The 124,218-nt window shown below is 38.2% G+C and overlaps 7 protein-coding genes across 17 annotated transcripts; 4 read left to right on the top strand and 3 right to left on the bottom strand.

Moving 5' to 3' along the window:
• Positions 1-14,575: 14,575 nt before the first annotated feature.
• grsm (probable aminopeptidase NPEPL1 granny smith protein) lies at positions 14,576-32,577 on the bottom strand. Of its 7 annotated transcripts, XM_028318764.1 has the most exons (14): positions 32,224-32,331; positions 31,053-31,216; positions 30,254-30,436; positions 29,178-29,337; positions 25,154-25,320; positions 24,406-24,582; positions 24,106-24,156; positions 22,641-22,786; positions 21,872-21,936; positions 21,088-21,179; positions 20,571-20,587; positions 19,676-19,835; positions 17,631-17,741; positions 14,576-14,814 (listed from the first exon to the last, which is right to left on the bottom strand). In XM_028318764.1, exons 1-14 carry the CDS (start codon positions 32,285-32,287, stop codon positions 14,713-14,715), a joined length of 1,659 nt encoding a protein of 552 aa, XP_028174565.1. In that variant the 5' UTR covers positions 32,288-32,331; the 3' UTR covers positions 14,576-14,712. The 7 variants fall into 7 exon arrangements, with proteins under 7 accessions (XP_028174565.1, XP_028174562.1, XP_028174563.1 ...); XM_028318761.1 differs by lacking the exon at positions 19,676-19,835 and having other exon boundaries at positions 14,577-14,814; positions 20,411-20,587; positions 32,224-32,330; XM_028318762.1 differs by lacking the exon at positions 19,676-19,835 and having other exon boundaries at positions 14,577-14,814; positions 20,411-20,587; positions 24,106-24,171; positions 24,421-24,582; positions 32,224-32,330.
• Positions 32,578-35,032: 2,455 nt separating this feature from the next.
• Positions 35,033-67,653, bottom strand: LOC114363134 (coactosin-like protein). Of its 4 annotated transcripts, none has more exons than XM_028318772.1 (5): positions 39,626-39,676; positions 39,319-39,401; positions 38,481-38,591; positions 37,835-37,964; positions 35,033-35,776 (listed from the first exon to the last, which is right to left on the bottom strand). In XM_028318772.1, exons 1-5 carry the CDS (start codon positions 39,659-39,661, stop codon positions 35,660-35,662), a joined length of 477 nt encoding a protein of 158 aa, XP_028174573.1. In that variant the 5' UTR covers positions 39,662-39,676; the 3' UTR covers positions 35,033-35,659. The 4 variants fall into 4 exon arrangements, with proteins under 4 accessions (XP_028174573.1, XP_028174576.1, XP_028174574.1 ...); XM_028318775.1 differs by lacking the exon at positions 39,626-39,676 and adding an exon at positions 67,288-67,620 and having other exon boundaries at positions 35,247-35,776; XM_028318773.1 differs by lacking the exon at positions 39,626-39,676 and adding an exon at positions 67,562-67,653 and having other exon boundaries at positions 35,481-35,776.
• Positions 36,058-37,702, top strand: Orc5 (origin recognition complex subunit 5). Its single transcript, XM_028318769.1, has one exon. It carries the CDS (start codon positions 36,224-36,226, stop codon positions 37,613-37,615), a length of 1,392 nt encoding a protein of 463 aa, XP_028174570.1. The 5' UTR covers positions 36,058-36,223; the 3' UTR covers positions 37,616-37,702.
• A 153-nt stretch (positions 67,654-67,806) lies between the features above and the next one.
• Prpk (TP53 regulating kinase) lies at positions 67,807-68,768 on the top strand. 2 transcript variants are annotated; one of them, XM_028318771.1, is made up of 2 exons: positions 67,807-67,891; positions 68,022-68,768. In XM_028318771.1, exon 2 carries the CDS (start codon positions 68,028-68,030, stop codon positions 68,745-68,747), a length of 720 nt encoding a protein of 239 aa, XP_028174572.1. In that variant the 5' UTR covers positions 67,807-67,891; positions 68,022-68,027; the 3' UTR covers positions 68,748-68,768. The 2 variants fall into 2 exon arrangements, with proteins under 2 accessions (XP_028174572.1, XP_028174571.1); XM_028318770.1 differs by having other exon boundaries at positions 67,813-67,939.
• A 9,649-nt stretch (positions 68,769-78,417) lies between these two features.
• On the top strand, positions 78,418-83,298 carry mRpL39 (mitochondrial ribosomal protein L39). The gene is made up of 8 exons (XM_028318817.1): positions 78,418-78,563; positions 78,645-78,824; positions 79,470-79,570; positions 80,189-80,330; positions 81,243-81,461; positions 81,943-82,056; positions 82,522-82,637; positions 83,168-83,298. The coding sequence occupies exons 1-8, from the start codon at positions 78,491-78,493 to the stop codon at positions 83,243-83,245; spliced, it is 1,023 nt and encodes a 340-aa protein (XP_028174618.1). The 5' UTR covers positions 78,418-78,490; the 3' UTR covers positions 83,246-83,298.
• Positions 83,299-83,474: 176 nt separating this feature from the next.
• On the bottom strand, positions 83,475-87,510 carry LOC114363168 (gastrulation defective protein 1 homolog). The gene is made up of 4 exons (XM_028318816.1): positions 86,795-87,510; positions 86,226-86,337; positions 85,201-85,396; positions 83,475-84,692 (listed from the first exon to the last, which is right to left on the bottom strand). The coding sequence occupies exons 1-4, from the start codon at positions 87,344-87,346 to the stop codon at positions 83,564-83,566; spliced, it is 1,989 nt and encodes a 662-aa protein (XP_028174617.1). The 5' UTR covers positions 87,347-87,510; the 3' UTR covers positions 83,475-83,563.
• A 588-nt stretch (positions 87,511-88,098) lies between these two features.
• 26-29-p (C1 family peptidase 26-29-p) lies at positions 88,099-115,816 on the top strand. The gene is made up of 16 exons (XM_028318796.1): positions 88,099-88,205; positions 88,474-88,565; positions 89,182-89,269; positions 102,727-102,832; positions 105,151-105,274; positions 106,396-106,531; positions 107,031-107,146; positions 107,821-107,935; positions 108,760-108,840; positions 110,828-110,952; positions 112,559-112,660; positions 113,188-113,314; positions 114,108-114,213; positions 114,544-114,633; positions 114,833-114,930; positions 115,229-115,816. Exons 2-16 carry the CDS (start codon positions 88,505-88,507, stop codon positions 115,413-115,415), a joined length of 1,662 nt encoding a protein of 553 aa, XP_028174597.1. The 5' UTR covers positions 88,099-88,205; positions 88,474-88,504; the 3' UTR covers positions 115,416-115,816.
• Positions 115,817-124,218: the final 8,402 nt, after the last annotated feature.

Below are 124,218 nucleotides of genomic sequence, written 5' to 3'. Positions count from 1 at the left end.
CTAATGTTTTGTTTTCATCGCGATTCCTAACAATACTTACGTAGTTCTACGTAGCTCCATTTTTTAACTTTCGAAATCAATTTCAGCAAAGCGGAGATTTTTAGATTCTGAACTTCCTTTATTTTTATAAGGCAGTGGGAATATAGTTCCCACCAAAAATAAATAAACAGACAAAAAAACATGAACACTCGATTATTAAAAAGTGAAAAGAAACTGTCAAAAAAGGTTTTATTATACTTTCTATAATCTCTGCTTTGCTAAAACCTGTGCATCTACATAAAAAAAAATTGTTACTAAAAAAACGTTTGTGATAATTTGCAGTATTTTGAAGAAGTTACCATTTTTAAAAAGACGCTATAATACTGAAATTAATAAAATAATATGAAATTTAATAATATTCCGGGATGGTATTATTGTTTTAACTAATTTCTCGATAATTATAGTGGAAGACGTTTCTCGTCAATTATTTGATAAGATACGGGGAGGACTGTCGCCGTACCACGAATATGCACACATAGTAACTGACGTTAAAATATAATTTATTTAAATTTGCACAGTTGCCTGTAGTCCTGCCTTATGTATCACAAAATTCTTGCAACTCATGAAGGCGAATGAGCTTTACTTGTGTGTGTACGTGTACATTCACATAACGATAGTGTAATGTCTGTCAAAACTTTTGAAAAACAAACTGTAGCGAGCCACCAACAGGTAAGAGTTAAAAAGCCTCAAAAAACTTACTCGATATACTTATCCTATGAAGAAGCATTGAAGTTTTTCAATTATTATTATTTCAGACAACCACTATGACATTAAGGTGCGCTCTAACTGTTAGCATTCACTTAAAATAATGTTTTATTAAAACTCAAAATTGAACCCTGCATTGTTACATTACATGGAAAATCCTTATGAAGCGAGTGCACCTTTTTTCATTTTGACAGTAATATTCGTGGTACGGTCACAGCGAGTATAGCACGTGAATGTTGATATTGCACAATATTAATAACGAAATTGTTACTAAATTAACTTCGTGGCATTATTAGACTACTAATTAGCTACTAGTGTACTCATCAAATAACAAAATTTAATAATTCCCAGTGGGAATAACTTATTATTTTTCTAATTTCGCCATAGCGTTGCAAAGACTAATTTTTTATTGAGATCAAAATTAAATTATTGATAAATTCAGTGCTATTTAACGCAATTTTAGGCAATTAATTTTATTTTGTCTCTTTCTAACGTAAGTTGATTTGGCTGTGGTGAATAGAGACAAAAAAATTAAAATAAAACACTAAGCACTACTTATTTCAGTTGTTATGAAGGTAGTAAAATATAGCTTGATATACATAACATAGCAAATTAAATCAATCAATTTATATTTATAAGAAGTATACACATCCTTACTTAAATCTATTTTTTTTAGTTTAAGACAAGATGCAATGCTATGGCGATTATCAAATGAAATGCTAAATAACATTATTTCAATTGACAAAAAGACAAGGAAATGTTGACGAATGGATCTGATGATGTTTTAATTTAAATGGTGCTGATTCGTGTTAAAGCAATGCGTTCTTTGCAAATCATATTGGCTTTATTATTTAATTGTAAACCTTAATAATTACCTCAGAAGGTGCATTGTAGAAATAGATCATAAAGTCTTTACTATACATCGTTTCATCCACGAAGACGCGCCCCACCAATGTTTGGTCTCGGTCGCGCGGGGTGCGGGGAGTTTGATCCGAGCAATCCGAGCGTCATTATTGTAGTGTGCGTGTGCACTCATGGATAATTTAGCGTGTACCGATAACACTCAAACATTTGCGGAAGAATAGTGGGGCGCGTCCTCGTAGACGAAACTATCTATAGTCGTTTTTTAATACCGTTCTCCCTAGTGTGGGAGACTGGGACATTTTGGTAAATTTCCAGTTGCCCCCAGTAGGGGCTACACTGAAGGGGGCAACTGTGAATAACCGCTGAGTGATCCTAAGATATAGATTGTTTCATCCACGAAGACGCGCCCCACCATTCGAATGTTCGAGTGTTATCGGTACACGCTAAATTATCCATGAGTGCACACGCACACTAAAATAATGAAGCTCGGATTGCTCGGATCAAACTCCCCGCACACCGCGCTTCCCTCGACCAAAAATTGGTGGGGCGCGTCTTCGTGGATGAAACGATCCGTGTGTGTGCGAAGTTTTAAACGGTGTTAGCCTTAATAGAATGAATTTTCTGGTGCATAATAAGTAGCAGCATAAATAATAAAATAGTTTTAAACACACACTGTCACAAATTCCGTCATAAATATTTTTGAAGTGTAATGTCAAATATATGCTCAATATGATTTGCAAAGGAATGCGCTTGTTTTGTATAATAACCTCTATGACTCTCGCTTTTAGGTCGTGTTTCGGAGATGCTTACACTTATGTAATATAACTCGTTCTCTACATAGGATATTCGATGTTGTTTCTAGTTCATGATAGGTACGTGTTAGGTGTTCTGTATATAAGGGAAAATTTTAATTGTTTTGGTCTGTTTTTTGTTTTTCGAAAACCGCAAAAAGTGATTTTTATGTGTTATACCTTTTTTATTCGGTAATGTTTGATTAAATTGCTACATATTTTGTTAAATTAATTTTTATATTACCAAGGTTTTGATTATTATTTTTGTTGAATTATAAAATTATAATGTTTTAAAATCTGTGTCACTTGAAGAATAATTGACAATAAAATAAAGATTTGTGTAAAAATATTGTTGTAAACTGTTGCACATTTAAATATTATACCGATTATTAAAATTAGTATAAATTGCTGTACTTTCATTAATAATTATACTGACGGCCGTAATGAAATTAAAATTATTGTTAACTTATTTATATTTATTTATATTATTTATATTTTATTTTTGGCTTGTATCTTTATTCCAAGTATAAAAAGACACAAAATTTGTTGTTATGTATTGTACTAACATTTATAACTAAATGCTTAATCCTTTGCTAGGCAGTGGTGCAGTTGCGATCCTTATTGCGATTACTTATGATCCAAAAACAATATAGAAATTGAACTACCATTAAAAGCTTAAAATTTTCAACTTTAGGCTTAGCTGACATGTTTTAATTTTAATGCTGCACTATTTCTAGCATTAAATTCCAGCTAACTTTTGACAACATTAAACACAATATAACGACACCCGATTTCTTGTGAGAAACGGCGGCTTTTGTCACCGTGACAAAATCTCTCCTTTTCTCTTTAGAGGTGTAAAAGAAACAGATATACTTACACTATCACGGATAATACTATTTATGCAAAAAAAGTCACTTTTGTTAGTGATTTTTGTCGCCGTGATAAAAGTCACGTTGCCCGCGATCCCTTACAGTTTGTCACATTTTATTAATCTTGAAACAGTACTGATTCTTCCAGCACTTGAATTATATCCAGTAAATTTGCGCCTTTATGGGTTTCATCAATTGAAAAAGGATCACTTTTTATTTTGCTAATAGTAGACTGACACTACCAGTCAATTGAGATACTTTTATGAACTGGCTGTGACATCGTCATTAATTCGTGAATTCAATTGACTACTTAATTTCCCAGTTACTAAGCTAAACTTAAGTGCGCTCATTTTCTACTTACGCCTATTTTTATGGGCTTATGTTCATATTTAAGTATGAAATGAGATCAAGTCAAATTAACTGCGCATTTGTCATCCGTGACGTCACATCGACGCTCTGTTACGAACGGGGCAAACGCGGGGAGGTGTGCGGATAAATGGGAGGGTTGTAAAAACCGAATTTTGAAGCTAAATGAAAAATTAAGTCCATGTTTATAGAAGCGTCTTTAAATTGTTACATAGTGTCAACTACGCCTTACGCAATTATGCAGCTGCCATATTGAAATTATCCGCGCTCTCTTAGATCTATCTTCGGCCCAGAACAGACGGTGAAACGCAACTGCAACGAAACTGCAACCTTCTGATGATTCTTATGAATGAAACTGAAACTGAAAGTTTCAAACTGGTCGCGTCATGTGTGGTCTCTCAACGGAAGCTATGGCAGAAACTTAGATGCAACTCAAAAGTAACTAGCAGTTGCAATTTCGTTGCAGTTGCGTTTCACCGTCTGTTCTGGCCTTAACCATTGTTACAACGTGCTTACATTATAATATTATGTAAATAGTGAATAATTACAATTATTTGAGTAATCGTGGCTAGTGACAATCATTTACGGTTTTAGGGTTGCTAGAATAATATAGAAAATGTTTTGACTAAATTATTGAGGTAACTAAAATGAAATTACATTTAAGTGTTAAAGATCTTTTAAATGCAATTTTGGACCTTAATTTAAAGATGGTGAGTACAAAACCCACTGAGGTTATTCTTTATGTCTTGGTCGACGATTACTAAATTCGTTAATAGATTTTGAAGCTTAAAAGAAAGACATAAAGTTTAAAAGACCTTGTGTAGTTTTAAGTTGACCTGTTGGCGACCCCAAAATTAATTTTATATGTTATGATTATAACCTTTGTATCGATTCATATTATTGTAAAATGTATTTTTTCAGTATTTTATTGTACTTAAACTGTATATTTTATCAAATAACTGCCATGTTATGGTCATACATTGCATCCATTTTCATTGAACAATACCTAGATCGTTTTGACTCTGGTAAATTAGGGACATACGCCTAGTGGATACTAAATTTTACCTTACGATATTGACTATCGTAGATATTCACGTAAACTTTGAAGTATACAATTAAAAAGGATGCAATGTATGCGAATTATAACGAAGTTTAAAAAAAAAATATAAAAATACATACGTATTGTGAATTTTTTCCTTTACATTTAGATGTTATATTATTGTCCATCATTATTAGGGTTTTTTATTGTAAATAATTTCAAATTTGTAGTGTCCGACCGAATGTTCGGTTTCGGTTTCGTTTTCGGTTGAGTTTCGGTAAAAACACGAGTTTCGGTTTAGTTTCGTTTTCGGCGGCAAACTTGCCGAAACTACGACCGAAACCGAATGTGCATTCGGGAGTTTCCGCGCTGTTATCGGTCATGTTCGGCGCGTTGAATGAGTGAATGAATTTTATTTATTTAAACTTTAATGCCAAAATAAATTTGTACTTAAGGCGAACTTAATGCACTAAAGCATTCTCGACCAGTTTACCTTTGGGTTGAGCAGAAAAGAAATTTGTTTGGCGGTACTTCTAGTGCAAAGAGAAAAAAAGAAAACAAATTAATATGCTACATAAACACATAAATAATATATAAAATATACAATAAATAAATACATACATAGAATAGATGATTGAGTTAAACTGAAATTACAATTCATGAAGATGAAATCATTTGAAGGAAGTGGTTATGGACAGATTTTTTAAAAGAAAACTTATTAGACGCTTGTCTGGTGTCTTCAGGCAGAGAGTTCCAGAGCCTTATGGCCTGGAGACGGAAAGAGTCGGAGAGAAAACCAGTTCGGTGAAGAGGAGTGGAAAGAACGGACTTGTTGGAGGAGCGGAGCTGACGTGAGTGCGTAGAGCTGAGAAGGTTAAACTGAGACTTAAGATATGAAGGAGAGTTGGGATCATTTAGAATTGAAAAAAGGGTAGAGAGAATTATGATTTTGCGTCGAAGCGGGAGAGGCAGCCATTGAAGCTGAGAACGGTAAGCGGAGATATGGTCATATTTACGCAGACAAAAAAAATGCAGCTGGCATTGTTGACAAGGCGATCCAACCATCTGATTTATCTAAAGCTAAGTGAACAGTGCAATAAATTATATTCACTAGGAAGTTCCGAGCCTAGAAGGCAAACTATTACTGGTTTGAAACTACACTTGTCTTACCATGAAAATCTATGTGATTTAAAGAGAAAACAATTAAGACTGACTGATTTCTTTATTTTTCCTTCAAAATATGAGCCTTGTAAGGAAGTTTCGGTTTCGGTTTCGGCCGAAATAGACACCGTTGCCGAAATTCGTTTTCGGTTTCGGTTTCGGTCGTAAAACTAGTTTCGGTCGGACACTACAAATTTGTATGTGTAAGTGCCTTTTGTCCATCATTTTCGTTGTAACAGAGCTACTTATAAAAGTAATTGTCACGAAATATACGCCAAATGCAAGTTTAATTTGTTTACATAAGAATATTGCTTTAAAATTCAACCCTTTTAAGCTTAAGTATCTAAAATGTCAAAACATTTAAATAATTAAACAAAATACATACACTTTTGTTTTTAATCTGGCTTTTTAATTGTAAAAATATGAAGTTATTTGACTGGCTATAATAACACCTTTTTATAAATGCACACGAGTTTATAATAACAGTTTTAGAATGAAAGACGTAGCACATTTAGCAACCCGGAAAGGGATCGTAACCGTATCAACTCGACAAGTATTCTTTTGTATGAATACTGCAACGCACACTTAAGTATCCGCTCCGTAACGTAAATGCTTCGCCTCGTGTTGATCCCTTTCCGAGTTGATAAGTCTGCTATGACCTTAAAGCTGGGTTGCACCATGTTACATTAACTAAAACAAACGTCAAAATTCAGTCAAACTCCATACAAAAACCGGTTATGGTTAGATAGTTACTGCTACAGGTATTCCAAGGAAAGATGCTTGTATGATCCCATGAAGTGGCATGAGCTGGTAACCGTTATGGCGCAAGTACACTATGCGGAAAATTGACCGAACGAAGCGCTAGATCGCACACCGAAGTATGGGCGATACGCGGATGGATGGAGAAAGTAACCAAGATGGTGTTCACACTATTACGTCTCGGCCAATTTTCCGCATAGTGTACTTGCGCCATTAGAATCAACCCTTTTCCTTTGTGCGCGATATGAATAATGAGGATCAGTACTGTTGTAGAAAATTCAATAAAACTAGTATCTACGTTAATCTTTAAGACATAAGAAAGATATATCTTTTTGAATTATCCAAATCGGACCATTACTTACGAAGATATTAAGTAATAAACATAGGCCGTTTTTGCCGCTAAAAGTCAACGTACGCAAGGCCGCGTGACGTCATTATATCCGAATCGAGCGCAGCCGGCGTACTAATGGGATGGAAAATATTTTTTTCCGGCTAAACTATCAGTTTTAGAAAAAAACTTTTAATAACATTTATTCTTCAAAATAAAGTAACCTATCGACCAGTAATTTTTAAAAATAAAAATTGTGAAAAATAAGTATTGCTATGTCCAAAAACCACATTTTCATAGGATTCGATGCAATGCGGAGACGCGGTTGGGGTGAGTGTAACTTAATGATTGTTTGTATTGAACATAATAATACTTAATATGATGCTAATACCCAGTTTCTGGCCTGGGGGGGGCCGCCCATGGGAACGGCGAATAGATAGGTAGGTGCGTAGGTTTAACTCAGAAAAACTAAATAACAGGTAGGTATTATTAAGTGTACATCGAAATGATTTTCATAGCAATGTCATATTGTTAGAAGTTATACCTTATTGTTAGAAGTAAATAAATTAATACTTATACATTTTTATATTTTACTTGGAAGAAGATATGACTCTAACAACACTTATGTACACTTTATTTGAATAAATCGCCAAATATACCACCGCGGAGACCCCAATCGCGTCTCTGCGTGCCATTGAATCGTATGAGCGTATGGATTTTTTGCGTTATTTTTCACAATTTCCATTTTTAAAAATTACCTATCGATAGCTTACTTTATTTTGATGAATAAATGTCATTACAAGTTTTTCTCTAAAACTGATAATTTGGCTAGAAAAAAATATTTTCTATCCACGCAGTACGCCGGCAGCGTTCGGATCGGATATAATGACGTCATCGTCCCCGCGCCGGGCGGTCAGTGAACTTTTTTAGTAATTTGGCCATAACTTCGTCAATTTTTGTCGTAGAACAAAAATTTTTGCACTGTGTATTAAGGATTTCTTAGCCCTATAAATCTGCATTCACAGCTAAAAATCGAAATGATCCTCATTAGCAGTAGCGGCGTAAGGGGGGGGCGGTGGGGGCGGTCCGCCCCGGGTGCCAAGCATCAGGGGGTGACACAAGTCGCGCAGATTAGTACTCACTGGCGCATCTGCATGGCAAGTCTGCGGTCTATGTCATGATACGGGGGGGTGGGGGGTGCGATTGTCTTTCCCAAAATTCTGGGGGGGTACCAGGGGGTGCCTTAGGACTTATGACGGGGGGGGGGGGGTGATCGCCCCGGGTGCCAAGCCATGCTACGCCGCCACTGATAATTAGTATTATGTATTCAACTTGATACACTCGGGTGCAAATATAAATTGTTTGGCAATATTCTCCCATTTAACCTTACAGTGATTCGCTGCGGCAATCAATTGCTTTTGTTATTTTTGTTTCATAGCTCTTGATGAGGTATTAATAAATGAAAATCTATTAAACACGCGTTTTATTCCAAACCTAAACCTAAAAATACCTTTCCCATTTCGTCTTGCATAAAATAATATAGGGTGGGTGCACCAGTCCCACACCAGGAACCAGTAGTACACCATTTCTAATTTCACATCAAAATATTAACAATCTGTCGAATTTCCCGCCACTTGTTACGTTTGGTAGCACTGCCGTACTTCTACCAATCATTAGTCATAAATAAAAGCGACAAACACGACTTGGTACGATCTGGTCAACCTTAGGCACATTGCGACTTTCCACATTGATTGTTAAATAAAAATAAACCTCACAACTATTAAGAAAATTGGAATAAGCTACTTGATTCTATGATAGACAAGGAGTAGTTAATTCTTTTTTTGCAATGATAATTGAGTCACAATATCAAAATGTCGCTAATTCGGTTTGTTACTGGTACACCCACCCTACTTATCATACACAAAAAACACTTATTTGTAAAGAAAGGAATTACAAGCTAGTTTTTAATATTAGAAGGAACAACAATCATTATAAATCATAGAAAAGTTGCTTAAAAACGATCCTCCTCACGTAAATGTACACGGAGAACATAAATTACAAGCAGGTATTCAAGTAGTATCAGCCAATACATCCTTCGTCTCTTTCTTACACATTACATACACTATTGTCATCCCTGTCACTCATTGATGTCAATTATTTTCTGACTACCCTACAATCTCTGCTTTTATGCGCTCCTGGTACTTCGGGGACTGACGTTAATATTGCCATCCCTGTCAGTCCTATACTTTGCGTTAGTGTGTTTTTGTCTCTTTCGTACTCATTGATGTCAATATATTTCCTGACTACCCTACAATCTCTTTGCTTTTATGGTACTTCAATGAATTTACGTTACTATGGCCATCCCTGTCATTCCTATTACTTTGCCTCAATATTTCTGTCTCTTTCGCACCCATTGTCGTCAATGTTTCCTGACTAAGTACCCTACAATCTCTTTGCATTTATGCGTCCCTGGTACTCCGATGCCTGTACGGTTAAAATTTTACCGTTTTAAGGCGCTATCTTTTTGTTTTGTGTTCATGTGAATGTTAGTTTTTTTTCATACATATTCATCTTGCAAGAAAGGATTTTTTCCTGGCGGCTTGGTGACTGGAATTGAACCGCCACCGGTGCAGACGGAGAAGATGGTGGATTGTCTGCACGTGAAAAAGAGGTTGTCCGGCTTGCAGAAATTTATATAAGTACCGTTCCTTGTGTGAAATAAAAAAAATTTAAATAAAACAGCTCCCTCTCAATTGACACAATTTATTTTTGTCTTGTAAGCTTGAATACAGTTGACAATTACGATATTATAACTACTGTAATAGATAGTGCCAATCTCAAGGGATTCAGGGTCGTTAATTAGGTTCGGTTTGGTGAATATTATTGCCACTACAAATTTCTTAAAACTCAGCCTAAATATTTAAAGACTCTAATAGTTAAGATAACTACGCGATGTCAGGTCGGAAAGACTCCTACTTGAAGGATGGAAAAGTGGGTACCTTGGAAGCCATGCGGTTAAACATATTAAAGCAGCAACATGTTTGCACTTGCCGCTCTGGTTATAAACGCAGCTGCATTTTACTCCTGTGATAACCCTAGCATGATCGATCTGTAATAAATGCAATGAATATTAATTTTATAACTTTCTCTAAATCTTTAGTCATATTTTTAGGTTAGGAGATTACTTACGTTTAAACTTGTTTTATAGGGTGTCGAGGTCACCGATGTTTGACGAATGATGGTGGCTCAATAAATAACTATTGCCATTAGTTCTCAGCTCTTCTACATTCCTCACATGCTCTGCTAGCACCAATTTTTTTCCTTTTAGCTGAGTTTGGGGTTGGAAACTTATTGTGTGTTTTACACACTCAAAACCAGTTTTTATAATGACGTCCATTTCTCCATAAACAGTTTTTATCAAATTCCATTCAACGTACCATTTATTGTCTTTTAAAGTATATTTTATTTACTCTAATCAATAAAAATAAGAAAGCTGTTGTTATTTATTTTTTGACATATGCCCCTTAAAGTTTCGTTGGCAGATGGCGCTAATGTTGTGCACGTTCCCAATAGGTCCAGCGCTAACTCAATCAGTTCCCGAGGTTTGGGAGCGGCGCGGAACGGGTGACATTGACATATTTAAAAGCTTTATAGTTCCAAAATACTGGACTGTCCTGTCGATGACATTGACAGTGGGGCGCCACCGTCAATACCGAATCGCTGGTTCAGATTTTTGCCATGTTGCAAACCATATAGTTGAACGATGGTAGCGCCCCCCTGTCATTGAGTTTGGTGGGACAGTTCAGCGTGGGTCATCTATACCAGCGACTTCGTACGCGTGAAAACCCGTTTTCGCAACATTTTTCATTTTTGCTCTGCACCTATTACCTGGTATATAGCCTATAGCCTTCCTCGATAAATGGGCTATCTAACACTGAAATAATTTTTCAAACCGGACCAGTAGTTCCTGAGATTAGCGCGTTCAAGTAAACAAACAAACATATAAACTCTTCAGCTTTCTAATATTAGTATAGATAACGTGACAACTGACAGTGCTTAAGTATAAATCTGAAGATCTCTCGTTGGCATTTGACGTTACAAAAACACTTAAACACCCTCGAGTGGGTCTAGACAAAGTGCAAATTATAATCGCAAACCAGTCGAAAAGTGGTCGAAAAGCCCCTTTTTTGTATGGAGTTTTGACGGATTTGATTATCGATTCGATCAAAAAGTGCGTTTTGTCTAGGGGGGCTGTGCCGCTTACATACCTCAGGCGCTGAGTTAAACGCTTGACCTATAGTTGGCGCCATTGTCGTTAGGCAGCTAAACTCTTAGCTCCATAATAAAGTTTCTATCAATAGGATAAAAAGAAATAAAAGACACCTTTACCTAAATATATATTTATTTAGCAAATTAACACAAAATTGCGTTACAAAAGATGGATAAAACTGTCATTAGTAATACGGATTAACTTTCGTATTTCATATAAAATACACTATAGCTTAATATTTTGGCTCTAGCGAACACATTCATCTTATTGCTATAAAGTATTGCTTATTTTACTATTTAGACGTTCAGTTTTTCAATAATCGTCAGTCTACCTTGCGTACATAAAAAATATGCCTTTTTTAATTTATTTAGAGGTGTTGTTTTTAAAAATGCGGTGAAAAATTTTTGGTAGAAAACACTACCAATATAATAATGTCTATTGAATCGGAAGACGAAAGAAATACCGAGTTAAGATACAGCAAACAGTCTTAGAACGAGCCTAAGAAGAAGTTCAACCAGTCATAGACAGTATAACAATCTGTCAAATAACTGTCAACTTGCCTAAGGCCCGGTTTTTTGATTCGTAGTTAAAATAACCAATGGTCAAATTTGACAGATGTCAAATGACAAGTGGTTAAATATCAGAAAAAAATGTTTTTCGAACAATGGTTAGCTTGACTTTTAGTACATTTTTTAACTATTAGTTAACATTTTGTTAATATTTAACCATTAGTAGCAAAATTTAAGTTATTTTAACTATGAATCAAAAAACTGGGCCTAAGGCCCGGTTTTTGATTCGTAGTTAAAATAACCAATAGTCAAATTTGACAGATGTAAAATGACAAGTGGTTAAATATCAGAAAAAAATGTTTTTTGAACAATGGTTAGCTTGACTTTTAGTACATTTTTTAACTATTAGTTAACATTTTGTTAATATTTAACCATTAGTAGCAAAATTTAACAATTTGTTATTTTAACTATGAATCAAAAAACTGGGCCTAAGACTGTTGAACTTGAAACTTAACGTGGTCACTTTAACTGTCTGTCCAACAATATGTAATGTATGTTAATAGTAATGTTATTAAATGAACAATGAAACATAATTTTTAAGTTGGAACAGTAAACTGACATTTGAAAACCACTCACTTCGGGACAACGAATATCTGTGACAAAATGTGTAAATAATTATGTATACCTTTAACGTAACAAATGCTCATTGGGCAGGTAAAACTATTATTTTGTTGTCTATGACCCAAACATCAGTTTACTGATCGAAAATGCAGTTTTGGTGTATAATTCACTCGATTATCTACACTTTCACTTAAACTATCTGATTAGATTTATCAGTACAAAACACATAATTCAACAAATTAACTATTATGTTATATTATGCTCGGTTATTAGTGTAAATAAACAAAGATTGGTACGTTTGTTAGTGGGTTATATAAAAAATGCTTCCAGCGCACGATTATACTATTTTTAAACATACCAAACTGACGGTCATCTCACTCACTCACTTTATAAAGGTGATATACGTAAGGAAGAGAGATGCATCGTATGTTTGGCAGTACAGGTGCATCCTAATATAAACATAAGGCTGGCCTTTAAATCTCACGCCATTCTTTTTCAATATTTAATTCTATAGATTTTGCTTCAATGGAATTTAACAAAGTAAGCACTGCTTACTTTGTTAAATTAAGCAGTGTGGATCCCAATTACAAGTGAAAAATTTCAAAAATGGAGGCAACTATTTTTCACTTATTTAAAAGGTTTTAAATGGCGTGGATTTACTAGACCAATGGTACTAAAACTATAATTAGTATCTATTTCAATTAGGTCACTTCTCCCATGTATATAAATGTATCTATAACATTAACTGCAATTGGTAACGGTGTTGTACATTTATGTATTCGTATATAATAACAGCAACTAATTTTAACTATTTCATACTAATGTCAACAATAACTATGTATTTGAAACTACTTAACATCGTTAATTCTCCTGTGTATATAATAAATTATTGTAGCTGTTGTTTGACTATATACTAATTTTATCTTTTAATCTTTTATTGCTTTAGTTTCTTTATATTCGATGTTTGTTTTAAAACCTTTGATTATTCGATTCAAAACAAATGTATTATTTATCAAAATTCTTAAGATTCCAGAGGTGTAAAATACAAAATCATTTACCTATATACCCTTAACTTATATTATTATCCATACAAAAGGTTAAGCTTACAATATTAATGATTAAATCGGGTCTTTAGTGAGGATTTCAATAAAAATTCGTAATACAAAAAAGCACACATGATAAATACAGACGTGTGTAACTTTTTACCGATTCGCTATTGCTAATGATCGAACGATAAAGGAAAAGGGCACTTAGAGTAGGCGCACACCGTTGATTTTTCGTCGGCCGATAGTTTAGTCGGGCAGTTGATCAGTATGGGCATGTATGGGAGTGCGCACACTACGCCGATTCGATTTGGCCGATTCTTCATACAATTTAAAATCGGACACAACTATCGGCCAACTAAAAATCAACGGTGTGCGCCTACTTTTAATGTTCCTGTCGCGGAAAGTGTCAACAAAGATAAATTTTTGCCATACTGTGTATTAATCCTTGTTCATACTAGTCTAATAATTTAGTAAACTCGCTTTTAGTAACTAAACTGCTTGCTACTGATCAAAAAACCGTTCGCACTTTGGTCGAGTACATTTTACATGTCATTTGTGGCTTTTGTATATTCGACTAAAGGCTTGGGCAGACCAAACGCGGGGCAGTAGCAACGCAGTTTGAATGCGGGCCCGCGCAAGTTGTAATACAAGAAACTCTTTGAAGTATGTCACACCAAATTTGAACGCGGGCCCGCGCTCCAACCGCGCCGCACTGCAACTGCCGAACGACAATCGAGGCGGCGCGGGAGCGGGACAGAAGCGGCGCGAACGCGGGCCCGCGCTGTTGTATTACTATGGCGGCCATACTAGCATGACACTCCGGACGCAGGGCGGTAGCAGCGAGTTGAAAGCGATTTTCGAATATTTAAATTTTTGACAACCGCCCGCGTTGCAGCTGCTTTGAAACTGCGCTGCCTTCAGTGTGCCTACTGCCGCGCTGCAACCAACTGACCCGCACTGCTTCTGACCTGCGTTTGGTCTGTGGAAGCCTTTAAGGTTTCTGTCGCGGAAAGTGTAAACAAAGATACATTTTTGTCATACTGTGTATTAATCCTTGTTCGTACTAGTCTAATAATTTAGTAAACTCGCCTTTAAGCCTTGATCACACGTACCGAGTAAACGGGTGAGACAGTAAAATGTTTACTCGGTCGAGACAGTTAGGTGAGCGAGTCACATACTCGAGCGCTCGGCCGAGCACTCGGCGTAATGTTCATACACAGAGTACTCAGCCGAGAGCACTGTCTCGCCCGTTTGCTCGGTACGTGTGATCAAGGCTTTAGCTGCTAAATTACTCGACTAGTAGAACAAGGCTTTACAGTGCGTTCACCAAAGACCCGTTCACCGCTCAGTTGGCCCGCGGCGCGAGCGCTTGCAGAAGCGCGCTGCGCGTGCGCGCGCCGAATAACACGGGTAATAGCGCCACGCCGTAGCCCGTAGCGCGCTCACCCTGGAACGGATAGGTTTATGATCAATAATGAGCATTAAGTGCACATAAACATAAAGATATTTATAGCCTGACCAGGAACATAAAAACCCTGGCATAGAGGCGCGTCAATTGCATTTGATAGTGCAACACTGAGTACAGTCGTACCTGTGTTAAATTAATAGACTAACTTTATGTATCAGGATTCAGGATTACGGGCTAATTTGATATTTTCATAAATTAACGAAAAAATATTATTATAGGTAAGCTGATTTAAATAAATTAAATGAAACCATCAATCGAGTTAGTAGAATTTATTTTATTATTTATCAATAATCAAATTCAGAACTTGAATATTCAACTGCAATTTCTGCTCAAGAACGGTACTTGTTTCCCAATCCCATAAAATTCAACACTTAGAAAGTGACAAAATTTTAAAAATAGGTAGTTGAAACAAACCACAGCTAATTTTCATAGTGGACTGTACTATACGATAAACATGTCAGTCAATTTGACAACCTTTGTCGGATACATTATTCAATGAAAATATTGTCCGAACCCTTAGTATTTCTCTTCGACAAATACTTTAACACATTGTGAACCACTTTTCTTTCACGACTATAAAAATATTTTAGCAATTTAATTCATAAAACCAATTGCGCACATTTAAAATAAAGTTTGTTTACACTTTGACAGCAATAGACTGACATGCAAGGTGACATGTCAATGAAGTTTTGAGTTACTGTTGCCATTAAAAGAAATTAGTACCATTAGTTTTCCGCAACATGGCGAGGGTTTTTATGTTCCTGGTCAGGCTATATTTACATAAACATGTGTGAAAACATACAAAGCAACATGATTTGGTCTTACAGTTTTAACAGGTGATACAACAACATGTTTTACCAAGATATTGGCATGTAAATTATATGTACGTACACACGACAGCACATCAGGTTACCCATTTTTGTTACAAACTCGCCCCTATTACAACTGCACAAGAACCCACAGTGGTAACGTTGACGTGCCGTCGTCCGTACATATCTATACTAATATTATAAATGCGAAAGTAACTCTGTTTGTCTGTCTTGCTTTCACGCCTAAAAACCACTGAACCGATTTTGATGAAATTTGGCAGGGAGATAGTTTAAGTCCCGGAAAAAGACATAGGATAGTTTTTATCCCGGTTTTTAAAACAGGGACACGCGGAATAAAGTTTTTCTGTGACAGACAAAATCCCACGCGGGCGAAGCCGCGGGCGGAAAACTATTATTATATAAACTGGAATACTTCAGATACACAACTCGCTTCAACGCTTTGACGAAGTCTTACAGGAAATTAACCGAGGTTCGAAGCACGTATTCACATACTCGTGCAACTTCGCGAGAAACCTAGTCTCGTCGAGGTCACGCAGTAGCCAACATCGTTTTAGTGGCAGCCGCTGTTGCAATGTACACTCTCGCTCATTACAACAACGTTAAAATTTCTAAGGACGAAATTCGCGACGCGATTCGAAGTTAGCCGAGTAATGTAGTTAGACGCTTCGTACAAATTTCGGAGCACTTCGAGTTCTTTCATTCGGACGCAAATACCGACAACGATCGGAAGTCAGGTGAAGCGAAGTGAAGTGCGTGACTATGATTGACTTCAGCCAACTTCGCGAGTAGTGTAGCTGAGGTATAATCAAAATCAAAATCAAAATTTTCTTTATTTGTTTAGACTAATTAACCCTAGAGTGCTCGCGCTATGAGCATTTTGCCGCCCTCGGTCAAAAAATCGAGTTATTTTCTACAAGATGCGTTTGTTAAAGTCAAGCGTTTCAGTAGCTGCCTCCCCATACTTCACCTCCATGTATTAGAAATTAGAAGAAATTTAGTGCGCAGATGACCGCAATAGAGAACGATTGTTGAACGTATGTCACGTTTTGCGGCAAATTGCTCACTGCGCGACTACTGACGTAAGTAAAATTTGTGTGTCTGGTTTTTAGTGTAGTTGGAAGATTATTAGTTTTTATTGCGTATAATGTTGTTTTGATATTAATGACGTCATAACATTGATAATTACTATTAGTGCTTAATTTATTTCATGTCGTTTTCGGTAAAATTCACGTAAAATACAAAAAATGAAAAAACAAGGAACATGTCGGATTTCGAAGAAGCTGGTGCACTAAAATTAGTGGAAAATGTATACTAAAGTTATAAAGAAAGTAAACATAGTCATTACAATACTGTTATAGAACAATCAGCGACAGAATCTGAAGATGATGTGCCAAGGGTGTAATAGCTGTGCAAATTTACTGTGCAACGCATATTAAATGCACATGTGACAGGACTGTTTTGCTGAAGCACATATCATAGATGAAGAAAACCTTTAAGTGTGCTAATAAGTTTATTTTTTCATGAATTATGTAGGTAAAAACAATGATTTTTCTAAGAATTCAATAAATATTTTTCAACATTTCCAAAATATTTCTTTTTCTTTAAATTCTAACCACAAATCTTTAATAAACGTTATTCTCTAATAGTGTATGTTTTATTCTATCATTTTGAACTGATTTACATATTTTTAAACTATTATTTGACACACAACCGGACTTTTAAGTTTGGGCGGCAAAATGCTCATACGCGAGCACTCGCGTTTCACGAAAAGGCGCGACTACTCTAGGGTTAAATTAGTTCTTGCAAATCGTCAAATGCTCTTAAGGAGCCTATACATGTCTCATTCTTTTTTTGCCCTACCAGCGCTTCGAGACAAACATTTGGCAAGTGCTGAGAAGAAGCGCCGCAACAAACTCAGTCACCACTGTCTGCCGGTCTAATAACAAAAACAGTATAGGTACGTACGCAGTGCGCGGGCGCGGCCATGTCGACGTGCAGCCAGGCGCCGCGGAAGTCGAAGCCCAGGTGCGCCAGCACGAACAGCGCCGCGCACGAAGGCTGCGCGTTGTTGCGGTCCTACAATAACAAATAACATCATCAGTACCTAAAGCACAGAATAAGTAATAGTACAGGTACAGAAGGATTACTCCGCAAGACGATTTAAATAAATGCGAGTCTTGCTGCGACGCGATACAGTGGAATTCAGCTCGCACAGCACTACGTACCTACAATTTTATTCACCTACAAGTTTTGTCTCTTTCTATCGCGTGCCTCTGAACTCTTCTTACGCTGTTAGGGTTGCTCTTGCTGTCTAGTGAAAAAAATAATTAATCTACTTATATGTCATGAGGTACGTACCTCATGACACGTATGTATGTAAGTACGCATTCATTATGGAAAACCTTGGGAGAGGCCTTTGTCCAGCAGTGGACGTCATTTGGCTGAAACGAACGAACGCATTCTGAGCAGTAGTCATGGTAGGTTAGGTTCATATACCTACTATCCTAAGAATTATTGATTACCTACATGGCCAACATACCTTTCAGCATCTTTGGGAAGCGAAAAAAAAGATAAATCCGGTAGATTTCTTTTCGAATTTAAACACCCGAACGCCGCACAATATTTATTTCTCTTTATGTCCAAATATTTTATGTTTAAATAATACTTCGATCATAGAATTAGGTACTACAACGCACGCCAGCGTCCTGACACTCGACTGATATAATACCCGCCGGCGGGGCGCTTCGCTGTAGGTAATTATCGGATGTACCGCGCGGAGTGAGCCAGGCCTGCCTAAAGTCTGTTCGCCGAGAATTGATAAAAAAAAATATCAGAGGTTTTAAACTCATTATAAATTGCGGCCCGCTAATTATTTTTGTCGATATAATGAAAAAGTAGGTAGATTATTTGGCCTGGCCTTTTTTTTTTGGCCTGGATTCCCGGCTCGGTTACAATTTAATTTTGGACTACAATTTATAAGAATGTTCTAAAAATACCAATTATCTACCAAAATGTACTAAACGATTTCGCACTACTAAATCATCGTTCTCTTTGCCTCAAATCTACCAAAAAAGTAGAAATCTACTAAAAGTGGTCACGCTGGCCGCCGCCGCCCGCCGGCCGGGGCGCTTGACGACAGCTGCGTGGCTCGTACCATGGTACTCAGTGCGCGTTGTGACAAACGACGCCCGCCATACAGAATGCGATAATTAAGCGACAGTCGCTATTGCAAGACATTCCATAATATTTATTAACTCTCGGCGAACAGACTTTACATCAGAAAAAATAGAAAATATTTCAATATCTAAACATAAGATACCTAATGACGTAAGAAAAGCTGCCTAACAGCGGTTACTACGTCAGATTTGAATCCGTCAAAAAACTATTCCAATAGCAAATACTCTTCTAAGGAGGTTAGGAGCCGCTTGTTGGAGACGATGGCCGCGTGATACTTGCCTCCATGTATGACAGCCAGGAGAGCCAGGGTGGACCTAACGATGCACTCTAAGCGTTGCTAGAAGCTGTCGAGTAAGCGAGCGCATATCATCGGACGGAGCTGTCACGAGTCACGCTGCGCCGCCAAAAGTAGTATTTTGTGAGCCATTTGCAAATTTTTAGTATCGATATGTCATTGCCAACCGTATGACATAAATATTCGAGTTTTTAAGTAATTTCCTTCTTAGTCTCTTCAGTCCATTTCGCCACATCTGTGGGGCTACTTTGAAAATGTTGCCATCCCTCTCACGCAAAGCGAGATGCCAGCACGAGCCACAGTAACAGATAGACCCGAAACTGCGTAAACAGCGTTTCGTAGTAACCCTGCTGCGTTGCTTAGGCCGCGTGGTGCTCGCCTGTTTGTACTGGAAAAGTAACCTGGCCGTGTCGCTTATTTTCCGCGTCAGAGCTTGCGTGAAGTCGCCTGACACTATGACCTCCTGATTTCTGCTTTTTGGTTGCCTGTATGTATGAAGAGAGAGGCTGTAGCCTCTCTGGAAGTATACAGCACTTACAGCGACGCTATTCTTCATGTCGGCGACGGCGCTGCTGAGCTCCGTGAAGTGTAGTTCGGGCGCGAATGGCAGCGCGTGCGCCAGGTCGCCCGACAGCGCGCCGGCGAGCACGCACTGCTGCTCCAGGCCGCGCTCGTTGGACACTATAGCCGCGTGGTACTTGCCCGTGGTATGTGTGAGAGTAAGTGTGGACTTGGCGAGGCGCGGCAAAGTATGATCCTGGTCGCAAATCATGAGATTCTAAGTGTTCCTAGGAGCTGTCATGTGCGCGAGCGCATGTCATCGGGCACAGCTGTCAATGACGCACAGCGCCGTCAAAAGTAGTCTAGGTTTATGGCATTTGCGAGTCATTTGCTAATTTTTAGCTTCAATATGTCATTGCCAACCGTATGACATAAATATTGTGATTTTTAAGTATTTTTTTTGTTTTTTTTTTAAGAGCACACCTAGATGGCGCTGTATAGAATAAACAAAATTACTGAAGTAACGATTGAACTTTTCAGGACGACTGATACTGACCGCGTTGCTTATTTTTCTCATCAGCACTTACGTGAAGTAGCCTGCTATATTATGTATATGAAGACTGACACTAACCTGACCGGGTCGCTTATTTTTCATATCAGCGCTTGCGTTAAGTCGCCTGACATTATGTCCTCGTGGTGCCTGCCTGTATAAGGAAGAAGTTATTTGCTTAAGAGAGAGGCTGTAGCATCTCTGGAAGTATACAGCACTCACAGCGACACTGTTCTTCATGTCGGCGACGGCGCTGCTGAACTCCGTGAAGTGTAGTTCGGGCGCGAATGGCAGCGCGTGCGCCAGGTCGCCCGACAGCGCGCCGGCGAGCACGCACTGCTGCTCCAGGCCGCGCTCGTTGGACACTATAGCTGCGTGGTACTTGCCCGTCGCTGTGCCCTGGAAAATAAAGTAGAATATACAGGTTGTCCCAAAATTAGTACGTCAAACTGACACCTTTTGAAATATGACAAACTAGCTTTTGCCCGCGGCTTCGCCCGCATGAAATTTAGTGTCACAGATCGTCATAAATTATAGCCTATATGCTATTCTGGGTTATAAAGAATAATACTGTAAACTTTCATCAAAATCCGTTCAGTAGTTTTTGCGTGAAAGAGTAACAAACATCCAAACTTTCGCATTTTTAATATTTTAGATATATTTTTTTTCAACTTTAACAAAAGGACGTTCTCAATTTGGTTGATTTTTAGCATAAACATAATATTAGACTTCTTCGATGTATTTTAGGCCCAACAAGCAACAAATAAACACCATTATATCAAAATGTCCAGTGCTATATATAACGTGCGCAACATTTGTGTTATTCTTGAATGCTATTTTTAAAGCGTTTTTTTATGCTATTTTAGTTTTTAGGAATAAGTGAATAAAGTTTACAATACCTGTGCACCGGTCAGTGTAGCAACGTCCACAATGGTGTCAGCCTTCAAGTCTCTCGAAGCGTACACCACACCGTCACTCAACACCAGACGTCCTGAAAAATCAATTGTAACATTTTAGTATACTTTTCCGTCCGAAATACCGCAGTGTCTCAAGTCAAAAGTATTTGACCAATGTGTGTTGCCAGTGATGGTATATGGATCTGAAACGTGGTCGCTTACTATGGGCCTCATAAAAGGCTCAAGGTCACCCAAAGAGCGATGGAGCGGGCTATGCTCGGAGTTTCCCTGCGTGATCGAATCAAAAATGAGGAGATCCGCAGGAGAACCAAAGTGACCGACATAGCTCGCAGAATTGCTAAAATCAAGTGGCAGTGGGCGGGGCACATAGCTCGTAGAGACGATGGCCGTTGGGGCAGAAAAGTTCTCGAGTGGCGACCACGGGCTGGAAGACGTAGTGTGGGCAGGCCTCCTACTAGGTGGACCGACGATCTGGTAAAGGTCGCGGGAAGAGCCTGGATGCGGGCAGCGCAAGACCGTTCATTGTGGAAAACCTTGGAGGAGGCCTTTGTCCAGCAGTGGACGTCATTCGGCTGAAACGAAAGAACGAGTATACTTTTGATTCTATACAGCGCCATCTACGCCTGCTCTTATGGAGAAGTTTGTAAGATCTTGTACACACTGTGAAATGCACCAACGATAGTACTGAACCTTACAAACCTCATAATCTTATTGCTTTATCAGCACTTCGAATATTTCAAGGTAAAATAAAAAAGTGCAATATTACCTTCAGCATCTGTGTTGTTGATTTCTACAGTGCGACCGGAATACAGCTGGTGGATATCGTCAGGTCTGTAGACAAATAATATGGATCTATTTACCAACAGAAGCATAGTATAAAAAAAGTTTTAGAAAATTATTTTGGCGTCGTTTTCATATATCTATGAGTCTGTTATTTATCCATCATGGAAGAATTATACACCTTGCTTATGAATCAGTCTAATGCATTGATGAAAACCGCATTAAAATTCGCTCAGTAGATTTTGACACGCGGCCGAGGGTTTTAGTTGGTCTTGTCAAACGTGGCTAGTAACTTTTTAAAAAAGGTCTCTGGGTTTGAAGCATTATCTCATATTATAGGAACAAATTCTTCAGCCTTTTCATTATAGAATAGGTCAAAGTCATAGTCAAAGTCTTTATTTGTTTAGACTAATAAATAGTTCTTACAAATCGACATTTTTCTCTTAAGGAGCCTCTACAATTCTACATGTCTCATAATCTTTTTACCCTACCAGCGCTTCGAGACCAACATTTGGCAAGTGCTGAGAAGAAGCGCCGCAACAAACTCAGTCACCACTGTCTGCCGGTTAATATAGGATTGACTTTATTGATTACAGTAAGCACAAAACTATCATAGAAAATAGTGGGCCATTGCGCCAATAGGCTTAATAGCATGTCAAGCATTTATCTTGACATGCTCATAAGGGCATATAGCAAGGTGCGCATTTTGCAGTGTTCATATTACGAAGTACACATGACAAACCATATTCTCTCACCTGGTAGCCTTAGGTCCCACAGCGTTCTCTGCCAGGCACAGTACGGCGTGCAGATTAACCGTGGGCTTGGCTTTGACAGCCACGGCGAAAGCCCCGAGTACACCCGCCGCGCCGCCGCAATCGCCTTTCATGCCCACCATGGAGGTCTGTGGACAAGAAATCAAAATCAAAAATATTTTATTCAATTTAGACCACTAGTGACTAGTGGCACTTATGAACGTCAATACAGTTTAAAAAAAAAAGGTAACCCTTAAGGGGCAATTTACGTGTCTCCTTATCTTTTGGGTCCTACCAGCGCTTCGAGACAAACATATGGCAAGTGGTGAGAAGAAAAGCCGGAACAAGAATCTTAATAATAATAATTATTATAGTTCAGAAATAGTCAAATCAAATCATTTATTCCGTCCTTAGGCCCTTTCCAGAGCGCTTAGACTCGTCCCAAATATAGCTTGCCCTGCTACCACTTTGGGACAACATATGGGCTAGTGCTGAGAAGTGACGGAAGAATGTAGCGTGGTCTAGCGCTGTACCCCTTCCCGACCCAGGCCACGGTCTCCTGGGCGGCGGGCGCGGCGTAGTGTAGTGTAGCGTGGTGTAGCGCTGTACCCCTTCCCGACCCAGGCCACGGTTTCCTGGGCGGCGGGCGCGGCGTAGTGTAGTGTAGCGCGGTGTAGCGTAGTGTAGCTTAGTGTAGCGCGGTGTAGCGTGTAGCGTACTCACCCTCGCCTTGATGCTCAGGCCGCCGGTGTCATACACGATGCCCTTCCCGACCCAGGCCACGGTTTCCTGGGCGGCGGGCGCGGCGTAGTGTAGTGTAGCGCAGTGTAGCGTGGTCTAGCGCTGTGTAGCGCAGTGTAGCGTGTAGCGTACTCACTCTCGCTTTGATGCTCAGGCCGCCGGTATCGTACCAGTGTAGTGTAGCGCGGTGTAGCGTGGTGTAGCGTGTAGCGTACTCACTCTCGCCTTGATGCTCAGGCCGCCGGTATCATACACGATGCCCTTCCCGACCCAAGCCACGGTTTCCTGGGCGGCGGGCGCGGCGTAGTGTAGTGTAGCGCGGTGTAGCGCAGTGTAGCGTGTTGTAGCGTGGTGTAGCGCGGTGTAGCGTGGTGTAGCGCTGTGAAGCGCGGTGTAGCGTAGTGTAGCGTGGTGTAGCGCGGTGTAGCGTGGGGTAGCGTTGTGTAGCGCGGAGTAGCGTGTAGCGTACTCACTCTCGCCTTGATGCTCAGGCCGCCGGTATCATACACGATGCCCTTCCCGACCCAAGCCACGGTTTCCTGGGCGGCGGGCGCGGCGTAGTGTAGTGTAGCGCGGTGTAGCGCAGTGTAGCGTGTTGTAGCGTGGTGTAGCGCGGTGTAGCGTGGTGTAGCGCTGTGAAGCGCGGTGTAGCGTAGTGTAGCGTGGTGTAGCGCGGTGTAGCGTGGGGTAGCGTTGTGTAGCGCGGAGTAGCGTGTAGCGTACTCACTCTCGCCTTGATGCTCAGGCCGCCGGTGTCATACACGATGCCCTTCCCGACCCAAGCCACGGTTTCCTGGGCGGCGGGCGCGGCGTAGTGTAGTGTAGCGCGGTGTAGCGTGGTGTAGCGTGGTGTAGCGTGGTGTAGCGCAATGTAGCGCGGTGTAGCGTGTAGTTTATTGACGTTCATAAGTGCCACTTGTGGTCTAAACTGAATAAATATTTTTAATTTGATTTGATTTGATTTAGGCGTACTCACTCTCGCCTTGATGCTCAGGCCGCCGGTGTCATACACGATGCCCTTCCCGACCCAAGCCACGGTTTCCTGGGCGGCGGGCGCGGTGTATGACAGCACGACTAGGGCGGGCGGGCAGACGGCGGCGGCGCCCACGCCGTAGATACCGCCCATGCCGCGTTCTTTTAACTCCTCGCCGCGGATTATGGTCGGTTCTGGGATATCTAGCTCTTTGGCTACGGCTATGGCTTCCTGAAATGATGGGGTTTAGTCAGTAATAGTATTAGATACAAAAAAATCATGTCACATCGCTAATTTCCTAAAATAACTTAAAATAATGTAAAGCCTGGTCCGTGAGCACGTAGAATCCCGTCCAATGACCCCAAGCTACCCATCCTTATCGCTCGCGCGTAATTATATTGCTGTCGCGACTGTGCGACGCGCGCCCGCAGTGAGTGTGCGAGCGCGACAGCAACATAATTACGTGCGAGCGACAAGGATGGGCAGCTTGGGGTCATTGGACGGGATTCTACGTGCTCACGGACCAGGCTTTAAACACTCACCACAGACCACAGTGAGACCACAGATCACAGAAACTAAAGGGAGATGTGACAAGGGGGCGGGGCCGGTGTCGCAGCAATATGCCCAAAAACAGAACACATTGCTCGTGAAAGCAATGATGACAGCAGCGACGTCATAATGTAAACAGTTTACATTGCTTGCTTAGTACTAAAGATTATTCGAACGTTGAGTACTGATACTTCAGTGGATAATGAGCACATATTTTGATTACTTTGTGTGTGTGAATTTCTAATGGTCTTACCTCTATGAACTTGTCCACGTTCATGATATTAGCAGGCGTGTCCGTAATACGCGCAGCCAGTCTGGTGGCGTCTGCTAGGTCCTGAATGGTGCTCAGTTCCTCGCTTGATAGCGTGGTGTCTGACGCCGGGATGGACGATGAGATGTCTTCGTCGTCTGAGTCGCTGTCTGTGGAGAGAAATGAGGTTTTTTTATTCAAACGAGGAAACTCTTGGCCTGTATCTCACCTGATGGTAAGTGACGATCAGGCCGAAGGTGGAAACGAGCTTCACCCGGAATCCTCAACCACGGAAGAACTGGCTCCCTACCACCAACCGAACCGAACAGAAAAATCTGCCCCCACTGGGAATCGAACCCGGGACCTCTGCGTCTGAAGCAGGTGGTCTTACCACTAGACCACAGAGGCGGTTAAGGTTGTAACATTGAAAAAAAAAAAAGAACAACAAGATTCAAACTAAGCAATTTGCTTTGAAGTAAATTGCTCAGTTTGAATCTTGTTGTTGTTGTGAATCTTCTTTATCTAGATGAGGATGTTAAATGAAGAGGAAGGGGAAAACTTCCGGAGACTATAATCCGGGCCTTTTCAAAGCGAGAGTGAATAGGCATTTACAGGTCAGATATTATGTACCATCCTAGACTGCATCCCACTTAACACCAGGTGCGATTGTGGTCAAATACCTGTCTTGTTATGCATAAAAATACCTTATAAACCATCTAAGCTCGGTCTGTGAGCACGTAGAATTTTGTCCAATGAATATTGCTGTCGCGACTGCGACGGGCGCCCGCAGTGAGTGTGCAAGCGCGACAGCAACATAATTACACGCGAGCTTGGGGTAATTGGACAAAATTCTACGTGCTCGCAAACCAGACTATAGATAAATAGCTTACTCTGCGTGGCGTCCACGAGCTGTATCTCGACCGGTCGCGTGCGCGGAGCAGACGGCGCGGGCGCATCGACGGTGACGCTTCATTTTACTGCCTAAAAGCCGCAGTATAGAAGACCTTATTTAAAAGAGAGCAAGGATTATAACTCACTCTGCGTGGCATCGACTAGCTGTATTTCGACCGTGAGCGTGCGTGGAGCAGACGGCGCGGGCGCGGCGGCGGTGCGCGCCCGAACAATGGGAACGAGCGCGCCACCGCTGCCGCGCTCGCGCACACGCCGCGCTCAAGGCACACCAGTAGTACAGTGTGCTACGATGTTATTGATAGGCTTTTATCGCGTCATTTTATCGAAAAACCCATACGTTTGTCGCCTACAATCATGAATCAACGCGCGTCCTAAACTTGCTAATATGAAAATGACGCAGGCGTCTCTTTTCCATTCTCTCTCTCTCTTTCTGAGCACATGCTTAGGAATCTGCGATGGAGGGGTCCTCGTCTGCTCTCAAAAAAGATCTTTTTCAAAAGAGTTCCCTTGATCTTGTTTATGGCCCCTAGTAGGTTAAAGACGCATAAGTAAATTATGTTGCTATCGTGCTCGCACACTCACTGCGAGTGCCAGTCGCACAGTCGCGACAGCAATATAATTACGCGCGAGTGATAAGGATGGGTAGCTTGGGGTCATTGGACAAAATTCTACGTGCTCACGGACCAGACTTACTTTGGGTGGCATCAACAAGCTGTATCTCGACGGTGAATGTGAGCGGCGCAGGCGCAGAGACTGTGATGCTTTACTTTCCCGCCAAGAAGCCCAGAAGAACAAAGAGAAGAAGAAGAAGTAAGTAGCATATAACTCACTCTGCGTGGCATCGACCAGCTGTATCTCGACCGTGAGCGTGCGTGGAGCAGACGGCGCGGGCGCGGCGGCGAGCGGCGCAGCGGTGCGCGCGCCGAATAATGGGAACGAGCGCGCCACGGCTGCCGCGCTCGCGTATACGCCGCGCTCAAGGCACACCAGTAGTGTAGTGTGCTTATATCAAGGTGAAAAGAGCCCGCTTGATAAGTGTACCTTAGTACGTTCAAGACGCCGTAAATGACTCTAAAAATTGGCGCTTGCGGCACTCCCATAGTGTAGTGTACTTATATCAAGATGAAAAGAGCCCGCTTGATGCTTAAGTGTAGCCTAGTAGGTTAAAGACGCCCTGAATGACATCGCGCTTCGTAGTGTGCTACGATGTTATTGATAGTCTTACGATGGACCTGTAGACCTAAGGTGCACGTCGCGATAGGCTTTTATCGCGTCATTTTATCTAAAAATCCATACATTTGTCGCCTACAATCAAGGATAAGATTTTATCACAACACGCATCCTAGCCCTGCAATATCGAAAATGACGTAGGCATCTCTTTCCTACTCTCTCTCGCTCCCGTCTGCTCTCAAAAGAGACCTTTGTTAAGATGAACAGAGCCTCCTTGATCCTTAAGTACCCAGGGCCCCTAGTAGGTGAGCATTCGAAAGGTGAAGTCCTTGGTTTATTCGTGGAAGAGAGTACTCACTCCGCGTAGCGTCCACGAGCTGTCTGTTTCGACGGCCCCTAGTAGGTTAAAGGGGCACCTTTAAATGAGAAGAGACTAAGGTCTATAATAACTCACTCTGCGTGGCATCGACCAGCTGTATCTCGACCGTGAGCGTGCGCGGAGCAGACGGCGCGGGCGCGGCGGCGAGCGGCGTAGCGGTGCGCGCGCCGAACAATGGGAACGAGCGCGCCACCGCTGCCGCGCTCGCGCACACGCCGCGCTCAAGGCACACCAGTAGTACAGTGTGCTACGATGTTATTGATAGGCTTTTATCGCGTCATTTTATCGAAAAACCCATACGTTTGTCGCCTACAATCATGAATCAACGCGCGTCCTAAACTTGCTAATATAAAAATGACGCAGGCGTCTCTTTTCCATTCTCTCTCTCTCTCTTTGAGCACATGCTTAGGAATCTGCGATGGAGGGGTCCTCGTCTGCTCTCAAAAAAGACCTTTTTCAAAAGAGACCCCTTGGTCCTGTCTAGAGCCCCTAGTAGGTTAAAGACGCCCTGAAAGACGCTTATAAGTATCATAATTATGACTTACTATCATCAACAAGCTGTATTTCGACGGACAGCGCGGGCGCCATTGCTGCACTACACTCTTCAGATAAGAAACTAAGGGTGATAACTCACTCTGCGTGGCATCGACCAGCTGTATCTCGACCGTGAGCGTACGTGGAGCAGACGGCGCGGGTGCATCGACGGTGACGCTTCACTTTACTGCCTAAAAGGTGCAGTATAGAAGACCTTATTTAAAAGAGGCTAAGGTTTATAATAACTCACTCTGCGTGGCATCGACCAGCTGTATCTCGACCGTGAGCGTGCGTGGAGCAGACGGCGCGGGCGCGGCGGCGAGCGGCGCAGCGGTGCGCGCGCCGAACAATGGGAACGAGCGCGCCACTGCTGCAAGCTCGCGCACACGCCGCGCTCAAGACACACCAGTAGTGTAGTGTACTTATATCAAGATGAAAAGAGCCCGCTTGATAAGTGTACCTTAGTAGGTTCAAGACGCCCTAAATGATTCTAAAAATTGGCGCTTGCGGCACTCCCATAGTGTAGTGTACTTATATCAAGATGAAAAGAGCCCGCTTGATGCTTAAGTGTACCCTAGTAGGTTAAAGACGCCTTGAATGACATCGCGCTTACGGCCATCCATAGTGTAGTGTGCTACGATGTTATTGATAGTCTTATGATGAACCTATAGGCTTAAGATGCGCGTCGCGATAAGATTTTATCGCGCCATTTTATCTATAAACTCAAAAATGCCTAAAATCATCGATAAGATTTTATCTGCAATATCGAAAATGACGCAGTCATTTCTTTTGCACTCTCTCTCTCTCTCTGTCTGAAGACTCCGCGATGGAGGGGTCCTCGTCAGGTCTCAAAAAAGACCTTTTTCAAAAGAGACCCCTTGGTCCTGTCCAGAGCCCCTAGTAGGTTAAAGACGCCCTGAAAGACGCTTATAAGTATCATAATTATGACTTACTATCATCAACAAGCTGTATTTCGACGGGCAGCAATGGTGCCGCTACACTTTAGATAAGAAACTAAGAGTTATAACTCACTCTGCGTGGCATCGACCAGCTGTATCTCGACCGTGAGCGTGCGTGGAGCAGACGGCGCGGGCGCGGCGGCGAGCGGCGCAGCGGTGCGTGCCCCGAATAATGGGAACGAGCGCGCCACTGCTGCCGCGCTCGCGTATACGTCACGCTTGCGACACACCAGCTGCGATAAAGACAATAAGTTAGGTTAAAGTCCGGTCGCCGAGCCGATAGATTTCGTCCAATGACCCCAAGCTACCCATCCTTATCACTCGCACGTAATTATATTGCTGTCGCGACTGTGCGACGGGCACCCGCAGTGAGTGTGCGAGCGCGACAGCAACATAATTACGCGCGAGCGATAAGGATATAGCTTGCGGTCATTGGACAAAATTCTACGTGCTCACAGACCAGGCTTTAGTCATCAGTCATCATTTAGGCAGATCGTCGACGCTATAAAAAGTACATAATACATATTGATCTACCGGCGTGAACGATCAGCGTGACTATAAAACAAGCCTAAGACGGGCCCGGGCAAGCCGGACGATTTCTGCCGTGGACAATAGGCAAAAGGACTTGGTATAAAGACTGCTACATACCAGCCGTACCGGCTTTAATCAGCACAGCAGTGCGATAAAATAATGTATTAATCTAATATTTATTTAAAAACATACACAGACCGCTCTTGCAGTCATAGTCAATTGTAATTTCACCATCAGTAGTTCTGTGTATGGTACATAGAATACTGTAGGTAGTCTACTATGCAGTCGCAGCTTAAAGCTGTCGATACTAGCTACTTCAAGCTGTCTGTGTATGGTGGATCAAAGATGAAGGTACTCTCAAGAACTTTTTTACAATATGGTATCTGCTGGCAACGTCGCCAACGTTGCAGTACAGAACTCGCAAACATCTCCCTTAAAAAATGAACAAGACACTCACCACAATAAACTCATCCGTGGACCGCTGGGTGCCCCTCACGATTTTCGCTAGCGCGTGGCAGCGCAACGGAGCCGCATGGCGCGAGCGGCGAGCTGACAACGTCGCTAACGTTGCAGTACAAAACTCGCTAACATCTCCCTCAGATAATCCACAAGACTCACCACAATAAACTCATCTGTCGACCGCTGGGTGCCCCTCACGATCTTGGCTAGCGCGTGGCAACGCGACGGAGCCGCATGACGCGAGCGGCGAGCTGGCAACGTCGCCAGTGACGCGGCGCGAGGCCAGAGCTCGCATGCGTCGCCTGGCGATGACGTCACGCAGGAAAGGCCTCGCTTCCATGCCTGGAGTGACAAGGGTGAGATGAAAATGGCATCAATTTGTAGCTATTTTCTGTGTATATGGATTAAGGGTTTAAAAGCAGCTATGGGCATCTTAGTCAGCTGTTACAATAACTAATGGATTTATTACCATGAGCATGGTGGTAACATAACATGCAAATCTTAGATTGGGTCTTCTAGTCTAGATATTGAAATTTTGGAGTTAGTACTAATTTGAAAAAGTTGATAAAAATGGTCTTCTCTGACACACAAAATTCTAACTTTTATTTCACCTTCTGACCTTAAAATTGACAAGCGATTTCAAAATAAATTGTATAGATGACCCACGCTGAACTGTCCCACCAAACTCAATGACAGGGGGGCGCTACGTTCGTTCAACATAATATGGTTTCCAACATGGCAAAAATCGGAAGCAGCGATCCGGTATTGACGGTGGCGCCCCACTGTCAACGTCATGGATAGGACAGTTCAGTATTTTGGAACTATACATTATCGCCTATCTCATTTTTACACTATTAACCACTTTTAGTAACAATGCAACATAAAAAACTAACTTATCTGCTGCATATTTTAATTTTTATGTCTATACACAGCATTTACTTATTTTACAAATACCCACCTCCTCCGAGACTCTAGGCTCCAGTTTGCATCGTATATCGTTCCACGACAAGCTGTTGAGGTGAGCGGCTTGTCCCACAATCAGGACGGGCTGCTGCTCCGGGTCGGAAGGCGTGAGCCCCCAACGAAACTTAATGTTCACGGATGCGTTGGACATCCTGCGAACTGGAGAAAAATATTGGTCAGTTAATTACACTACCTCAGTTACTTTTTGTTTAATTTAAGTAAAATATTCCAGTTATTTTAAGAGTTTGATAACTGTTAATTGCCATGTACTGTGTGTTCTCACTATTATATTTTATTATCAACTAGCTTTCCGCCCAAGAACAAGAACAGACTGTAAACGTTTTGTTGGCAAATAAAATACTTTATAGTTTACTTTTTAATAAATAATAAAACTACTATACAATTACCACCATTATGCATTTATCATAACCCCTGGCACAAAAGGAGAGTCTAGTTTGAACTATCTGAATGATTTTTAGCTGTTTTTTGTTTGAATGCTGACATGATAGAGGTTCTTCTATGAGTAAAATGTTGCAAAATCATTCGTATATTCAGAAATAATTAAGTATTTATTGTTATGTGATTTTATTACTTACTGACTCTTCAATTTCTCAATTTATAACTAGCAAATATGAATCTACACTATTTAATATTGGAGTTCAACCACTTTTAATTGAGTTTAAATGAGTTTCAAGTATCATTTAGAATGTTGGCCTATTTCTTATACAAATTTCAGTTAGTGATAATTGTAGAATAAAAATAAAATACTATTCAACCTACATTATGCACTGCTGAAACTGGTATTACTAAAAGCAGTGATAAAACAAATGTAAAAGTAATAAAAACTAATGTAAAAGTGATAAATGCCTTGTGATAACAAGACAAAGGGTAATAAACTTTGACAAGAACTTTAAGTACAAGTAACACAATAATGGGTTTCAATCACAAAATAACCAATTATATTTTACATACCCATGACAATTTCTTAAGTTAGAAGTGATTGAAAATATTTTCTTTTATCTTTTGTTCATACAAAGTTACTGATAATTTACGGTTGAGGTTATGTCAATTAAAAGCTGATCAAAATGTAATTCAAGTTTCCCGATACGTCAAGAATCCTGCGATACGCCTAAAAATACCAACAACATTAATAGTCGGCCATTTACCTGTACCAGTTGCCGGGTGATATTTAATCACAGTTATACATGTCCCGAACGTTCGTAATAACATTGTGATTACTTACATAACGAGAAAATGTCAGTTTTCAAAACAAACAATTCGGAAATACATAAAATCATACGGGCGTAAGCGCTATTTTATAAAGCACTTACCGTCGGGTTTTATCGGCGAATCAATCGTTCTTGTTGCAGCTATGCATGAAAAATATAATAAATTTTATAAATGTAACACGGAAATCGCATAAATTACTTTTGAATTAATAAAAAAATCGAAAGTTAGTAAAAAAATCGCTTTCTTTCTTTCAAGTTGCCAAATCATTCACAAGTGAGATTTTCGTTCAGAAAAAAAAAAGTACGTGTCAGATAAAGTAAATTATTAATATTTCATGTACATGAAAAAACAGTAACATAACATTATTTACTAATTCTACTAAGTGGACACGAAATTATGTACATCTTATCGTCTTGTTTTTAATTAATATTTTGCCCACAGATTAGAGAGTATGTCTAAAATTTTGCCAGATTTTTGTCATTTTGGCCATAGAGGAATTTGATTTTCTTGATTTTTTTTTTTTTGGTTTCGTTCTTTCCTCTTGCAGGAAAAGGCAAAGGCATTCGCCATACAGCCAAGTCTTCAGTTTGTATTCACGGAGACGGCGCGAGAGAGAGGAAACATTTTCATTTTGAAGCCGACTGAGTAATTATTATTATTTCTTTCCCTTCAACTTCGGCTTTGAATTTCTTCAAATTTCTTCTTTAGTGGTAACTAAGAACTTGTATAATGCTACAAAACAGTTTTCATTTTTGAGAAGATCAGGTAGAGAGCGCGGGATGACTTCTGGTTCTTTATAAACTTGTAATAAGTCTTCTATCAAAATGAGTCTTTGGAGTGAAAATATAGAACACTCGAAGAATATGTGATGGAGGGATTGATTAGCTTGATTGCAGAATGAGCATGATGGGGAGGTGATCATGTTCATCCGGTGGAGATGTTCATTAAATCGGCCATGTCCAATTCTTAATCTTGATATGTAAGAATAAAACTTTCTGTTCTTATAGGTTCCTTTTGTAAACCAGGGCTTTCCTATTCCATGGTTAATCTGGTGGTACCATTTTCCTTTAGTTTGAATACTTTCTTGCCAATGGTCTAGCCATTTTTTCTTCATTAATTCTTTTAAAAGGGTTGAACAGTCTGTATATGATATTTTGATCTTCTTAACAGGTACTACATCTGATGTGTTTGTTATAAGCTTAGCTAAAGTGTCTGCCTCTTCATTGCCCACCACGCCCACATGTGAAGGTGTCCAGAAAAGAATAATATCTCTGCCCATGTTACATAGTTTGTGATATTTTTCTTTTATTTGAAAAATAATATAGTTTGTTTTTGCGTTATGACACGGGTTCGACAAAGCTTCTAAAACACTCATGCTGTCGGTAACTATTATCCATTTTTCAATGTTTGAATGCTCAATGTACTCCAGAGCAGCCAGCACTGCGCATGCCTCGGCAGTATAAATACTTGCTGCAGATGGTAATTTTATCCCATGACCAATCTTGACATTTAGGTCATAAAATGCCATAGAAACCTTATCTTCGGTTTTTGAGAGAAACCTTCAGTTGTGGTGTCTTTGCGGAAGAATCTGCGAACGCTGATAATCTTCTTGCTACTGCTCAACATGGTAAAGATTTTTTTGTTATTGTACTTTATAGGCACATTTCGAATTATCCCCGTGGTTTCGGTGGATGAAGCTGGAATGCTGGCTTTGAACTGATTATCACTTAAGAAGGTTTTATTATTCAGTAGTGCATTGGCTAGACCTGGCTTTTCAAAGTAGACTCCTATTTTGTACTTGTTGAGTGCTTTCAAATACTTAACGCCTTTATTGTACCTTCTCAGAACGTTGGAAAGAGATAATAAATCTCTGGTACCAATGGGCCTCTGGCTATCAGCTGACTCTATGAAGACTACGAATTCAAAAGCTGCAGAGTCCTCTGGGTATAACCTGGTGTAGTCAGTAACATAATACGGAACAAGAACACTTCCCTGACCATCCTCCACCTCGGAATCTGATGAACTAGTATCGCCGTTGCTGCGATCGCCCGGATCCAAATCGGTGACCTCCACTTTTTTCCTTTTTTTACTACCCCTCCCCATCGTCTTAATAAACTTTCCTAACAACAAAAATCTAACAGATTTAGTTTTATTAATTTAAAACTTTCGGAAGCGCGCCTTGCCACTTCGAAGTTTCCCCTGATTTTCTTGATAGGTACAAGAAGAATTTCTAAACGAAACTACCGTTCCGTTCTACGAAGATATTTTTTTTTGTATCTTGTAGGTACTGGGTGCTGAAGATTATGGACTATGGATGGATATTGGAGACGTCATAAGAGTTTAAAATTTTAATATAACTCAGGCACGGATTTAGGGGGGGGGGGACAAACCGGGGCGCTGCCTGGCCTAGGCATGCTCCGGGTGGCAGCGTAAAGGAGGAGGCAAATTGAATGAAAATGGTTTTAACAAAGCGCCAATGAAGTGCACGTTATTCTAATTCATGAAATTTTTTGGTTCCTATTTAGATTTAAAAATAATTCATGACTACATCCACAATAATCAATTAGCTAAATACAATAATCATTATCATTTCAGCCTACTCACACAAGAAGTTCTAGTTCTGAGGTGGTACATTAATTTTTAGAATAGATTTTAAAATATAATATGTTTCAATCATAATTTTGTAAATAAAATAAATTAGATGTGGTGAAGTGTGTGTCAAGGTAGTAAATAAAACAAAAAACATTGTTGTTTGGTTATTTGTATTTATTTCAGTTGGTTTACCAATAATAATGCTGGGTAATAATAACACTATTCAATGTATAAAGCCCATAAAATCCAAATTTTGTATACAATACATTGTAAAATTTTGACATTGTCATAAAATACATGTTGACAAAAAATAAATGCACTTAGTAGCGCCTTCTACATGGCAACATTTGCTAATATTTTTGGCAAAAACCTTACTATATTACTATACCGAAATAATAATTGCACAATGCCTTGTATTACAGTTATTCGCACTTTTATTAAAATCCGAAAACATAATTGAGGTACAATGCCAGCCAATTTATTATTTCTTTGTAAACAAAAATAAATAAGTTTTAAACTCGAAAAAATAAAGTTTTTTGAATTAAATTATTAATTTACAACGACATAGTTACGTACAATAACCGAAAGCACATGACTATCGTATAAAAAGTAATTTGGGGCCCGATTAGCTTAATTTTTAATAAAAAATAAACTCTTGCCACTGATTTGAAAACTTTTCTGTTATCAAATTCATATTTTTATCATCTTTTTCATTAAAAATGTATAGGTACGGACAAAATAAATGCTGGCAAGAGTGGCAGTTTTATTTTACTGAGCAATTCATAAGTCCCTCACTCCGGTCCCGTAGTTTGCGCCACCTGCTCTGTTCAAGGCATCTTTGAATTGGTCAATGTCTATTTCAGCTTGGCTTTCCAACTGCAACTCGACTGCAAAATTCTGTAACAATTAATATTAAAATTATTTTAATAAAGTTATGACCAAAAATTCATAAAGCTAGGAGAGATCACCACGGTCGACTGGTAGATAGCGCTGTCTTTATGTTCACTGTTCATTTAACTAGAAGATAATTTATATTAGTCAATTTTATTATAATTGACTTATTAATAATTATTAAAGAAATCGCAAAATAAATCTCTATATGGTCATGGCCAATAATAGTTTTTAGTAAAGTTCCTACCAATAGATTTGAAATAAATGCTAGAAGCTTAGTTAAATGAATAAAATACATGTTCGACGTTATGAAACCGCACGTTGAACGTGACATCTGTGGTGACATCGATGACATTAAAGCGCGGGAAACCAAACGTCAAAATAATCGGATCGTCAAAAATCAACGGTGTTCACGTAAATAAATGAAAATTGGGAGTGTTTTAGAAGCAAAACATGGAAGAATTGGGCAGTAGAGTGCCTTGTCGAGAGGACCAACTAAACGATTTGTTGCATTTCTTCGGCGAGTACGATGAGCCGCTCCCTTGTTCATTGTATATCAGCGGAAGTATGGGCACTGGTAAGAGTTTGTGTATTACATCTGTGCTGCGTTATTTGGGCTACAAACATGTTATTGTTGATTGTATTGAGTGCTACTCGGCCAAAATAATGTACGAAACTATACTTAACTCTTTGGAAGACGACGAGATTGAAACGAAATGCGAGTCGATAATGGATTTTACAAACGCTCTGAATCGTATTGGACATAACCTAGTACAGTACCAGCCTATTGTTTTAGTGTTTGACAGAGCTGAACGGCTAAGAAACATGGATGAAAGTGTGATATCGGCTCTTTTGCGCCTCCGTGAACTTTGTAACCTCAACATCTGCACTGTATTTGTTACTCATTTAGTCTATGACAATTTCTATTTCAAAATGGGCGTTCGCGAGCCTCTTAAAATGTACTTTCCCAATTACAACAAAGAAGAACTCTTTAAAATTATATTTCTACACCAAAAGTCTTTTGTGAGGCATGTTTTGAGCAACGCTGATGTTGACAATGAGATCAGAATTGAACTAGAAAGGCCTGAACTATTTGCAAACTTTCTAAATGCATTTCTAAGCGTTTTCTATAGACCGTGTCGAGACTTGATTGAGTTGCAACATATGGCTAGAGTCAACTTTGTAAAATACTGTGAGCCGATCATAAGGAATGAAATCCAAGCACAAGATTTATCAAAACTGTGGCGCCACATATCCCCAATATTGAAGACCAGTTTAGAACTCTTGTATTTGCGGATAAGTACCAGTAAGTCACATAAACCATCGCCTGGTAAAGAAAATAGTGACTCAATAGAATCTCAGAGCTACAACTTTGAAAACACTTTAAAGGAAGAACTAACTTCGACTAAAACATTTGCACAGAGCTTTGAGCTGCCATACTATGCTAAATATTTGTTAATAGCTGCATACTTGGCAAGTTACAACCCTCCGAAAGAAGACAAGAGACTGTTTATGAAATACCATGGAAAGCAGCGAAAAAGATTGCAACAAGTCAAAGCGAAGGCAAAAATTAATGAGAAATTGAATACCCAGCTTGGGCCCAAAGTGTTTACATTGGACCGGTTGCTGGCAATATTTTATGCTATTTTAGAGGAAAAGATTGGTCTCACAAGTAACTTGCTAGCGCAGATTGCTACTTTGGTGGAACTCAAACTAATTGCTGGAAGCAAGGAAATTGATTTGGATTCAGCTAAATATAAATGCATAGTGGGTTATGATTTTATAACAGCTGTGGCTCAAACTGTTGGTTTTAATGTACGAAAATATCTTTACGATTTTATGTGATGTTTAGATTTTCTAGATTTTAAGGTTTTTTTATTTATTTGTAATTTTACTTTTTACCTAAATACAAGTATTATCATGCTACATTATGTTTATTTTCGGAGTCAATTCTATTTTTTTTTTCTACATAGCAACTTTAACAATTTTTCACCACTCTTTAAGATAAATCAAAGTACTGGAGTGTGAGTTAAACGTTAAAATTCAGATGACTGATATACTTACAGAGATAATATCCTTGATGATGGCTTTGTCGGTGGACATCTTGGCCCGGTTGATGACTGAAACGTTGGGCCCTACCCAAGTGACGAACATGAATTTCTTACGTTTTGACATTTCGTCGCCCATCTGCAACCTGTAAGAAATGAAAATACAAATGGTTATTATTCCAGAAATTTAAAAAGACCAATTTGAAGATATTTATATTGATGGCAAATAATATTGTTTCAAGATTTGGTACTAAACCTATTTCATTCATAACACCAATACCTCATTTACGAGGTACCGATCAACGAAATTTATACAGGGGGCGTCCCCCACGGTTCCAGACCCGAACCAATTTAGTAAATTCCTCCTTCTAAATCTATATGAACTTAGCTATGTTAGCTTCAAGGTTATTCTAATTCCCAACCAGCATGGCTATGTAGAAAAAAGTCTTATTAATAGCGCATCTGTTCGATTCTGTCCTCTATACTTTTTGCCAGCCATATGCGGCCCAAACATACTTTGCGATTCTAGATCATCCAAGAGCTTTGCAGCTTGACGGTCGATAGACCCTAAAGAATATGACGCTATTAAACATGGGCGCGCCACAAAAAAAAATGGAAGTTGAAGAGTTCGAAGTTTAGGGTAAATTAAATAATTTCCTTACCTAAGGTAACCAAACGCACGGTCGTCGTCTGAGAACTGTGTACGGAACTCTGTGAAGTCGCTGCCCCTCGCTGAGCATACAATGCGTGCTCCGTCGAACTTGAACACAGCCCTGGGAAACAAAATTAATCAGAATAAAGTACGGGACAGAAATTAAAGATACGATAAGCAGTGGCGGCGTAGCACCCCAGAATGGCCTGGTCTGGTGCCCCCCAGTGCCCGTGCCCGTCTTACAGATAAATAAAAAATTGCATCTGTAAGCCAATAATATTAAGTGTCATTAAAAAAAAACACAAAAATGAAAAGTAATGACCAAAAAACTTAAAAAGAAATTAATGAATTTTAGTTTTTGTCAAAAAAAAACAGTTTTGCAGGGCACGTTTTTGGGGGCATTATTTTCGTCGATAAAATCGCCTTAAATTATCGCTAGCCCTATCCCAAACACACTATACTTCAGAAAAGAATAGCTGTGATCTAGCTTGAGTTTTCGTAAGTAAATAATAAATCTGCCCCTTACAGACGACATATTATTTAAATGTGTGGCATGGGCTGATTAAATAAGAAAACCCAATCACTATAAGCACCCATTCCATTTCATAAAAGATTGAGCCATTGTCAATGGGATAAAGACGGGGTCGGGTAATCGGGTTATCTAACTGACAACAGCTTATATTGAGAACATGTTCTCTAGGCCGTTAGCCAGGCATTTAAAATTCAAATAGCTATCACATCTAACGGAATTTCGCCTGACCATTCCGGCGAACCGAATCGACGCCATAACATATTATGTTATTGATCTCCCGCAACAAATAGACCATTAATATTTGAAATGACCTCACCATTCTGTGGGAGTAGCGTCGGACCTCACGTCCTCGTACGCTGAGCGGATCGTGTCCCGATCCAAACCGGTCGTCATGGTTACCTGTAAAAAAATAATCAGCTATAGAACCGTATGCGTTTGCGCAGCTTTTAATAAGACTGCCGCTTTGGGACAGTAAGTGTTTGGGGAAAAAGTAAACAAAATTAATTATATTGAACGTATGTAAAGCCACAGATAATATAAGGCAGGTAAAACTATGTTTACTCAGATAACAAAATAGTAATTTGTATTGTAGGATCTATTTAGCGTTAGCTTGGAGTACTAACTACTTGATCACTTGTTTGGTGGACAGAATTAGACATGAAAGTCGTAAGTTTGAATACCAAGCAATCCACACTACAATGTTTCAAACATAGAGATCGGTAGAAATCACTGTGAGTCACTCTTACGCATCTTCGACGCGTCTCGCGCGTGCTCATTAGATTCGGTAGCTCGGCTTAATCGAATAAGTGGCGGTTACAAGCAACCACTGTGTCAACAAATTGTTCGGTTATTAAACTAAATCGACAGTTACCAGATTTCTTTGAAATAAATTCTTCTAGGGTGATCCGCATCGCTGATTGCCATTACATTATTTTGTTGTGTAAGCATTTAGTGTTATACAATTCTTGCTTAATGCTGAACGACGGATAATTCCAGATTAATTATTAATTTTATACAATAATCAGTAAGTATAATTTGTTTTAACGTAAAGAACACAACTAGCTACTGTAACACTAGAAATCAGTTTTGAGTAAATACGCGATAATAGAGCGAATAATTTTATGAAAATTAGGTGAAGTAGTGCCATCCATTAATCTAACTAATGAAAAGAAAATTAATCTAAATCCTCAAAAATCGTTTTGATTCTTTTTCTGCGAATAGAGCAAATACTTAATGGTTAATAATGAAACAGTGTCGCCACACTTAATTATAACCAAATACAAAAACCCATTCCAAGCATAAAAGTAACCAATTATCGCCCGTATTTTGTAACTGGGCGTGAGAATACGGATCCGTTAAACAATTTATACATTTTCAAGCGTGAAATTATTTGAGAGAATTTCAGTTTCCCCTGGAATTTCACACAAAAAGTTAATTAAGTAATATTTGTATTCTCTTTATTAAAACAGTTTACATAAATACATCAGTTTATATAAAATAGTATAACTTAATTTAATAATTAGGCAAACAAGCCGGTAAGTATAGTTTAATTATACACAGTAACTCCTACTAATAGTAGGGAATTTAGTGCAATGATTTGTATGGAGACCCCTCCACTTTGGTATAGAAGGCTCATTTTTGCAACAGTGTTTCTTTGGGTGCTCCTGAGTGGATTTCCGTCGGTAGACATCGGGATACATATGACCTGAAAGCTACATTTATCAGGATTATAAAAAAAAACATTGTATGGTACTTTTTTCGCAAAAAGTAGGTGAAAAAAATTTTTTCTTCAGGACACAGCGGGCGAATTTTATTACGCATCGGAAAAAAATATTTATTTTATCCATGAATTCATACTATTTGGTTCATAAGCAAGCAAGAATTATTATTTTAGAATTTATTTAGAGTTTCTGGCACATCAATCTACCATGATTTGTATTTTTTCGTCAATTGATTTTGAACTCTATGTGTGAGACATAAGGTTGAAAATAATTTAAATACATTTTAATATTGAAAATATCATAAGAAGAAAGCACTAAATAAAGAACTTTAATTTGTCTAAACGTCTTAATGATTATTATTATTTTAATTGACACTTTTATTTGTACATACTATTGTACCAGTGATTTAACGGAAAGGTAAGTGTGAGGAAAATAAGGTTTCACAATCATAGTACGGGAGATATTTTTAGCACAAAGGTTACGGCTGTGACCTTTTTAGTTGTTTTTTTCAGACAGCACCAGCTTCTGCACTACTTCTTGCACTTACATCTCACCATTTCCAGGCAAGCCTCGGCAGCTACGGGCCAACCGGTCCATGTAGGCTCCATCTTGCTATCGACTCTGGTCCACCCCCAACCAGTCGGGTAAAGGGAAGACTGAGTCGGTTGCTTGCAACTAATCCTATACGCGAACCCCTTGGATTGATCTAATAAGTAAGTGGATAGATCTTGAACAAGGGACGACTAGAAAAGAGGACCAAAATCCCAACAGAACAGCCTAATCTGGTTTACTGATAGCTCAAAGATGCAGTAGCGGCGTAGGGGGGGGGCCAAGCATCAGAGGGTGACACATGTCGCACAGATAAGTACTCACTGGCGCATCTGCATAGCAAGTCTGCGGTCTATGTCATTGTCTTTCAATCTTGGAATCGGTAGGTAACCCCAAAATCGTGGGGGTTACCAGGGGGTGCCTTAGGACTTACGCCGCCACTGTAAAGATGGCCTTGGGAACGGGAACGGGCGTCTACTGTAAACACTTCGAACATAGTGAACGCTTAAGGAGGTTTGCTACAGTGTTTCAAGCTGAATTCTACGCTATAATATGTGTGCACTAAAGAACAGGGGTGTAAAAAACGCAATATTTACATCCTGATCCACAGCCAGGCAGCACTCAAACAAAAAGCCATCGCCTCAGTGAAGGTTGAGTCTAGAATTATTCTAGATGCAATCTTAAAGATGAACAAACTCGGAAGGCATGAAAGTGTCCCTGATGTGGGATACCTGGACATACACGGATCAAATGCAATGGGAGAGCCGACAGTCTAGCGAAACTAGGGTCAGAGGCGATACCTATTGGGTCAGAACTGATACTTACCTTTATCTAACGGCATACCTCATGGCCATAATATGGCCATATCCAAGAAGCACAGTGCTGAATGGGAAAGCTCCAACGATATAAGATAAGCCTCTCCAAATCATTCCTAAAGGGAAACACAGGGTCATGGAGAAAACTCATTAAGCATTAAGGTATCTAAGCCCAAGCAATTACTGGTACGCAAACTGGGCATTATGGAACGAACCACATGTCCCACAAAATGGGCCTAACAACAGAAGACAGCTCTCGAGCATGTGGAATACATGTGGGGTCCATGAATCAATACTGTAAGGATGGGTCTGCTTGGGTCAGCATATCCGGCATCAGAAGACTTAGAAGGCTTTCACTCAGACGCTTAATTCACCTAATGGATAGGATTTTTTTGGATGATAGGGAATAAAAAATGGAGCATAAAGATCCTAATGGGTCGCTGTGGACTACGCTTAGACCTAGCTTAGCTTAGGCCCTACATAAGATAACCCAGACAGCAGCAGCAGCTTTGTATCAGCCTTGGTTACTGGCAGTATATCAAGGGATTCGCGTATAGGATCAGGTGCAAGCAACCGACTCGAGTCTTCCCTTTACCCGACTGGTTGGGGGTGGACCAGAGTCGATAGCAAGATGGAGCCTACATGGACCGGTTTGCCCGTAGCTGCCGAGGCTTGCCTGGAAATGGTGAGATGTAAGTGCAAGAAGTAGTGCAGAAGCTGGTGCTGTCTGAAAAAAACAACTAAAACGGTCACAGCCGTAACCTTTGTGCTAAAAATATCTCCCGTACTATGATTGTGAAACCTCATTTTCCTCACACTTACCTTTCCGTTAAATCACTGGTACAATAGTATGTAGAAATAAAAGTGTTAATTAAAATAATAATAATCATTAAGACGTTTAGACAAATTAAAGTTCTTTATTTAGTGCTTTCTTCTTATGATATTTTCAATATTAAAATGTATTTAAACTATTTTCAACCTTATGTCTCACACATAGAGTTCAAAATCAATTGACGAAAAAATACAAATTATGGTAGATTGATGTGCCAGCAACTCTAAATAAATTCTAAAATAATAATCCTTGCTTGCTTATGAACCAAATAGTATGAATTCATGGATAAAATAAATATTTTTTTCCGATGCGCAATAAAATTCGCCCGCTGTGTCCTGAAGAAAAAATTTTTTTCACCTACTTTTTGCGAAAAAAGTACCATACAATGTTATATTTTTATAATCCTGATAAATGTAGCTTTCAGGTCATATTTTTTTTATTAGATTATCTCCAGTGGTTTAAAAGTAAACGACGTTTATTTAAAAAAATACTTTTTGGTTTTTGTGAATTTTACTCAATATTTCAATTTTTTTGTATGAAAAGGCAAAAAGTTTGTTCTAGAAATGAATTCGCCATCCTTTAATTATCCGAAAATGATACCACACTTGCCCTAATGCCCATATTTTTGAAGATATGGGCCTTAAAGTGAAGCGCGGCGGAAGGAAACTTGCCCCCCCTCCCCCTGCTACCACAGGGGGGGCTCCCGATGTCTACCGACGGAAATCCACTCAGGAGCACCCAAAGAACCACTGTTGCGAAAATGAGCCTTCTATACCAAAGTGGAGGGGTTCTTGCACTAAATTCCCTACTATAATGCCTATGATAGTAGAGAAGAATTACATGAAGATAAAATTGTAGAACTTAGAGACTTGTCTATGGCTTTTCATTACATTGTGATTAAAATGTGCATCGTGTAAAATGCCCTAAAATATTCGACAAGACAATATGAAGCACTCACTGGGTCCTACATTAATGGCATTAAACTGTCAAGAATTTTGATTAACGACAGCGATAAATGAGAAAAGAAAGTAAAGCTATAGAAGTTGCCAACATCCGTGTCAGCGGGGCTACTCCAAAAACGATATCAGAAGTTTCGGATGTTGCCATCCCTCTCACGCAAAGCGAGATGCCAGCATGAGCGACGGTGACAGATAGACCCGAAACTACGAAAACATCGTTTCGGAATAGCCCTGCTGATATCACGTTTTGGCTGCTCGACTTCGTTAAACAGTACTTGTTCAGATTAATTACTCAAACCCACGGAAAAGGAGAGAAATGTTTGTTGTCTTAATTGGGCCTTTGCGAATGGGGTCAAGATTGTAATAGTATATCCTACGTGGCGCACTGGACTTGGCTGTCCTCCAGGGAACCCAAATCGTAAGGTATGCAGGTACCTATTTTGGATTTATGTCAAACGGGAATGAGACAAGGAATTTGAATTTTAGTAAAATGATAACATTAGACAATGATATGGACACGGCTTTATCTATAAGGCAATTTTGATAGTGCATCTTTCCTAACCATACTACTATAATACAGGAAGATCGATGAATTTTAATTTCAGTTCAACTGCTTACAACATATTTTTTTGAGTTGACTTGTACCAATTACCAAACCGCGAGTATCCAATATTATCTTCCTTTTTAATTAAATTTATTATCTTGTGAACTTAATAGAAAGAAAGAAAAAATATTTAATATGTACAAGTGTGTGAACAAACGTATAAGCTTGTTTCCAGTTCCAAATCAATATATTTGACCGAAGCCAAATAACTAGCTTCAGTCGGATTACTTAACCAAGGTACGAGCTACCTACTAATTAGTCTCACACCTCACTTCCTATTGAATATTAAACGACCAGATATAATGGAACATTTACCTTAGAAGAACACGAAAACCCCGAATGGCAAGACTCCACGTCCTGAACATCATCACTAGGCAAGGATTCGTCTTCCTTTCCTTCCTTGACTATGGCATATAACTCATCTATTCTAGTCTTCAAGACCTTAATCTCAGACCTAAGTTTTCTTCTGTCCATAGCCACTTCTTCCAGCGACACAATTTTCTCCGAAAGCTGGCCCAAAATCTTTCGCAAATCGTCCACATTTCTGGTCAAAAAGTCGAATTTTGTTATGATGCTGCTCTGGTTCTCAGTCAACTTGTTTATGTGCTCTTGAAGAGATTTAAAGTTATTGCCTTCCATGTGCAAGGTTTGGCACTCCTCGCTACCCATTTCTGTTATTATTTTTATTGTAATCGAAATAATTAATCACTGCTCATGTTACGTGTTAGTTAATTGTATAATTGCTATTTATTCTGCGATTGATTATTTCCTAATGAAGCCGAATTTGATAACAGATTTTGATGTTATTAATGTGACGTGTATGACACGTTGACAAGTTGTAGGTGATCGTGCCGTGCCAGTAACAGTTGCGGAAATAGTTTTGATTAGCGGTGAAGTGTAAAATTGAGCGCATTTTGCATTTTAATGAGGAAACAATGTTTGATTGAAATTGCATCGGTGTTGCGCAGGTCCAAATCGAAACTTTCAATAGAGCAGATCAATTAAGAAATTCCATCAGGCTGCCAGTAAAAAAGTCCGCCGTTTCCGAGAGGCTGGCGGCCAAGACCGTGCGGCACGCGGGCGCAGACCGTGAACGCTCGCAGCTTCATCTGAGATCACTTTCATTTCAGTGAAAACGCGTTGGACGTAAAAACTGGAGCAGCATTTGGTGCATGTTGCAGGCTGCGTCAAGTTATAAAAGTTGCGGGTAAAATAATTCATTCATTTTACTTTGTTGCACGTCATGCTGCCTACACTATGTGCCTACATGTCAGGTTCCAAAATACATACAACTTTTCATGGGTCACATACACTCGCTAAAATGGGTAATCAGATCGGGCACCTAGGTAACCTCATATTTTATGTCGAAGTCTCTGAAGATAAAACGATAAGAGTCATACCTACATGTGACTGACACAGAAATACGTATAGGTACGGAAACTATCTGGGGATACAGACGGAGATTAAAAGCGAACGCAAACATTTGCCCGACTAATGTCAACCCAAAGTCTTGCCTGACACACCCATCGCAATATTCTGCTGCGATAGTCACTTAACTAACCCAAATAGACTTTTATATGAAATATTCTAATTTAGGTACGTTTCAGTTACGTTACAGTTATTGTATCACGATGATTCTCAGATATTTTATTGTGCACTAGCTGACCCGGCGAACTTCGTACCGCCTTAGCGTAGAGATTTTCTTAATATTTTTTTCCGTAAGAACCATCCTTGGACTTCCACAAACATTTAAAAAAAAGAATTATCGAAATCGGTTCAGCCGTTCACACGTGATGCCGTGACAACGCGAAACGGGTTTCATTTTTATATATATAGATGAGAGCTTCAACTACATTACAATAAACGCGGCATAGGGTGGCACCATGCATAATCGATTGTCCGTGGTATTATTTACTGAATACCAGTCAGTATTTTAGTTCGAATCGGAGATTTTACGTTTCCCTCTAAAATCTGAGCATTAAAATACACTGAGTGAGGAATCTTTCAACTTCTGTCTTTCCGATTTCCTATCAACCGGTGGCTTTGGGACTAAACGTCAATCGTTGATTTCGTCATCATTTCCAAATGTATTCAACAATAATTTTAAATGTTGTTACAATTTCCTCTGACAAAATATAGAAATGCCTAATCCTACATCATTTGATTGGGCAGCTAAAAATATAATGTTTTGTAGCCTCCTTTGATCCCTTGGCTCTTTCCAGCCTTCCCTTCTTCCAATTCATCCAACTTCTGAACCCAACTGCCTCGATAATCATCTTTCGCTACTTCTTATAATCTGTACCACCCCCAAAGAAGAGTTTAGTACAACTATTTAATTCGCCACGTCTGCCCATACATAATAATTATGTTTTTACTCCGCGTGACGCTTACATGTTATTATGATTGTGTTACGGATACTTGGAAAACTTAGAAACGTTAATAGTGTTAATTTTAATCGTGATTTTAATGACTATTTTCCATATTTTAGAAGTCGTGATGTAATTGAATTGGGAGAAAGTTTAGCATTTGTTAGCCGACTTATCCACCATGAAAATTTTAATCGGTAGTTGATTTGAATTATGTTTCTTGCACAACATACAAAATATCTTAAGTTGGCAACGAATTAAATAGGTATGTAAGTAAGTAAATAATGTATCTTCAGTCCGAGCAAACTAGGCCTATTATTAAAACAATATAAATCAAAGTAGAGAGAGACTGAGATATAAAAAAAAAATGTTAACTCACCATATTTTAAATCTCGATTTAGTACGTTGCACTTTCCTTTCTTCTGTTTGAAGTAAACAATACTACTAACAATTAAATTAGTCCTGAAACTGCTCCTAAGCAGGAAAATTAATTCGTTATACAGGCCTACAGCAAACTAGAGATGTCTTGGGTATGTAGTTTCGGTTATGGATACGGTTACGGATATATTCTGTGCTATAAAATGCAAATAGTTGTCCAACTCGGTTCATTCCTCACGAATAGAAGGTGCACAGAAGAGATTACATTCGCATCTGTCACACTCCTTTGGTCCTCCAAAAAATCTTTCGTCTTATGGAAAAAGGCTTGTGCGTGCACTTCAAAATGTAATTACTAAATCTGCGTAGGAACATGCTTATGTATGTACATCGGAAACTATCCGAAACTTTTTAATCAGTTATTTTTGAATTTCGGATAACCGAAAGTTTCCGTTACGGTTACGGAGATTTTTGTATTTCGGATATCCGAAAGTTTCGGTTACGCTTATGGATATCTATAACATCCCCGCACTTTTGTCTGTTTGTTGTGACTAATTTAGGTTAATAATAGACGGCCATCCTGTTTGTAAATTCTGTGCGGGAGTGACGATCTAGCGAGTTACCTAGAATTTGGTTGTTTACCTCCAAAGATGAACCAAACCTATTTCCACTTAGCTAAATTCCCTGTATACTGGAACTTGGACAATATTATCTTAATCGAGCAATAATTTAGGATGTAGAGAAGGAAATGTAAATGTAGCGTAGCATATAATAGTCATTTTAATTAGAACTAAGCAAGGAATAAAGTCCTAAGGAACATGTGGGGCTTGTTTTATTGTTTTGTTTCTCTTTATTCCGATGTCCATCTAAGTAATTTTCTTGAAGATCATTCCATTTTTTGTGAAGAACTTTTCAAGGATCAAAATTGTTAAGATTCAGAGTCTACGTGTAAGGTGTGTTAATAATATTGTCAAAATAGAAATCATTAGGTAATTAGGATTCGTAAGTGCCTATCAAATTCTGATTTATGAGATATCCCTAAAATAAAATTGTTAGAGATTTTGTTTTCTTATCAGGCATTTGTGTGAGACATTTACGAGTGTTGTGTTGTGACACTTAAAACGCATGTCTAATGTGGTTCGTGGCGCCTCATTGACTAAACAAACCACTTTAGTCATTAGGCGAATGTGGTAGGTATATACCTACTTGACTGAGAGCTATAGCACAGCACAGAATATGATGTACCTACCTACTTGGACGTGCTATAGTTCCTTCAACATGATCGCCATAGCAAAACTAATTCGTCACAACTCGCAATCTTTCATTTTCTCACAGATCGTGTATTTTTAGACCTATTTTTATATTTCTGGTTAAAGAAAATGGAAGAGTTTTGCAAAGATTAAGGTTTGATATCTCACAAATTCTTTGATTACTTTTGGTTTATTTTGTAATTTCAAGTTCCACTTCCAATAGACTTGAATTCAGGGGACAACATCTGAAAATTACCCATTGAATTTTTTTGGTAGGTATACTTTTCACGTGTTATATTTACATAAAACTATAGCTAGATTCAAAATCTAGGTAGGAACCTACAATTAGGTCTCGTACAGGAGTAAGAGATCTAATTTTCGAAGTTTTATAGCTTTTTTATGTGTTTTCCACAGTTACTACTATAACCAGCTCCAAACTAAATATAGGTACCTAATGTACAATTTAGTATCTAGGAGGAAGATGCCTTCTTTATAACATGTTAATTAATTAATTAATTATCCTTCTACATATGCCGTACATTTTACGTTTCGAGAGCTGTCCGTTGAACTCAGAGCATGCGTCATTCTGTATATTTAATAAATGTTCGACTGTTGACCTTCCCACTGCCGCACTTTCTTGGAATGGACCGACTTTTGATCTTGAGATATTTCTTTCTCCGACTTGGAATATTAGGTACCTAAATACAATAATTGTTTCAGTGTTGTACGTAACACGGTTTTTTAACAAGGTAAGGTCCTTGTCAGATAAAGGCAGCAGACACAACTGTCTTACTAAACATTTGTAATTAAAGTGAATTTCAAAGGAAAGAGCTCTTTTTGGGAAACGCCCTATTATTCAGTTTGGATGTTGTGTTATGATTTGTCATTCTGTTTAAATAATTCCAATTAAATAGGAAACTTCAAAAGTTTGCAAGATTTCAAAATCTACTCACGAGTTATTTGTATGTTTTATTATTATACCACACTAATTACCCTATAATTTGGATTATTAAGCAAAAGAAAGCAAGGCATGCCAATAATAATGTTGATCTACCAGTAAACAAAAATCTACCAGTCGTAAACAGATTTTGGTAGCTAAAAATAACTACCGAGAACTTGGTTGCCATAGACAACATGTAATGCTTATGTTTAACCATATCTCGTTAACATATTAATATTAATGATATTATATAAAATTAAAGTTAACAAGAGCGTCCTGCGGTTAAGCCAAGATTCAATTAGTCCGTCTTTGTGTTTCTACTCGAGGTTGCGGTTAATCTTGTGACGTAACTGTTAGGTGTTGGTGTTAACCTTCTTATTTTATGGGTTTAACAGCACTCGTGTGGAGACTATGACCCGCCATAGGCGTTTAACATAATCTCTCTCTCTCTCTAAGACTACCCCCAGAATGGTCTGGTGCTCCCCCCAGGACATTGGGCTACTGATTTGAAGATGCCACCAGGCTGGCGGCATATCAAGGGCCCTGAAAAAGAACCCTAGATACGCCAATGCTTATTATATCTTTCTTCTTCTAAAGTGAGAGAGTCCACAAGTTCCACAACATAACCCTTATTATGATTGGTGCCAGTTATTAAAAAAAAAACTGACGTGACTTAATCGGATCGGACTAACAGCTTATCTTGCCTTCCGAAATAAAGCACAAAGGTATGCTCGATTTCTGAATGTCTGAATGGAGATTTTTTGCTTGGGCAGAATCCTTCCTGGCGAATATTTTTAGTTTAGCTATCTATTTCTGGCCTTACTTGGAACCTACCTATACCTAGTTAGTTGTCGTTGTGTTGTGTAACCTAAATAGTTGAACCATAACCATTGAATAAAAATAGGCATGGCCAAAAAATCACTTACAAATAATCAGAGAGGCGGTAATTTTTCAAAGTAACTAACTCAATCAATGCCAATTTTGCAGAAAACACTTACAGGGCACGTTATCGCGTAAGCCAGTCAAGATTGTAATCCATTTTATCGTCTCATGACTGCTCACAAGGAAAACTGCACTTAGCAATAATTGATTTGTGTTTACAAGTAATTTTTGATAAGAACTGACGAGTGTTTGCATGGTGAATTGAGAAATGAACTGGGAAAATTTTTCAGGAAATTCAGTTTTCTTGTTCATTTTTTGGAGTTCCTTTTCAGACCAAGAATATGGACTACTGTGCATAATAACTCCAGACTTCCAGACAGAGTAGGTACCTAAGTAAACGCTTGGACAGCACCGGTTATTGGTCTTACAGTAATTACACTGCGGAACAAAAAAAATAAAAAAATCTGCGGCATCTATTTTGTTAATGGATTTTGTAAATACTTGTATTAGACATAAATGGTGTGCATTTACTTTCTTTGGATTGACTCTGGTTCTTGAGATAAACGAGACAAAAGAAATCAATGAAAAAATTTAAAATACCCTNCGGCCGAGTTAGAATATAGAAAAATTATAGGTGATAGAGCTTATTTCAATAAATGTATCTGACCTAAGCAGAGATTCTACTTCGGCTTAGAAAAAGAGAAAAATAATAATTTCTTAAATTTAAAAAATAATCATACTGTCGTTCCTATAACTACTTTTAAATAATTATAGGTGCAATAATATTCGCTACACCAACCTACCTACCTGCAATGCAAAGAGAAGCTTAGTGTGTACGTTTCTTTAAATAATAATAAAATTGTAGTTCGACCCAGTACAAAATAAATTTCCTTAAATATTTTTTTAAAAATAATCTATAGCTATTTGTCACCTGGGTGTTTTAGTCTAACATTAATAATAAGTTAAACTTTGGATATCAGTGATAAAAACAGAATGTCACTTTTTTGGGTCAAAAAAAAACACTGTGCACTGTGAGCCCACTTGTAATACAAGCATAATATTTAGCTTAGTATGAGGCTCTAACGGGACAAAGTATTAGTAGGTACTTTGTGCAATACAAATTACCATATTCTTTAAAAAAATAAACTCTATGTTTTCGTCATAGTACTGTACAATACAAAAAATATGTATAATTTAAGTATAACTTTTTTCAGAACGTCCTGTGTTCACAGCGTAACAATTACCATGAATAGACGTAGGTATAACTTACCTATTGAATTTCTCAGAAAAATCTAGAGACACCAATTATATGTATTTCATAATATTTAGCACAGAAATATGGCACACAACACAGTATTTCGCATGCATTCTCAAACTTGCGGTGTAAAATGAACCTTCTGGACAATAACTCTACTATATCCGTATCATGGCTACCTCCATTCCTGATCCTCTTTTGAGGCGCCGCGTCTTTGTTGCCACCGAGCCGGAGTAATCCCTCGGACTTTTTAAACAATCGCCGCAAATACATTTGTTTAGCACTAAAGGCATAATTTGTTGGAAATAATAGAGCTTCTGTTTGTATTTAATCCTTATTGTTCAGTGTTTTGCGAATATAAAAACCCTTTTGCGGCGCCGGGTTATAAGTAGTTTTGGTTTACCGTTTACATTTAGGTGCCTAGGTAGAAAGTGATAAGATAATGTACTACTGTTTTTTACTAAAAGCAAGTGCCGGGACTTAACTGGCATTTATTCATTTCGTTTTCAAGTACGACGCTTATCTACGAAAGCAAAAGGACGGGTTAGGTCATAATCAGACATGTCAATCTTAATGAATTTTATTAAAATGCGTTATTGTTCAAGCGGAAACTACCCAGATCTCTTTTACTCAAAATACAATAGGTCCGGTTGTGGGTTTTTTGTCCCCGGTGCAAGATTCGAATATCGGACAAGACATGGAAAGGGTTGGCTCGTTTTTTGGGGTTCATGTGAAAACTATCACACCATCGCTATTTAACATTCAAAGCATTTCGGTGTTTTTGACTTGTCGTGTTTTTTCCTTAAAACATCCGTCTCTATAAAAGTAAAAAGACCGTTTTGATATAAGTTTTTTTGGACTTAAACAAAAAAACAACTACACTTACTTATACCTACAAGTCTATTTCATATTCATCAAATCAAACATGAAATTATCTAGGCAATAAATAAAAGTACATTAATTCACAATTCCCATGCTCGCGCAGGTTTCGCATTATGCAAATCGGATTTCTTTAGAACACGAGACCGCATATCACTTTACAGACTTTTTGTACCGAAAGCAAAACGTATCGCTGGCCGGTCGAATTATACCTATATCAAAGAGCAATCGTTCATTCAAGTATTGAATAGTCGTTAAGAGCACACGGGGCGTGGGCCCACAATGCTGCATGTACCGTCCTCAGCGACCACGCTCGACATTTTCAGATCATACTAAAGTACACGTAGTATACGTATAAATCTTTCCGGTGAGGTACGAACAACCAAACCACTCCCACTCGGCCCGCGAGCTCGAATACGAATATTAAATTCCACCGGCCCGAAGTCTTTATTTGAAGCGGAACCAACAATTTTAGCTTGTATTTTCAAGCGATCTGGGCGCAGAACTCCCTATCACCGCTCGCGCAGCCGACGGCACTCAAGTATTTCGTTTGAATGGGTATTAATAATTTTTATTGCAGGTTCATTGCATTGTACTTTACAGATGAATTCCTTTGCACTTTTTGCAACGTCCATCAATAATATTCGGACAGTTCAATGTGTGCTTTAACAGCTGTATTGGACGGTCTTTTAAGTTATCTGCAACCAGATCAACGCATTAAGACGTTTTATGAATAATTAGTCATCTTCGCTTTTATTAATGGTTTGTGCCAATACTGTCAATACTCGCGGACAGAACTTAATTTCGGTAGTGGTTTAAGATGAATGGTTTTACTTTATCAATCAAGTTACCGTTATAATGTCTAGAGTTATATTTACGTCAAAAATAATCACTAAAATGATCAAAATTCAGCCAAATTAAAGTCCTTTACGTCCTGAAACGTCCGTTTGAATACGGAAAAATTAAATTCGATTGACCGCAAATCCGTACTCTTATTAAGACACTGTATTTGTAAACCACATAACACAAATTGAATCTGAAGCATGGCTAAGCTTTGTTTTAGTAATCAAACAATATTTGGGGAGTCATAGAGCACCAGACTTTTTAGAATTGGTTGTTTGAAAAATTTAACACAAGGATCTAATTTGAGTATTAATTTTTTTTAACAATAGCCATTTGGACTCGTTCTCCCATAATCTGGGTGATTACAGTGAGGAATAAGCAGAACGGTTCTACCAGAACATCAGGATAGTGGAAGAATGATATCCACGGTCAATGGGACCGCCAGATGATGGCTGATTACTGTTGCCATAATTATGGAATTTTCCTGTCCAAAACCATAATATAAAAGCTTACAGAAAAAGCTTTTTGTAGTTTTTTTTTTCTATTATTTGATGAAAAGCAAATATATTTTTAATTTTTATATCGTTCTTAAATAGGATCTTAGTGTAAATATTTTTTTTATACAGATTGGTATTTTTATTTTGGTTTTTTTCATATAAATAGTTAATAGTATTTATCTCAAGATCTAGAGTCAATTTGAAAAATCTAATATTTTTCTAGTATTCAGCACACTAGTCGCATACAGAATTGACTCTAAACTACCATGCCGCAAAATGACTGTTCCCCAGTGTTATAAGTTTATTTATCAAAGTAATAAAGAGAAGCCGATCGAGAAAGCAGCTGTTCAATTTGTGATGAAAATTCATCATCTTTTGGAGACTCGAAAATGCCAATCCTTTTAGCTTAGAGGAATATAAAAGGAAAAGTTTAACCACACATACACGATTCATACATTGTTAGGTACAGTGCAATTGTCTTGCAAACAACTATGTTGATAAGAATGCGCTAAACAGTGCCATGAAATTACCTGAACCTATATTACATGACAATGTAGGTACAGAAGTCAGCACATCAGACTGTTCATTTTAGTTGCAAACTAGCTTCTATTACAACTGTATATGGCCCCACAGTGATAAGCTTGACGTGCCGCCCCGTTTGTACTAATTGTTTGCCTGGCGGTGTACCTAAGTTGTGTTATTTTGTGCTGGCAGACAATAAAAGATAATGCCCAAATTGGATAAACCAGACTTACAATGATGTAATAACTTATAACTGTAGGAAATTTATCGAAAGAAGTGCTTGATAACGTGGGTTTAACCAATAAAACCAAAGTTTATACTTTCATATCTCACTCAGTCACTCGCGTATCTCAAGTACCTAGTTGCGGTATTTTTTTGTCATTTGGCATACATAATCCACATTTTATTTCAAGTTCACAATAAATTAATGAAAATAGATAATTATCATTTTTTTAACCACGAAAGTCCTTCTTTCTGAGCATAGGGGAAGTGCTGGTATAGAAAGAAAGAAAGAAAAAATGTTTATTCAGTAGCGATCATTGTCCCGATTGCCGCCTTAACCCTTTACGGCGCAAGAACGTATTTTATTATTTTTATATCAAAAATAGGTCGTATGAGGTATATAGAACATGGGAAAAATAGTTAAAAAAAACACACTTGAAAAAAAAGTATTTATTTTTGAAAAAAACATGGTGTTGCAGAAGTGCATCATGGTGTAAAATCGTACCAAAAAGTAGGGGGTAAGAGAGGTTTAGGTATGTGTCAATGTTTACTACGCAGTTTAATCTTATAATGTACCATTACGCGGTCCATCAGGTCCTCCCATGTGATGATAATATTCTGCTACTATAAAAGGCCCCTCTACAGTAATGTTTCTTTTGTGACTTGTCAACTCTACTTTACTACGGATGTGAGGTTCTTGCCAGCAATGCTGGATACCCGATTCACAATCTTATTAACTCTCCAAGCTACCAAGGATATACCAACGCCATCATAATTTGAAACCTGTTCAACTGATGTTCCTCTAGGTTATCCTTTTAGCTGCTTTCCTTCTGGGAGCTTACAGTTAAGAATGCGGTTTCACCTAACGTTTTCCAAAGCTAAAATCTCACGGCAGCTCTTGGATTTCATTAGCCAGGTCATAAGATCTTCTGAACCTTATCTGGTTTACACTAAGCTCTAAGTTTTCATTTTTCCATAGTGTATTTGCCTTTAGGGATAAGCGCGCTTCTTGATATGGTGGCAGAACTGGAACTAGGGGCAGGAACAGCTTGCAATGTATCACATGGCTGAGCTGTAGTGCTGCTATCAGCCTCAAAGTACGGCGGCAAGATGTTCTTGTCCTCTGGCTCCAGTACTTCTGGTTCCTCATCAGAGTTCTCTGTTCATTAGGTTCCAATGTGTATGATGGATCAGCTACATCATCGTTGTCTGAGAAATCTGAGCCATCATCACTATTTTCCCATTGGTCCAGAATATTCTCCAAGTCCTCAGTCGTCCAAGATTGGGTCCTGGTACCTGGATGTGGAAGCCTCGAAGTCATAATGGGTCTAGAAGAAAAGAGATAGATATTAGACACATAGTAAAAATGATAAATTTAAAGCGCAATGATGCATAACTGCATCATAAGAAAATTGTCCTCTAATTCTGTAAATACAATAAAAATCATTTCAAATATATCAAATTATTGAAAACCAATAACTTACCCTCACTCCACACCAATTTCAGATCAATATTTTCATTAACACCAGAAAAACAAAGAATCAAAATTACCACCGAACAAAACAAACCGGATTTTACAAGTTTCTCACTATAGGTGATCACAAAAATAAAATAGCGCCATCTAGCACAAACAGAGTTAACTAACTCGTAAGGGTGCTTTGCTGCAGATATGCCGCACTACGTTATAAGGTATTTTTGTTACTGTTTGAAAGATTCTATGAGTTCAAGTGGTATGATGCAGAACTGCAATTGAGCGCCGTAAAGGGTTAAAGGGACTTTTTGACTGACAGAAATGATTCTTTACACGAAGTCTTTGCCCTCGTTATTTTTTGTGTAATTATAAGTTGTTTTTAAAGCAGTTGCCAAATGGCAATGCCAGATTTTGTATGGAAAGTGGCGTCTTTTTTTTCGCGCGGCCATCGACCAAACTTTGTTTTTTGATTACAAAATAGTATAATAAACCAAACTTACTATGGCATGTATACCTCTAAACTCAGTCTGAACTGAGTTACGAGATATGCTTTTTGTGCGCAAGTTTTGTAAGAAATTGCAACAAAATATTGCGCTGATTCTGCTCCATATTGATGTCTGGAGCCTTTAATGGATGATATTGTTTGTTTACACATACAATCTCACTATTTTGTTGCAATTTCTTACAAAACTTTGCGCGCAAAAAGCAAATCTAGTATGAAAATCATCAAACTTCTAATGCTCGTAACTCAGTTCAGACTGAGTTTAGAGGTATATGTCGTAGTAAGTTTGGTTTATTACACTATTTTGTAATCAAAAAACCAAGTTTGGTCGATGGCCGCGCGAAAAAAAAAAGACGCCAATTTCCGGCATTGTCTTTTTCAGGAAGGGTTCTACTAATTTGGTAGATTCTGTTTGTATAATATCAAATTCGTTATTTTTACAAGCAGGCAAGACGTGGTTAGATACTTCATGAGATGGAGCTAGCTAGCTCCATAAGGTCTCGGTTGATTGACGTTGAAGTAATTTAATCTTGAGAAGCCATTTCTGTATAACTTAGGTAAGTAATCAGCATTCGATTGAAGTTACAGGCACAGTCACGGCCTGTAAAGTCTTAAATTAACAATCTTCAGCACGTTATGATGTTGACCGATTTTTTTTATGCAGAACAAGGCAGGTATGGTGCATATCAGATTCTACTTTGAAAAGGCCCGGATTATAATGTTCGGGAAAGACAGCAGCAGGCAACGAATTCCAGTCCCTAGCTGTTCGCACTATCGGAAATATTTTGCTGACTGTATCGCTGCTCGCTTCATTTCAACTTTTCCGTGACTTAGCCAAAAACAAATACTGTCCAACATAAAACAGGACATGTCACTGCTTTCTCAGACAAAAAACCGACCAGGAAGTACTTTCACACATGTGTTTGTGCCACAATACCTCCTTTGTCAACGCATAGTGCGCTGACCGACTCGGCGTCGGTTGAATGGAGTACTGTGAGCTTGGTACTGGCTGTTTTTTATTTTATTACATTTTATTACCTAGCTGTAAAAAGGTCAACAAGGACAGTTCGAATACTGTAATTTTCGTTGTTGGAATTAAAAAAAAACTGAAATAGAAGTTGCAATGGTTAATGAATGAGCCTATCATACCTACTTATCTATTTGTTTGTAAATCGATAAGATAAATAAGATAGTCAGTTCCTCTGTGGTTGAGGAATTTGAGGTTTCCGGGTGAAGCTCTCTTCCACCTTCGACCTGATCATCATTTTCCATCAGGTGAGAGCCAAGAGCTTCCTCATTATGGAATTTATGGATAAATAAAACCTCGTTATACATAATACAAATTAGTATGGGCATATTCTTAAAAAGAGGAACCATTTACATTCATGTCTTTATTATACTCTCTATCTGAAAACAGGCTCAATCACTAAAGCTATCTGTTAATAGTCGGAATTCATTTACGCCAGCGAAGATTCACATAAATCCATAATTTTACGTTACAACTTTTGGTGTATCTTTCCTGTTTGATCGAAGTAATTAAATCAGTTTTAAATTCAAGTAAGTCGTTGATACATCGACACAATAAATAAGTTCCGTAGGCCTTCATTTGTAGTTATTATATTTATCTACTAGACTACTTAGTAATTTTTTTTATTCACAAAAAAGAAGGTCTTGGCATGCATCATCTCACCTGATGGAAAGTGAAGACACAAGTGAAGATCAGGCCAAAGGTGGACGCGAGCTTCACCCGAAATCCTCAACCAAAGAGGAACAGGCTATCTTTATACCTCTAACTGCCGGAACACAACATGTTGTTATGGCGACAGACTTAGGTAATATGGTGGTAGCTAGCCAGGCGGACTCAAAACAAGCCCTGACACCAACCAAATCCAGAAAAATCTGCCCCTGCTGGCAATCGAACCTTGACCTCTGGGTCTGAAGGTGGAACACTAGACCACAGAGGCGGTTAGCAGACTTACGCCCATATTCACAAACATTACTATAGGTCTCACAGTGCGCGTGGACACAGGGTGACACACGAACCAATCAAAGAGCTCTATTCAACGCCGTGCGTTCGATTTGCTGCTTCAATTAATCAAGCATCGTTTGTGAATACGGGCATTAGAATAATTCAATTAGTGAATGAGTCTTCTTCATTTTCCTCCATTGGCGCGCCACCATCTTGATTAGAAAGTGTCGAATGTCGATGTGCGTGAGCATTGTCTTAGCAATCAGCGTCTTAATGAGATTATTACAACAAAATATCTCTGCACAGCACTGCAGTAATTTTTGTCTGTTTCTTTTGGTTGCAACACGTTGCAAGACACTCTTGAGCAAACACAAAAAGAAGTATTGATTCGGAAGATTGATGATTTATTGATCTTTGAATTCATCATCCGTCATACACTACCTGCTAATAGTTTTACAGTTTAAAAATAACTTTTTTTAAATATTGCTTCTTTCGTCTTTAGTTTTTTTTTACCCATTGTTGGGTAAGTGAAAGACATAAACTCTCCCCTCTTCCCTTTTAAAGTCCTAAGATCGAACTATAGAATATGACTGATAAATCCTGAAAAATTGACGATTATCTCGATTATCTCGCGTGTCTGTAACTATGTCGCGTACTGAATCTTTTTTATTGCGTAGTCAGCAGGTAAGTACCTAGGGATAGGGTTATGTCTTCGTTTAGTTTGGTATGCGTGGTTACTGGAACTGTTGAAAAATAAGAATGTCACGATCGCGTCAAATCCTGACGATCCTGACCCCACTTAACTGTCCTTTTGTGATTGTGACGAGAATAAACGATTCGCTTGGATTTTTGCCAATGCACTCTGATTCGAGGTCACGGGCTTGTTATCCTGTAAGTGGCAACAATAACTATGTTTTCTAGTTATTACTTATGTTATTTTAGAGTGAGACAGCTGGTGTCCCGAATTTTGTACTACATAAGATCATATAAACGCGCCAAAATAATAATTTTGAAAATTATGACCATAGTTATTATTATTACCATAGACCAAACGTTATTATTGGATTACTAATGTTTGGCCAAAAAACGTTTCCCAAAATAACACATCGCAAACAACGTTTCGCAAATTTTCATTTGGCAAATTCTCATTTGGCAAAACAACTTATTGCAAACTTTTAATTCGCAAATGTCGTTTTTGGCATATTATTGTTTAGCAAATTATTGTTTGGCAAAGTATGTTTTGCCAAATGTTTCATTTGGCAAAAATATTTCACGATAAACTATTTACAAAACAATTTGATTGGTGCATAGAATGGAATACAAATTAGCCTGTGGTTATTATTTTGTTTAGTAGGTAGTTAATATAATTTTTTTTCTAAATAAATTTTCATATTTCTTTCTTTTAACGAAATTTCCAAATGATTCATTAACAATAGAGATGATTCTAGCGCTCGGCGGCCGCTGCCGCGGCACGCTTCGCTCGCCTTCGCGCATTAAGGGTCACTGTTCTAACCTAACCTAACCTAACCTACTATTTTCTACAATACCTACTTTTTGCAACCATACTATTTTCTGCAATCACTCTGTTTTACATAAAATTATTGTGAAAACCATGACCATGTGCCTTAAGCTTTGATTTGTGGGTAACGGTGGGTACTCGTAAGTATGTGAAGTATCAATTTGACCAAGCAAATTATTTGGGATATAATATTTAGCAAAATAAAACATTTGCTATATAAACATTTGCCAAGTAAAATTTGGCCAAATGTTAATTTGACCAAATGAATTAGTTGCGAAAAGTACAGTTGCTAAAAGTTTATTTGGGAAATGAAACTTTGGCGATAAGTTGTTTGCGAAGTGAAATTTGGCGAAAAGTAATTTGGCCAAACGGAAGGATACCGTTATTATTACATACATAACATAATTATCTATCATTCATCATTAAAAAAAATCCTATCTAAGATAAAAATGCACATTGTAGGTACAGAGAATAAAGAGACCGCTCCAGTACAGTACCTATCAATGTTAAAGATAAACCAAGATAAATAAGGCATCACGAACCATTAACATGATTAAGTTCAAATCATTTAACTTAGCTTCTTAAATAATTCCAGACGTTTCCAAGTGGGGAGTTTAAAACTAACATCAGTAAAGCAAGATTAACTACTCCATGCTTAAGCTGTGGTTATTTTTATCAATCTATGTGAGGCACGCGACGCTTCCCGCCATCCGCCATTTTTAGCCGCCATGTCCAAATATGGCCGGCATGACTCGGCAATTTGTCATCGCATGAATATCGAAGAAAGGTAATAAAAGGAAAATATTTACAAAGAATGCATTTCTACGTAATTACTCGTCTCACGCTACGGAAGATTGAAAAGTAGAGTATCTTACTATTTTATCTACAAGACTGCGCGGTTTTAAATGCTTGATCACCGTTACCAACAACAAAAGTGTGGAAGAAATGCTGAAGGCACTTAGCTCAAATCCGAGATAAAAGACCAAATGTACAAAAACTTACGTTGAAGGTCCTTTAGCACGATAAACCTCCCAACAGATGTAGGTATTTTTTGTGTAACCAAAGTAGGCAGACTTTGTTGAATTTAAATTGTAAATGCACATACTAGTGTTTCTTGGCCGCATATCATCGAGAAATGGACAACAATGTGTTTTAAATTGTAATGGCGGTCGAGGTGACGAAATGCGACGCTTTATCGACCCAACAGGTCCCAAATTTGGGCACCCTTTTTTGGGTCAGGGTTTAATTAAGTTTATAACTGGCCTATAAAGTTACCTTGTTGCCAAATTAAGGTGAAGCGACCTTTGTAAGACAGGTATTACGGATAAAGTTAATCTTAAGGATGCCCACAGTAAACGGTTAACAGGAGACAAAACCCCCGGTGAAAGTGAATCTGCTTGTTTTTTGTTCAGCCTAAGAAACATTAGCTTCAAGCACTGTCATCCAGCAGACACTTATCTTGTGGACATACAATAATGTAAAAATTTTAAATTAGCCTCCACATTTTGAACTCAACTGATCGACTCAAGGCGAGCGATGACTTTTAAAAAGAGATTTAATAAATAAAATTATAAAGCTTGCAAGAGTAATGTCTTTTACTTTGCCAGGTCACAAGAACAACTGCAATATTTTGCACTTTCAAAAATTCGGTTATTTACTAGTACAGTCATCATGACATTACCTGTGGCAATGACTTGATGGAAAGGCAACATTTATTTTGTTACCTTTTCTGGACTTATTTGCTTAACTTACGAGGCCTAAGACAAGAAGACTGGCCGAAAATAGCCGATTTTATAAAAGTCATGCAACAATATTCTGTCGAACGCGCACGCCGGGGTCAGCGGCCGGGACTAGTTTAGTTTGCTTATAAATCTTTAACAAGATTAACGCGTACCTATAAGGTTTTGGTTTGCTACATCGAAGCTCTACGGCGCCATGTTTGACTTATTGACTTAATATTACAACTTATTTGGCCTTTTACTTTGCTTAAAGTTAATAAAGTTAGGCTAATTTCGTTTGGTATTGTCTAGAATTACCTTTCAGTAAAACTGGTTGTCGTTGACATTGATCAATAAAAGCATATTTTATGTAAGGCCTATATTGGTAGAGTCGAGGGCACATCAGATCAGAGCCCCGATTATGGTAATTTTAACGTCAACAATCCAGACACGCTTCTCGATTCTGCGATACGATTGGTCGTCCAACAGCGCACGTCAGCTGTTTTGACCAATCATATTGCAGAATCAGAAACGCGTCTGGATTGGAAACGTTAACAATTACCATAATCGGGGCTCAGACTACATTGTTCTTGATAAATTGGATCTACATAAAAATCACCATAGATACTAAAAACTATTTATAGCCTGACCAGGAACATAAAAACCCTCGCCATGTTGCGGAAAACTAATGGTACTACATAATTTCTTTTAATGGCAACAATAACTAAAAACTTCATTGACATGTCACCTTGCATGTCAGTCTATTGCTGTCAAAGTGTAAACAAACTTTATTTTATATGTGTGCAATTGATTTTGTGAATGAAATTGCTAAAATCTTTTTATAGTCGTGAAAGAAAAGTGGTTCACAATGTGTTAAAGTATTTGTCGAAGAGAAATACCAAGGGTTCGGACAATATTTTCATTGAATAATGTTTCCAACAAAGGTTGTCAAATTGACTGACATGTTTATCGTATAGTACAGTCCACTATGAAAATTAGCTGTGGTTTGTTTCAACTACCTATTTTAAAGCTTTTTGTCACTTTCTAAGTGTTGAATTTTATGGAATTGGGAAAGAAGTACCGAGTTTGAAGCGTTCATGAGCAGACATTGCAGTTGAATATTCAAGTTCTGAATTTAATTATTGATGAATAATAAAATAAATCCTACTAGCTCGATTGATGGTTTCATTTAATTCATTTAAACCAGGTTACCTATAATAATATGTTTTCGTTAATTTTATTGAAAATATCAAATTAGCCCGTAATCCTGAATCCTGATACATAAAGTTAGCCTATTAATTTAACACAGGTACGACTGTACTCAGTGTTGCACTATCAAATGCAATTGATGCGCCTCTATGCCAGGGTTTTTATGTTCCTGGTCAGGTTATAAGTAGGTACCAACCCACACCCTGAAAGAAATACTTATTTTGCCTCTATTATCTGAAAATATTGCGAAAATAGCAATATTTTCCATTATCCAAAGAACTCGACACAATAGCTTATTCCCAGAAAACTAGTAACGAAATTAATGACAATGAAAAAGGAGGAATCCGTGGGTAGGTAAAAGGTAATTCCGTAGTTAAGGATCGATTTCCTTCTAATGAAAAGAAGATGGCAGATGACAACATCATATTAAATAGAACGAGGTCTAATAGTGCTCCCTAAAGATACCCAGTTGTTTAAGTTTTTGGGAAATTAGATATTATGTGGGCTATAATATCATAAATTAAAAAGAATTTGTTTCTGAAGAGGTCTAAACTATTAGATTGGGAACACTAGTTCCCAAAAGACACCTGTTTTAGTTTTTGAGACCAAAAGAAATTAGATATTTGGGTTGTTTCTCAAATAACATAAAGAACATTATGTGTGTCTATTTACTCGCTTTTTAGAGATATCGTAAGAAGCAGTCCCGAAATACTGGTGTACCATTTCAATATGTAATAACATCAACTCATAGTCATTTATGTCTCTGGGGAATTTACTTTCGTCGTATATTTTAATGGCTATAATCTTGTTTCGGATAAGATGTCTCTATTCTGGTATTTATATTTATATCGGTCGTACAATCAAATCTTCTAAAGATAAAAATATTTGACACTCTAATTCTAGATTTCTTGTAGTTTTTTATATGTAGGTGTTTAATATTATCAGATTTGTGATTATGTCTACATGACACGAAAATACAATAAGTAGGTATTTACCTACTTATACTTCGCATCTAAATATCCACTTACAAGTATAGATCGATAATTCAAGAACTGAACCGGATATTGTATAATTATTGATTTCTATTTATCAACGCATTAATTGGAATTGATTTTTGACGCATTCACTGATTAACAGTGCCGCCGCTCATCATTCTTGAGGGTTGCTACTTGCCACCCGGGATTTAGATGGTAGAGCAAGCTATATTTGGAACAGAAATATTCCCAGCTCTCGTTCCCACCGCTGCAACTCCTGTGTAGCCAGGATTTACTGCTTGACCGCCAAAAAACCCAACCAAGGCCAAGACCAAGTTTGTTCCGGGGGAAAGTTAAACTGTTATTGGACCCGAAACGAAATTAATCAGAAGAATATAGGAGGACTTCGAAGTTTATGTATTTGGGACATGTATAAGTACCCTGGAAAGGGCCTAAGTACTGAAAAATACTTTTCCTTTGACTTTATACAGCCCAATATTTGACGCAAGTAAAGCTATTCAGCGCTATACCAGTGGAATATGTAAATTGCTTCGCAGATAGCATTCCTATGTTAGAACACCTCAATTGGCCACCGACCCGTGGCCGTCATGGGTGGCTAACACCGTAGCTCATGGAGATCAGCCATAACAACAGTTTTCAAAGACAGCTGTCAAAGGTGACTAAGTTTCTTCCGCCACTTCTTTTCAGCAGCACCAGCCCATATGTTGTCCCGAAGTGGTGGTAGGGCAACTATATTTGGGATGTGTTTAAGCGCCCTGGAAAGGCCTAAATACCGAGTAAAAACCTTGGCTTTGACAAACTATAATTTGAAATGCTTCTGGCTACATTAACTAAGTTACCTAAGACAGTTCGTAAGTTTTGGCAAAGCTATGACGCGGTCGTCAGCAATGATGTTCTGTGGTTTCCATATTTTGAAAAGCGTCAGTTTCTCCTTACTTAGGAGAAATTTCAATGATTTTATCTACATAAGTGGCTGTTATTTTCGAACTGTAACCATGGGTTGCCATAAATATGACCGTCATTGTAATTTGTCGAGTTGGCAAATTAATCTTGAGAAAATATACATGCTCACTCATCCGATCGCCTTTTTGTGAATGGTCAGAGTCCAAGCTGAGTAAACAATGAAGAACGAAGAACGGGCATGGACCTTCTTTTACCGGTGATAAGCTCACGGTTCTTTTATAATAATAATATCAAATATTAGTCGCAACAACGGCCCAAATAAAATGTAATATGAGGCGCATCTGAGGCATTTTTATAAAACCTGTTTTGTCTGCTGGAAAGGACTCCGAGCTCACTGTACAACAATGTTGTAGGCAAGAATTTACGTTAAAAAAGTATATGAGGGTGACTTCCAAAGTTTCAAAATGAAGTTGTGCTTAATTCTTCAGAAGCAATAAAAGGAAAATTCCCCGAAGTAATTTTGCTAGGCTTCATTGTGACTTTCACTCAATGAGCAGAACTTTTGAAATACTTAGTACTCCATTTTCAACCGACTTTTTTACTCGCAAAATCATTTCATCGATGACTTGCAAACCGTCAATCTAAATTCTGAATTGTGCGATTTCCTAAAACAGTTAGGCTGGTTTCTAGGCAGTCCCACGTTTAATCTAGGCCCGTTATGTAGACAAAACTATACCTAACAGTTTAGTTAGCCTTGTCCGAGAACGCGGTTACAGCTTAGTAAAGTAGGCGGTTGCGAAAGAGGATTATTTCTTTTATCCTATTTTAACCGTGACATAAACATTAACCGGTGTTTTTGGAATGGAGTTTGACAGACTTGACGTTTGTTAAAGTTGATTAAAGTAAGATAATGCAACCCAGCCTAAGATATCTATCTACCCACATGATTTATGAGCTCGAGACTAAACTCGCGTGTGTGACATCCCTGCTAATGTCAGTTTTGTACATGCGGCAATATGTTACCAAATTATAAATTCAAATTATCCATCCATTAATCTATTTTAAAGTAAACACGCCAAGACATCGAAGTTAGAAAGCCACATTACCATAGACAAGTAACGGCGTAAACAGGTTTGTCATCCCGCGAACAGTCTATTATGTCTATTGACGTAATTCTATTGCCGTAGCAGTCTGCTTAACTGTACAATTAAAATAGTGCGCTTGGCTTCTTTAATTTAGTACAGGCACGGCAGAAAGTTGTTAATATTTTTGGTCCTTCGAATTTTGGTCCTTCGTTAATGGATGTCGTATTATCTAAGTAACCTGTGAAAGAGATTTTAAGACGTCGGGTTACTAAAAAGTTCAATAGGTAAGTAATTTTATGTCTGAAGGGAATAACTCCCGCCCGACATTCATGATGTGTTAACATTTTTAGAACCATAATAGGATCCTATTTTTATTAAATTAAGTATTTACCCTTTTCCTAAAAGGCTTGGGTGGTAACAAATAAGGAAAAAGCAATGATGGGCGTATTTAATCCTTAATTTATCCAAAATTAACGAACCAGAAAGTTATTTATAAAATGTTTATAAACTATTTCCCTGTTTGACGTAATCGTACGCCCAAACACAAAAACAGAAAGTGTTATTCACACACTGAATCATAGAAATGGCTAATAATTTTAGGAAAACTATTTTTAAATCACCATCAGATGACACATTAACATTTTTTTTTTAGCAAATATCGCGTCGTTGATTGATTTCGATTAAAGTTAAACTTATACACTTTTCTTCGCGCCTGTACCGTAATTGTTGAATATTATTCATTGTACGATAAAGATAAGATGTTTGGGAGCATTCAAACTTTAAGATTCGCACGACCTTTTAATTAATTTACCGTTGCATTTGTACAGGGTGTTCTAACAAAAAAGAGGTCATGATAAATACAACATTTTTGATTACCTGGAGGTAGGTAAATCGTTTTTCACGAAAAAATAACATAAGATTTGATCAATTTCAGTCCGAATTCAGTTACACAATGATAATATTAATAATGTAATAACAACTTAAGACAATGCTTCAATTTAATTGTAATATTTAATAAAAAGTAGGTAAACTTTTGGTGATGAGCAAAACGCATACTATAAAAATCTTTAAAGGTATTTCTCTGACGACATCGTTAAGTAGTCCCCATTTACGTCCATTAGATGTCCCGGATATAAAATAAGCTGCCCACGTACCTACATTCCCGCCAACGTTAGTAAATCGGGACAGAGGAAATCACATCAGCCGGCATTTCGAGACGCAACTGCAGTTTGTATATCTACGAAAATGCACCCAGACGTTCCTATAGCACGTCACCCCACCCCCTGTTAGACCTAACAAAACTATACAGGCATAAGTATCCCGTAGGATCGCAGGAACACAAGCTGCGTACGGTCCCATCCCTAAACGGAGGGGAAAAAGACAATAAAAAAAGAAAAACTCACTTTTTTAGGCCCATTCTGGACAATGGTCTCGTATTCCAAACCCTCGGACATTTTTCTCACAGTTTTTAAAATCACAGAAAAATATGCACTACAAAAATTATAAAATTTTTGGTATTTTTTCACTTGTCGATATATTTTTTGAAGCAGTTCAATGTTCGAATGTGCCGGCACTAATGTTGTTAATTTAAAACACTGTTTCCATTAAAGGTTGGTTGATAATTTGGTGTATAATGAAATTGAATGATGTACCGCCGGCCGGCGCGGGTGCACTAACCAATATCACACGCCCACAGCCTCCCTCACTCTCTGAGCTAGTCTCCTCCAGTCGTAATCGTGAATAATACATACAACTTTATGTATAGAAAGTATGTAGGTATAGGCCGCTGTTAAATGTAAAGCGCGGTCTCTCTACGACGAATTCGTTGAGACACTTCATTTGCAAATTGAACTAGACATGCGTAAAATGGAACGCAGTCTTATTTTCGTGATCGTGAAATTAAAAATATTAGTGTCAAATTGACAGGCGTGACGTTTGTTTGTCAACAATTTCAGAAAAAATATTTGTTGCTTTTTATTTATTTCGCATTAGTGCATTAAGAAAACTGTAAGTAGTAGATAATAAACGGTTCACTACAGCACATAAGACACACAGGTGAAACATTGGCCTTTGTACAAATTATTATTTTAAGGTTATATTTATTTCTTCATCACCGATCACATTTTCTTATTTTAAGATAAAAATGGAAGAAGACTTGCAGTTGCTGAAACAAGGGGCTGAAGCCAAAGTATACAAATGCACTTACCTTGGCTTACCTTGTATTGTCAAGGAGAGATTCCAGAAAAACTACAGACACCCGGATTTAGATGCGTGCATCACCAAAGAAAGGATAAGAAATGAGGCTCGAGCTATAGCGAGATGCAAAAGTGTCGGTGTCAAGACGCCCTGCCTTTATTTAGTGGATTTTGACCGACGTCGCATCTATATGGAGCACTTCACACATAGCATATCAGTCAAAGATGTTCTTATAAGCTTGAAAAGTGAGTTAAAAGACGAAATAGATGTTCCCGCGGTCAGTAAAAACGTTGCAGTAATGATAGGAGCGGCAGTGAGGAGGTTACACGACTCCAATATGATACATGGGGACTTGACAACGTCAAACATGCTTCTAGTTCCGCGATACCTTAAAGATAAAAAGGAATTCAGATGGCACGATTATTCAGAACTAGAGCTTTCATTGATAGACTTCGGTCTTTCATACGTAGAGTCTAAAGCAGAGGATAAAGGAGTGGACTTGTATGTGCTTGAAAGGGCACTGATAAGCACTCACAATGATTATCCTGATATTTTTAATGAGATAATGTTAGGCTACACTCGAAAGGGTGAAGCTGAGGTGGCAGAGACTCTGGCCAAATTCAAGGAAGTCCAAGCCAGGGGAAGGAAGAGGACCATGGTCGGTTGATGTAATTTTATAAGTTAAATAGGTATAAAGATGTAGTCATTTTTCTATAATAATTTATAATAAAGGTATCATTATAATAAGCAATCGAACTTTTGTTTACTTTTCCATTAGAAATTAACATAAAATATGTTTATGATAATTAATAGAAATTATTATGACTGGTTGGAAAACTGTACAAGGAGTCCTAGGCCTTCTGCAGTTAGGGGACTAATGATGAGCAATGTTATGATAGCTAAACAAGTTCAGCAGTGTGACCACTTTTTCATCAGATAATCTACCAAAAACGATGCTCAAATCTACCAAGACCTATTTAAAATTCTACTTAAATTCTACCACATAAAATAAAACATATAATTTGAACAAAATATAGTATTTTTGTTTATTTATCATCATCATTATAGTCTTTTTTAACATTTTTATATAATTTTTTGTCATTTTTCATTACTTGTAGCATGGATGCTTCAGGAATAAAATGTAAAAATAATTAATTTCGGGTTTAAAATTTGTGCAATTTCCAGCGCTCTTTATAATATTAGTATAGATAATTATAACACTTTTAAAATGAGTACTATTTAATAATACAAGTTTTAAGTTTAATTTCATTGATAAATAAAAGTACTTCTTAAAAATAAACCCTTGGTTTGAACGTTTGAATTTTTTTATGTCGATATTAACAACACTAGCCAATATGTGGCAACATTTGTGTGCATTGAATTGAACTGTCAAGTTAGTTCGCCTTCATATAGTGACCATAAACGGACCCTAAAGTTCTTCTTCTTCTTCGTGGTTCGTGCGTAATACGAATCTCCATAGAGATTTCGAGATCCCATCGATTGATCACTTTATGAAAGAAGCCTCTCGCCGCTACTTTGATAAAGCGATCAACCACAAGAACCCTCTTATCGTTAGCGCCGCCACGTATACACCCCAGAAAGATGTCGCTGCCCAATACCGACGACCTAGGCATGTCCTAGACGAGCCNTCCACGCCACTAGCCTACATTGTTTAGGAGCCTACACTAACGCCGCACTCACACTATGTGGCTGAGGTTGAGCGTCCGCTCCGGCTGGTCGGGGTACCGTGGCAGCTGCGGCCGCGCGCGCTCCGGCACGCAGCGGAAAGACTTGCGGAGCGTCGCGCCTATCTGCTTCGACGGGGACTTACGACGGGTCCACGCCACTAGCCTACATTGTTTAGGAGCCAACACTAAGCCGCACTCACACTATGTGGCTGAGGTTGAGCGTCCGCTTCGGCATCCACTAAAATACTAATGTAGTGTGAACAAGGCTTCAAACTCACGCTCCAATGCGGACGTCCCGGCTGCTATTGGCTATCAAAGGAACAACACTAAAGCCGCACTCACACTATGTGGCTGAGGTTGAGCGTCCGCTCCGGCTGGTCAGGGTAGCGCGGCAGCTGCGGCCGCGCGCGCTCCGGCACGCAGCGAAAAGACTTGCGGAGCGTCACGCCTATCTGCTTCGACGGGGACTTACGACGGGTCCACGCCGCTAGCCTACATTGTTTAGGAGCCAACACTAAAGCCGCACTCACACTATGTGGCTGAGGTTGAGCGTCCGCTCCGGCTGGTTAGGGTACCAATTCGACTAAAATACTAAATCGCACACTTGGTGTAATAACGTCAGAATAATGTAGTGTGAAAGACTTCAACTCACGCTCCAATGTGGACGTGCCGGTGTAAACTGCTAAAGCCCGATCCGTAGAATTTTGTCCAATGACCCCTAGCTACCTATCTGTAGTGTGTGTGTAGCATGTAACAGTATTAGTATGTATAAATATCGATCATCCCTATTTAATCATTCATTAATAAACTGAGATAGCTAAGAAGAAGTTGTTTACTTTATGCTCCCGAGCTCCCATCCTTACATGGCGACCCTGCCATTTTTGGAGGTCTGCCGGAGTTCGGTCGGGCGAAACATAAAGAACGATTATTATTAGTAAAAAGTGAAGTAAATCAAGTAAATTCAGTGAAAATGTGCCGGTCTAATATAGAAAAAGACGAGGTGTTTTTGACCCAAAATTCCTCAGGGTCAAATGCTACAGAATATCACATTTCCAATATAAGTATCGTGCTGACGCTGATATGCACCATGCTGGCGATTGCTGCACTATTTGGACTGTACTTGATATACAAGAGGTGCCACCACGGCTGGATCCGTAACGAGATTTTGGCGCAAAACTTAAGGCGATCCTGTCGCCTCCCGTCCCTTCGACGACCGACCCGGGAGCCTCGCGTGTGCTTCAACTGCCAACGCCGTCAGGACCCAGTGTGCACAAAATGTGAAAGTGTTTAAGTGAATCGGTAAGAAACAACTTTTCATTGATTATATTATCAGGTGAATAAAGTGTTAAAATAACTTTTTTTTTTGTGGTTTTGCTCGTCAAAGTGAAAATAATGAACAATAAATAAACTTTACATAATATTTACTAGGTAGTATTTAACAATAATCATGTGTAATAATCTTTTTAAAATATATTTATTTTGCGTAATCGAATGGCTGAAGAAATAAAGAATATATGTGCCAAACTCAAAAACATTAAANGGTCTTATTCAATGCATGATTAAGTGCCCTTCAACCGTCATGAAGACCACTTTTCGATAGGGTAAGTCCTTTACGCGGTATAACCGGAAAACCGAAAAAATGCCCCTTTCGGGGGCCCCCACCACTTAAGCACAACTCCGTCGAAGTCGAAAACTTAGGAGAGTCTTAATGGGCAACCAATGAAGCCATTAAAACAATAAAATCTTTTGTAGGAATTATTTCCGATTTAAAAGCTAATTCTACTGGACTAAAAGATAACCTTATAAAATTAAGTTATGCTAAAAGAACTAAAGATAATTTACAACGAAAATTAAATGAGGCCAGTCAATTACGCAATGATTTTGACGAATGTATGTTAGTAATTTTAGATGAAATTAAGCTAAGTAACATAAAAGGTAAAGTTCTCGAAGAAGTACAATCATATTGCGATTTATTTAAAGAGATTTATGAACAAATAGAACATTTTTGTGCCCAAGCTGAGTGCACTGTCGTAAATACTGAAAATACTGCGACACAGAGCACCATGGCTACTTTTGATTTTAAAACTTATCGCTCGCGCGTAATTATATTGCTGTCGCGACTGGCACCCGCAGTGAGTGTGCGAGCGCGATAGCAACATAATTACGCGCGAGCGATAAGGATGGGTAGCTTGGGGTCATTAGACAAAATTCTACGTGCTCACGGACCGGACTATACTGGCTATCAAAGGAACAACACTAAAGCCGCACTCACACTATGTGGCTGAGGTTGAGCGTCCGCTCCGGCTGGTCAGGGTACCGACTCGACTTAAATACTAATGTAGTGTGTGTAGACGAGCGATCCAAAGTTAACGTGCCGGTGTAGTTTACTATTGGTTATCAAAGGAACAACACTAAAGCCGCACTCACACTATGTGGCTGAGGTTGAGCGTCCGCTCCGGCTGGTCAGGGTACCAAATCGACTAAAATACTAAATCGCACGCTTGGTGTAATAACGTCAGAATAATGTAGTGTGAATAAGGCTGTAGACATATGATCCAATGCGGACGTCCCGGCTGCTATTGGCTATCAAAGGAACAACACTAAAGCCGCACTCACGCTATGTGGCTGAGGTTGAGCGTCCGCTTCGGCATCCACTAAAATACTAATGTAGTGCGAACAAGGCTTTAGACTCACGGTCCAATACGAACGCACTGGTATAGTACTGGTTGTTTAAAGGAACAACACTAAAGCCGCACTCACACTATGTAGCTGAGGTTGAGTGTCCGCTCCGGCTGGTCAAGGTACCAATTCGACTAAAATACTAAATCGCACACTTGCGTACTTGGTGTAATAACGTCAGAATAATGTAGTGTGAACAAGGCTTCAACTCACACTCCAATGTGGACGTGCCGGTGTAAACTGCTAAAGCCCGGTCCGTGAGCACGTAGAATTTTGTCCAATGACCCATAGCTACCCATCCTTATCGCTCGCGCGTNAAAAGAACTAAAGATAATTTACAACGAAAATTAAATGAGGCCAGTCAATTACGCAATGATTTTGACGAATGTATGTTAGTAATTTTAGATGAAATTAAGCTAAGTAACATAAAAGGTAAAGTTCTCGAAGAAGTACAATCATATTGCGATTTATTTAAAGAGATTTATGAACAAATAGAACATTTTTGTGCCCAAGCTGAGTGCACTGTCGTAAATACTGAAAATACTGCGACACAGAGCACCATGGCTAATTTTGATTTTAAAACTGCGGTATCATTACTGCCGGTTATGACTGGTGAGGAGGCTGTCACCAAATCCTTGATTGACGCCATAGAGCTATATGGCCCCACACTCGAAAGTGCAGGTAAGAAAAGGTTAATTAATTTTGTGTTAAAAACACGTCTGAATGAAAGTGCTAAATTACGCTTATCAGAGTCGTACGATAACTATGAAACTTTAATAAACGATATGCGAGACCACTTGCTTACCAAGAAATCAAGCACTTCCATTCATAACGAGTTATTAATGATGCGACAAAACGGAATGTCAATTGATAAGTACGGTAGTAAAATAGAGGAATTGTTTGTCAATTTGACAATATCACAATCCGACGGTAATCAAGCGGCACACAAAATATTGCGACCTTTAAATGAAAAACTGGCGATAAAGAGTTTTACCGACGGCTTGCGTAACCGTCAACTAAGTACCATTTTATCAGCCAGAAATTATTCTTCCTTAAAAGACACAATACGTGCGGCGAAAGATGAAGAAGCTTCGTGCAGTAGTCAAAATTCAGAGGCCACAGTATATTTTGGTCAAAGAGGACGATCAAACTATCATAGGAATCACAGAGGTAACAGAGGTAGTTATAGGGGTAACTTTAGGGGTTACTCAAGAGGTTATGGCAATACTTCGTTTTCACGGGGTAACCAAGGAAATGGTTTTGCCAACCAATCACGAAGTCGAGGTATAGAACAGCCACGCGGAAATTATGGCTATAGGCAAAATAGGCCTTTCCGCGGCGGTAGACAAAATAGGTCTTTTTATCGCGGTCATAGTGTTCATTATATGAATAACGACAACAATAATTTAGTCGATAACACCGTTCAAACTTCGACATTAAACCAGGGTTCAGAAATAGAAACTAATACATTACAACAGTTTTTTCGATAATAATTTCATATTATCATGTGATTATAGTAGTTCGGTGGTATTGTTATTCGGAGATGCCAAATATAGCTTTCTAGTAGATTCGGGCGCATCGATGTCAGCGCTGAAATACGAAACCGCATTGAAATGGAATCTTCCAATACATAATGAATGCATACACATTAATGGTATCGGGGGCAATGTACGATCAATCGGACATGTGTCTGTCACACTTAACTTAAATAGAAAAGAATTTGAACACAAGTTCTATGTTATCGATTATCTACCTTGTGTACAGTTTGGAATTATTGGTCGAGATTTTTTAAGTAAATACCAAGCTGTTTTGGACTTTGAAAATAATACACTTAAATTAAATAATTTGAATAATGAAATTATTACAGTACCAATGATTCACGGATCATTAGGAAAAGGGAGTTTTTTAACAATACCACCGAGATGCGAAAAAATTTTTACAATAGACTGTAGTAATGACGACGACTGTGTTGTTTTACCAGCAGAATTATGTGAAGGAGTTTTCATGGCCGGTTGTATAGGTAGACCGAAAAATGGAAAAATTTATTTACAAATATTAAATACCCGCGAATCGGAAGTGAACCTAAGTTATTTTAGACCGGAAATACATAGCTTAATTGAGTACGACTTATGTAACTTTGAGACTAGTAGTGTTGATGGAGAAAGAGTACGTCAGATGTTTTCGCAGCTCAATTTAAGTCATTTAAATAAAGAAGAAAGTGATTCCATTCGTAATATTTGTGCGAAGTTTTCAGACGTATTTCACCTACCAAACGACAAATTAACTACAACTCATTTATACGACCAAACAATACAGTTAAAACCAAATGCGGACCCGGTTTATGTCAAACAATATCGCTTACCTTTTTCACAGCGATCCGAGGTCGAAAAACATATTCAAAAAATGCTTTCAGATAACATCATAGAGCCCGCAAAGAGTGAATGGTCAAGCCCCATTCTTTTAGTACCCAAAAAATCTGACGATCAATCTAAAAAATGGAGATTAGTGATAGACTTTCGAAAACTAAATGATAGAATATTAGATGACAAATTTCCACTGCCTAATATTACCGATATTCTTGACTCATTGTCGGGTGCAATGTATTTCACTCAATTAGATTTATCACAGGCATATTATCAAGCAAACTTAAGCCCTGAATGTAGAAAATATACTGCCTTTTCAACCCCGTCAGGACAGTACCAAATGACACGCCTACCTATGGGATTAAAAATTAGTCCTAGTGCTTTTTCTAGACTCATGACAATAGCCATGTCGGGACTAACATACGACAAGTTATTTATATATTTGGATAATTTAATTTGTTTCGGTCGTAACTTGGAAATTCACAACAAAAATTTAATTGACATACTAATTAGACTCCGCCAAACAAATTTGAAATTAAATCCTAACAAGTGTGATTTTCTAAGAAAAGAGATGCAATTTTTAGGTCACGTTATTTCAACTGAAGGCATAAAACCAGATCCGGAAAAAATTAAAGTAGTACAAAACTATCCGGTACCAAAAAACGCTGACGAAGTCAAAAGGTTCGTGGCGTTTACAAATTTTTATCGAAAATTTATACCGAATTTTGCCGATAAATCATTACCACTAAACAAACTTTGTCGTAAAAATGTAGAATTTGCATGGACAACAGATTGTCAGGAATCATTTTCTTCACTAAAACAATCATTAATATCTCCACCAATACTACAGTATCCAAATTTTGATAGCAAAAATACCTTTATTTTACAAACGGATGCCTCAGGCTACGCGATAGGTTCCGTATTAAGTAATAGCGACAATAAACCAATAGCTTTCGCAAGTCGGAACTTAAATAAAGCTGAAATTAGATACCCAACAATAGAAAAAGAACTACTAGCCATTGTTTGGTCTGTAAAATATTTTAGACCATACTTATATGGGCGTAAATTTATTATTAAAACTGACCACAAACCATTAATCTACTTATTTAACATGGCAAATCCTTCTAGTCGTTTGACAAAATTTAGACTTTTACTTGAGGAATATGACTACGTCATCGAATATGTCAGGGGAGCGGACAATGCAGCTGCAGATGCGTTGTCTCGTATCCGAATATCAAGCGACGAATTGAGAGAGATGAATGAACATGTAATGTGTGTTTTAACTAGAGCTCAAAGAAAAAGAATGAATGACGATGATACGCATGGCGCGTGCGACAACCCTATGGTGGATTTGAGTACTACAAACATTCGGTCTGATCAGCCAAATGTTGTGGGAATACTTAAAAAACCAAAGGATTGTGTCGAATTGAGGTATGCAAATGGACGTGAATGGAAACTGATAGAGAGAAACGCACCAGAAAAAGGTAACTTATTTGCTTATGACCCCAAGAAACAAATTATAAATATAAACCCTTCTTTCCGATCATATTGCGCACGAGATGCCTTTGTGAGGAAGTTGGAAAATACATGTAATGAATTAAAAATAAATAATGTTTATATTATAAAAAATGAAAATAATGATTATGAAGTAAAAGAGTTAACTCGTATTGTAAATGACACAAAAAATTGGTCCGGACCACGTTTCTATATTTTAAATAGTATCATGAGAATAGATGATCGCGATACTCAACGCGTAATATTAAACGACTATCATATTTTGCCGACGAGTGGCCACGCTGGCATACGGCGCATGATAAACAATATAAAAAGACGATTTTTTTGGCCAGGTCTAGAAAAAGATGTAGCCGAATTTGTGAATCATTGTGACAAATGTCTAAGACATAAACATTTTAGATATATAAAAGAGCCTATGGTTCTTACTGATACAGGCCATTCTTCTTTTGATAGAATATATTTAGATTTAGTTGGGCCCTTAGTTAAGGATAGTGATAATAATGCATATATTCTTACACTTCAATGTGATTTAAGTAAATACGTTGAAGCGTACCCCTTAAAAAATAAAGATACTGTCTCAGTAGCGACAGCATTTGTAAATAATTTTATATTACGGTATGGTATTCCCCGACAAATTGTTTCTGATCGAGGCACTGAGTTTGTTTCGACAGTTATGAAAGCAGTGTGTGAAATCCTCAAAATTAAACAAACCACATCAACAGCATATCATCATCAATCGATTGGCAGTTTAGAAAATAGTCACAAAAACTTAATGTCATACTTACGAATACAAACGGAAAATGAACCACATAATTGGAGTGTGTGGTTACCCTATTGGTGCTTCGCTTATAACACGACCGTGCACACAGAGTCTAAGTATACACCTTACGAATTAGTATTCGGAAAACCTTGTAATTTACCAAGTAATTTAACTTCTGACATTGAACCATTATACAACCATTACGATTACCCTAAACAACTTAAATTCAGACTACAAAAATCGCAATATGATGCACGTCAAAATTTAATTAAAAGTAAAGAAATAAGGAAAATTAGATATGATCTTTATACTAACCCTATTTCATACAAAGTTGGTGATATGATACTACTAAAGAATGAACAAAGTGTAAACAAACTTGATCCATTGTACTTAGGACCATTTAGAGTTATCGAAGATTGTGAACCAAATCTAACAATAGATTATAAGGGGAAACCAATGTTAGTACATAAGAATAGAACTAGACCATATAGACAATAGTTTTAAGAAAATGTTTATCTTTCTTATATCAAAAATTATTAAGATATGTAATAATATTTCTAATAAACCTTTATCAATTGTTATGAAAAATAATACTTAATGCATTATTTTTATTTTTTTTGCCGGTGGGCATGTAGTGTGTGTGTGTAACATGTAACAGTATTAGTATGTATAAATATCGATTATCCCTATTTAATCATTCATTAATAAACTGAGATAGCTAAGAAGAAGTTGTTTACTTTATGCTCCCGAGCTCCCATCCTTACACTAGGAGCTCTAAGTAAGTACTTTATAAGACTCCACTGCTCTCTCTTCCTACTTTGCTCCCGTATGGAGGCGAAGCAGACGTGTGCGGGCGGGCGCGGCGCACACTGGATCGAGCCCATACAAAGCGTTGGACATCGCTTCCTTACTCAGTGTTTTTAAAATAAAATGAGATTGCGTCAACGTAGTAACTTCAAATTTTTACAGTGTAAGGTTGACAAGTTTATCTTTGNAAAAAAAACCCTAAAGTTCTTTTTTTCTGGCCTGGATTCTCGGCTCGGTTACAATTTAATTTTGGACTACCATTTATAGCAATGTTCTAAAAATACCAATTATCTACCAAAATCTACTAAACGATTTCGCACTACTAAATCATCGTTCTCTTTGCCTCAAATCTACCAAAAAAGTAGAAATCTACTAAAAGTGGTCACGCTGAAGTTCAGTAAGGTAGAAGCAGAGCAGAAAATAATATTTTAATCTTGTTTTTATAGCTCATTTTGGCTCATAAGCTTATGTGCTAGGGCTTGGATGATTTAAAAAAAAGTTACTGTCAAATCTGTCAATGTCAAAAACATAAGTTTGGTTGCACCTAACCTAAAAATTACTTTTTATTTTGGGAATTAATTTAATAGCGCCTGTAAAAATGAAACACCCGATATTTTTTCTATCTAAAACTGTCCTCAACAACAATTACAAACAGATTTTACCATTATCCCGTGAGTATTTTGTATAAAAAATCGCTACTTTTTGTTCTATGTAGAAGTCGGAAATATTTAAAGATTTTTCTAAAATTACAGGATTTCTAAGTACTCAAGAAGCTATAGAACGTCGCAACCATCTATTTACGCTAGAGAAGAAGCGGCAGATTGGGAAAGTTGGCAGAATCGAGAAGATCGAAGTCAAATACAAGGGTGTCCCAAATGACTGCACTTTGGTTATGAACAAGAATTTATCGACGCCTTATGATTGTGCCAGACGTAAGATATACATTTAATTATAATTAAAATAATCAGTTTAGTTTAAGACTCAGTCCTAGAGTTCATCATCATTTCGGCCAATGACCTTAAAACACAAAATGTGAGCAGGCCTCACACTTGGTGGACTAACTATCTGAAGAAAGTACGACCTGAATGCGGGAAACGCAAGACGGATCGTTGTAGAAATCCTTGGGGGAGGCCTTTATCCTATTTATCTACACTAATACCTACCATAAAGAGGAGAGATTTGATTGTTTGTTTGTATTCAATAGGCTCCGAAACTGCTGGACCGATTTAAAAGATTCTTTCACCATTAGAATCTTACTTTATTTCTGATAGAAATAAGCAGTATGTATCGCTGGATTAGCTAGTTATACATAATTAGCAGCCGCCTGGAACTTCATATGCGTGGACCCCATTTTACCCCCTTAGGGGTTGAATTTTGCAAAATCCTGTCTTAGTGAGCACCTACGTTGTAAAAAGAATCCCAATGCAAAATTTGAGACTCCTAGCACTTGTAGTTTCTGAGATTTCGTGATGAGTTAGCCAGTCAGTGACCTTTCGCTTTTATTTAAATAAATTGGATTGCCATAGAAGTTGACTGTAATATTGTGAACATACTTATTGTATCTTCTTTATTTTCAGATTTAAGTGAGTGGCATGTGGAATCCAGTGCCTTGGCCCTTCTAGATGGTTCAGTGTATTGGGACATGCACAAGCCTCTCACAGAAAACTGCACACTTGAAGTAAGTGAACTATTTATCTTTAGAATGCTCTTGATTTAGATTCCATTTTTACCCAACTGCGCCAAAAGGAGGGTTATGTTTTTAGCATCATTTTGAAAAATTTTACAGTATTCTTGTCTTTGTGGATATTTGTATACTAATCTTGACACCAAAGAGTTTTCTTTGTTTAGTTTCAGACTTCAGTTAAGTAGTTTGTTCTTAAAAAAGCATGTTTTACTTAAATACTAGCTGTATTTCTGTAAAACTTATACAGTGGAGTCACTGGACTGCAAAGAAAAAGGGTAAGAAAATCTTCTATATCTTCAAAGGTACCTTAGTTTTATGAAACAAAAATACTGGAAAAACTAAGCATTTCAATTTCAATAAGTAAAAAGCTTCTTTTTTTTCATAGTCAGGTTAGGTACTTTTGAAATGTTTTTTTTTTGCTGTGTTCATTTGCAGTCAGTCCCATAAGTCCCAGAAGTCATGAAATGTAGGAGATTTTCTAACTGACCCTTTTTCTTTGCAGGGAAGTGTATTTTACATTAATTAGGAATAACTACAATACATGTACACATAAGGGTACCATGTTGAGTTATTATGTTACATAAATAAATATCTTCTTTTTCTACCTTTTAGCTCCAAAACTTCACAGTAGCAGAACCACAGCAAGTGAACAAGGCGTTCTGGAGGACATGCTCTTTGCTCCTCGGTGCTTGCGCCACCGTAGCCTTCAAGGAATCCGTGCCAGTACATTTACACAGCTTCCCCGGGCCTGACAGTGAGTATTTAAAGACTTAGTGACTTTGGTCGAATTCATTGATCACTCTATAGGCCATAATATCTCAGACTTGGCCATAAAAACATAATAAGAAGAGTTGTGGATAACAATAATGTTTTAGATTTCATTGGATGCACTACTTTTACTGTATTAGCACCCTTTTTAGTGCACACTTTTTAGTGTATTAGCACCCCCGTGAAATTTAGTGTCACAGATTAACATAATTGTTAATCTGGGTTATAAACAATAATACTGTAAAGTTTCATCAAAATCCGTTCAGTAATTTTTGTGTGAAAGAGTAACAAACATCCAGACATCCATACAAACTTTCGCATTTTTAGTAGGATATTGGAGCCTATTTAGATTACAGTTTTTGCACTACTACATTCGACTGTGTAGTTCCCTAGAGCTTTTTTACGTTGTTAAGTCACTTGTATAGGTAGTCTGTATTAAAATAAAACTAAATATAATTTTCAAACTGTTACCTAGTGATCTGAGCTATCTTTGATTGCTAAACGAAATAATTTTAAGCATGATAAAACTGTTGAGACAATTTTTGTTACAACTTTATCATCTACTAGCGGCTGCCCGCGATTTTGTACGCATGGATCCCGTTTTTCCCCCGTAGGAGTTGAATTTTGCAAAATTCCGTCTTAGTGAGCACCTCTACGTTCTAAAAGGAACCCCATATCAGTGACTGCTTTCGCTTTTATAGATATAGATATCTGATTGACTGACTCACTCAGTCATCTCGAAATCTCAGAAACTACAAGTGCTAGGAGTCTCTTGTATCGGGATTTCTTTTAGAACGTAGGTGCTCACTTAGAACGGATTTTACGAAACACCACCCCTAAGGGGGTAAAACGGGATATACATTTATAAGTACTTCTATCTATATCACATACCTTTCAGTCCGCAGCGGCTCCTTCATCTACGACATCGACCTACCCTCCTTACCGGACTGGAAGCCAACGTCCCAGGAACTGTATACTCTCAGCGCTGAGTTCATAAAGCTGGTGCGAGCCAACTCGCCGTTAGAGAGGCTGGAGGTTGGTGAGGACCTCGCCCTTGAGATGTTCAGAGACAACGAGCACAAGACCAAACAGATACCGAGCATCGCTAAGAATAATGGTTAGTAAAATATTTTTCTTTTATTGTATACAGGGAGGCAGTAAAGACAACTGTTATAAGCCTGCATCTAGTTCCTTGCATTTTTTTTGTGATTTATGTATTGGTTAAGTCTATTGTATGTTTATATCCGTTGTCTAGTACCCATAGTACAAGCTTTGCTTAGTTTGGGACTAGAAGCGTAGTGTAAAATGTCCAAGGATATTTATTTTCTGGTAGCTCATTCTTGTCAGATCTGCCTGCCCAATATCCATTGCATATCCCCAAGTGGCAAAATATGATAGTTATAATTTCGTTATCGCTTCACAAGAACGCCGGAGCGAAAGGTTTTCGAAATTACAACAGTCCCTTTTTGCCACTTAGCTGGGACGCAGGTATAAAGCTTTCTATCTATGTTGACAACAGAAATTTCAAACTGCGATTGATTGAGCTTAAATTAATGGTAATTCGAGTAGTATTTTTCAGTCACATTATTTCTTTATAGGTAAAGTGACGCTATATAGGGCGGGAAACCACGTGGACATATCTAAAGGGCCTATGATAAGCAGCACGGCACAGGTTGGAAGAGTCACCGTCACCTCAGTTCACAAGCTCACTGGTAAGATACATTTTTGCATAATAATGACTCTTTTTATTTAATTCTATACTTATTATCACAATCAATCTGAGTACATTCATCGCTGGCTCATAAATACAGTTTTCGCAGTGATTTGAAAAGGTAACATTCGTTACGTTGAAGTTGTCGGTCCATCGAATTCGAATCGGTCTGAGGTCGTCGGTCCTACATTACGTTTTCCGAGACGTGATCTTATAATATTTTTGTTCTGCCTTTTCGTCGATTCTGCAGTAGGCATATTAAAGACGAAGATACTGTCATGCCCCCCCGAGTCATGAGTGTTATCGGTACACGCTAAATTATCCATGAGTGCACACGCACACTACAATAATGACCAAAAATTGGTGGGGCGCGTCTTCGTGGATGAAACGATCTTTATTTCTGTACCCACTATCATTCCAGTAATTAATGTTTTCTAACTCACATTTTCTTCTATCTCAATTCCAGGATCACAAGACAGCGAGGTCAAACAGCTATACAGGTTCCAGGGTGTGGCGTTACCGACCAACGTGATTCTGAACCACTTCGCGTACTCCATCCTCACCGAACGGGCCAAGAAACTGGTTAGTATGTATTATAAATTCAAAAGAATACGTGCTATTTTGTAACATTGTAGTTTAATCAAAACACCTTGAGTATTTTTTGCGTAAAAGGACAGGATATCAATGTAATAACATAGTGTAAACAGGCAGAGACAAAAATATCGGTGTGGGTTCTTCCTTCATTGATCATCACTACTTTGATTTTCTATAATACATTAGAAGTTTTGAGGTTTTCTATAATACATTAGTGTTGGCGTGTCTCACGCATAACTATACCCCTGGAAGTAGATCCAGGGCCTGGATCTACTTTTTTGATCATGTGGGTTGAGGGAAGTTCTGAGGTTTGACATTTGTCACCTTTGACAGTTAGTCAGTCAGTTACCTTTGACATTTGTCAGACTAAAATAGGCGTTTGACATGGCTTTTCTATGCGAATCATTTCTTTTATGACGGTTTATTCAACTCAGAGAATGTCTCAAAAACACTATCCAACAAAACTACTAGGGAATCGAACACCACAGTCATTCAATATATGATTTTTTCTCTTTCAGAATCCAGCTAGATCCCCAATCAGCTTCACCACAGACAAGGAAGACTTTGAACCAGAGAGCATAGCAGCCAAAGCATAAAGAATATACTGTAGTTATTAGAGAACGTAGGTTATTTGTTAAGTTATTATAATAAACTGTAATTAATAGAAATGGGTTTTTTATGCATCTTTCCTTTGATTTAGCTAGCTACAACTTTAAATTCGATTCATAACTGTCATAACCTACAATCTTTGGCAATAAATGAAATACTGATGTATTGTAAATAAATAATTATTTTTATTAATCTTAATTTTCAACTTAGGTCAACATCATAAAATTCTTGAAAGAATGAAGGAAATTCTTTATTGCTAAGAAACTTCATTTAGATTTAAACATGATTCAAGTAACCTATAATAGCTACGTTTTTGGTTTCTTAGGATCTGAAGGTCCGTCGCCGTCTTCTGTAGTATTTTGGAAGATTGCCTTAGGTTGCGTCTTTTTATACGCTGGTGCCACCCAGAAGGGATTTTCTTCTGCATCCTTTGCGTATTTCAATATAGCTTCCCTCGGATCCTGTTCATCATCTACCCTTTTGCTTAGACCTAAGTTTCTAATAACGAAAGAACTTAAAGTACTTCCAGATGCAGCTACCCTGCCTCCTTGTCCAGACGTGATAGGCAAATCAGGTCTTCTAGACTTGAGTGGATCTAATCTGTCTTTCTCCATCCTCTTTTTACTTGTCCTCAGCTTTTCTTGCCTGAATAGAGGTAGTGCATGAGGTGTGATAATCTGTTGGGAACTCATAACTTCTACAGAATGTTTCTTCCTGTGTGTCTTAACCACACATAGTTTAGCCCCTCGCAAGCTTCGCTTCTGATCGTAGTAACACTTCACAACACCGTTCCCACAACTGACGAACAACTGATTCAACTTTGCATGCCATATCGCCTTTATCACATGTGATTTGGTCACTTCGAGCTGTGTTACCAACTCAAACGTCTTTGTATTGTAGAATCTAAGCCTTCCCACATCCTGGCCTCTCTGTAAAGACTCTCCAGTGAATATCATATTGTCATCCGGACTAAAAGAACAGTCAGTCTGTTCGTACCTTGAGAACAGATCAGGGAATACGTGTAACGGTTTCTTGAAGTTTCTCAAGTCCCATAACTTGAGTGTGTCATCGTTGCCTCTGCTAGTCAAGTATGATCCGAGATAAGAGTAAGCTATGCTGCAGATTTCTGATTGTTTTTGATGGGCATCTCTTAGGAGGGTTGTGGTGTTCACGAAATTCTTCCTGTGGTCCCACATTTGTATGGATCCGTCGTAGCAGCCGCAGGCAACGGTGTTTCCATCTCTGGAGAAGGCACAGGCGGTGGGATTGGTCTTGAGACCGCCTTGCTGTCGGGGTTTTATGACGGCTTTGTGTTGCTTCGGGTTTTCCGTCATCCAAAGTCGCAGGGTGCCGTCTTGAGCGCAGGTCATGAATTCGTCCCGAATGTGAGGGTGCCAGCAACCGCTGTTCAGAGATGCCGTGTGACCTTTCGTCCTGTAACATTGTTAATGGAAACTTAGTAAGTAAATATTAAAGGATGACTTGCTACCGCGTTCTAATGTAAAGTTAACGCCATCTCTCGGCGACAGAGATCAGTAGAAAATAAATAATCCGTAGTCTCTACGACCGGCAGCAATTTCAAGACGATTAGACGGTGTAAATGTTTTGATTGATGCAATCAGGGTTCGAAATTATCAAGATAATCACGCTTGATGATAATTATCCTATAATTATCAGATACCACTAGACGAAAGTGCGGAAATACACGTTCGAAAACTTCGAATACAGTTCATTTTCACGAGCGCATTTTTTTGTTATTATCAACCGATAATTATCCATCTGTTATTATCACGATAATTATCTTGATAATTATCCCTTCGAACCCTGGATGCAATAAACAAAATAAAAAGAAAATATTGCAAAATCCAGATTAAACTATGTAATTTCAGTATATTAAGTAGCATAGTAAATATTACACAGTTATGAGTATCCAGCCACTTACTTCGCCATATCCGCAATGTACTGGTCCCCCTTCACGCACTCCAAGACTTCAAATCCGTCTCTGTCCAAGACCTTGGCCTGTGCTGATCCGCTCACCACCAGGATGGAGTCTCCGGTGGTGGAATACTGGAGAGCTCTGATGGGGTGGTTCTCGCACGGTTGTAGTGTTCGGAACGAGCGCATTGATGCGTCCATACCTGTTTGAAATACAAAACCGATTTGAAATGGTCGCGTCATGTGTGGTCTCTCATCGGAATCTATGGCAGAAACTTAGATGCAACTCAAAAGTAACTAGAAGTTGCAGCTTCGTTGCAATTGCGTTTCACCGTGTGTTCTGGGCCTTAGGGTCTGTGTTGTGTATAAGGCGTTTTTTAAACGCGCGTTTGAAGTAATCAATTTTATCACCTATCTATTTACAAATAATTGTATATTAATGACTACCTGGCCTAAGCCTAGGCGCAGACCGCCGACTTTTAGTTGGCCGATAGTTGGATCGGGCTGTTAATCAGTATGGAAATGTATGAAAGTGTGCACATTCACACCGATTTGGTATCGGATTCTTCATACAATTTAAAATCGGGTCCAACTCAGTTTTATCTGTCAACTATAGTCTGGTCCGTGAGCACGTAGAATTTTGTCCAATGACCCCAAGCTACCCATCCTTATCGCTCGCGCGTAATTATATTGCTGTCGCGACTGTGCGACGGGTGCCGGCAGAAGAATGGAGGGTCATTGGACAAAATTCTACGTGGACCGGGCTTTAAAAGTCGGTGGTTTGGTCAACAAGACGGAGCAGAGTGGAGAAGTATGGGGCTGTCAAATTTTCTTATAGAATTTGGCAGGCGCGGAGAAGAGAAGTGGAAATAATGAAAACTTGCATTATTCAAAACACTTCTCTTTGGTGGAAACCAGACCTAAGTGTACCAAACTACTAGGTATGCCAGCCAGAAGTCGTGCTGTTTATATTGCGCCAGAAGTACAAGTAACAGTTCATAAAAATCTCAATAAAGACGATTTTATTCTTACCAGCAAAATCCCAGAATGAGACTTCGTAATCAATGGATCCTGTTGCCAGCCGCGCTCCAGACGGATCAACAGCCAGTGCGACAACTGCTTTGGTGCCATGTTGCATTTCTACCTGGAAATAACCAATTTAAATTCTGTTGAGTATATATAGCTGATTGGTCAAACTATGACTATTTCTGATAGGTACATTGCTTGAATGAAGGGAATAAATGTATTTTTATTTTTCTAACAACTTTCATCAGAACCATAGCCAGTGAACACCAGAATGTTATTTTGTAAAAGCTGAAAGTTTGGGTTGGAAAGGTCAAAACAAAGAAAAATAATAATTGGTGATGATGGATACCTCTATTTTGCAACAACATAAATTGTAATGTGACATGCAATAAATGTTTGAATTTGAATTTAATAGCGTGGTATGTGTTGAACTAGCTGTACAGTTTTAGATTATGATTTAATAAGTGAGTGACGAGCTTAATGAAGAATTTATCTATCAGACAAGAAGTTAAAGTAATTATTAATCGGGAACATAAATGTGTACAAAAAATATTTTTTAATTTTAAATATCTTACCTCATGACTATTAGGTATTCTCTTTTCCAATGTCAATACTTCTTCTTCATCAGACCCACTAAGATCATCATAGCTGTCTTCATCATTACTTCCCTTAGGTTTCCCCTTTTTACTAGCTTTACTGTTCAAATCTGCTGGTATTGGAGGTCCAATCTCTTCATCTTGTTTTAAATTAGGCGGAGGTAAAGGACCAATGACTTCATCATCCTCATCATCATCATTTTGAGATGATGATGATGGTTTTTCATCAGGTTTACTTGCTTCTTCTTCTAACTTCCTTTTGGCAGCTTCTTGGGCAGATTTTCTAGCTTCTTCGACCATAGCTTCGACATCGAAGTTTTTAGCCTTCTTACCGAAGTTTTTGATGCCCATAACCTGATGGACATGTTGGTTCTCCAAATCATCAGCTATTTCTTCGATTTCCTTGTGTTCTTGTATCGGAGTGCGGCCGAAAGTACCAAAACCAGACGTAGATGAAACCTCATCGTCTTCTTCTTGGGTTTTCTTCACGTTTAGTGAGATTTTTCCAAAAGATATCCCTTTTTTGTTCATGTTTATTGTCAACACTGTAAATTATAGTGTTGTAAAAATGTTCCAGAGATTGAATTCTATATTGAAATTATATGCAAACCGCACAGGATTTTTCTCGAGATTTTCTTTCAGTAAATAATTACAAGAAAATAATCAAGAAAACGAGAAGCCAAAATTCGCTTCCTTCCAAAATGACAGTCGCTGTCAAAAACATAACAACAGCAGCAGCAGAGGGGCCACGTTTGAGAAAAAATAAATTCACACAATTTTTGTTAGCGACATCTGTATTTAAGTGATATAATTATATCCAGGATAACGTCGCGCTCGACGCGCGCGAGCGCGTCGAACCAAAAATACGGCCTTTGGAATAATCTTTAAAAATGGATTGAATGGAATTACTTACATACAGTATAGCGAATCGAGATAAAAAAGAAATTAATTGTTACCGCGGTGTCATGCTGTGACAACTTAGGGTTCCTGGGTTCCACGAGTTAATTCACTAATAACATCGTTTCTATACTATTAAAAAGTGCAAGAATTTTTAAAGTATAGTGATGATAATTAAGTAACATTGAATTAAAATTAAATGAACATTGGTTGCGAGTGTTGCGACTTGCGATTACAGCCATGTCTCCTAGCATATAATAATAACCCAGATAAATAGATGGCGCTGCTGCTTTTACTGTGATTGTTAGTAGTCTTTGTCGTTGTTGTCGTCTGTTCTCTCATGTCATTTCTGTCAGCTCTCAGCTGTCATTCATCGGCCGATTTCTGTTGAGCTGTTGTGTTGTGTTGTGCTACAGTTCATGTTTTTTACTCAAAAAATTCACAAAAGCTATCGCTGCATAATCAACCGCATTTAATTAAATTCGGTCAACAGGTAAGAAAATCCTACAGTAACCATATAAAGTAAAATCGACGACACACGTAGACAAATCTTATTGAAAAAAATAACTACCTGCTTAAAAATCGATCTTTTCTAAAGATAAATTATTCTTTTGTATATTAATTTAGGTTTATCAAGCAAAGGTAGATTGATTTTCAGGTCGAGCATAATACCTCAATGTTCAGTATAGCTGTATTTACCGTGCCGCACCACAGCGATACGATAAATCCAATCTCATTTTTTCATCATCATTCTGTTTTAGGAAGCGACCGCAGGCGGCCGCGTTCTTCACAATGATTAGACATGCAGTCTTCTGCTTTTTAGTGACTACAGTATTAGGATACGTGGACAAACGTAAGTGTTATTTATAATAAAAGAACATAGTAAATTAAATCCTTACCCTCATTTTAATTAAAATGCTTTGAAAATTTACTAATTTTCCTGCTGTTTTGTCTATTGATCACTGAATAGCCAATTCAGTGGCTCGTCCGGGTCATGTTGTAAACATGATAATATGGTTTAGTTTTCCTTTACTGTTTATAAATAAGTTATGTTGTTATTATTTATTCAAATATTTTATAAATAATATGCAGTGGGTATCTACTTTATCCAGTTTTGATAAATTGATGTAGGTATCTACCTAAATATTAATTTGTTATTGATGTAAATATTAATTTGTTTACCATTTTTTTTATTAACATTCTAATAAGAATTGTGTCAAATCCCTCTAATACTTTGTTAAAATATTTAAAAAATATATTTAAATAAATCCAGAATATCAGGACAATAAATAAACCTTAATCTGATAAAAAGATAAATATTTTTCCTTGGTTTTATTAATCCTTATTTTAACTTAATAAAGTTCAAAATAATTATAATAATTTATTAAAGTGATATTATAATCAATAATGGTTGCTAAGTGAACAGACAGACTCTTTTTGAATAATTATTGATTTAATTTTTTTGACAGAAAATCCACCGCAATGGAGTCCAGTCTACACAGTGAAGGGACTCCTCAACATTCCTTATGCTGAACTACACGAACCTTTTTATGCTTGGTGAGTCATTAATAAAAACATAAACAATAATTACCTACCTACTACACTATTATATTCTGTTTGCCAAAGCTAACTATAATTAGAAACAGTTCAGTGTCAGCTCAAGGACTTTTGAGTTTAATTTATAGCTTCTTCGTTAATCAAGAGGTAGCTGCATCTTTTGAGATCTGTGCAATTTTACAAAAGTGACTTATCATGGATCTACCCACTTATATTACAGCTGCAATTATGTCATTCATCTGTATCCTTTAGTTACTGAATTTTGGTATGTAATCTTTCAACAAGACATTATTTTGATTTTAATCTGGACAAGCCATTTTTTTTTCTCAAAACAATGTTATAGGTAAAATTAAGGGTTAAGATAGTCGCCAAATAGTGACGCGACAGAAATTCTATGGTATATTTAGTGAACTAAAAATTCTTACACTGTCTTTCGCAGTGCGCTGTCCTTTGTTGACATTCCGTAAGATCATGTATGTTGATGATTTAAGTTTCATTGTTTGAGTAAACTAACTGTCTTAACAATGCATGAATTCCAACGAACCAACAATTCTACTTTACACTTGTTGCTATGACAGTATGAATTATTGTTTTTGAATTTATTAACAATTTTTCCTGTGGTTAGGCAGGTTGTGTAGGCAGGAAATCGATACAGGATAGGAAAAAAAAACTAAAATCGGCGGATATCCTACTAAATGCTACAGTTTGTAGACATATAATAATAATATTATGTTTGTTACTCTTTCACGCAAAAACTTCTGAACGGATTTTGATGAAACTTTACAGTATTACTATTGTTTATACATCAGAATCGTTCGTTCGTTCGTTTCAGCCGAAAGACGTCCACTGTTGGCCTTCAAAGCCGTCCACTGTTGGCCTACAAAGGCCTTCCCCAAGGATTTCCACAAAGACCGGTCCTGCGCCGCTCGCATCCAGGCACCTCCCGCGACCTTCATCAGATCGTCGGTCCACCTAGTGGGAGGCCTGCCCACGCTACGTCTTCCGGCTCAACACAGAATAGCATATTTAATTTCACGCGGCCGAAGCCGTGGGCAAAAGCTTGTGTCTATATAAATGCAAATACTATTTGATCATGTATTTATCTCTGAAACTCTTGATGTCCATCATGGGTTGATTTTGCTAACACTACATCAGATGATCACGATATCACAATCGTTTTAGCTCTGACTTTAAATTAACCTTTGCGACGACGACCAAATAATTGACTATTTGCGGATGCCTACCATAAATAAATGTGAATGTCACCTACCTATACAGGGTGTTAGGTAAATGGGTATATGAGCCGACACTAGCCCATGTTAACATGGTCATATAAATGGTATGGTGAAGTCAGAAAATTGATATCTTCATTTTAATTATTTTAATTTTCATACAAATCGGATTTTATAAAATTTATTTTGTATGAAAATGACCATGTTAACATGGTCTAGTGTCGGCTCATATACCCATTTACCTAACACCCTGTAGTCCTAGCACTTAACTCGGTCAGTACTTGTGGTATGGGAGCGGCACGGGAGTGGGTTTTTATAACATCAAACGTGGACGAGACTTCAGACTGTTAACATGCGAAAATGCACTGCTTGAAAGAATCACACAACCTATTCTTCAACCTATACTTCTTCTCAGCACTTGCCATATGTTTGTCTCGAAGCGCTGGTAGGGCCCAAAAGATAAGGAGACATGTAAAGTGCCCCATAAGGGCTACCTTTTATTTTTATATTTTTTGACGTTCATAAGTGCCACTTGTGGTCTAAACTGAATAAATGATTTTGATTTTGATTTATTCCGACTACATGACTAGCTGCGCTATAATATGGAACCGCTGGGAAGGGGTATCTTTGTTCAACAATTACGTCGAAACTAATAGACGTAGACTAATAAATTTACATTCGTTTTGTAGAATAACCCAAATACTAATAATACAATGCAAAGAAAACCTACTCCAACGACCTGGTTTTTCACGTGTTGGAAAATAACAGAAAAAGAAGTGAAAAATTCATGTTTTTTTCTAATTGTAAATCTATTCTTACTCCCTTAAAATGTATGAAACTTGTGTCTGTTTTCTACTTTTACTAAAAGAGGTGAAAACTAAAAATTAAAAACTTAAATCCTTGTAATATTACGAGAAATGTGATTTAAACAAAGGTTTATGGTATTAAAGTTATTTATTACTATGTATTCATAAATAAAATCGTGTCAACTGCTGAACTGATAATACGTCTTGAATAAACTTTTATCGGAATAACCTTTTCGCCTTTTGATAAAGTTCACATCGGGATAAATATTGTCGTGAATCTCTTTGTTTGATTTCATAAATTGACAAGTTCAAAACACTAGATGTAGGTCACAGTAAATCATTTTGTTCGCAGAAAAAATGTTAAATGGACTCTTATTAAATATTCCGTCTAAACTTACTTTATTTTAAGCATTTTAAGGCAGTGGGAATATAATTCCCACCATATTTTTAACCTCATTCACTTGTGTTAATTATTTTATGATTTTTTATTATTTTTTGTCTGTTAAAGGGTTAACTTTAAAGAAAAACTATGGAAAAAGCTTTTGAAAGTGAAAACGTATCTAAGTTAACTGCATGTTTCCATCAGAGTAGGATAGAACCACCCCCTACTCTTACTGTGGATATCATAAAAGGCGACGAAGTAAGGGGCATACGAACTTCAAGCCTCCCCAACCCCTCTAGCCTACGTAGGGAGTGTAAGCCAAATCCTTCCTAGTTGCGTCTGATTTAGAGGTGGGCGCCGATATACAATTGGCCGGCGGCGGCGCGCCGACTTTTTGACCTCGGCGGCGGCGGCGTCGGCGGCGTGACCTTGATTGACTTTTGTTCATTAGGTTTTTTTTTTAATCTGCTTTTTTAGTATCTGTCATTAAGACTAATCAGGTGATTTGCAGTTGGTTGGGGTTTGAGCCACTATTGGCCGGAGGATAAGTTTCACATCTTAAATGATAATATGGTGAGACTTCGGGGCTTCATTACATGCGCCACTTGGTCAGCCAAGCAGCTGAGTTTGCAACAGTCTAGTCACTTTAAGATCACAGTTACATTTGAGGAAGGCGGCAGCTTTCTGGTGTCTGGGCTACTTTACTAGTAGATGTTATAGAGTAACAGACCAAGTACAGAGTCCTGGGGTACTCCAGCTCTGCAGCTAAAAAGATAATATTTTGTCACCGAGTTTGATTTAAAACTGTCTGTCACTGAGATAAGAATCCATCAGGAGGTAGTAGAAGTGTGCTAGAAGGTACTTTTTAATTTCATAGAATAGTCCTATATGATAAACCCAGCTGAAGCCGCAGCGAAAGCAGACGTACAGGATTCTTTCTTTTCCAAACATTGATTATGGTTGGTATGGTTTCTGCCAAAGTTTATGTTCGGGTTTACTATATTACATGGGTCATACTTAGGCAAGGGAATAAACGAGCAAGAATAATCCTTTTCCATAATTTTAACAATACAAATGTCAGATTAATTGAGCGATAAGAGAATTCGTTAGGCGACTTGCCAGCCTTATGGATCATTTCCAAAGTTAAGAGACTTGCGAGGTTCTCACTCAGTGTGGTCATTGTCAAGACCATGGACTTCATGGTGATCAGATCAAATGCAAGTGCTTTACGAGGGTCCATTTTGGCTATTTCTTTAGCTAAGCCATCTCTCTTAGCGTTAGTTCTTTCGTTTCAGCCGAAAGACGTCCTGCGCCGCTCGCATCCAGGCACTTTCTGCGACCTTCCCCAAATCGTCGGTCCATCTAGTGGAGGCCTGCCCACGCTACGTCTTCCGGCTTGTAGTCGCCACTCAAGAACTTTACTGCCCGAGCGGCCATCAGCTCTACGAGATAATATGTGCCCCGCCCACTGCCACTTGATTTTAGCTATTCTGTGGGCTATGTCAGTCACTTTGTCCTCCTGCGTCTTACGCCCTGAATTAGCGTAGTAGGAATCAATCTTCTACTTTGAACTTGAGGAGGGTAAGCGGAAACATGGCGGTCAACTTCTCAGAATACAAAAGTACAAAAATGTCCAGAAGCAGCATACGAAAAGATGCAAAATGGGCCCTCTCAAATCACAGTGGGCAGGTTTGGCAGCACAGCACCTAGAATGGCGGGAGATTGGGTTGTGTAGAGGCGAGTCCGCGAATTTAAGGAGCAGCGCACAACTGAACTCGACGCAAAACGCGATGATGTAAATCCCGTACATCTGCCGCCATTCACTATAATTATGTTGGCGGCGGGTACTCTCAATGTGCGAGGAGTTTGCCGCGAAGATGGGCTATGTAAGCCATCTTCGGGCGCACCAGCGCCGCTAAGATAGCTAAGTCACCATGACCGAAATCGGTCGGATGAATCATCGTCATCAGTAGGAATTAGGGCATGAATATCGGAATCTCGGAATCTCGTAATATCGGAATCTCGGACTGCGAGATCCGATATTTCAATTCCGATATTGAGCGACCCAATATCGTAATATCGGAATCAGATAAAAGTTTTAATTGAGATTTTAAACAAAGCGTTAAAACTCGCCATAACCTGCCACAAAGCCCAAAGTACATGATTGGCAAAGACCAATGATTTTCTCATGTCCCTCACCATCACTTTTTGTTCCACTGCAAATATTTTAATATCTTTACTATTTATGGTTAATTTAACTTGTTCTAAATCAATTTTAGCATTTGCCATAGGTACTTGGTCAACAAAGAACGACATCTCAACTCCCTTTCAAACAATAATTTTACTGGACTATGGACCGTCAGTTCTGCGTACTAACTACGATGTGCCCTGCCCATTGCCACTTCAGCTTGCTAATCCGTCGGGCTATGTCAGCGACCTTAGTTAGTTTACGGAGCTCCTCATTTCTGATTAGATCTCGTAAAGAAACACCAAGCTTATCCCTCTCCATAGCACGTTGTGCCCTATATTCAAAGGCCACGTTTTCGAGCCGTATATCATCACTGGTATGGTAACACACACTAATTGAAGACTTTCGTCTTCGTATTCGACGATTTACCTCTTTCTCGAAATTGCATCTAACTACCTAGCTGATCGTTTGTCCGAGATAGACATATGTACTTACTTGTCAACAATCTCGAGAATCGAGCTCCTAACCGAAACTGGGTAAGGAGCAATATGGACATTCCACATAAGCTTCGTTTTTTCCATATTCATCCGAAGGCCTACCTGTTGGGAAACTTGATTAAGGTCTTCGAGCATTGTGATAAGGTCTTGCAACGGTTCTGCCTTAGTGCCTTATGAGGCAGCAAGGTTCTGAAGTGGAGGCCAAGTACCGGAAAGCGTAGCGTAGGACTCATAACCACAAGGTGGACCGACGACCTCATAAAGGTAGCAGGAAGGCGCTGGGTGCAGGCCGCCACCAACCGGCCATTGTGAAAATCATTATCGGAGCCTGTGTTCAGCAGTGGACGTCCTATGGCTGACATGATGATGATGATGGCCCGTGGTTGTGTGAGTTGTACATCGATAATCAAAAAGGAACAAATTACAAGCATATTCAAGTTTTTTACCACTCTCTACAATTTTTGTAGCACGTGATTTGAATGACTCTAAAATTCGTTCCGTCAACATAAAACAGGGTAAATTATAATGAAGGAGTAAAATTTTGTTTGATACCTGTGATTTTACAAAAACACTAATTATTTGCTAGTCCATATAAGCTCATTATCAGTAACCATTCATTATCAGGTGATCCGTCTGCTCGTTTGCCTCTTGTCACATAGAAACCAAATGAAATGGATACCCATAACGTAAAAATGGTTTTAAAACTTCAATTTTATGAAGTACTGTTTTGTACCAAATTAAAGATTTTGATTACAATCATTATTTTATTGTAAAGAATCCAGAATTCTTACGAATATAACCAAATATTAATTTTATAGCACATGAACTCAATTCCGATATTAATATCGGAATTCCGATATTGAGATCTAATATCGGAATTCAATATTGGAATTGAAAACCTTCCGATATTACATGCCCTACTGGACACTGCAGCTTAAACAAGCACTTGTCCATTATGGGACTGTCCGAATCAAGAACGTGCAGGATGTGCCAAGAGGCAGATGAAACGCCACTACACATTCTCACGGACTGCGGACCTTTGATGCGCAAGCGGAGCTTACCCAGGTGTAAGCTCCGCTTGCGCATCAAAGGTAACATCAAAGGTAACACAGCAAACACACCCTAAGCCCACAAGATGTAAAACATATCGCCCCCCAAAACATACTGCAATTCCTAATGGATGCAGGATTCGGAGGCGAACTGTAAGGAAGATAGCGCCGATCACAATAGATCGGTACCGGTCGCAGTGATACTAGGACTTTATTGCACTAGAATAGCCGCTCAACTCAATAAAAAAATAATTCTTCTGCGTTCGAAACACAAATTAGTACAGTATAGAAGAGGAATAAATTGCAAATAGTTGGTACAGTATCAGTATCGGCGCGCCGACAGCTGGTCGTCGGCGGCGGCGGCGTGAAAAAATTCGCGGCGGCGGCGGCGCGCCGGCGTGGCGCCCACCTCTAGCTCTGATTTAGAGAATCATGATCCTGCATTGGAGACTGAATTACTTAACTGATGATGAAGAAAAACATGTAGGCTTTCTAACAACAAAAACAATTTTATTAGTCTATGGCAGTGTTTTTCAACCTGTGGGTCGCGACCCCCTGGCGGATCGCCAAGCCTCTATAGGGGGTCGCGAGAAGTCGTAAAAACTACCTCAGTAAAAAACAGTTAAGTTGTAATGGACAACACGCACAAGTTGTAATATTAAGTTAAATTATGACTTAATTTAAAGTTTAGATCACACACATTAAACTAGTTTTTATTTCACCTCAATCCATCCAGTATTACCGAAGATAGAGCCTCGAGAAGTTTACGGACTGTTTAAAATTTTCAAAAATTTCCAATATTCGCGCGTGACGTCACAACATGATTTTGCAGCCCCCGCACGTTAACCCATTTACCACTTTTTGTCTTTTTCCAACTAAAATAAAATTTTACCTAACTGACAACTGTTTTTAGTTGTCATCGTTCAATCACATTTCAAGCTAGGCGCTATAAAAGTAACCATTATTATGCCACCTATTGCCAATTTTGTGCACTATGAAGCCATTTTTACATTTATGCACTTAAATATAAATTTTCTGGAAAAATAACCAAGTTTGTGTCTCTGTGCTCAATAACGAGTAAATAGTCCAGTTATTTGTTAATTTTACTTGGAAAGTTTTCCGGAATTTTTGAAAATTGGTGAATAAATAGATTTCGCTATGTTCTTTTCGAATTTTGTGACCTCGTTTATAGTCGCGCGTGCGCCTGCCTTATTGAAAAAAATCCGCCTTAAAAAAGGTTTTTGACAACTACTTTTTTCATTTTATAATTTTTGGGACATAGACTTTTCTTTGATCATGACAGGACACGCTGCCGGGTGTCCTAAATATGCTGAAGTATAAAAAAATTCGCGTTGCTGAAGTNGTTCATAAAACTTATTTATAATAACAATAATATGTTTCGGCATTTGGAGGTAGGAAGTTCTATAACTTCCTCTGTAGTTAAAGTTTCCTTCTACCTTGAGCCTTATCACAATTTCCACCAGGTGTGATGAAGGGCAAAAGCTTCCTTGCTGAGAATAAAAACATGTTCTGTTCAGTTATTGTCTCTAAATCTGTTCTACGTAATGTAAACTTCGAAGATTGCCCATATTAATTCACTTTAAGAAAGTCAAAAACATTTAGCGACTTACCACTTTAGTGGAGCGATTACAAAAAATAGTGGCCTATTAAGTACATGTTTTTTTTGTATTATTATGAATGTCCAGAAAACTGCGCAGTTTTTAAAATTATTTTAGACCTATGAAAGTTCTTATTTTTTATTATTTAAACATTTAAGTTGAAATTTTGAGAATGATCTGCTAAAAGCATATTTTTTATGTTTCTAGCAAAAATTTTGAATCTTGCATCAAAGATAGGAAGGTGAATATTTTGTTCAAACATCTGCAATTAATAGCGATATTATCAAAATAAAGAAATCTGAGATAAGTCAACCCGAAAAAAAGATATGTTTTTTTAAAGCCTACTAGGTCATGAAATTGAAAAAAAGTTACAAAATTATTAATAACTTCTAAACTACGAAAAAGCCGCGGGCAAAAGCGTGTAATATTATAATATTATCATTATGTACTAATGAATTCCACTACTTTATATAAATATATTAACGAAACACTCCAGATATTCAACTTTGTACTCATTTCGATACGGACCATATGAACATATAATGTACACAGCATTCACCAGTACATTTTCCAAGTCGAACATTAAATTCAAGCAAACCGCTATTACTGTATTCGCCATACATCCTTCAGATCAGCGTACAACGCTGCAATACACTATTGCTGTATGATTAATTTCGCACTTTTTACCGGAATAAAACCACAATGGACTCTTACGGAACCGACTTTCAATGTGTGAAGCGGCAATATGTATTTCTACCTTTTTTAAGGTATATTCTAAGCACTATAACCTTATGCACATTATATGTTACTCCAGAAAAAATAACGCATCGTTTGATATACAAACCATTTGGATATGCCTCGTAGTTTAGTTATTATTCAAAAATTTCACTAAATCTCTTCTCCTGTAAAATCGTGTTTTGTCGATTGTGGCTTTATTCCAGGCACCCATCGAATTGTATCCTACTATTATTATAAATGCGAAAGTTTGGATGTCTGGAAGTTTAAAATAAAGTACAGTAATGTTTATTTCTCACCAACATAACAGATAATATTATGATAAAAAACAATCAGGAAAAACAAAAAGTAAGAATGTTGGTGGGTTGATACCTGAACTAGGAAGATTCCTGTGTCTCAGGTTTGTTACTCTTTCACGCAAAAAGTACTCAACGGATTTTGTTGAAACTGTACAATATTATTGTTTGTAACCCAGATTAACATATAGGCTATAATTTATGCCGATCTGTGACACTAAATTTCACGCGGGTGAAGCCGCAGGCAAAAGCTAGTCGTGAAATAAATAGGAAAGTTTAAGGTTCTGAAACGTGGTCGCTTACTATGGGCCTCATAAGAAGGCTCAAGGTCACCCAAAGGGTAATGGAGCGGGCTATGCTCGGGGTTTCCCTGCGTGATCGAATCAGAAATGAGGAGATCCGCAGGAGAACCAAAGTGACCGACATAGCACGCAGAATTGCTAAAATCAAGTGGCAGTGGGCGGGACACATAGCTCGTAGAGACGATGGCCATTGGGGCAGAAAATTTCTTGAGTGGCGACCACGGGCTGGAAGACGTAGCGTGGGCAGGCCTCCTACTAGGTGGACCGACGATCTGGTAAAGGTCGCGGGAAGAACCTGAATGCGGGCAGCGCAGGACTGTTCATTATGAAAAACCTATGGAAAACCCAAAGGCCTCTCGCCTTTGTCCAGCAGTGAACGTCATTTGGAACGACGAAATAGGAAAGAATGTAACTATCAAAAATCTTCTCTAAGGCAGCATTTTTCCAATTTCGCAATGAGCGCGGCAATCACACTTAACTAACAGACTAACAGAGAGCATAGCGAAATCTATTTAATTAATCACCAATTTTCAAAACTCACGGAATACTTTCCAGGTTTATTTGTACCAAACGACTGGACTATAATTAAATTGATATAAAAATTTGGGTACATCTTCTCAAAAACAAAAGAACTGGTGCTAAAAGGGTTAAGTGACGTTTTGACATTTGTAGAGGGCCTTGTAGAAGGGGAGGCTATGGTGCTGAATGTGGATTAACTCGAGTGTCATAGTAACTTATTAGACTGCTAAGCTTGATGATAAAAAGAAAAATATTTTTTTCAATTTACATAGTCTTCAATAAATTTTGAATTTTGAATGAAGGTTTCAAAAACATTTTTTACTGAATTAGAATTAAAAAGAAAAAATGTGCGATAGTTCAAATTTTATTTTATGTGTAGTGGACGCATAAAGAAGTCCGAACTGTAGTTGTCACGTTGCATTGCTACGCGCCAAAGCAGATTTCCGTTGTGCTGAAAAAATTTAGTTTATCTTTCATTAAATGATAGGTATAGGTAGAATCTCATGGCAAACAAAAATATTGGAAAAGTGTGTCTTTCATATGGCAAATGTCTATGGCTTTATTGTCACCTGTCAACGTAAATCAAGTGAACTGTCAGTCGCTGCAGAAATTTTGTAATCTCTTCATGCCTATTTGTTATTTTTGTGAAAAAGTCGAAAAAGCTCAAGCAAGTCATATTGTTTTCAATGTGTATTGTAAAATAAGGCATAATTCAAAGTCAATCTTTGATTTTAAAGCGCGTCGTTGAGTTGACAGTAAGTTGGAGTGAAATTGGATACATTTAGTTTATTACCTAACTGCGTCAGAAGGAGGGTTTTTTTAAATATTATTCTTATAATAGCTGCTTTATCGGGGGTTTCAGGTGTACCTCACAAATTGGTGCAGAGGAATGGTGAAAATGTTATGACCATATAAATAAAATTGAAAAAGATTTTATCAAGTAAGATGTAAGATAGAATAATTGAAATGGTGGAAGAGCAATTTATAATAAATAACTCTTTATCTTGATCATCTATTGAAGAAAAGTGGAATCCTTGGAATCGTTTTCTAGTTCTGAATGAAGTGATTAGTTATAAGTATGATACATAATAAAATTAGTTACATAAAGTAATATACGATTTACTTATTTTTCAAGACATTTTCCTATTATTATTACTGACGGGATTGCTACCATGTACCTTAGTTTTGAGTTTCCAATATTTCGGCACTGTTGCAAGCGCCATGGTCACGGAGTAACTGAAGAAATTAAAACCAGACATCGTTCAGATGTGCGTTCAAAAGACCTGAGATTTAAAAAAATCCCACGTTTTGTTTAAACAGTAAGCGAAAAAAAAGTGACTTGAAAATGGAATACAAAATGATAAGGTATGGTAAATGATAAGTCTTTATCAATGAAGAAGCAGAAGTTCAATTTCATGTGACCTCCATCTAGGCTAGTTTCCATCGTCACTCAAAGTTTGGCTGCGGCCTCAAATTTGGGCTTAATTGAGGTATTTTTTGGGTGTGAGACAAAAGAACTAATGCCGTTTTATATCAAAAATTCATACTTAGAGGTAATTAACCAGGTACAAAGTATTTCCTTGTATGTTAGTCTGCCACTCTTTAGTAAGTCCCGAAATCCCCGCTTCGGCTCCCCTACTAACCATTCTAACCATTGTACACATATAATATCTTACATGCAGCTTTTCATGTTACTACGTCACATTTTCTAAATCCGCGCGGAAAATCGCTCCTAGCGGAAGAGCGCACTTTGAGCTTGAATATTTCAGTCATTTTTAAAGATATCAAAAAAGTAAAAATACAGTATTCATTCTATTTTTTTGTAGTTTTTTTTGGCATCTTCAACAAAAATTGTGCGCCATGTCCATTTATCCGAAATCTAATTATTGAGCAAATGCATAAAATGTCAATCCTAGGTACCTACAAAATCTTTGTATCATTACAAAATGCATGAAAAAAAGCGAGCGGTCGGGGGGTCGCAAAATACCCCCCGGTCGTGTCTTGAAAAAGGTTGAACAACACTGGTCTATGGTTTAGAAGCTAAAGAGTTTGAACGCGCTAATCTCAGGAATAAATACTGGTCTGATTTGATAAATTATTTTTGTTTATCAAAGTACCAATAGTCGCAGACTCGCATCGCAGAGCATCAATGAAAAATGTTGCGAATAGATTTTTTTTAGAATAGAATTGACTTTATTGATCACAATAAGCACAAATTATAAACAACAACAACACTAAACGAATATAGAAAATAGCGGGCCACTGCGTCAATAGGCTCTCGCTCAGTATTTATCTTGTCTTCCGCGAAAGCCCTTGTTGCGTGTGACCTTGTCGAATACAGAAAAAAATAACTACACTCGGCATCAAATAAATCGCACCTCCCGCGACAAGCACTTATCAAACGTATGCATCCCCACTTCCCACCAACATTGGTACCATTTGAAAGCCTAGTTCTAAACTTCATTTCATTAAAGGGAAGGTTTTTACCCCAAAAATGTGTCTTTACAAGGATCCAGAGTCACTTCTTCAAAAAATAGGTAAGTTACGCTATAGCCATTTTTTATGACTATAAAACTGTTAAGTTGGGATTAATCGCTATCCATCTGTTAAAAAGGACACGTGAGATATTTATTTGGTTTTATAACCATAAAAATTGGTCTAATTGATCCCAGAGGTGAGCCCAAAGTGAGGTCTATTTTCAAGTCACATTTATGGTATATGTTAATTATTTATTTGGAAATGAAATGTATTTTTCTTTAAGGATATTTATTGGGCTTTCAAATAACACCAATATTGTTGGGGTACCATAATTGTGTCAGAAGAAAATCTTTAAAGTTCGCGTCGCGGAAGGTGCGGTTTATTTGATGTTGAGTGTATTATCACGCGTACGAAGCCGCGGGCACAGCTAATACTATAATATGCATCATACATGCGAATGTGATTGCGTTTTCTGCAGCTTGACCTAATGTTACCTTGTATCTATTACAGGCTATCTGATTAGGTTAAAACATTGAATTAGTAATAAATAGTTGTGTGTTAAATGGACCGACGATGATGAAATCTTATAAACATAAATATTAGTCTTTGTTTGTAGGTATGAATATTATAAATACAAGAAAAACTAAACTAAGTAGGTACTTAAGTACTTTGTTTTATATTATTTCTAGAACTGAAGTGTGGTATCAGTAAATACCATATTATTTATCTAATTTATGTGACTACTAGCTTTCCGCCCGCGGCTTCGCCCGCGTGGAATTTTGTCTGTCACAGAAAAAACCGGGATAAAAACTATCTTATGTTCTTTCCCGGGACTCAAACTATCTCTATGCCAAATTTCATCAAAATCGGTTGCGAGGTTTAAGCGGGAAAGCGTAACAGACAGACAGACAGACAGACAGACAGAGTTACTTTCGCATTTATAATATTAGTTGGGATTAGTTGGGATTATTATTTACCGGTTATTTTATCCTCGTAATAAATAATAATTTATTATTGTGCTAAGTTTATACTTGTTCCTTGTTTATTCTTGTTGATTGTTCATTTGTTTCGTTACTTACACTATTAGATTTAGTTCTTGAAAGTGTCCGCTAGGGACGCTGTACGTACAATCCGTCATACATTTGGTGTAATTTTTTTAACGCATTCGCTAGCGAAGACTTATGTAAAAGCCCCCTGAATAAGCTTTAAAAAATAACTCCTTTTCTACTATTCTACCATAGGATGGAGCATCATCCCTTATGGCTTCTTATATCGTTGTATTAAGACCGATTTTGCCACAAAGATGAAGAACTTGATCTTCTGTCGACTATACATACTATAATTTTTTTGACAGGTATGACAGCAAAAATGGCAAATCCCGCATCGACTACTACGGCACCATGGTCCGGACGTACCAAATGAGTTCCAGCGTGTATCCCAAGTTTGGGACGTCTATTAAGGTTAGTACTACCCTTGGGTTGTCTGGGAGAGATCACTTCTCAAAGATCAGACCGTATAATTATGCCGTTTTAATAGGTATATCTTTTACTAGCGGCCACCCGCGACTTCGTATGCGTGAATCCCGTTTTTCCCGCTAATTCCCGTTCCCGTGGGAATTTCGGGAATTCCTTTCTTAGTGCACCTCTACGGTACCTAAGCTACGTCCCTTCCAAATTTCAAGTGCCTACGTTTAGCCGTTTAGGCTGTGCGTTGATCTGTCAGTCAGTCAGTCAGTTTCTCGTTTTATCAACCGACTTCTTAAAAGGAGGAGGTTCTCAATTCGACCCGTATGTTTTTGTTTTTTTTTTCTATGTTTGTTACGCGATAACTCCGCCAATTATGAACCGATTTGAACAAATCTTTTTTCGGAGTATAGGTAATACCTCAAGGGTGGTCCCATTTAAATTTAATAATAGAAAAAACAACCCCCAAGGGTGGAAAATTGGGGATGAACTTTTTTATACGCAATATCTCCGCCGATTATAAATCAATTTGAACGATTATTTTTTTGTTGAATAGGTATTATCAAAAGGATAGTTTCATGCGAATTTGAAGAAAATATTTCACCCCCAAGGGTGGAAAATTGGGGATGAACTTTTTTATACGCAATATTTTTAATTTTTAGTTTTTTTTGTGTTCACGCATTTGAAGTCGGTTTTTTTTTTAAAGTTAATTATACATATATCTTTTATTGTCTGTTTTTTGTGATGCTACAAAAAACATTCTACTTCTTTCTTCCTTACTTAGAAAAGATGACCACTGTCGGACAAAAGTCTTCCCTCATTTTGAACATTAAAAATTGTGATTCATCATTTCAGCCACACGTAGGGTTGCCAGGTGTCCGGATTTAGCCGGACATGTTTGGCTTTTTACGGTCTTGTCCGGTCAAATATTGGCTTGTCCGGCCTGTCCGGCTTTTGTTAGACTTTTTATGTGGCTGCCTTTCGGCTTTCTGTGGCTTCGACTTTCAACTGGCGAAAGTCGGAAGCCACAGAATAATATCAAGTGCACGCATGAGGATGTTAGGCAACCGATGATGATAGTACTCACTCGTGAGCTAGGACACTAATTGCATAGTTGGCATGTCCGGCTTTTAAGGTAAAATGTCCGGATAAATGAAGCACAGAGTCCTGCTTTTGTGTTTTTGGACCTGGCAACCCTAGCCACGTCCACTGCTCAACATAGGCCTCCCCAATGACTTCCACATCGCACGGTTGGTAGCGGCCTGCAACCTTGTGGGTGGACGTGATTATTGACCTGAAAATAGGAGACATTTTTCATTTATTTGCTTGTCTTACTTGCATATGATTTTTAAATGAATCATGAATTTCTTGATAATTCAATCTATTATCACAGATGTTTCAATAGTGTTACTACAGGTCATTCGCTCGACCTAAACCAAATATTACTCATGTGTGATTCAGAACGGAATTAAGAATGCTTTTGTATTGTAATTATAAAATAAATGTGCCAGATAAAGATTAAGGCTGATTTACACGTATTAAGTAGTTAAATTAACTTTTTAACTTAATTTTTCGGGTAAGTTGGTGGGCGGAGCTTGTCTCTAGACACGTTTTGACAAGCAGCTTCATAGTTAACAAGAGCTTGACTCTTGAACGAATAACACGGCTTGACTATTTAAATACGTTTTGACATAGGCTTAAAATTAAGTTAACTACTTAACACATGTAAATCAGCCTTTTTAGATACACTTCATGCATACTTAACACGATTTTTTACTTGAAAAGTCAGTCTTAATTGGGACTTACTTAGTTGGTTGTGGTCTGTTATTTGAGCACGAATAAAAATATCGTATTTTGTTATTATGATGGTAATCGTATTATTTTGTATGAAACAAAACTAAGCTGCGGTCGATTAAGAAATAAAATACGATCGGGATACGAGGTATGTATTTTGATATCTTGCCATCTTTCATAATTTGTAGTCAAACCAGTGGCTCAGTGCCATCTAGGGAATGCAAATCTCGCGAGATTAGGGCTCAAGCGAGATCCCGCGAGTTTATGAATAACAATACTGCGAGATCTCGCCAATTTCAAGATCTCGCGAGATTGGCCGTTTGTGTGTATTTTTGTAAAACACGATATTTGAATAAATTAGGAAAAAATTATAAAAATTATAAGTTTTTAGGATAAACATTTGTTTATTACCTTTATTGATCAATCTCGCTAAAAAGGCCGAGATCTCGCGAACGAGATTGCATTTCCTAGTGCCATTGGGCTAGTTTTTGACTAACATTTTCTTTTTTTATCTGTTCTAGATTGCCCCAGTAACCACGGAGTCTGTGCTCAACCAGCAGACCTGTCTCCAAGTGAACGGCAGCTCTGAAATGGCCATCGAGGTCCAGACAGTGCTGCCTGATATGACCGACTTCAAATATGTTGGTGAGTATTTACAATACAGTCGAGTTATAGATGGTTTCATCCATGAAGACGCGCCCCACCATTCTTCCGCTAATGTTTGAGTGTTATCGGTACACGCTAAATTATCCATGCACACGCACTCTACAATAATGACGCTCGGATTGCTCGGAACAAACTCCCCGCACCCCGCGCTTCGTGGGTGCAACGATCTATAACTGAGCACCTGGCAGCCTTGACGTCATATGGACCCAAACTTATTTGAGACGCGCTCCCCTTTCGACCATACAAAAAATTCCGCGCCTCATCTCTCCTCCAGAGTCTTGAATTATTTATTGGTCGTATCGAGCAGTCTGAAATGCATTCTCTCAGCGGTCGCAGGTTTTTTATATTTAAGTAGGTACACAGATAGTCCTCGCCCCCCTTTAAAGGTCTTTGCGCCCCCACTTTGGGAACCAATGGTCTAGCTAGGGTATCTCACCTGATGGAATGTTTAAATTAGGTTGGAAGAAGCGAGCTTCACTCGGAATCCTCAATCACAGAGGAACTGGCTATCATAACTTCAACTGTCGAAATGCTTGTAACATTGTTGTTATGGCGACAACCTTAATTAACCAATCGAATAAAAAATGACAATACTTGTGTATCGATAAAGTGAATACTCAATAGTTTATTGCATACCATATGTCGGTTAGTCACCGAGATCCGATTACAAAGCAACATAAATCCAAAGATAACATGTAATTATTAAAACTATAGTAAAAATCTAAAAAACAGACGATAAAAACTCGAACAAATATTTATTGTTCGCGCGTATTTTTATATGCGCTGGACGCAGGCCGCTACCAACCGGGCAACATGGAAAGCATTGGGAGAGGCCTATGTTCAGCAGTGGACTTACTATGGCTGAGATGATGATGATGATGATTTATTGTTCCAATAGTCGATTTACATAACAGTACACATACTTTATTCAGTACACAACAATTGTGACTTTTATGGACAGTGTGTCAAAGAGGAAATTGGGTCAAATTGGATCACATAGTCATAGACCATGTTACTCGTTTATGAACTGTCAATTTTTTCAGAAGGCCGCATATTACAGAGAGATTTTGAATAATTACTTTTTCTTTGTCATCGAATAGGTTCAGAAACCATGCTAGATTCCGACGTAGCAAAATGGCGGATGGTCACCACAATCGGGGACAAAGTGAACAAATACACCATGTGGGTCAAGTACAAGAAGACTTTGAGGGGCGACTCCATTCCAATCCCTGTTCGGTAATGTATCTTTTAATATTTTTTGTAGTTTGTGCTTGGTTTTGGAAACAAGTTATTTTGAACCTTAATGTCCTGTGTCAAAGTGGAAAAGCTGTGGAATTTTTTGCTGTTTGATGGAGAAATGGCAGTCCTTAAATCAGCCACTTTTAGCTTGACAAAAACTATAATTATAATGTTTATATTCGTAGTCTCTTGACTTTTACTGTACAAGCTTTGCTTAGTTTACAATTACCCCCTCATTAATAAAAGTTACACACTAGTTGAACTCTGGCTTTGTCATTTCGGATGGAAATGTCATTTTAATCCAAGGTTCATCCTAGGTGTAACATTTTATTAATAAGAGGGTTATTAGAGTATAAAATGTGTGAGGATATTTATTTCTTAATCATTAGCTCATGTAGTGTCTTCTGTAGGACTACGACCTTCTCCAATTTGCCAGACAAAAAGAGAATTTGGCCTACATTCCCCACAGTACTTATTTATTATTTTATGTTAACAGTTACGAGATGAAAGGCTTCAACTCCTTACTAGGGTCGCACTACGACCACTACTACCTTATGTATGACGACTACGACATCGACGACATTGATCCCAACGTTTTCCAGATTGACAGCAGTAAGTTTATTTTATACTTATTTTATGTGACTGAAATCATATCCGGCTCGAAGAACCAATTTTTTTGCTACTGTAGGACAGATGCTACCTACTACGACATAATTATACCCCAAGGTGTTCTAAATTAATAGTGCCAGTAAGTTTATTTTGTATGATGGACTGAGATATGACACGTCAGTTCAAATCTGGCTCGAAGGACCAATTTTTGCTATTATAAGAGGCAGATATCCGGCTCTATAGATCAATGGGCTGAAAATTACAGATCTATCAAGCAAAAGACGGGACTGATACTGATATGTATCCGGCTCGAAGGATCTATCTAAAAGGCAGGGCCTTGCGTAAATGAAAACGATTAGCAGACACTGGTCAGTTAACATAATTAATTTGATACGGGGGCAGTTAAAAACTACACTTTTTCTACTAAAATAGTAACATCCGTGTCTTACTAAAGGTAGCCTTTCGAACTAAGCGTCACAGACTTCTTTAGCTTTTAGAGCGTCTTTAGCTTTGGTCTTGTGCCACCAACGCCGCCTCACTAACTCGCTTCGAAAGGCTACCTTTAAGACCCAAGCTAAAGACGCTGCGTCTGTGACGCTTAGTTCGAAAGGCTACCTTTAGTTGAAATGGAACGCGAAAGTTATAATCTTATATTATACACTATATTTTGTGTTCAGGCCTCCAATGCACTTCGTTCCCCGGGCCCGGCACGCGGCACTACGCGACTTTCAACCCGATGAAGGAGTTTGTTCACCCCGCCCACGATGAGCATGTGCACGAGGAGTTTGACAGGTTATTTTAATTGACCCAGATATAGTCATTTACCCCATTTATCGTCATTTACGCCATTTATCGTCATTTACCCCATTTATCGTCTGGTCGCTGAGCACGTAGAATTTTGTCCAATGACCCTAAGCTACCTATCGCGACTGTGCGACAGGCGGCAGCAGTGAGTGTGCAAGTGCGACAGCAATATAATTACGCGCGAGCGATAAGGATGGGTAGCTTGGGGTCATTGGACAAAATTCTACGTGCTCAGCGACCAGACTTCAGGGTAAAATTGGCTAGTTTCCTGAAATTATGAAGATGTGAGATGCAGGCCAAGAGCTTCATTATTGTGGATAATAAATAAAAAACATTTGTGCCCGGTTATCACCATCCACACCACCATTTTTAAGTGACCCCTATGGTAACACAACAGGAATTTTGTTTTCATAGACGTCACTTAAAAATTAGGGATTGATGGTGAAAACGGACACAAATAGTACATTGAAACGCAGCAGTAGGCCTAGGATGCGCGCCACGATAAACTTTTATCGACGCATTGTATTGATTTTGCACGATTAGCCCATACATTTGTAGTCTAATATCATCAATAAGATTTTTTCACGGCACGCCGGTTGAACACGATAAAGACGAAATGGTGAATTCAGTGCCTCCCTGATGAAATGTCGAATTAAACTGCAATGAGATGGGACCCCTATGACTAAGTTTGAAACTATTTTCAGCGGTGTCCCCCGTCCGTAGATAAATTTGCCCCATCCATAGAGTACTACTACTGGTAAATTAATCTGCAAAACGTCGGATGATTAACCACCATCTTAATTATATTACAGATTCAAGAATAAGCACAACAGGCAATACGCAAGCGACGTGGAACACGCTAAACGGTTGAACATCTTCAGGCAGAACTTAAGGTAAACCTGCTATATCTTTAACTTTGTAAAGGACATTGTCAGAAACCGCCTAAAAAACCGCCAAAAAACATTAACCCATCATAATTATTTTCTATTTTTTTTAATACATTAAGCACCCTTTCGTTCTAATGGACACTTAAGCATTGAAAAATTAAATAAATAAGTCTTTTAACGTTTATTCTATAATACTATTACAACTTCCGGACGTTTTGGTGCGTGGCATGGTCTAAAACCTATCAAGTTCCATAATTTTTGCCGATAAAATCTGTACGAGGCATTACCGTACTTTATTGCTGGGAGTCCATGTATAGTGATGTTCCTGCGGCCATCATAGACAATAAAATATCGATTTTGNCGAACACGAAGTGCTCATACAATGCGGCGTATTTTCTTCCAGTCTTTAGTCAGGACTTTAGTCGAATTAAAACCCCGGTTGAACGTGATATAGCCGCACTAGAATACGATGCTTTTTTGCATAATCGCAAGACTTCGTTCCAGTGTCGACCGAATGTTATCACGATGTATGTGGCCCAGGGGTTACCGTAGCCGCTAAGGTTTGAAACTTCTTGCTTAAAATATTGTAGTCTTTGGCATAGACTACGACGGTAGTCATGGAGATAGGAGTTTGTTATCTCGTGTCAGATGTAAATGGTGAAAAGAAAACTCATGATTCGTGTTATTTTTATGCAATATGTAGGTATTTTATAAAAGTGGAACCCCGAGTGATCTCCAAAACCCATTCTATTATTATATACGATTCGGCTTCGATATCTATAATACAATAGGAGTTTATTTCATGTGTCAGATGACAAGGGTGAAAACAACCTACGATTCATGTTGTTTATTTACGTGCAATATGTGGGCATATTATAAAAGTGGAATGCCGAGTTGTATTTCTAAAACTTGTTCTATTATTTTATACTATTTGGCTGCGACTCGGCGTGACGACAATACAAAACATTTTTCGCGAATCGGTGTTCATACATTCACTTAATACATTAGACGCCATGTTGTCATAAACGACATATTATAAAATCGCTGTGATTTAATATTCTTAATCATTAATTTTATGGCAAGTGTCCATCAGGAATCATTGTTCTTTTACACAGAATCGTATTATTTCGCTTTCGGGTAGTAATATGTCAAAATCGTTGGTTCTTAGGCGAACAATGTATGGAGAACGAACATTGTCCTTTAGGATTTAGCCTAAATCGCTGGTCAGATCGATGTCATTTTTTAGATCGGTCTATAGTCAGGTCGCCGAGCACGTAGAATTTCGCCCAATGACCCCAAGCTACCCATCCTTATCGCTCGCGCGTAATTATATTGCTGTCGCGAATGTGCGACGGGCGCCCGCAGTGAGTGTGCGAGCGCGACAGCAACATAATTACGCGCGAGCGATAAGTATGGGTAGCTTGGGGTCATTGGACGAAATTCTACGTGCTCGGCGACCGGGCTTTATACAGTACTAGCGGCCGCCCGCGACTTCGTACGCGTGGATCCCGTTTTACACCCTTCATCTATCTCACGCGGTTTAGATTTTTTCATACAAATGATTTTTCCCGCTAACTCCCGTTCCCGTGGGAATTTTGCAATATCCTGTTGTAACTAATTGGTAACTCTATATGTATTATAGAATGCTGTTTGTTTTCCTAACAATAAAATAAATAAATAAATAAATAAACTAAGCTTTAAGTTTACTAAGGTATCTGCATGCCAAATTTCAAGCGTCTGACTAAGCGGTTTAGATTTTTCATACAAGAGGATTTTCCTGCTATTTCCCGTTCCCGTGGGAATTTCGGGAATTCCTTTCTTAGTGCACCTCTACGGTACCTAAGCTACGTCCCTTCCAAATTTCAAGTGCCTACGTTTAGCCGTTTAGGCTGTGCGTTGGTCTGTCAGTCAGTCAGTTTCTATTTGTATATTTAGATAGAGTATATTATGACCTGATGATGTTGATGATAATGACTCATTATCTTTTGTATAGGTTCATCCATTCCAACAACCGCGCGCGTCGTGGTTTCACTCTGGCAGTGAACCACCTCGCCGACCGAACCGATGATGAATTAGCAGCGCTGCGCGGTCGCCGGTACAGCGGACAGAACAATATGGGTGAGTACACAGGCGTCTAGCAATACTGGGGGCCCTCTAGCGATACTAGGGACTTTCTAGCAATACTAGGGGCTTTCTAGCAATACTATGTGCCTTCTAGCGCCCTTTAGTGATACTAGGGGCCCTCTAGCAATAGTAGGGGTTTTCTAGCAATACTAGTGGCCTTCTCGCGCCCTTCAGTAATACTGGGGACCCTCTAGCGATACTAGGGGCTTTCTAGCAATACTAGGGGCTTTCTAGCAATACTAGGGGCTCTCTAGCAATACTAGGGGCCCTCTAGTAATACTAGGGGCTTTCTAGAAATACTCGGGGCCTTCTAGCGCCCTTTAGTATTACTAGGGTCCCTCTAGAAATACTAGGCGTACGTGCAGCGCCCCCTAAAACCGTGCGCCCGTATGCAACGTCCCTGCACTGTAGGTAAAGCCGCATCTGGGTAAGTATACTTCAAAATTATGTAGTAATGTAAAGGTTCATCCACTCCAACAACCGCGCGCGTCGTGGTTTCACTCTGGCAGTGAACCACCTCGCCGACCGAACCGATGATGAATTAGCCGCGCTGCGCGGCCGCCGGTACAGCGGACAGAACAATATGGGTGAGTACACAGGCGTCTAGCACATGTAACGTCATGTGTAATCATAGCCTAGCACCCTCTGGTAATACAAGGGGCCCTCTAGCAATACTAACGCCCTTTAGTAATACTAGGGGCTCCTCTAGTATTACTAGGCGCCCTCTAGCGATGCTAGGGGCTTTCTAGCAATACTACGGGCTCTCTAGCAATATTAGGGGCCTTCTAGCGCCCTTTAATATTTCTAGGGGCCCTCTAGCAGTACTAGGGGCCTTCTAGCGCCCTTTTGTATTACTAGGGGCTCTCCTGCAATACTAGGGGCCTTCTACTGCCCTTTAGTAATACTAGGGGCCCTCTAGCAATACTAGGGGCTCTCTAGCAATACTAGGGGCCTTCTTGCGCCGTTTAGTATTATTAGGGGCTCTCTAGCAATATTATGTGCCTTCTAGCGCCCTTTTGTATTACTAGGGGCCCTCTATCAATACCAGGGGCCTTCTAGCGTCCTTTAGTGATACTAGAGGCCCTCTAGCAATACTAGGGGCTTTTTGAATACTTCTCAGCACCAGCCCATATGTTGTCCCGAAGTGGTGATAGGGCAAGATATTTGGGACGTGTATAAATGCTCTGTAAAAGGCCTAAATATTGAACACAATATTTAATTTGATTGATTTTCATTTACGTCTTCACTTGTGAATAGTCTAGCGCGGATTTAGTCCTCAAAAAGGTTATGATTGCATCACAGAAAAACCCTAAAATTGGCCAATCATTGCATAGATCTCATTAAAGTATTTCGATTTCAAAAGCCCGTGAAAATCGTTAGACGCTTAATAAGATTGTAGGCAGGCATGGTCATCTATACCAGGGTTTCCCAATTTTTTTTTGCCAAGGAACCCTAATTGATTACACTTTTCTTAGCGGAACCCCCGTACTACTCCGCCCGCACGCCCTGCCCCTCCCTTGTGCGTAAACAAGTCGGTGCGAGCGAACAAAGTCGGTCACAAAACGTGGGATTACTTGTTACTAGTCACTATTTGTTGCAGGACTTGAATTCCCGTACACCCAAGCAGTCATTGAAGAGGAGGCACCGAAACTACCCTCAGAGTACGATTGGAGGCTTTTTGGTGCTGTCACTCCCGTCAAAGGTATGTTTTAGGGTTTATTTTTGTACATAATAAACCAGTTTTATTTATTATCTCAATTATGATTAATATACGACTTTTTTTTGTATGTAGGTGAGGTACTCCGTGAGGCGATTTTGAAATTAAAAATCGTCTTTTATCTCTAAAAATGCGTTTTCACTTACTATTGAATTGGAAAATCGGTATCGTCGCAGATTATTGAACGCTATAGAATAATAATAATAAAAATCCTTGGACATTTTACACTGCGCTTCTAGTCCCAAACTAAGCAAAGCTTGTACTATGGGTACTAGACAACGGATATAAACATACTTAAATACTTTTTTTGTAAATACATACATATTATACATAGAAAACACCCAGTCCAATACAAACAAATATTTTCATGCACACAAATGTTTGTAATGTGCGGGAATCGTACCTGCAACCTCCGGAATAGTAGTCCGTTTCGAACCACTACACCAAACGGCTTATAAAAGCCAATAAAAGCTTTCGTCAGATACTCTATTCTGTTCTAAAACTATCCACAGATCAGTCCGTGTGCGGTTCCTGTTGGTCCTTCGGCACCGTGGGTTCCGTAGAAGGTGCCTTATTCTTGCACAACGGCGGCCATCTGATCCGGTTGAGCCAGCAAGCCCTCATCGACTGTTCATGGGGGTAAGTACTGAAGATTTTTGACAAAGAGTTACATGGAAGTGGAAGTACGGTAATGGGTTAACCTTTAATAAGAAAGTGGGAATATAGTTCCCATCTTATTTTAACTATTTTTAAATAGTGGGAATATAGTTCCCACTTTATTTAAAAAAATGGCATGGGGCCTGGCCTGATTTTGGGGATATTGAAGGTCGTAGTCGAATAGTTTTACACAAAAAACAATTGTAAAACGGTATTAACAAACTTTCTTCCCGCAAGAACTAAATTCAATTTTACAATACATAGGTATACAATACAACATGTATAGTCGTTTTATACATTTCTATGTTACTTTTTCCAACGACAAAGTTTAAGGAGATTCCCACTAAAATGTTTTGCAATATTAACTTAATGCATAGTTTCTCAGGCTTCTTGGTTAATTTTTACACTGTTTTTATCATTATTATTTGTATGCTATGCTATTTGTATGCGACGGATTAGCAAGCTGAAGTGGCAATGGGCAGGGCACATAGTACGCAGAACTGACGGCCGATGGGGCAGAAAGGTTCTGGAATGGAGGCCGCGTACCGGAAAACGCAACGTGGGACGTCCACCTACAAAGTGGACCGACGACATCGTAAAGGTAGCAGGGAAGCGCTGGACGCAGGCCGCTACCAATCGATCAACATGGAAAGCATTGGGGGAGGCCTATGTTCAGCAGTGGACGTCCTATGGCTGAAATGATGATGATGATTTGTATGCTTCCAAGCCTCATAAGTAATTAAAACTTGAAATTCTCATTATTTTATCTTTCCAGCTTTGGCAACAACGGTTGTGACGGCGGCGAGGACTTCCGCTCGTACCAGTGGATCATGAAGCATGGTCTGCCCACCGAGGAAGACTACGGCGGTTACTTGGGACAGGTTAGTATACAGGGTGTGACAAAAATAGCTTGACAAACTTCAGAAGAGAGTAGACTGTCCGTGGTGTATCTTTTCTTAAGGATTTATAACACTGGATGCTGTCAAACGAAAGCAGACGCAAACGTCAGTTTATGTTCTTTGCCCACATTGTCAGATCGCATCAATACAAAATGTATAGAGATTAGAGATTGACGTTCTTCAGGCTATGTACACGACCACTTTAATGTAGAAGAATAACAACTTTTGTTTGTCAATTCTGCGTTCTGTTACTTTGGTTTTCCTACTGTATTTTTATTGAAAATATACTAATTTTTCAATGTGTTTTAACAGGACGGATACTGCCACATTGACAACGTGACTCTGGTGACCACCATCAAGGGCTGGGTTAACGTTACGACCAACAACGAAAACGCCCTCAGGGTATGTGATAAAACTACTATCCTAGTTATTAAAGCCGGTGAAGTGCGAGTTGAAGAAGAAAAAATCTGTACCGTTATAAAAAGAGTATGGACAATATTTTTTTTTACATAGAGGAAATTTTGCATTTCCTACATTTTTACTTATTCGATTCAACTTTAAATGAAAATAAAAACAACAATAAATATACTTTTTTTTCCAGCTGGCAATATTCAAGCATGGCCCGATATCTGTGGCGATCGACGCGTCGCACAAGACCTTCAGTTTCTACTCGAATGGCGTCTATTTTGATCCTAAATGGTAAGAATTGTATTTTTTACAGTTAGTGTTTTGATTATACACATACTTTTGTCGAATAGAAGGTTGTCGTGTTAGGGCTCACCAGTTGGCGCCATTGTAGAGTAAGTTCTATCACTTTTTACTGGCTAAGACATTAGCGCCAACTGGTGAGCTCTGAAGCGGTAGGACTGTTGCATTTCGCTCGCTAGGATGGCACCACTGTAGGGTAAGGTCCTGTCACTTGTCAGTGGCGCCAACTAAGTAATAAACTTATAGCCCTCAATCGAAACGATTTGTCATTCTTATTTTTTTCCACCAGCAAAAACAAGATCGACGAGTTGGACCACGCAGTCTTGGCCGTTGGCTACGGCATCCTCAACGGTCAGAAATACTGGCTGATCAAGAACTCCTGGTCCAACTTGTGGGGCAACGACGGATACGTCCTAATGTCGTCCAAAGACAACAACTGTGGAGTGGAGACTGCGCCTACTTACGTACTTATTTAAAAAGAAAAATAAGTTTAATTTAAAAAAAAAAAAAAGAATTCGTTTGAATTTGGAAAGGATCAAGTCACTTTAGACGAAGTAACATTATTTTTATAATTTAGTCAATCAATTTAGAACCTTATTATTGTCTTGTTTAAGATAAAAGTTCTGAGTAGGCGCTAAATGAACTAGAGATATTAGAAAAATGAATTAGCAATGTTACTTTGTCTATGGATACTGAAACTTTTAGCTTTAATTGTATGAATTTCTGAACAAAAATAAACTATCTAAGATTTCACAGATTATATCATAGAGAAACCATAGATAATATCGCCGCCATGTTATAAAACTTCACAGTGTTTATTTTTAAAAGTATAAGCTTTAAAAAGACATTTCCAAATAATAAGATGCATAAGTTATAAGTTCGTGGTTTTGCTAATCGTACATTTAATTAAATGTATATGAACAATGTTACTCCTATTGTTTAATATTATATCATTTTAAAAACCTTCATTAATGTTAACAAAAAAAGGGTTAAAATACTACACTATCACATCAGTAATTAGTCAATAAGTAGTAATAGTTTTGAAACCAAAATAACTAAGAACTTGAAAGTTCGAAGAAACATCTACTTTTAAGATACCTTTAAATCTCATTTTTCATAGCGATCTGATTTTAAAAAAATGCACTAGAGTTTGTATAACAAAAGTACTAACTATTGCATTCTTAAATTAAAAAATAGGTAAAGGCTGTGTAAAATGCATTCCTTGGCTCTCATTTTTTTACATGTTAGATGTTGTAAGAGATTAATAAAGATATTTTAGTAAATTGTGTGTTTTAATCCATAGCAAGTTATCTTTTTTAAATTATTTTTGGACATAGATGAAAAAATAAAATGGTGGGAAATTTATACCCACTATCTTATTAAGGGTTAATGCGGCGGTGTCTCAACGCAGATCTTGCCAATTTGAACCAGCTTCCCTTTGCAGTCGTCCTGGTGAATAGTCTTGTCGTACTGTAAGAAAAAATAATAGTTTAAAAAACTAAAAACACGTTCTTAGTTTAAGATTTCCTATGGCCATCTCCCGACTGCATCATCAGGACCCTGGACATCATATTGCATTAAAGAGCTCGAAAAGACAAATCTAACGAACCCAAACTCGATGCGATTCCGCCGTTTCGTTTCAGGAGTTCCTATAGCCTCTTTCCAGTCCCATCATCAGACCAGCTCGATGATACCATAATACTGTTTTGCCAAGCTTCATGATGATACAAGAATTAGAAGTGCGTGTAATTCAGATTCTTATATAGTTACATATACGACGACCTACTAAAAGCGTGTTAAAATAAAAAATATTGCCAATCTAAAGTTTAAAATTAACTACTTACTTAATATGTGTTTTCGGGAAGTTCGGTTTTAGAGGCTAAGTTTTATGAAAGTTAGATTTTCCAAGAAGTTTTCGAAAAGCCATGTTTAGCGATGTTAGGGAAAGTCTGGGAAAGTTAGGTTTTCGGAGTTAGGTTTTCAAAGTTAGGTTTTCATGTGAAATTCGTGTGACGTACTTATAAGGTGACCCCCATATCATTGAGACCCAATTCTGGATATAGGCTACGGTACCTTGGTACCTACAAATATCCAATTTTTTTTAGCTTTTTAGAATTTTTTAGGTTACTAAACAAATGAACATCAGGAAAATATCCAGTATTGGAGAAAACAAATGAAATTCATCGAAAGATTACGTCATTACATTGAACCTACCGTCCAATAGTTCCAGTAAGAATAATAAGGGAGCCATTTCTTCGGTGGCTTCGTCACTATGGGATTGCCTTCATGATTGTAGTTGTAATCGTAGAATCGTGGCGGTTCCTTTTCATCTGACACGAATTTGTGCCTCAACACCTCTTTCTTCTTACTATTTTCAAGTACGTCAAGTATCGAATACTTTAGTCTTCTCACTTCGGACGCGGACTCTACGTTGTTAACGAAAGTATTGACGTCGTCTAAAATTGATCTAAAAGTCACTTTTTTGGGTCTCAATCGAAATAGCTTGAGTAGTTTTTCGTCTGACCGGTCATTTTTAACAACTTTATGCAAGTTACCGGTATTTTTATCAATATTCTTGCTTCCTTTATAAGTCGCTATGGGTTTAGCACCATGCACTCTCACCAAAGGCTTGTAAAAACTGTGAAATTTACTATCGTATTCATAACTGGAAGCACCATACCCGTGAGGTATGATTCTTTTCACTAAAACTTTCTTATCAAAACGTATTTTCTTTAAATCATTTTTCTTTTTCAAACCATTTACCTTTTTCGGCCCTTTCTTCTTTAAATCAAATTTTTCTACGTCGCTTTTCACAATTTTAAGCAAGTTTGAAATTAGGTCTGGGTTTTTATTATCATTTTTCAATATTGAAACTGCGCTACATGAAATTACGTTTATGATTATTAAAATAAACAAGGTTTTGTGTTTTTGCTTAAGAAAATTCATTTGGACAATTCTCTGTATGAATACGAAATCGAGTATTTCTATTGAATAAATTAATCAGTGAGTTAGATTGAGCGTGTAATTTTGATTGCCTTTTCCTAGATAAGTATTGCTTGATTTTAATAGATATTTTCAAATACATAATGTCTTAAGTTTTTTTATTCTGGTTAAGCGAATATTAATGTCCACCACAAACCAAGAAAAAATGCCCTCGCTGGTGCCTTTATGAAAAGATAAAAATACAAATTATAATCTCGCTCACAACAATGTCTATAGATAAGATTATGGAGTTATATTTAGTTCACTCAGTAACACCGCTAAAAATGTGTTCCGATATCTCCTTGGTACTAAGAAAAGCTTTTATCCTTAATTTTGCGGTGAAAAGATGGCAAGCGACGAACCAAGGTGCGCCTCCGTGCTGCGTTGACACTGACTTGCCTAGATTGAAAAATGTTCAGTACAGGTCCTATTCGAGTTATCAGCTTTCTGTGAGATGTGACGGTTAGTTTTTAGCCTTCTGTTCTCAGTTGCTTGAACTAATTGAGTCTTTAGCTACAGTAATTAATTAAGATGTACGTTTACAAAAAATATAGCATGTGTCTTTCTCCAAAGTCTATTTATTATTCTCTATACCAAAATTCATTAGATTGGATCAACAGTAATTAACCGAAACCGAAACAAATAGCATACAGTTAAGTAGGACTCTTTTAAATAGGACGTTTTGAATCACGTCTTGTAAGACCCGTACACTAACCATCGATATAATGACTTATATCGATGGTTAGTGTACGGGTACTGTGGTTAGTATAATGACTGACTAACATTGGGTATTTTTTATTGCAATGCAGCTGTCATACAATTAGCCGTGTGCGGTCCTGAACACGGACGACTAAGAAACTGCAACTGCTAGTTACTTTTGAGTTGCATCTAAGTTTCTACCATAGCGTCCGTTGAGAGACCACACATGACGCGACCAGCTTGAAACTTTCAGTTTCAGTTTCATTCATCAGAATCATCAGAAAGTTGCAGTTTCGTTGCAGTTGCGTTTCACCGTCTGTTCTGGGCCTAACATGTCCAGCTCAGAGTCATAAGTAGGACTAATATGCCTGCCTAGATATTTTTTCATAATGAAGGTAAAGCTGCAAGCTAACGGACTGGAATCTCGCAATGCAGGACAATAACGTCAAAATTAACTTTTAGTATAAAGTAAAGTAAGTTATATATTTTATATAACTTATACAAAGTTGTGCTCTCTTAGCACTGCATTATTTATTACCTGCTTCTTTCCTCTTCACTTTAGTATTAAGTAAGTTTAATAATTTAGTACGTAGAACTGATGGCCGATGGTGCAGTAAGGTTCTGGAGTGGAGGACACATCGGAAAACGAAGCGTGGGACATCCACCCTCATAGAGGCAGCAGGAACGCGCTGGATGCAGGCCGATACCATACCAAGTACCAACCGGGCGATGTGGAAATCATTAGACGTATACCTACCAGAATAGAATCATCATATCTCTTACACTATTAAAAAAGGAATCTACCAGTTAATAAGCTTCATCATCATCATCATCTCAGCCATAGGACGTCCACTGCTGAACATAGGCCTCCCCCAATGCTTTCCATGTAACCCGGTTGGCCCCTGCGTCCAGCTCTTTCCCGCTACCATTACGATGTCGTCGGACCACCATTAATAAGCTTATTTGGCACTAAATGCTCTCAATTAGGGAGAGGCAATCGATTAATCCATTCTACTGAAATATTTCTGCAACACTTGTCGCCCAACATTCATAAAAGGGCGAAGAGCTTTGGGCATAGTAAAGGATAACAGTAAGACATCATTATAGAGCTCCATATTTTTAAATAGCTTATTAATGTATGTCTCTCACAGAATGGACGCCCATTGGTGTACAAAAGCCTCAAGGATTTCCACAACGACGTCATCCTACGATTTCTAAATTAATATTCAACAAATAATAGTTTGGTTTTTTACGTTCCATGGAATGACCTTCTTCTACATTGACATAAAAAATTACAGGCTCTCAGAGTCTCAAAGAATTACTTGCATAAAAGCATGTACCCAGTCCTAGATAAATGAATATTGCGGAAAACATACCAAGCTGTCTAGGGTTTGTAAGGAAATATAAATGTGTCCTAGTTTTCCAGAAAACCAAGGCATCTTTCATAGCTTTCTAGACTGGTCGATCCTTCTAGGGATCGAACCTCAGACCCAAATCTTACTATTCCCTTTTACTGTATCCTTGATAACTACGAAATGATGATATCGTGCGTCGCGATAGCGCGTAACTCGCGCGTTACGCACCAGTAGCGCGGGGATCGTGGGGGGAATTGAAGATTGAGATTAAGGGTTTTGTTTCCCCTGAATCGTTATGGTATCGTCATAGAATCAGCCATTTTGTTTAAGGACACTGTTCGGGAAATATCAGAGATTATTTTCCTTATTTTGAAACGATTTGTTAGTAAAAAGAGGAAGAGGTGTGGAAAATGCTTATTACATTGAATTTCAAATATGCCTACTTAGAAAAGTTTCATAGATAGGTAATAATTTGGTACTCTTTATTGCACATCAGAATATAAACAGACAAATAAAAGAAATACAAAGTCTAAACAGCTGGAATTTTGGCAATCTTGTCTCTAAGAAGCGATTTCCTCCGGAAAACTCAGGGAAAGGCACTAATTAAAATAAAGGACAGGACTTCTATTTGCCTAACATTACTTGCATGCTGAAATTTGCACATGTACCTACTAGGTTGTTTTCTAAGTAAAAATAATTACTAATTATTGTGTTTATTTATAAAAAGGGAATTAACGTTTTATTCAGATGTCTGAAACTATAAATAGCATACCTACCTAAGCTTTTTAGTTTCTAACAAAAAGCGCTATCTAAACTCTACAACAATTATTTATTTATCAAATTGTTTCCTCCAAACCCACAGCAACCTTATTCATAATACGCACTCACTTTTAATCACGCTCTAAGTGTTCGGGATTCGGATAAGAAGGGGCATTTAGGGACATTCTGGTAACGACCGCTATAAGCCTGTAAATATCTGAAGGGGGACTCAATGCACTTACGGGACGTAGCAAGGTTGTGTTTATGAATTGGGGCAGAGAAAAATAATTTAGTTATTTTTTTGGGAGTAAGTACGGGGTGTATCTAAAGTTATTGGTATTGAGTACAAATTGAAACAATATTATATCATCTATCTACACTTTACATAGTACAATCATTTGTCCATCTGGAATAGCATTGTACTATCGGGGACTCTTCCGCCTGACCACTTTGTAGAAATTTTAGCGTAAGCGCATCGCTCCGGTCACGTGCTCACCCCGTCTCTAATTGGTTACGCATTTTACTATATTTTTACTACGACCAATAAGAGACAATCAGGGCTTAGGTTGCAATACGAAATACCATTGTGCACTTTATTGTCATAGGGTTAAGGTTTAAAACGAAATGTTTCTTTTTCTTCAATCTTTCTTAGTTTTAGGCTGAGTTGCACCATCTAACTTTGACCGTAACTATAACGGTAACCGGTGCTTTTTGTATGGAGTTTGACAGAATTTTGACGTTTGTTAAAGTTAAAGTAAGATGGTGCAACTGAGCCTTAGAATTTTAATAATAGAATTTGGTTACAAACAAATAGATATGTATTTTTTTTAATATTGTGTTTTTATACGAGGTCTGTCTGCTTTTTGCTTTGGCGATCTGTCGACATATTCTCTCCTTTGTTTTTTTGTGAAGTTTCGTGATCAATAACCGATTGATTTGTGTTGACCCGTGCTAGTAATTGGACTGTTTGATTGCCTTTTTATTGACCTCCGCTCGATTACTGAACCATGCCTCTCAAAATAATTCTTATATTTACTTACAAACTTATCTATACATTGTTAACTGTTTAAGTATTATTTAGTTTGAAGTTTAATTGTTATTGATTTAAGACCTTGTGTAAAGACACTTAATGTGCAATAAAAAATTGAATTTGAAATAAAACTAACTTAATATTATAATATTTACGATAACCAATTACCTGGATCATTGCTACCTAGTGCAATATTTATATTAAATTTTAATAACGTAGATAAGTGTTTCTTTAAAACGGAAAACAAAATATGCATTAAAAATAAATAGAAACCTATTATAAGTTTTTATTTACATTCAAGGATTTAAGAAAGTTATAGCCAGATCTTACAATAATTGTTTTTAAGCCACAAATATTCCTTAACTCTTTACTAATTAATTCAATAACATATTGTTTTAAATTATAAGTTCCGAATAAATTAAATACCTATTAAATAAGTAAAATTCGAAAGTAACTGTATGATTTTGTATTTCTCGCCCTAACTAGCTAAACTAATATCATGAGATTTACACTCATAATATCAACAATAATTGTAGAAAGGGCTACTTTTTTCTCGGGAAATTGCATAGTTACCTCGGAATGTGCGATAGCAATTTTGTGACCCGAGCGGGCAATCGCTAGTTCAAATTTTACACGAAGCCTCATATAATATTTTGTAGCGATTCTTAATTGGGTTTCAAATTGACTAAAATGCGACGTTGCCAAACGAGCGCTACGGATGCGGGTAATAAGCAATACTCAGTCCTAAGTGCTTTACATAGAGCTTGGTTTGCTAGGGCAAACATCTACAGTGGTGCGCCGACACTGCTTAGACTCGAAACATGAATGAACGGGGGCGAAGCAAAATCGAGCGTGTGTGTGCAAACAATTTAGGCCCTTAAGGTGTCAAGGCGTTCGAGTCCCCGATAGTACATTCGACAGAATAAAAATTCTTGTTACATCTAGGTAAGTATTAGTACCTAACTAGATTTGTGTAATTTTGTTAACCAAATAAACGATTTTTATTCTCCTTATTGGGTAAATAACTTACTAATAAAACTTACACGCTCGTTGAACAGTGTTTTAAAGTGACGTTTAAAGTATGGAAATATCATTTTATAACAGTGTTCAACAACTGTGTAACTTTTTATTAGTAAGGGGGTTACTATGTAATATGCTACAATGTTTTGTTTGGTTGGTATGCAGTTTTAAAATAGAGGATGAATTTTTGAAATTCTTCTCTCACGCCACAACTGCTGAACGGATTTTGACGCAACTTTACAGTAGATATTATTGTTTTATACAGTATCAGGATAACAAAATTTAACGTTATAATTTATAAATAACGATATTGAGTCTATCCGTGCCAGATCTAATTTAACGTGGGCGAAGCCCAGGGCAAATGGACATAACCCATAATTTACAGAAACAGCTAACCCTTTCATTAACCATAAGTTATTAACAAACAAAGAATCATTTTTACCTCATTCTAATTACAGTTAAATGATCATCCCACATAATAGAAGTCCATAAATTAGATAAACCTGATTATAGAGGTTCAAAGGTGAACCGCCTGCGGCAGGAACCATCGACGTTTAAACTATGGATTAGGTATACTTATAAATTATTCTTTTGTTTGGTCAATACTAATTCTGGCAACATTTACATGTGACGTCACCAACTACCCTGCGTGCTCGCTCGGTACATGCACGATTTGGGAAAGGAACATGGCCGCAATATAGACAATCAGCTCACAAATATTTAGTCTAACTTTAGTACTGTATTTTAACTATTGCATGCCCGATATGGGTAACACTGTTGTAACTATTTTTTTGCATTGTGACCAGCACAAATTGTACACAGTTTTGGCAATAAAGATTATTCTATTCTATTTTAGAACTAGCGACTCGCCCCGGCTTAGCACGGTTGCAAGATCTAAGCATCCATAGAGACAGACAGCGGAAAGCGACTTTGTTTTATGTGGTGATAATAAACAAACATTTTCAGCTGATTGCCGATATTGCGGCCATGTTCCTTTCGCAAATCGTGTATGTACCGAGCGCGCGTCAGATAGTTGGTTACGTCACACGTAAATGTTGCCAGAATGAGTATTGACCAAACACTATCTATCTCTTTTTTCATATATCACCATGGGTAAGTTAGAAAGATATAAACAGCTGATAATACATATATTTGTTCAATTTTATTACTATAAATCAATAGAGCCACTCCACTTATTTGGTACTCCATGGCAGGAACAAATGAAGTCCCATACACATTAGTTATACATTCATTAAGATCAAAGAAACTCCTATAATGCAAAAGTACACTCGGGCCCGACGATATGTGGGTCAAGGGGTAATTAAAGAGTCAAATACTTCCCCATGTCATTTGCATAAGCTTAGTTACTTACCTATACCTATGTCCTTCTGATTAACTGGAATTCATTGCCTGCTGCTGTCTTTCTCTACACTT

This window comes from Ostrinia furnacalis, unplaced genomic scaffold, assembly GCF_004193835.3.
Source record: "Ostrinia furnacalis isolate ACB-3 unplaced genomic scaffold, ASM419383v2 OfSCF7013, whole genome shotgun sequence".
Lineage (NCBI taxonomy): Eukaryota > Metazoa > Arthropoda > Insecta > Lepidoptera > Crambidae > Ostrinia > Ostrinia furnacalis.
Note: the sequence above shows the minus strand (reverse complement) of the source record. Positions and strands in the feature narration are given on the sequence as shown.

Excerpts from the sequence above, each read along its gene's own strand:
- LOC114363168 (XM_028318816.1), bottom strand. The coding sequence starts at position 87,346 with ATGAACAAAAAAGGGATATCTTTTGGAAAAATCTCACTAAACGTGAAG. Across the intron at positions 86,338-86,794 it reads GAATACCTAATAGTCATGAG|GTAGAAATGCAACATGGCAC; the intron begins GTAAGATATTTA and ends GGTTATTTCCAG. Across the intron at positions 84,693-85,200 it reads TACATTGCGGATATGGCGAA|GACGAAAGGTCACACGGCAT; the intron begins GTAAGTGGCTGG and ends ACAATGTTACAG.
- Orc5 (XM_028318769.1), top strand. The coding sequence starts at position 36,224 with ATGGAAGAATTGGGCAGTAGAGTGCCTTGTCGAGAGGACCAACTAAAC.
- mRpL39 (XM_028318817.1), top strand. The coding sequence starts at position 78,491 with ATGAAACACCCGATATTTTTTCTATCTAAAACTGTCCTCAACAACAAT. Across the intron at positions 78,825-79,469 it reads GCCTTATGATTGTGCCAGAC|ATTTAAGTGAGTGGCATGTG; the intron begins GTAAGATATACA and ends CTTTATTTTCAG. Across the intron at positions 82,057-82,521 it reads CTCAGTTCACAAGCTCACTG|GATCACAAGACAGCGAGGTC; the intron begins GTAAGATACATT and ends TCTCAATTCCAG.
- Prpk (XM_028318771.1), top strand. The coding sequence starts at position 68,028 with ATGGAAGAAGACTTGCAGTTGCTGAAACAAGGGGCTGAAGCCAAAGTA.
- 26-29-p (XM_028318796.1), top strand. The coding sequence starts at position 88,505 with ATGATTAGACATGCAGTCTTCTGCTTTTTAGTGACTACAGTATTAGGA. Across the intron at positions 108,841-110,827 it reads ATCTTCAGGCAGAACTTAAG|GTTCATCCATTCCAACAACC; the intron begins GTAAACCTGCTA and ends TCTTTTGTATAG. Across the intron at positions 110,953-112,558 it reads CAGCGGACAGAACAATATGG|GACTTGAATTCCCGTACACC; the intron begins GTGAGTACACAG and ends TATTTGTTGCAG.
- LOC114363134 (XM_028318773.1), bottom strand. The coding sequence starts at position 67,633 with ATGTATTATTCACGATTACGACTGGAGGAGACTAGCTCAGAGAGTGAG. Across the intron at positions 39,402-67,561 it reads GCTGTGGGCGTGTGATATTG|GTAACCATGACGACCGGTTT; the intron begins GTTAGTGCACCC and ends ATTTTTTTACAG. Across the intron at positions 35,777-37,834 it reads TCATCAAGGATATTATCTCT|AATTTTGCAGTCGAGTTGCA; the intron begins GTAAGTATATCA and ends TAATTGTTACAG.
- grsm (XM_028318764.1), bottom strand. The coding sequence starts at position 32,287 with ATGTTATTACGAACGTTCGGGACATGTATAACTGTGATTAAATATCAC. Across the intron at positions 21,937-22,640 it reads GTGGGACCTAAGGCTACCAG|ACCTGACGATATCCACCAGC; the intron begins GTGAGAGAATAT and ends ATTTGTCTACAG. Across the intron at positions 14,815-17,630 it reads TGGCCGCGCCCGCGCACTGC|GGTGAGCGCGCTACGGGCTA; the intron begins GTACGTACCTAT and ends TATCCGTTCCAG.